The sequence below is a fragment of the Anopheles moucheti genome, chromosome 2 (assembly GCF_943734755.1).
Source record: "Anopheles moucheti chromosome 2, idAnoMoucSN_F20_07, whole genome shotgun sequence".
In the NCBI taxonomy this organism is placed as follows: domain Eukaryota; kingdom Metazoa; phylum Arthropoda; class Insecta; order Diptera; family Culicidae; genus Anopheles; species Anopheles moucheti.
In genome coordinates, this window is record NC_069140.1 from 45,765,733 (window position 1) to 45,907,449 (window position 141,717).

The window sequence follows — 141,717 nt, forward strand, 5'->3', positions numbered from 1 at the left end:
CAACCGTGGTGCCCACCCGGGGGTTTAAAAATACATCCTTCGGCGAACTCACGCACGATCGTCCGACTGCAGGCCATGTTGTTTGGTGTTGGCGATCTAAATGTCGTCGCTGATCGTTGGAATCACGTTTCGCGGTGAGTAGAGTACACCGTTGGCATAACCAGATAGAGTCGGATTTTACCAGACATCAGAAAGGGATCGTACTTTGTGGGATGCTGCGCCAACTGTTTCAAGATTCCGCGTCAATACTCACCCACATGTGTACGAGAGTCTTCGAGCAGGGCACAAACGAATATAGAAATAAATATGTATCGTGGGTGTGCGGCGTTAGTCAGCGTTCATCCTAGTTCTTTGAATACGTTTAAGGTAATCGCGCATCAGCGGAAAAAGGGTTTAGCACACATTCAAGGAACTCTCCTGTCGTCGCAGCCTAACATGCCGAAAGGTAGCGAAATATGAGTTCTTCCCATTTTTCGTCTGTTCAAAATTTCCTTTCCAACAAAACCAGACATTCTTTTCTACACTCGGTTGACGTTAACCCGGCACTGTTAATTTCTGCGTCGTGCGTCAATGCATACGCCAATTGGCTGTTGGAATTCAATCGCATCCAAATAAGGTCTGAAAAACCGTTATTCCCAAATAATCCCAAATAACCAAATTGAACTCTTAAGCTGCTAGGTGCTCTTAAGGTGCGTTGCATTTATGTGAGCCTCGCATGTTCCAAAATACAATTTAGTTACTGTTATTGCTGGTTGATCTTATCTCATCGATCCGAATAGGAACGAATTTCAGATGATACAAAAGATGCATTTAATACTTTAGCGTGTCGAGTATTCTGAAATTAAATCTTAACCTGATATGCAACAGGAACGAATTTTAGTGAAAATTGCTTTGATTTTCATACTTCAATTGCAGATTATAAATAGGAAAAGTTTGGGAAGGAAATTGAAGATAACAGAATGTCATCATTATGAAGATTAATGATGTCAGCCTGCGAAATCCTTTTGTTCCTCGAAAAGTAATTTTCGTAATCGTGTTTAGCGTCCAATTTAAATAATTACCCTATGTCGATTTTGTTCGGGATATCGCATGTCGACTTCAATTCACACGTCGATATAAACACCTTGCAATTGTTCAACTGACATTCGAGACGTCACAATCAAATTTTCGTGTGACGTTTGGGTGGCTTGCGTTTCGGGTCGAATTTACTAAAAACGTGTTTTAAAAGCCCTTTCTCTCGCTGTTCCACTCAAATAAATCCGTCGTGAAAAGAGTGTTTCGTTTACTAACAAACCAGGATGGAGTAGGGTAAAGAAAAAAGTAATAGAAACAGCGAGCCCCTCGATTTTCTCCGTGCTGCAAATGTCGCGTGGTTGAAGCTGTGTTTGCGCAAAAAGGGAAGAGAGGATAAAAGGACCACAGGGCAAGAAAATGGGCGCGAATTTGCTGATGCTGGTGGGCACGATCATAGTGCCATTGGTTATAATATGTTTCGTTTCTGTAGTTACGTGCGTTAATCTGTACTTGAATATTCGGTAGGGGAGCCATATGTTAGCTTTGCCGTCAAAACAAGCCATTGTTTACATTTGGTGTAATTTCCCCGTAGGAGACGTTTCCCGGCGAAGGTGAACTGCTGGTTTTGTAATCATGATACAAGCGTTCCGTACGATCAGTCGAATTCATTCGTCTGTCCGGCTTGTAAGCAGTACAATGGGTTTACCGCGGACGGAGACTACAATCGGGAGATACCGGAACAGTACCAGCAGCGGTTGAACAACTATTACTATCACCATCCATCAAACGTCACGGATGACGATAAGTGGGACAGTTCTACGATTCGTTCGTCAATCGGTGGTAATGGGCGATTCCTGAGCAACAACGGTCTGTGTTTTGGATGCAATCGGAACCAGGAGTTGAAAATACATCAGCTAGCATCGTTCGTGCCGGAAGATGAAGATAATTACGATGTGGAGGTGGAAGAATACCGGTAAGCACAGTATCGCCCACCCTTCCGTGACTTCCCGTGGTGTTTTTGAGAGTTAATAAAGTTCTGTATTTTTTTGCATTTTAGCAAACAACTGGAACAAGCGTACAAGCTGTGTGGAAGATGTGAACGCGTCCTCAAGCGCACACTGAACGATGTGAAACGCAACATACTTGGCTCGAAGCTGGTCCAGATTGGTAGCAAAAGTATGGATATTTTGGATATGCACATACGAGCTTCAGGCAAGCAACTAGCTTACCTGAAGCGGCAACGTTGGGCGAAGGTGTGCGTATGGGCCATAACTGGGTTGCTGCTAGTGAAGCTACAACAAAACTTTGCTGACTCTGAATGGACCGTGTCCGAGCTGTTGTTGCTATGTCCACCGCCTCTGCTTTCTGGTATTACTATGGTGTTTTCATACACTCTTGCCATGCGCGAGTTGTTACTCCAACAGTTCGATAAGCTGCTGTCGGAACCGAGCGTGCAACAAACGACGGATCGTATTGAGACGATAGGGTACGAAATATTTCTTCAATATGTGCCGAATTCGGTGGTAACAACGTCTGCACGCTACTACGAAACCATATCGGCACAAGTACCAAACGAAAGGAGTTCTTCATTGCTGTTGAACGTTGCGATAGTAGCACTGGCGGCATTGCTAGCTTCTCTCGGCAGTCAACGGACAATCGTGAAGCAGATGCTTGTCGTGGCACTTTGCTTCGTGGATAGTTCGCTAAAGTACGCCCAGGTGCAGGATTCATCGATAGTATGCTTCCTGCTTACCACCGTGGCCCTTGTCATATCGCTCAGCAGCATCGGACAACGATTAATACGCAGTGATGTGCCTGCCAGTAATCTTAACTCAAGCTTTCACAAAATCTACTCCCAACAGTGCAAGGAAAGCGATTATTCCGATGCCGACACCAGTAACGATGTTTCAGAGCAAAAATCATTTAGAGCGGATCAAAATGCGTTGTACAATAAAAGTCCGCCTGTGTCAGGCCGTCCCACTATGAGGTATGTTAGTGGTGACGTTAGTGGGAAATCGCTCGATACAACGAAATCGGGCAGTCCATCCATTTTTTCAATTTCCCCAACGAATCCTTTTCTGACAGTAGATGCGTCTCCTCCGCTTCGGTTCAGCAAAATTAGTGACTCTTTATTCAATGTCGCGGCTGGTGAAGATCAAACTAGCGGAACCGTTGATAAAGGGTCTGCATTTGATGGGAAAAACATCACACCCAATCTCTCTGCCCATTCGCTACTGAAAACACCTTCATTTTCGGTGGATAACTTTCAAACTCTGTCGCATAGACAAAACACACGTCGATCTGGACCAACAACAATGCTCTCCGGTCGTCAGCGGAATTTCAATCAGTTTCGCTATTCAATGAACACCATAAATCAGGAGGAAGATAGTCCATTCCGCGAACAAGACGATCAACTAATCGAAGACGATATCGATCGGCTTTCGATCAGTGCACGCGTTTCGTTGAACGCCTCTGGAATGCTCGGTTCTCGTACATCGCTTGCAGGCGCCACAAATCCATTTGCGAAAAAGTTCAACCCCGATACGGAGTATGAAGAGCTTACGATGGGGCCCACCTCACTACATCACCGCGCACGGGTCTTCCGAGCTCCCGAGCCGTCTAAAGCCTTTACAAAAGACACACTGTGGACGAACGGTAGCTTTGGTGGGCAACTAACGCACATGTCGCGCACTTCATCACAAAGTTCGGGGTTTGAATCGCAAACCGGTACCACACGCCGCAACACACCAACGGAAGTGGACGCCTGTTCCAACGGTGAAACACGGTTGGATGGATCGCAACACGCATCCGGACCACCTCCGCGAAGCGAACAACCCTCGCCTGTTCCATCGTCTGCGTCCGTGTTCGAATGGAACAGTAAGGCTCGCGATGGATCGTTCGCTAATGGTGCTAATACCTCGCAACGGCGATCGCTGTTCAGTGAGCAAAATCTCTTTAACAGTGCCCTACAGCAAGCGACGAACCCATTAAATGTAAAAACGGGAACAGTACCACCTAGCTTTACTACCGAAGGAACTGGACTCTTTTTCCCGAAACTTACCCGCACATCTACCGTCGGTGGTGGTGGTGCCGGTGGATCTAATTCAACCGGGTCCACTCTAACCGCTCGCCACATTTTTCCGCCACAGCAATCACAAACACCATCATACCATCACCAGTTTAGCCATACACCTGCAGGGATGGGTACTCCGTTTGGGTCCACCACTGCCAGCTTTGCCAGCAAAGCACCATCAATAGCGTCACTTGCCGGAACCAGCTTCTATACCTCAAACAAACCGACTGCCAGCGGCCGTACAAGTCTGCTAAATGTTAGCAAATTCGCATCTGAGCAACTTGGTAACGGGACACTGCCTACTGCCTGAACACAGGCGCGTGTTACATAGAACGTCAAGTTAATATACTAAGTAGATAGGTCAAAATATCAGTGCTGCCAGTAGAAAGAGTTCTTCCACTGCGCACCACCGATGGTGTGATTGTAAAGTTATACGTTTTGCTTTTCTTTTTTGTATTGCAATTTTACATGGAAATAATACTCACTACTGTGAACATTTTGGAATGTGTACTGTTTAGAGATTGGACTAGAGTAATGAATGTTCCGAACTGGTGAGAGATTTTGCAGGATCTGAAGAATTTGAGAAACTATTCGAATAAGACAGAACCACAAAGCGATTGCAGCAGTGCGTACTACTAAGCTGTTAGATTGTTCTACTCGGCTACTCTGGTCAGCGGCGGTACAAACGGTAGGCAGAGTAGGCGATCGCCTAGGGCCTCGCCTTGTTGGTGGCCCCAAAAAATTTGTGCCGATTTTGCACCAGCACCAGCAAAATCTATCAACCCCGCGTACATTTTGCTTCGAAGCTGTGCCTAACGTTCTCGCATATATTTCAGACGCTGCATTGCAACCACCTTGCTGTACTGGTCGACACAGTTCTGCTGGAACAGTCACCCGGCACATTGCATCAGAGAATGAGCGATATTCCGCCAGGATATGCAATATGCGGCATATTCACGTGGAGTAATTTGATTTGATGAATTTTACTGCGTTTTACGCTTTCTTTCATTTCAATAGCCTCAAGATCCCCCCCCCCCTCCTTCATAGTTTTTAAAATTATAGGCCCCAACTATAATTCCGCCCTGGGCCTCCAAGGGGATTTATCCTCCACTGACTCTGGTGCTACAATCGCAACAGATTCTACTCCTCGTGTGTATACGGCATTATAAAAGAATTCCCCCAAGATATATCTCTCAACTATACATCCTGTAGTTATTTACGGATATGTAAGACTGGAATTGTATCCTAGTCAATACTCATTGTTTGATAATTGCCTAATTTTTATTTTTCCTGCGCACAATGCCATATAATAATTATACCTGGATAAATGTTGCGTCCTTTTTGTTCCTATTCGAATAAGTGTTTTTGTATGCAAAAGTGGATTTCAAGTGTATCGCTATTTTAATGTAAATCGTTTGCAGTTTTGCGGCTTTGTGTGTGTTTGTTTATTGTTGTGTATTGCGTTGTTTCCTAACCTACAAATGTTACAAACTCTTCCAGTGGGGAGCGGAGATTGGGGGCAATTGGATTAATTTCATTTTATAGTTCGATACGATAGGAAACAGTCCCGGTTTTAGTTCAGATTCTTTTGCTCTCCCTTATGTCCTGCTCTACCCTATCTTTAAACCTACTTCCCTAGTGCTGAAGAATGGGAAATAATAATAATACAAGTGTGTTGTACCGAAACGAAAGAGTGACCATAACTAAGGGAGCTCTCGCGCATAGGGACACAGAGTACATCGAACGTACATAAGTTTATACTTTGTTGCATATGCTACGGTAGAGCATAAAATATCAGTATAATCGTACAGTGCATGGTGGAGTGCCACTAACTACCGTAACTCAAACTCTGGGCACAATGGAATAGCGAATGCAGTGCAATACGTTCAATTGTATATGTTCAACGCTAGAGTATTTTCATTGACGTCCTAACACGAGCATGCGGATGTTGGAAAGCATGCGTAAAATACAGCCTTCACACCTGCTGCTCGACTGCAAAGATCTGCAGGTATTCTATTTTCCTGCACATTTATCCTTACCGATCGTTCTTCTTTAAGTCTAATATATTCACTGAGAAAAGCGCCCGCCCGATTTATGTGATGTTTGTCTTAATATGATTACTTTCGAACGAGCGCCTTCTGCAAAAGATATTACATGGAATTTACATTACTTAAAGCATTCTTGTGTGTTGAGGAATAGAAAATAGATAGAAAGCTAACACAAAGCTAGATAGCTAATGGAAAAAATGAAACACCGACCAATAACAGGAATGACGTTCAGTCCTTTAGGAAATACTAAAAGTTTAGTACAAAAAAGAACGAATGTTAGCCGGAAGTTAAGAAAACCCATGCATGTATAGAACTAGTTTGGACAAACAAAAGCCGGGGCGCGTGCACCGACGGACCGGCCAGGGGTTTGCACTAAAGAAGGAAGGCACCATACCCATTACTACAAAAAGGCTATTCTTAATCAACTTCTCTCGCTTATTCCTGCCAAAAACGGGACTAACAACGGTCTTGAAATCTCCTAGCCTGGTACTTATCAACATTATCATCTTACTCCACCCGAACTAACCTTGGCTCCGGTACAGTCCTCAACGATGCGTTTCATTTGTCTGGTCTGGTTTGGAAATAAAACTCACATAATCACCTCCGAAAGCAAAGCAATTGGACATTGGAAATTCGTACCGGGTGTACAAACATAATCTAAGGGTGCCTAACGTTTTCCCGTACTACATTTTCTCACACGTTGATGTTCGATGATCACGAAGACGTGGACGGTGTATGCCCGGATGTTCTCGCCAGTATTATTAGCTTGTGGTAACTTCTGCTTATCAGTTCAATCGTTTCTTCTTCAGCGACCAAAGTGGTTACACAGTACTGGCATTTCTAGTAGAAAAAAAACCGATACTATCCGGTTGTGCCACCGGAGGAAGAGTTAGCAGACTTGCCGCTTCCGAACGGGATCGGTGACATAACGCCCGACACGTTTGGTGGTGTAGGTGTTTTCACCGTCCGTATGCCGTCGCCTTCGCAGATGTATTTTCCTGAAAGTAGGACAAAAACACAATCGCATGAGTACACTCCGGTGCTTACGCCACAATCATATCTGAACGTACCAGATACAAAACGGCGCTTTACAAGCGACAGCCGATAGCCAGAACCGGCTAGCTCGAACTCGATTCCAGACAGTGTCGTTCCTTCGCAGTTGAACTGAGTTGAAATAATGGCCGGTGTCGACGGTCCCGTGCCAACCTCGAGTCTTGCCCGGAGCGTATCAACACCACCACTCTCGGAGTGTTGCGATATATCCGTAAAGTTCCACACCAATCGGTTCGATTCTCCTTGCCTGTAATGGAAGCAAAAAAAACACTCTTTTATTGAGCGCTGCACTCTACACACGCAAAATTTCATTCATGTACTAACCATGCGGAATGCGGTTTCGATTGTACATTCTTTACGCCACCGTCGACCGGTACCGAGATGGAAACGTTCAGCAACGGGGACGGTTGTGCCATCGCGTGGCAGTTATACTTGTAGTCGATCTTGATGTCCGTGTGCCGTTGTTCACACTTCCAGTAGGACACGAGCTGGAACGGGCAGGACGAGGCACCCGGTTTTGCCTTAATTTGATACTTCAGGATGTCGACGTTGATGTGCGGTGCGTTAGGGTTCTGTTCGGACTGACGCCGCAGGGTCGCCGTTAATACTGGCATATTGAACTCGAGCGTCGTGCTGAAGCTGGTCGACTGTAGGCGATCGATCGTGACGAGTTGCTTGTTGGGCAGCACGTTGTCGAGATGTTGGAGATTCTTGATGCGGAAGCCCAGCTTGGCCGGGTTGGGATTGTTAGTCAGCACGTTCACAATACCCGCCGGGAACGATATCATCATGTCGCCCGACATTTTCACCTGACATCGGGACTCGTCAGCCCCTCTGAAGATAAACAAATTAAACATAAATTAGTGTTTTGTTTATTGCATGACTATACTATAACTGAAACCGTATCTTACTTGAAGTACGCATGAATAATTTCGTGGAATGCAACAGCCAATGGAATCGTATCGGACATGCCGATTGTCAACGGGGATGGACCGCGAGAGGATCCAATACCAACGCTCGGGCTTCGAAACTCCAAACTCCCGACACTGTCAGCACGTGCGATCTGTGATGCAGGACTTACTCGATCCCGTGCCACTAAGAAATGAACCAGATGAATACGCATTATGTAAATCCCGACATATTATCAATCTGAAATTGAACCAGTGCCTTACCAGCCGCTTCCGATCGTCTGGATGGAGGTCTCGGTATAGCAATACTGCTACCACCGGCGGATGTCGGTGTTGGGATTTGTCGTTGTGTAAGCTTCGTTAGGTTCGCGGACGCCGGTGCCGAGATGCTTATATCGCCCACCTCCGAAAATATATCCCCAAGGTCAGCATAACGATTGCTGCAAATCGATTGACACGTTTAGCAAGCGTACTGTAGAGATCATTCTCCCCACACAACACTTTACTCACTTCGAGCTCGTTGACATCGACAGGGTTGGGCTTTGGAGTGGTGCATACGGATGCACTGTGGTCGGCGTGGACGCATTCGAGGCATTCGGACTAGTGAGGTGCGTGGCGTTACTGTTGTTCAAAAGCGACGCGTTCCCGACCGACATCTGATGGTGCAACGCATGTGCCTGTGAGGATTGTTGTTGTTGTTGTTGTTGCTGCTGCTGCTGTAGCTGATGGTGCTGATGCTGTTGATGGTGCTGTTGTTGCTGTTGCTGTTGGAAAATAGAATGGTTTAATGACAGCAGATCATGACTCGGTTTGCACCCGTTGCCATTATCGCCGAGCTGCTGCGAAACGGATTTGGACCGCTTCATACGCAACAGCCGGTCCTGGTGCTGCGGATCGAAGCTCGAACCGCGCCTTGCCTGATTTGTTTTCAATTGCGTTATGGAGCGAATGAGGGGGCGATTTTTTAAAGTACCGGCCACCACCAAGATGAACCCCCCCAGGAACAGATAGGTACAGGTTAATGACAGTGCGTGAATGAGATGGCGTTTCCAATCGGCCGGGTTTGATTTCGTTGTTCCACAAACACAAACATTTTGTTAGTGATGATGATGGTTTTGGATGATGGAATAGGCATGGATGAACATCAAATCGACCCACGATCAATTCAACAGCACAACACAGTGGACAGACAGTAGATAGTAGTAGTAGTAGTAGTAGTGCGTAGATGAGTGTTATGTGTACAAATGGATGAAAGGAAAAAAGGCATTCAAAGAATTAGGTTAGAAATCTGATAAAAATCATATATGCACGTGTAAGGGAAATGTAAGCTATATTGCTTATATAACGAAAATAAACAAACAGGATACATCACGCAGTATAGCATAAAAAAAACTTACAGCATGATGTTACTCAATGTCTAACACGAAGGATTGAACAGTATCGTTCAATAATTGTAAATGTTAGAGTTTACTATTCTATTATGCTTTCGCGAAAATTTAACTTCAAATAGACGAATAGATCTAAAGGTAAAAGGCACACATACAGTATAATACCGAAATAAACAAAATTATAGCATATAACATGAAAAGGAGACAAGATAAACAAAACTACATACATTTCATAAAATAGAAACCTTTGCTTTAAATCTAGTTTGCTTATTGCGCTTGAGTTTAAAAAAAATAATATCCTGCATACAATATAGGTAAAACTGAAAAAAAACTAACACTATACAGCGAAGCGCATAAAGAGTTGATTATAGTAAACAATGCTACCATTAAAATCAAGATGCAAGAAGTAATTAAATCACAAAGCACCACTACTTGTCCGACGATGAGCTACGGCACACGTTAAGTTAAAACCCGTTGATGATTTGTTACAACTTCGCCGATACGTACCGATGTTAAAATACCGATAGGTGATAATGACAGATTTTCCACCGTTGCACGCAGCTCATCAACACTCGCCGAAATAGGTGCGGCACCATTGTTCAGCGGTTTAATTTCGACGTGAATTTTTTTCTCCTCTCGTTCATCCTCGCTGTCACTATCAGAGCTTGAGTAGAAGTTATCTAAAAGCAGGCATGGGACGGATGGAAAATTAGCTTCATTCGAGCGCGACATTTCGATGATTAATTCAGGGGTAAGCGATCCTTACTGCTCTTTTCCGTGATCGTCGCACTATCCCACGTCGTTTCGCGCGGCTGTATACTGTAACCGTCCTCATCGACTTCGGGTGTTGCCGTCGGTGCTACGTTCGATGCACTGATCGCGGAGGTGGTTTGCAGATTCGTAGCACTGTCCGCATTTGCTGATTCGCCCTTGCTATCACTGCAAACAGAAATCGAAAACGATGAAGTTATTATCAAATGGAAACGAAACGCATCTCAGCCAACAAACGTACCCGTCCAAAATATTTTCCTCTTTGGCACTGGAATTTTCCGTGGAATCTTTCTTCTTTTTGGCTTTCTTCGATTTGGCCTTCTCGCGTCGGCTGCGCAGAAACCCGGAGACTGCTTCGGTGACGGGGGTTCGTGCGTCGAACAAATCGGAAAAGCGACGGAAGAATGCAAAGAGAAGCAATTGTAGGGCGGTAGGAAGATGACAAAGAAAAGAGAGACAGCGCTGTTATTTCATTTAGCTCTATGGATAAAGTTTTCATGAACAAAAAGCCGAAAATACGGAAGGTTACCTAAAAGAGTGACGATATTTTGTGAAGGTAAATCAACCGAAGTAGGTTAGAAGGTACATTTAAATTTAGAGAAGAACAAAATGCCAAAAGAGAATCTAACACAAAAATGAGATGTGTGTGAAAGAGAAAATGCCAAAAGCCAAAATGGAAACTTTAATTTGGTAGTGACTATCAGAGGAAAATTTTATTGCAATTGCAAAGCAACTGTATCCTTCTACCATTTGTTGAAAACAATTGTAAAGGTTCTCACAGACATTAAAATCAAAATACACAAAAAAACGTTGCAAAACAAAATTGTTAAATGAATCACAATTTGTCTATGTCAGTCAACAACATAATGTGACTATTAGATGAGTGTGTGGTTGTGTGTGGATGATCATACGACCGCAAGAAATGATACACGAATAAAGGGAACAAGGGTAAGGAATTGATAGGAACAGGCACTTTAAGGTATGAAATGAAATGGAAATAATATCGTTAAATTGTAACAATGGAAAACAACAGAAACAACAATTCTTGCCACTAGAGAAACAAAATAATGAAACAGCCAACAAATCAGCATTAAATAAAAGCACGCACTAATGGAACAATCGAACTCTAAAGAGCTGTACTGAAGAGCTGACAAAGTTAGCATAACACTACCATTCGCTTCTATAATACGCTAGTGATTAATTAAAAGCCACATCACAAACATCGCTACGAGCAGATAGTATCCTAATTTGCTGCCATTGTCCGGTATTTAACGGATCATTTTTCGTTCTTGAGTGGGCAGTACAGTACTTGTCCATTGTGGTTCTTCCTGCCGGTCATCCTCCTGTTCAGGGCTATACGTTGGTCTGTGAAAACGACACCATGCCGTTAAGTAACCCATACACACACGCGCACAAAAAGACATACCGTTCAACGCTGGCGTGCGTTAAGGCTAGTGTATTAACAAGCTATCAAATTTAACTTACCGCATAATATAAGTTCCTATCACGCTCACTGCTAACGTCTCGCATTTTAACCCCTAATCTAATAACCTTTCAGTATAACGCATTCAACTATCACTCCAGGAACATGCGGTTTTAAAATAACTGGGACCCGCGCGTTTTGATTAACCACTTTTCATGAATGGAAATAATGCGTGTGATGTTAGAACACCTCTGACTGACGCGTGAACGTGACCAAAGCAATCTTCTTTGCAGCAGAAGTTGCGTGCCCGATTTGGTGCACGGTTCAAACATAATTAGTATGATATTGAGTCTTTGCTTTCGCTTCGTCCAAACCCTAACCCCATCGTCGTATGGTGATAACAAAAACAACTTCTTCCCGCCCACTGCTGAGTATAAGGTTAGAAAAAAGGTCATAGTTAAAAGGTGGTTAGAACATAAAAACGGAATGGAACGGATAATTAACGGTTGAGCGGTATAGGTAAAGCAGTTTAAAGTAGCACTTTGCTGAAAACAGAGGTTAGACAAGAAAGCGACATTAGGAAAGCAAGCAATTTCACGCAAAACTACTCTACGATTTAAATTAAGCGCTTTAAATAAAATCACGTAAGTAAGCTAGAATAGTATTAAGATATAATTATGTTAAACGTCATATTCTAATAAAACAAGCTACAAATAACACAATATATTCGCAATTCCTTAGAATCACTCAGGCGCAGTTGAGAGAACAACGAACTTTAACCTAATCGTATGCAATATGCAAACACTACTTCACTATTGGTTTCGAGAAGTATCGCAGGTGAACAGCTGAACGAGCTAATGGGAACCAAGAACCAAGAAATATTAGAACTAAAACAATCGACACAATCGTTTGCAATATTCAGGAGCAGAAGAGCAAATAACCAAAATCCAAACCCAAGTGCAAGTAAATAATATCCAAAATGTATAGTCAATCAGCTCGGAAAAGATCAACAGTCGATCCACCGTTGCTCGGGTGGAACCAAAGTAACACAAAAGGATAGAATAGATCATCCAACATAAGCACCAAAAAAACCTAAACAAGGGAAAGGAAGAGACAGAGAATAAGAGAAAGAGGGGAAAACTCAACACCACGCATGTACGAGATGAAGTTGTATGATTTACATTTCGAGCCCCGCAACAAGGGATTCCGTCCGATAAAGGAATTGCCGCCGCCTGCCGGTTGCTGCTGCGACTGTTGATCGATGGTTCCACCACCGGCCCCACCGCTACTACCAGTATCCGGATCGTTCGGGCTGGTCGGTGCCGACACGGTAGCTGCACCGGTCGAGGAGACGGAATTTCGACCAGCTTCCGATGCCGCATGGCCACTTCCGATGATATGCCGACGGCCACCAACACTGCCTCCGGCGCTAGTGGTCGACTCCCGACTCTCACGACTATCGCGGCTTCCTGTTTTCCTCATTTTGTGACAATAAGGAACCACCATACACCGACCGCCCACCAGGCGAAGCAATTATATGTACGCATGTGAAATGGATGGATGGTACGTTTGGCGTGTGTAGGTAGGAGTGAGGTGTTGTTTTGTACAAACATGGGTTTGGGGCGCGCGCGCACGGGTTTGAAATGGGAAGAGACAAAAAAAAGTCATAAGAAAATTTGGTTTTGATACGATTTGTGTTTTTTTTTATCGGTCAAGAGTTGAAAGGTTGACCAGAGTAACATCAGTAAAGCCAATAACAATACCATACCATACCAAAGGAGAGAAAGAGAGAAGATGGTGGAGTCGGAAAGAGGGTTGTGAATCATAGAATTGTCAAAATTATAACGAAAACAGATCACCAAAGAACGAACTTATCGTTTAACTACGGTATGTGCCGAATATTTCATCTAAACATCATAAAGAAATAATAGAGAATCCTGTACTATATCCTGCTGAACAATGTTGAACACTATCATTGTGCTAAGGTATTTTTTAACCCGCAAATTATGCAAAACGCAGCAAAACGCAGCAAAAAGCGTCCTTAATCAACAAAAATATCCATTACTTTTAGGTGTATTTGTTATTCAAAGCTTCTCAGGCTTCTTTTTTTACATTAAACGTTTGGAAAATATATAAACTACGCTAGAGAGAATGATTAACACAACTGGTAAACAATAATAACCAATAATAATTCTAACAGGTGTTAGAAGAAAAACTGGTTAACTAAACTTCGCCGACTAACACTTTGCTAGACACCGCCAGGTATATGTCGTAGCCACCACAGTACAAGAAAGGAATCGGTAATGTTGGAAACATTACTTCCAGTGGTTCTCGTATCCTTCGCTGAAACATCATCCAGATGGTGGTACAAAAATAGTGCAAATGACATCTTTTACGATCCTCCCCCCTGTTGAAATTACGCGAGCTAATAGGAGTGGGTGGTAGGCTACTTCAACCGGCACACAGAGGCGTTTGGGTAGATATAGCAATTACGGTAAGAAGGCGTCATTTCCTCCCGGCTAATAGCACTTTGCTAATAGCACGTTTATACACTTCTGCAGGCAGCCGTTACACCGTAGGAAAGAATGTGCTATTCCGCTTCAACGCTTAGCTTAACACACTGTTTATCATTGACGATAAAACTATGGTAAATATTTTCTAAAAGTTTAAGGAGCTTTTCTTGATTTAGCTGGATCTAGAAATCTTCATCAAACAAACGAGTTTCTTCCTCTTACCGAAACTTATCCGAAATTACTTTAAAAATAGCCCTAATTAAAAGACATGAAAAGTAGCTGAAACCAAAAGAAAAGTGCTACGATAAGAATGTGTAAGTGAGAGAAGAATACCAAAGCCAGAAAGCAGTATATTAAAACAATGAAATCAAACCCAACAAGTGAAAATAGGCAAAGAGGAAATATTAATAGCATCAAAGAGATAACACAAATTCGGCACGTGTAATACGAATGTGAAACGAGACAAATAATAACTAACTCTACCAACGGTACAAATAGAGGAACGGTATATGAGAGAAAGTGTGGAAATACAGGAAAACTAATCTAATAGAAAAATCACCACGAATGAAAAACTATACTATATCAAATCAAAAGGAAAAGATTCAAAATAAAAAAAAAAGTTCCATACCATAAGTAAAAACAGAAAGGACAGAAAAGAATATACTAAGTAGAGCAATAAGGGTCGTAGTAGGAAAAAAGTGTATGTGTTAAGAGAGTGTGTTTTCTTGGTTTCGGTGTAGATAGATAGATAGAAAGTGTTCGCAAGTGGCGAAATGTGAAAATCAAGAAGATAAAATTACCCTGGGAGTTAGACATGAAGAGATTGAGAAGGGAAGTAGTGCGGCGGGAAGATTTTTGTTGTTGTTGTTGTTGCGGTTGCTGCGGCGACGCAGTTGGCTGATCTTGCTGTGGATGCTGTAAAGATTCTTGCTGTTGCTGTTCCTGCTGTTTCATTAGCGGCGATTGTTGTTTGCCGCTGCCACCATTGTGGTGGCCGTTAGTGGCTAGGTTGGGCGGGTGGTGGTATGGCTGATTGTGATTAGTGGAGGGATTGGTACTATGATGCTTGAAGGAAAACAGATCGCCATAGAATGGTTTACTTGAGTGTTTGCTCGTACTTTGTGCGGATCCGGAAACGCTACTACTTTCGTTCAGCCCCGATGGCACCGGCGACATGGCGCGTAAGGACATTGGATGATGCGGAGTGGAAAGATCCGATGCGCCGTGTCCATCGTACCGCAGCCCACCACCACCGCCTACCGAGGTGGCTGTGGGTGATGTGGACAGATTGACCGGTGAGTTCGTTGGGACGGCCGCGGTCGAGCTCGAGCTAAACCACGATCGAAGATGGCTGCTTTCCTTCTTGCTGGACGACGTCGGGCCAATGTTGATCGGTTGTGAGGAGCTGGTAGCTGACAGGGTCGGTGATTCAAGCAAACCGCCTGCCAAAGAGGATGCTGCGGGCGACGTACTACCACCCGGTACCGAGGCTGACGTGTTTACTAGCAGCTGGTGACTACTATTGCCACCACCCGCACCGGAAGCATTTGCGGTGCCACTTTCAAAATCAAGCTCAATTAGCTCTAGGGAAAGAAGAAGAGTTTTAATGGTGTATAATGCACATGATGAACGCCAAAACACCCGCTACCATACCGCGCAAAACGGGAGGAAAAGGTGAGAAAGTGAAAGGGATATATCGCATGAACAAGACAAAAAACATACGACAACACTGTATTGCGCACACACACACACGAGAAAAACGGTAAGGATCGTACACCAGAGGACGCATTATTGCGTGGATATAAGGAAAACTCGGAAAAAGACGGCGATAAACGCTTTTCAAAACACTACTAAACTTGACATTTTAAATTGCGCATAAAATCCAATACGAATAGACAACACGAACGATCGCACATACACCTATGACTCCGCGAGGAATAAATAAAAATCAATTGACATGCAAGCACTATTTTTTACATTACATAAAAAATTTTCGAAATTTTAGAAAATATTTTACCAGCTTGTGACGCATAGTGTGTTCACCGAATGCATCGTTCCTACCGAATGCATCGTATCGGTTGTAATAAAACTTAGCAACAAAACTAAATCTCCTGAGTATCATATTAACTTTTACTAGGCAAATTAAATGTAAGCACAAATCACGCAAACACTAAGCCTTTTTGCGTATCGTATTAGTGTCACAAATCTACAAAATCACTCACAAAATACGTCAAAAAAGAATACATAAAACCTAAAACAAAACACCAAATCATAAAAAAAAACATTAAATCTTTATATTACTCTTCAAAAACAAAGTAAAAACATGCAGCAAAAAATCATCAAGAAAAAACACATGAATCATGCTCGAAACACGACACATAAAAACGTGAGCGGCAGGATAACGTTAAAAGAAAGACAATTAAAATAAAATAGTTCCAAAACAAACATAACAACCAACGGGGAATCAATTCCTAATTGAACGCGTTTGCTTTTGGTACTAAGGACTGTCTAATAATTTACGGCTACACGTCTGTCTAGCACTCTCGTGTAATGTGTAAAATGCGAGTGTCCACGACCCACTGTTGCGACTGTTTCGCACCGATGGGGGAAATAATGCACGACGAGTCGTTCGTGCCGTACTTACCTGGCTTCTCCAAACCGGTGTACTTGTTGAGCACGAACTGTTCCAGAAGTTTGTCCACGGTTAACTCTAAAAATTGACGCTTCAAATCAGAATGGACCTGCGGAGGAGCAGGGGAGTAATGTTACTCATCGTTTCTAACACCCCACAGCGCAGCCATTTGTGTCTATCTACCTGTCCAACCAGATCGAAATTGTTCTGCACGATGTCCATGTACGACGAGAGGAACTCTTTCATCTGCTTCAGATGTGCTTCTTCCATTTCTTGAAAACGCTACAGTAAATAATGGAGCAAGAAATTCGATTAAAGGTTAAACTGCTGTTGTCTCAGCCGGAAGGGCGTACGGAATGACTCATAACGCATGTTTTCCATATTACTCACCCTACACGTTATTGTCATTTTCTTTTCAAACTCCTGCTTGATTATGTTGTGTTTCTCCACCAGCGCCTTGTAGTCATCCTGATGCTTGCGTAGCTTTGCCTCGGACTTTTCGATCTCCTTGGTCGAATTGTCCTTCCGTGCCTTTTCCACCTCCTGTAGCCGTGCATTGTGGATATCCTTTGCTTTCGCTACGGCCGTTGTCGATTCTTTCATCGCCTGTGCAGATCCAGATAGGACGTAGTTATACTTTCCTCGTCGCAAATGTTCGCCATATGATTACCCACCTGTACCGCATCCTGCGTGCCCGATTCTTCCTCCTTGACCGATTTGTGCTTCTTGTGCAGATCCTCCGCGTACTTGGTGACGTTCTTGACCAGCTCCGTCAGCTTCTGCACCTTCTGTGCGTGCAGCTCCGACAGCCGCTCGGTCGTGGACTTGAGGATGATCCAGAGCGGTGAAAATGTGCCACCACCGCTCGAACCCGCCTTGTTGGCAAGCTTCGTCAGCAGCTTCGAGTTGTACTCTTCGAGATTCGAGCGTTCGCGGAAGTACTCCGCCAGCTCTTTCGTTGCCGCCAGGCCATACTTCATGTTTTGGTACAGCACCTCGTAGCCATTGTTTTTATCGCCCTGCAGGAAGATGAAGAAGAGCATAAACAATAAGATATAAAATTTTAATATTTGTCATTTTCATCGTATTGATAAATAATAGAAAACTTAAAGGCCTAATTATTGCTCAAAATCTTACGGCAGCATCATTAGATCTAATTAGAATATCGCTTTTCTTGGACAAATTCTTGACCAAAGCCATTGAGATGCAATGAGGTCCCAATCAACTTAAAGATATTCCAGACTTCGACTTCAAAAGAATCCAGAAATCTATTGGTAGTTTAATGATTTACTTAACCTTTGTTATTCACTAATAACCAGGACAGTTCAGGTCTTTATTAGAAAAGATGAGATTCGTTATGCGATTTTCGGTGTGTTAAACCAAACTACAAAGCCCAACGCCTACGAAAATGGTTCCATAACTAAGGTGTTTTAAATCGAATAAATCAAACAAGGCTTTCGAGTTCAAGTGACAAAGAATGGAGCCATTTCAGAGTTGGGTATATTTCGGAACTAGAAACTGTTGAGATAGATCAAGAATATTTTGTGTTTTCGGGAACTTTTACAAAAGTAATTCAGTTCAATCGGCTAATTTGCGGAAGAGTACACCCGGGATAAGGTGACCTTCCGCTGTTCACTGAGAAGGAAATGTCATAAAACGAATGTGAATTGTATGTTATATTAAGTTATCTTTAGTTATAAGCAAACCGGCCTGACCGTTCTTCTTCAATAAAAAACGGCCAATTTGAGAAATGTTATAGATCATATTTTACGAATTTTGCTAAAGAATTTTTCGCTAAAAAGCAAATAATAAAAATTACGAAATATCTCTATGTGTGGCAAATTTAGACAAATATGTATGCCACATGTGTTGTTCTCATGAAGGAAATTCTCATGAAAAAACAAAAGAAACCCAATCCGCAACCCAACCTCTTCCCACTGTGTGAATCGTGGTTCTTGTTTTATCAACAAAGAAAAAGAAAAACGAACTCGTAAAAAAAGTCTTCTCAAGTGTTGGAATGGAAAATGTTCCATTCCCGCTTACTGTCCCGAGCCAAGTATATAAGCGCTCAAATTGACGCTGTCCAGAAATAATTTTTCCAGCAATGGAACCCCAAAACAGGGTAAAACAATTTATCTTTTTGGCCAACAAGCCGCCAACGCCAGCCAACCAACGTACTTAAACAATTAATGAACATGATATTTTAAAAACATGCGCCACCAACCATCCCCCCATCGGAATTGGGTACCAAATTGGGGAGGAAAATAAAACCATAAACCCTTACACTTTAAACCAACAAAGAACAGGTTTAATGTTACGAAGATCAACAAAATCTATAAAATAAGTGACAAAAAACGACAACCTGCCCAAGATGTTAGATGCACTTATTGCCTTGTGTTCTTATGAACTTTCCCCCGTCGAGTATAAGCTTCAATTGAGTTAAATCAAATTATTTTGATCTTCGGTTCCACCGTTGACCACGGCAATTGAAACCCCCTACCCCGGTGTGTTTCCCATGAAACACACACTCGAAAGTGGCGCTCCTTCTGGGGACATAACGTAAGAGTGGGGACTGAAAGTCACTGACATTGCAACTCCCTTCTGCGCTGGGGATCGCAACCACCTCCACCCAACTCCATCGGTCAGGTGTGATACTGCAAATGATGGTGCATTCGCTGGAACCGGTTCCGCCACTAACTTTGCAAACACGAGCATGATTTATTATGAGAAAAGCATCGATGAAAACGACCTCCATCATGGTGGTTCGGTAACACGGGTGTTTCCCACGAACTGGCCAGGGAAACTGAGTTGCTTCCGCCTAGAGGCTGTGAACCAACAGCTAGAGGTGTATCTCGAGGTGCCTTATCGAATAGTGATACAGCCACGTTTCTTGTGTCATGTTCGTCTGTTTCGTTTAGCGCCCCATCGCACAAATGGCCATTTTTATGGCTTTCTGCATGGGTGGGGGGAATGGGGGGGAGGGTAAGAAAATAAAAACAACACCGGTCACCACGGGCGCTAACATCTTTGGAGAAAATGTAGGCAAGTAGATGATTGTATATCGACTCCTACGCACAGAGGGGTTGTTTGTTTCGCCACTCGCCACCAATGCAATGTCCCGCAGGGCGAAGGTCCGTGTTGCTGGACCTGCCATCCTGCCAAAGACCGGGCGCGCCAGATATTTTTAGCTTCTCATCGGATGTAATAAACCGAACGTCATCAGATCCGTTAATGAACGGCAGTGCAGAAAGCGATGGCCAATGAACAGAGGGCCAAAATTAATGATTACTGTTCGTTAACGATTGATGTTTGTGTTTTCAGCAAACAACGGGAGAAGTGATGATGTTAGTGGGCCCCATCGTTTAAGAAGCAATGAAATTAATTACGAGAACTACGCGTAAAGTTTCTTTCACTTATGAATAACCTCCCTGTGTACCGGTCGGAACCGGCTAAACATCTAGCTACATTAATTTCATTTATCGCCACTCAAACTCCCCACACGGAATAGTTTGTGCTGCAACACACTTAATAGATCCATCATTCGCGATAGAGCAACTCTCATTTACAACCGATTTGCGCGTCACGTCGAAATACAAATGGATACATTTATGATGTGCACCCAGCATGACGACGGGGAGTGGTGGATCTCCTGGTGGATCTCCTACCATTTACCCCATTGACACCTTCCTCTGTGATCTCCACGGAAGAGTGTCAGGTCAGGGAGCATGTTATCCGGAAAGGGCTACATCCCAACCTCCTCAATTGGGCGTCGTAATGGTTCGAAGCGGTGTTGAAATTAGTTTTTACTTGTCTCTTCACTGCCCAACGGTACATGGAACAATGTTTTGAATTAATTTACCGTGTGTGTGTGTGTGTGTGTGTGTGAGATAGTGGAAATGAATGAACAATTAATTATCTAAACGGACCCTAACCGATGCAAGTATTGTGGATTGAGCAGTAACCGATTAAATAATCCGAATCATAAATCAATAGCAATAATTGTTTGAGTTTAACGTTCACAGCATTGAATCGATCTACCTTCACTTGAGTACATTTAATCTTATTTTGTACTGTTACCGACTTTGTCTCTTTACTTTCGCTGTGATAACCTTTGGACGAAGAATATAATTGAAATGTTGTGTTTAAATTGCGTTAAACTCTTTAGTCATTACGATGCAGATGAGCAGCTCAAATGCCGAAAGTGGGAAAACGCTTGTGACTCATCGGAAAAATTTTTCTGTTTCGCTTCTACAAGCGCACACAACAAGAAAGAAAATCCCTTCTCGGTAGAACGTACGGCAAACCCGGAAGAATGGTTTGATGTGTCTCTCTGTCTGCTGCCTTGGGCCTTCAACGGTATGATCAATTTCCCTGTTTTTCATCAGACTCAGCAGAAAACCGTTTTGCTTCACAACAAACACCAACGATCCGGAACATCGTAACGGGTGCGTGTACGTACACACACAGCACACACGTCAGCTGATTTTCTGACGAAAGGTTTACAACCTCTCTTACAATGGCAAAATGTAGAGAGAAAAAGCGAAACATGGATCAATGCGCTTGTAATGTCTATACTCTCTCTCTCTCTAAGTTGCAAGGACACTCTATTGTTGAGATTTGAACGCAGCCCGTGCCGTGTAGTTGTGCAGCACATTATTGGCCTTACTATTGTTACTATCACTTATGCTTTGACAATAGAACAACCATTTGGATAAGGGCAAGGAATATGCTTGTACATTTTATATTCCATTTAAATGATGTCAATAACATTGTACCGTTATTTCTTAACATTGAATTAAATTTAATTTAGTGCAATCTAAATGTAATACTAATCTACATTTAATCAATTGTTTAATAATAATACTCTATACTAGCTTCTTGGTATTGGAAAAACTTTAACATTAATTCTCAAATAAAACAAGCCTACAAATTCTGGTTTTCTTTAATTGCATAGTCATATAGTCTTACGTATGATGGATTGATCCGAATGAAATTTTGGGATATGGGAGACTACCAGAAGAATCGCTATCAGTGAGTTTGAATATTAACCCACTACATCTCAGAGCGTTTCAAATTTAACAGTGCCTTTAATGCCAGGAACACCTCCTACGTTAATTTACCTCCTAGGTTTAATTAATGATCATTTAAAATGATCATCTAAAAACCCGAATATTTGTAATTAAACTTATTTTAACTTGATTAATTTTGTGGTAAACTGGTTTATAATAAATACTATACTCTTATACTCTTCCAAATTTATTCGAGCGATTGTCGGACTTCTCTTACTTTAGGAATGGTTTAATAATACATTCAAAACCATCCATCCAACCAAACCTCATCAAAACACCATGGGCGCCACCATGGCTATCCGGACTGACTAAAAAAATAGGTTGACGCGATCAGGCCTTATTAACAAAAAAACACACAAATTCTGTGCACCTCCTCTCAATCTCAACCTATGATCATTTTGCCATATAATGCCATACAGAAGATGCATACTTAGCATTACCCTAAAATACATTTTGTCGAAAATTCTTTCGCATTGAATCGCGCATGGGGCAATTTGTAACGCAAAAACACCAAAAGACCGATCTTGCTACAATAAGTGTTCACTATTTATTATTTTGCGAATCCCTTATTTCATGAACGCTGCGATGCGTTAAGCTTGGAATTTTTAAACAATATACCCACTCGCTTTACAAATGTTACTGTGTTTGCATCCCAAATCGACCTTCACCACTCCAAGCATGACAGCTCCGTGAAATCGTGGCCTAAAACGCAATGGCCCCCCTCTGGAAGAGGAAGAGAAACGGCGGGAACTTAAGCAATTTTATCTGTCTCCCCCAACGGGATACTATACCGAGTAAGCTCGCAACACAACACACATCATTCGAAACAAGCGGCGCGCAAGATAATTCCATTCAGCATCAGCTGAGCTTCTTACGATGCGGCGGCGGGACACAACAATGGCGAAAGGTTGTGGGGAGTCACTCCAGGGGCTAAGTGTCGTGTATCTGATTGTCTTATGGATGTGTGAGCGAAAAAAAAAATAAACAATAAAAAACAACAGCAAAAGCACAACATTCCCAAGTCAACACCAAACACCGGAACGTAATGTGAGTATGGGCGTCGACCGTCCCGCATCATGATCGTATGTTGCGTCATCGTTATGCGGTACTGTTGGAATCGTATTTACACACTAGGACACATTGTAATACGTAAATTATCATTCACGGTCGCAAAATTCGCCAAAAATACATCATATTTTAAATATTAAAAATATGCCACTCACGATATCTTCTTAAACCATACAAGCCCACCAGTTCTAGTTCTTATCATTCACTAGCAACAATAATAAACCCTCTCAAACATGGTTCAAAATGCGCTACAAAAAAAAACTGATAACAATTTCACTGCGGCAGGAAATGCGTGAGAAACAACGACGCCGGCGAATGTCGAGGGAGTTCAAGTTCGACGGTCAGATAAACCACTCCCGTACAGCTCAATACCGTTGCGTGGCCATGGGCTGTGTGACTGTTTATTAGGAAAGTAGCACAAACGTTATCAGCGACGAAAAAGGAAATCTTAAATCTTGTTTTTTTTTATAAGTTTCCTTTGAGTCTTCAAGATGGTGATAAACCATATGCAATTCCAGACATTTTTAGCCGCACGAAATGAAGCATCTTGAAGCGGTCATAAAGAAAAGCAGGAAATTTAAAAGAGTTGACATAATTGCGCGGCCAATTGGCTGCAGACAGGCGGTTCGTCAAACATAACCCAGGGGACTTTCCTTAAATCATGATCTTAATTAAATATTAGGATATGTCCATTTAAACGTACTGTGCAGGCAATGAAATGGAAGCGAATAAAGAGAACTCTAATTGTACCATTCTTCCGTCTCGGATCCAATTGTCGACAAACGCCACACACTAAAAATACATCTTTCTACTCTAGTACACTTACCCAAAAATAGTCGTTGAAATCGACGGTCATCTTGATGATTGGAGTTCTAATATTTGTCCTCAAAAAAACAGACGAATTATCCTTGATCGCGTACGTAATGCAACTTTCCTCTGCCTTCCACAGTGTCGTCGGATTCTTTTTTATCTGTGGTTCACTCTCCCACTCACACGCATTCACTTTTTCCGGGGGTTCTTTTCGCGTGTGTTTTTCGCTAAACACTTGCACCGGTTCCGCTGCTATTACCACTGCGTCTGCCACTACTACCGTAACATGATGAGGCGCATCTTTGCTGTATCACCGCGGCCGGTTCCGATTGACGTGTGCCAGAACTTGGCCTCATTACACCTGTCTGCCACCCTTACAGGCTCGAACGAGCACGTTGGCACTGGGCCAGTGTCGCCGCATTCACAGACAGGAAGTGCCACACAAAGTGGTAACCCCGTGGAGAGCAAACGAACGAGCGTGGGGGAGGATATGGTTTGGAAAACTAGCGCTGCAGGATTTTATTTTTCCGGTACGTCTCGTGACCATACGCTACATACACTTGCACACATACACTACAATCACTCACAGCTCAACACACAGAATCTGTTTGGCCACGGTTGGCGGGAATGTTCAGATTAATTTCCGGCACTCATTTCATATTGCTTGCCATAAATCTTTGCGCAGTATGAGGAGGGACATTTTCCTGTCGAACGCGTTTAAAATTGTTTCCTTTGATTTTAGATGCAACTACTATTCATGGCTGAAAATGGAGCAATTTTATGGCATTATTAATTAGCAGTGTTCCGTTTAATACTACCGGATATTCTGTACTTTAACGTACATTAAGTGGATGTTTAAGAAATAATATTTATAGATTTTTTAAAATACCCGAAAGAATAGATTGGCTTGAAAAATGGTTCTTTTTACAAGTTAATCGAAAAATCCTACGATGAGAGGAATATTCAGGATATTCGAGGAAAAATATCGATTTTGTTCTACCCCAAAAGGGTCGACCTCTAAGATATTCTCCGATTCGATTACTGTCAATAATGTCATATGTTGAACCCCCTCTGATCATGGCCCAAGCAATTGCGTCTCAGTAATGGAAAAATCTTTCTCACATTGTAAGCATTCCATTTGCATAAAGTAAATAGCATTCTTAATTTGTATAAAAGACAAAAAAGCCCGCTTCATATCCATCGTTTGCAAAAATATATAACAAAAATAATGACGCTAAAGAAATACAAATAAAATCCGTATCATATTGAAAAGGGTGCAAAAACTTTACCCCCGTCAAGATCCAAAGCGGTAAAAAGAGGATTTATCTATCGGCGGTTAGCGGCGCATCATGTTGGGACGTGTGTGTGCATATCAATCTGTCGGCGCTGTTATCCACGTGTCTTGAGCGGACGCCTTTAAAAAATAGACCACAGCACCTTTAAAATAAAAGCAAAAAAATGCGCTCCCCCCAAGGAAGGCCAAAATTGTCCAAACACATTACCTCCACCGACTAAAACCCGGTAGTGGTTTGATAGGAAAATACCATCAGGTAGTAAGAGCTCCACAAGAGCTTGGGCCAGGCCTCACTAACGATGCGTGCCGTATCACCAGTCGGCGGGAATTTGGTGTCCACAGCGAGACCATCGTACACGGCAGAGAGGCCAGAAGTATAAAACTACCCTGGTGTTGCACCGTTCAGTACCAGTAGCTTGAGCAACTCATTCCAGGATATTTCGGTGCACCGCAGCCAGTTTTCGACACAGAATAGTTTAAAATGATTAAAACGAGCGTGTGCCTCGTGGTGGTCGCCAGTGTTTTGGTGGCCAATGTTAGTGCTTTCCAAGTGCCGTTACATCCCCATTCGCCCAAGTGCGGTCATAAGGTGTATCCGGTACAGCAACATCATCCGGTCGTGCCGCTAGTGCATCACGAACCGGTAGCCGTCCCGGTGGAGGTGGTGAAACATACCAGCGCTAGCTTCCGACCCGCTTCCTTCCTCGAGGTGCTCGAGATCGTGCTCGACTGTTTCAACACGTTGCGCATACCGCTGCAGCGGTTCCCCTCCTACATGTCCGGCATCTTCCCGGAGGATCCGGAAACAAAGTGCTTCCTGCGCTGCGTAGCTATCAAGCTCGGTGTGTACTGTGACGAGGCGGGAGCAGATCTCGATCGGCACTGCGTCCAGTTTGGGCTGGGCGAATGTTGCGAGAACTTTGCCAACCGGCATCTTGTCTGCCTGCAGCAGAATTCGCTGCCGTGCCCGGATCGGTGCACCGCTGCGTACAAGCAAGAGCTGTGCTTCCAGGAACCGGTCGCCAAATATCTGGACTACCACTTCCACGAGCTGGTGGGACTGTTGCATCAAGCCAAGTGCAGCCACGATCTGAAAATGCTGCACCCCTAAAATCGTTTCGTGAGGGATACACATTTGGAGGAATTCTGGTGTGGCAAGCGTAGTCAAGCGTTGCCAGCTTTTACCCAAAGCTAATAAAAATCAATAGCACAAAAATATCGTTCCATTATTCGTTGTTCTCCGCTCACACGGTGCATGGAACCACACTTTTCCATTCGTCTTCATCTCTCCTCTACGTGCTTGCTTGGATCACTTTCCATGCTTTGGCTTAGCGCAGCATTGCAAAAACACCGCTATGGCTTCGCCTCGACATTTTCCAACCTATTAGGTGTATATTGGGGCTGAAAAAAGTATAAAAAGGCGTTTATTCTTGAACTGATGACACAACAACAAAACATAAACAAACCTATACACATTTGATGTTTGGCGGTTGGTGAGACGACAAAACAGTTGGAAACGGCAATGGTAAATGAATGGCAAATACAACAGCAAATGCGTAAAAAAAACATCCGGAAGGAGTACATTAGCTAAAGGAAAACATTTTGCACCATTGTTTGTGGTGAAATTGGTTAGGTTTGGGTTACACAAGTGCTAAATAATAACCTAAATTAAACAAATTATGTAAAATACATAACAAATATAAATTGTGTTGGTGTCAAAGCTCGACTGAGAAGGATTTCAGTAATTACTGCTAACAAAAGCCTACTATACAAGACCGTTGAACGATAAAAGGTTGTTGAAGAAAAGATTGATGGTAACTTGGCCACACACACCCACAGGAAGTCGCTTTGATAATTTTTTTTTTAACTTTAGTCTAGAGGTTGTTTTTTTGCTCATTTTCTTGCACCACCAAAGCTATCACGATTTCCACCCATTTTCACGAACACACATACGCGATACACACATGATTACTGATTTTCCAATAAATTGGGCATTCATATTTTTAAACCATATACACACACACACACACCAATAGTCATATTACACAACCTGCCGCGCACTTCTGTCGCGTTCCTTCGCGTACAACCTTGCACTTTTTTACAGCAGCTTGGAACTGATGGGGTGACGAGCTAGTTCCGCCCCATTACGATTATTGTGCAGCTCGCTTGTTGCAACGCTCACTACCCGTCACTACACAACCAACCAACCTACCGGATAATGGGGTCGAGCGCCGAATCAATAAAGCATCGAGCGAATTCGTCCGTAGCCGTCGATCGTTGAACTTTTTTGTTGGTTCTTCCCGACATGTAATATCGGCCGGTGCCTACCCACAAACCCGGGTACGCACTCACACAAGCAAGAGGTGTGTATGATTTGAGGTTTTTCGCGAGCTGGAAGCTATTTAGCACGTCTTGTACAACGGTTTACGGCAGCACTACCGATGACATCCGTGAATGCCGGAAAGTGCATTACCCCGATAGGGCACCCCACAATTTCACACGCATGTAAGACCCTTTTTCCAAGCGTTTCCCTTGAAAACACAAGAATTTCCTACGCTTTGCTACGTCCCCGAGTAGCATTCTTGCCCCGGGGTGGGTCCACTGATGCATGAGAGAAAAACACTTTGCCTGCTCGTGCATTTTCGGTCGCCATTTGCTATCACAGTTTGCTTCCAGCGATCCAAAATCGAGACCTACCGCTGCACTGAAAACATGTGGGCGTATCATTGGGTTTCACCGTACAAAAAGACTTATACTTGCCTCCCCCGACATTAACCACTTGGTTATCCGAGAGGCCGATTTGTTCAGACGGGGAACGTCGGAAGAATGCTAATCACTCGTAGGGAACAACGCTGGGTGAGGCGTTTGACTCTGAAAGTCGTTTTCCCTACAGCACCGCAACAGCACCCGGAAAGGAACAATGTATTTGCACTGGGCGTTATCACTACTCTCACCGGAAGGTATATTTGAAAGATTTTACCAACTTGGTTGTCCTGTTTTCGTGCGACAACAGCGAACAGAAACAAACGAAAAAACCAAACGGGATCAGAATACGATGACGGAATGAAGGAATTCGATGTCATAATCTTCGTCTTCTTGTTTTGCAAAAGTTTTCATTGGGAACCCTACAACAGCTGAGTTGTCGCAAGTGTCAAAATTACGTTGGACTAATTTTAAATTTTATTTCTTCGAAAAAAACGTTAAAAATATGCATCAAGATACAACGCAAGCAAGAATGTACCACGAATTAATTAACTAGATTAGCTTTTACTTATTGAAAAATAAAAACAGGCAAATTTCGTTTGATTTATGGTGTTTGTACAATAATGTTACCTACATATTTCTCAATTTCATCCAATGTTATAGCTGTCTCTGTCTCTTCAAAGCGCTTATCCTTTATTAAATTTCCATTAATCGCTCATTTCTCAGGAAATAAACTTCTAATTCGGTTATTTATTCCAACATTTGTGAAAATGATAATGAAATGGCCTAGTAAACATGGTACAGAATGAGAACATGGCCTACGTACCAGTTATCTCCCACCTTTCCCTATGTGGTAGTTTTCTCACTGGGAATTTTCAAAACAATCTACTGTCATGTGAGGTTCCAAATCGGCAAGAAACAACTCACAAAAAGATCTTTCCCGTAGACGACTCGCAATTTTCATCAAACTTCAATGAAATAGTGCAATTTTAGTTCGTAATTACAGGTACGTCAATCGGCCGTCCCTTCTTCCATTATTCCTACAGCACGCATTTCTTCTCCGTCTTATAGGCGATGGCTCCTTCCGCCGCTGGAGTTACCCCAATCCGTGCGACGCCCACGGTAGTACCGGAACCACCTGCACCGACCTGGGTTCGGGAGAGCAATCTGCACTGGTACCATCGGTGGATAATCCGGGTGCTACAGGCCGGTCCGATACCGACGCACGTCGCGTTCATCATGGACGGTAACCGACGGTTCGCGCGGAAAACAAACATTGCCAAAGCGGAGGGTCATTCGGCCGGGTTCGAGAAACTGTCTGAAACGCTGCAGTGGTGCCTGGAGGTGGGCATCAGCGAGGTGACGGTGTACGCATTCAGTATCGAAAACTTCAAGCGTACACAGGAAGAGGTGGACACGTTGATGAATCTTGCTCGGGAGAAATTCCAACGGCTGCTGGCGGAACGGGACAAGCTGCACGAGCGAGGCATATGCATTCGGATCATCGGTAACTGGGATCTGCTGGAACCGGACATACGACGTAGCATCGCGGAAGCGGTACTGCTCACACGCCACAACCGTAACGCCATCCTGAATGTGGCGTTCGCGTACACGTCTCGGGACGAGATAACACATTCCATCCGTACCGTCGCGCAGGCAGTTGGGGATAGGCAGCTCGAACCGGACGACGTCACCGAGGAGCTGCTCACCCGCTGCCTGTACACAAAGTATTCGGCTGAGCCGGATCTGTTGGTACGCACGTCCGGTGAGGTGCGTCTAAGTGATTTCCTGCTCTGGCAGTCGGCCACCACCGTGATGTACTTTACCGAAACGCTGTGGCCCGAGTTTACCATCTGGCATCTGCTCGGTGCGGTGTTCTACTATCAACGGGTACGTTGGCAAATGTTGGACGTGCGAAAAGCGTTGGACCAATACACACACGACGGTGGTGTAGAATTCTGCGGCAAGCGAAACGAACGTATCGACCGGTTTTTGGAGTATGTGGAGCGGCAGGAGGAGCATCAGCTGGTGCGACTGGTACGGGGGACGGGTATAAAATAAAGTCGATCAGGAAGTTAGTGTAAAGGTGCGGAATTATATGTTAAAACGATTGTTTTCCTTTTCCACTAGGGTGTTATGTTATATAAATCGGAACAAAATGCTAGAACAATGCCAATCGCACCCCAAAACATACTACAAGTCGTTGAGAGTTTTATTTTAGCGTACTTTCATATATCCTCTCTTTCGATTTCCCTTCTAGTGTTATTATAAATTCCGTGTTCTCGATGATGCTTTTTTGTGTGGCTGAAATCAGTATTTACAATCAGTGTTTAACGCCTCCGTCATGAGATGAGCGTGAATTCTTCTGTTTGTATATTTATTGTTTGCCTGTTGTAATCTCATTTTAAAGGACGTTCGTAGTTTTTCTACTGCAAGCTCAACTCTTGCACATTTTCTTTTGACACCGCCGTTCGCTTACTACACACAAATCCGAACACACACAAAACGCAAAGAAAATGAGTATGAAAGGAACTAGGGGGATCGATCAAGATCCTTTTTGGGCGCTACGCATGCTTCTATTAGAAAGTCGCGTACCGAGCATGCCGTACGGGTCTGATCGTACGATAAACGCTGTCGCCCTTGTGCGAGTTCGCATTGGACGTGGGAAACACGTGGACGTCCCGTGTATGTCCAGCCATACATTCATGATTTTTGTTTTAATTTATTTCGTCTTTTCTTTCGATGTTATTCTACAGTGACGTACACTGCATTCGTTACGCGAGTTAATATATTTCGGATTGAAGGTAACAAGTTCACACGTAGAATTCCAAACTGTAACTGGTTTCTTATTTATTATTCTGTCTGTTGTTAGTACAAAAGGTTTATGATAATCCGTATAAATCAAAACGTCATCCGACGACAGTATGTTTTTGAATTTTTGAAAACATTAGTTTTCTCATTTGGACAAGGTAATTTTCTTTTTCGATAACTTGTTTTCATCGCCCCGCAAAATTTTTGTCAGAGGTTTGGCTATTCTTGTGAAGTTTTTTTTTACAAACCTGCGAAAGTATCCCACCATTTTAAAAAAGCTACTGAAAGTTACTGTTATGCACACGCTGACCGCTGCGCAACATGTCGTTGGGGTCGCTCGCAACGCGCAACATCCCTTGGATAACCGGTGTCAGCTGTACCGCGTATTAACCAAGATCCGAACCGGTCCGAAGTTTAACGTATTTCAGTGCTGTAGTAAGCTGATAAGCTTAGTTTAAATGGCATACATTATCCACGCATAAAGGAGTGTAATGCTTGCTTTAAAATTGCGTATGTATTGGGGGTATGTATATTGTTTGCAAGTGTGTTATAATAAGAGCAAGTATCTCGTTTATTCTTGCGTAATATGAGAGTAGTTCTTTCACTCTTTTCTTTTCGCATTGCAGTAAGCTCTAAAGCTAACGTGAATAAATCCCTTTTATCGCCGCAATGCAAAAGTAGGGGTTCTTTAATTTCATTCCAAACTCAAAAATGTTTGCTACGTTGGTTTCGGTAGTCAATGCTCCTCTTTTCCTACTTACCACGTGTCCGGATTGATGTTCTGTTTCTTCGGGACAGCAGCTGAGCAGCTTGAAGAGGCTTGTCCGTTGAGGTATTCGGGGTCTCAGCAAACAATCGGATGCAGTGAGCAGTGTCCCCGCTTTGTGCTAATATTTAGTTGCTCCTTCGACTACTGGAGAGATAATTTTTTGTATCTTTCCGTTTATGATTTTTTTCTAATATCGCATTTACTATTATTCCTATCTTATTATTCCCGTTGATAACATCTACCTATTCGGGTGCTATTTCGTATTGAATCTAACAAGTTCACACGCAGAGTTCCAAATTCTAACTGATTTCTAATTTATTTTTCTACACTAAGCTAACCTGGCTGTAATCTTAACTTATGTATACATGGGTAATAGTGGACATGATCACAAAGATGTGTGTGGCGCAACTCACACATACAGTTTTTCCTTGATTCACACAATTTTTTTACACTTATTACGTATTATTTTCTACCTACTCACCAAACTGGACGAAGACTGTGTGCATGTTTTATGTTCTACATTTACTTCTTCCTTTGTCTTTTGTTCGTTTTGGTGTTTGATCCAAAATTGTGCGCAGATTATTCGGATTGGCTTGTTTAACACCAACACATCAATGAAAGTGCTCACCTTGGCACTCGAATTGCCACAATCACTGAATTTTAGTGAAAGGAAACGATGGAATAGCGACAAGTCCATATAAAAGCATCGGGTTTTGCCACTTGAGGTTCCAAATCGTCAAGAAACAACTCACGAAAAGGTCTTTCCCGTAAACGATTCGCAATTTTCATCAAACTTCAATGAAATAGTGCAATTTTAGTTCGTAATTACAGGTACGTCAATCGGCCGTCCCTTCTTCCATCATTCCTACGGCACGCATTTCTTCTCCGTCTTATAGGCGATGGCTCCTTCCGCCGCTGGAGTTACCCCAATCCGTGCGACGCCCACGGTAGTAGCGGAACCACCTGCACCGACCTGGGTTCGGGAGAGCAATCTGCACTGGTACCATCGGTGGATAATCCGGGTACTACAGGCCGGTCCGATACCGACGCACGTCGCGTTCATCATGGACGGTAACCGAAGGTTTGCGCGGAAAACAAACATTGCCAAAGCGGAGGGTCATTCGGCCGGGTTCGAGAAACTGCCCGAAACGCTGCAGTGGTGCCTGGAGGTGGGCATCAGCGAGATTACGGTGTACGCATTCAGCATCGAAAACTTCAGGCGTACACAGGAAGAGGTGGACACGTTGATGAATCTTGCTCGGGAGAAATTCCAACGGCTGCTGGCGGAACGGGACAAGCTGCACGAGCGAGGCATATGCATTCGGAACATCGGTAACTGGGATCTGCTGGAACCGGACATACGACGTAGCATCGCGGAAGCGGTACTGCTCACACGCCACAACCGTAACGCCATCCTGAATGTGGCGTTCGCGTACACGTCTCGGGACGAGATAACACATTCCATCCGTACCGTCGCGCAGGCAGTTGGCGATAGGCAGCTCGAACCGGACGACGTCACCGAGGAGCTGCTCACCCGCTGCCTGTACACAAAGTATTCGGCTGAGCCGGATCTGTTGGTACGCACGTCCGGTGAGGTGCGTCTAAGTGATTTCCTGCTCTGGCAGTCGGCCACCACCGTGATGTACTTTACCGAAACGCTGTGGCCCGAGTTTACCATCTGGCATCTGCTCGGTGCGGTGTTCTACTATCAACGGGTACGTTGGCAAATGTTGGACGTGCGAAAAGCGTTGGACCAATACACACACGACGGTGGTGTAGAATTCTGCGGCAAGCGAAACGAACGTATCGACCGGTTTTTGGAGTATGTGGAGCGGCAGGAGGAGCATCAGCTGGTGCGACTGGTACGGGGGACGGGTATAAAATAAAGTCGATCAGAAAGTTAGTGTAAAGGTGCGGAATTATATGTTAAAACGATTGTTTTCCTTTTCCACTAGGGTGTTATGTTATATAAATCGGAACAAAATGCTAGAACAATGCCAATCGCACCCCAAAACATACTACAAGTCGTTGAGAGTTTTATTTTAGCGTACTTTCATATATCCTCTCTTTGGATTTCCCTTCTAGTGTTATTGTAAATTCCGTGTTCTCGATGATGCTTTTTTGTTTGGCTGAATTCAGTATTTACAATCAGTGTTTAACGCCTCCGTCATGAGATGAGCGTGAATTCTTCTGTTTGTATATTTATTGTTTGCCTGTTGTAATCTCATTTTAAAGGACGTTCGTAGTTTTTCTACTGTAAGCTAAACTCTTGCACATTTTCTTTTGACACCGCCGTTCGCTTACTACACACAAATCCGCAAAGAAAATGAGTATGAAAGGAACTAGGGGGATCGATCCAAGATCCTTTTTGGGGGCTACGCATGCTTCTATTAGAAAGTCGCGTACCGAGCATACCGTACCGGTCTGATCGTACGATAAACGCTGTCGCTCTTGTGCGAGTCCGCATTGGACGTGGGAAACACGTGGACGTCCCGTGTGTCCCCAGCCATACATTCATGATTTTTGTTTTAATTTATTTCGTCTTTTCTTTCGATGTTATTCTACAGTGACGTACACTGCATTCGTTACGCGAGTTAATATATTTCGGATTGAAGGTAACAAGTTCACACGTAGAATTCCAAACTGTAACTGATTTCTTATTTATTATTCTATACCAAGCTAACCTCTCTTAAATCTTAAATCTTAAAACTCTTAATAATCTTAAATTATGCATGTATGGATAATAGTGGACATGATCAGAAAGATGTTGTGGCGCAATTCACTTAAATGGTGATTAACTACTCGTGGGTTACAAAGAAATAGACGTGGAGACCGTTAGACTTTTTTCTTCACCTGCCACAACGGACATACATGACTTAATTTACCTCGTTGTAGGATAGTCAGTCCGTACAACGGGAGAACGGTCCAGATGAGATCTGATATCGGTCCTGTCCTTTGACAGGCCGGCGCCGCTACACTACCATCGGCCGTTCGAAACACCTTCCACGGGTGATTTTTGATTTCGCCATGCTGACGTATGAATCGTTCATACTGATTACCAAAGATGTTATATCTTACCTCCACAAATATTCACTATGTATTTACTATAGTATCCCGTTTCATGAAATGCCATCATTTATCTTAATTTCAATATCTACACACTATCACCCTACTGCTACCTTCCTAGTAGCAGTTAATCTCTAATATTCTTCAATGTATTTTATAAAATAAGAAAACGGACGGTTCTACATTTTTCGTAATTTTCGTTATGAATCCATTGCTTATAATAAAAAAAAATCAAAACTAATATTTTTCGTTGAATACTGAACGCAAAACATGTAAAACGTATCACATATAATACACATAAATTAAATATTCATTCATCAAATTGATTTAATTTAATGTAATTCCTGTACAGTTTGTGTACATAGATTTCATATGATTTTCAAATCGTTTTTCTACCCTCTAATACCACTGTACTTTTGTTGATGTTAATATGTTTTTCTTTTTACACTTTAGCTTATGCTTTAGTCTTGCTCGTATGTTTTTTAAGCATCATTAAGTGAGCCTATTTCTACCGATTTCTTGGTTTTGTTATGAAACACATAAAAAACATAAAGTCTTGGGTCTGTTTTGTTAACAGATTTTTTTGTACTTGATTTATGATATCTGATGATCTAACTGAAGGAAAAATTACCTCTATAAAAGTACGTTTAGTTGTTGAATAATTTGAATGTATTTTGGAACAGCAAGCTCTACAAGGTCTGCTAAGAAAAAGGATGATTTTTTTTCGTTATTCTATAAATGTCTTATAAAATGTTTTATTTCTTTTAACAATTGATGGGTCTGTTTGGGGACACCATACTACACTGCTAAAATCGAGAACAGAGTGTACTAAACAGACATACAAAAATTTTAAACATAGACGATCTCTGAATTCTACAGATTGTCGAGTTAAAAAAAAAAATAAAAAAAATAAGTACCTTTTGCAGCTTATAGCAGTCTCCGTTATTCCGTATTGTTGAAAATATTCTAACGTCGTCAGTGTTACATCCTTGTGTGGGGAACGGTTTCGGACGCTTTTACACTCGCACACACAGGACGTAAACTCAGCGGCGGATCAAACGGTAGGCGGAATAGGCGGTCGCCTAGGGCCTCGCCGTGTTGGGGGCCCCAAAAAATTTGTGTCGATTGTGCGATTTTTGAAAATTTTACAACAAAGTTAATTTATAGCAAAAAAAATTAATTTACAAGGTAGAAAATTGATCAAAAATATCTTCCTTGGTTATATAAAACATTTGTTTCTATGTGATAAATTAAATGCAGAGAAGAATATCGTCTTTGTGACTTTAAAGTATAAACGAAATTGCACCAGTACCAGGACACTAATTTTCCCGTTGGTCGAGAAAAATTTCTTCGAAAACTACCAGTTTCCGAATTTAAAGTACCAGGGGAGCATGCATGGAAGAGGTAGCTCCTGGTACTGCGCCGTAAGGTATGCAATGTGTATACACTAGGTATGCGCCGTCAGGTATGCAATGTTTATACACTAACCTTGCAACCAACTTGCAATGCACGTTTGGTGCAAGCAAGAAACTTGCAGCAAGATGGCGCGCAAGATGGCGCCCAACTTCGTACTTGCATGCAACAAACTTGCATGCAAACTTGCATGCAAACTTGCATACAAACTTGCATGCAAACTTGCATGCAAACTTGCATACAAACTTGCATGCAAACTTGCATGCAAATTTGCATGCAAGAATTTGCTTGCAAGAACTTGCATGCAAGTTTGCATGCAAGCTTGCATGCAAGTTTGTTGCATCCAAGTACGAAGTTGGGCGCCATCTTGCGCGCCATCTTGCTGCAAGTTTCTTGCTTGCACCAAACTTGCATTGCAAGTTGGTTGCAAGGTTAGTGTATAAACATTGCATACCTTACGGCGCAGTACCAGGAGCTACCTCTTCCGTGGATGCTCTCCTGGTACTATACATTCGAAAACTGGTAGTTTTCGAAGAAATTTTTCACGACCAACGGGAAAGTTAGTATTTAAACATTGCATACCTTTCGGCGGTTTTCGACCAAAATTGCTGTACTAGGTGCTACCTCTTCCGTGGATGCTCTCCTGGTATCGGCAATCTGAAAACAGCTGGTTTTGTATGGAATTTCGTACCAGCTAATGGCGATCCAAGTAGTGGCGTTATGGTTCTTCTTAGCGCATACAAACGTTTATATATAGAGACTAGCTTACTAGGCCCGTTTACAGGGCTACGCAACAGAACTCTGAGATGTACGCAAGGGAGCTTTCTTTCCGAGACTTTGCTGGTGTTGTTACATCATGTTTGAAGTACATCTCCCTAACACCGATAATGCCGTAGCAAAATTATGGGCCCCCCTTGAAAAATTCCGCCCTGGGCCTCCAAGGGGATTGATCCTCCACTGCGTAAACTGTTCACATTTTAAAACTTATACTAGGATTTATTATAAATTTACTATAGCGCGAAACAGGTACGTGCTCGTACCTGGATGGTAACAAACCGACTCTCTGGGGAGCGTCACCGGGACCATCCTGTGACGATGACCCTGCTGCTTCGGCAGCCTTCGTCGGCGGCGTACGTCACCGCCGACACGATCACATCCACAGGCTATCGCATGAAGCGACAGCCAGGCGTGTCGAAGTCGTGCTACGCAGCCTGCGTACGCAACAGTCAGCATAAAATAATTATGAGCCGACAATAGAGGACCAAGATTACTACCCTGTGGTACGCCTGATTGACTGTGCGTCCGCAAAGATACGACCTGAGCCAGGAGATAAGCGGAGGTGAAAGACTTAATTTCGTATGGAAACTTTCGATGAGCCCATTCATTTCGCTTCGACCTGTTGCCGATGCATATGTTTCAATATTGTACGATTTTTAGAAAATGAGTAACTATCAATAAGATTTTTTCCATCCATCATGTTGGTTATGCAAGCAAGCAATGGTACAATAATATATAAAAGTGGGACCAGGAGCAATGTAGGTTGATTTTTGTTCATGCTTTAGAAGAAATAAATTAATGTCTGAAACCATATGGACACAAGAATTGGCGACGAGAATTTAAGGAACGAGAAGCTACCGGAGGAATTCACCAAGATGCAGGAACAAAACGATTCGAAGCAAGCAATCCTCATGATGACGGAGCTTGGGCAGAAAATGGCGCAACCAACACCACCACCCAGCAAACCGGAATAAAACATTAGAGGTATTAGCTTCTAGCATTACTGTATATTCCGTTGATCCAGATAATGGAATCGTATTCCCGTATTCGTATTCAGCCGTTACGAATAATTATTCAAAGTAGATGCTAGATGAATCTAGATGATGCTAGATGGACGATAATACACAAGTTCACCTACTACAGATAAATTTGGACATGCAATCAAGTCGTTACATCAACTATATCCTGCTGAAGCTAGCGAAAGATTTCAACTTTAAAGAAACTGTCGAAACCCTTGAAATTTTTTTGAGAAATCAATCATCTACCTTCACAAACGATATCAGTGCTTCCAGGTAAGCAAACCTGTGTTATATTTGCTTAAACGCTGTTTTTTAAGTATTTTCATGAGAGTGAACTTTATTTCATTGTATTAGTAATTGTAGTTTTGTTTGTTCTAATCGCACGCGATGTTAGCTGTACGAGTTCACCAATGAGACTGGTCCCAACTCGCTTGCGCTGCTCTCTTTAGGCTGCTTAGCGGCGATCGATCGCCAGGTCTCGCATCGCTCCTACACATCCCATTTCGCGCTAATTGTTTACCTCGTGTTTGTCGTGTACCTTTCTTTTATTTTTCGCGGAAACAAACGCCTTCATTGACCGGATTGTGCTATGCTATAATTTACACGGTGGCTCGCACCACACCTGAATCAGAAGATGGGATCACCTACGGCAGAAGATTGAATCGATTATGTGAAGATTTCGATTTCAAAAACATGAATCTGGACCAGTACAAATGTCTAGTGTTTTTGTGTGGTCTAAAAGTGCAGTGCTATAACGACATTCGAACCAAAATGCTCTCTCGGATCGAAGATAAGTCAAATGTAGGGAACATTAGTATTTAGTGTCTCATCGACGAATACCAACCATGAATTTGAAGTTGGATACATTGGTTTTCGGAACACAACCTACTACGAAACAATCGTTTTGAGCTGTTCATGAAAATCAGGGAAGGAAAAAGAAGATTTCGAAACCGGAAATCACCTCATAAGAGAAGAAGTCGAAGCAGCCCAAATAGCCAGATTTGCTTAAGCAGCCAATTTGGCAACGCTAAAGATCGATCTTTAAGTAGGTCGTTTGCAGTAGATAATCAGCCTTGAAGTTCCGCGAACTTTTAAGCAACCTTTAAGCAGCCCTCGGCCAAAACGTCAAAAAATATGAATGCCTGACTACACACACGGTGGAACTGTTCATATTTATGGCTTTATGTTTCTTTTTTCTTATTTATTATTTTATTTATCATTTTATGAGAATCGAACCTAGGGGTTTTCAGAGACAGCAGAACAACTACTTTACTAATTCGGCCATTTAGTTTTATTACGTCACACCCTACAAAATACATATATAAATGATACCATTCTAAATGGAACAAGTTAACATTTTCGTGTACACAATAACACAAAACAAACGAATGCCACTTATTACCACTTTCAATCGGCGGGTGCTACGAACTTTGCCGTAGTTTGTGAGCCTTAATCACAGAAGAGTATGCGCTACGAACTATGTTGCAGGAGCAGATAACCTCGCGATCGCAAGGACATGATGACTGGAGTACATAAGGAGGACCCTCATCCTTAATCGTACGCATGAATCAGATGCGAATTGGAATCCAGCACGTTGATTTAATACACCTTTACGCGGACTAAAACCATTTTATTTTCACTTACAACTTCCCGAAACGGATGGCGTCGTTTGCGGAGCCGTCATTTGACAGTAGAGCTATCATATTGTAAACAAAGTTCCAACGAGTACCGTGTGCTTCCAAAAGAACCGCATAGTTCCGTCGGGAACCTTTAACCGACTACTTTGGAACTCAATAGTTCCATCGTGCGCTACGTGCGGTTTAAGCAACCCCAAGGTTCACACACGGTTCGCTTTTTCACTAAGCAGCCCTCTAGCAGCGTTATGGTTCGATTTCAAACGTTTCAGGCTACTTGGGAGAAGCCACCATCAAAAGCAAAATCACGTGGCATCAACGTCGTGAACCACATCGCTCTTCTTTCCAGCAAACGTAAGTTTGTGCCTACACTCAACAACAGCGTTGCAATTCAACCGCAATTGAACCGCAAGCGACATCACAGTAATTTCGAAACAAACCTGTAGGTTAGTAGGCAATTTTTCAATTGTTCCACCACCGATTGTAGCCACGAACGCATCGAGGAAACCTCTTCATCTTTTGTGCGAATTCCAGGGCAGTGTCATCGTCAAAGGAAAAAAAAGAACCCATGGAAGATGTCTCGTAACAACGGCTGGCAAACTCAACATATTAGGCATCGATTGGATCGAACTATTCGAGCTTTGGTCAGTATTGGATTTCCACCCAACACACCCCTTCATAGTTTTGTAACCGCTGTGTGTCATAAAACCGTAAGCAGCTCTCGGTTTTTGGCATTTAAATAATTATCTGTGAGCTAAAACCGTCCTTGCGGGCTTTAATGTAAAAAGCCACTGGGCTAGTGTTGGTAGTAAGGGTTGAAAAATGACTGATAGAAAATTTAAAAAATAAAGATAGAAAGACTGGCGTATTGAGCATGAAGCTATAAAATCAAATAACTTTGATTTGGAAACTGCGGCCAGCTGACCGCATTTAGTGATCGATTGCGGTGATGGTTGACTTATGGGACAATTATTTTGTAAGCAGGCGCATATGCACCGATGGAGGCGCCTGGTGTTTTGTAAAATTTGCATCGAATTGATAGCAAACTTTAACATTTGTTCAATGAGTTAGCCTTTATGACCTGATACTGAAAAGGGGAAAACCATCGCTTTGATTCCTACTCCATCCAACCTTTCTGAACTACGCTCGTATTTGGGTGCGATCAATTTTTATGCCGAAGAGATTCGATCAATCCAAGTCTGCACTTCAGTCAAATTTACTCCTTATGCATTATGATCCGAAGCCACCGATCATTGTGGGCTTCAAGGACTCTTGCACCAGCGGAGCGAAACTATGGACAATCTGGAAAGGACGCCGAAGTTCCACAAATAATTGCTTGGACGTCATTTCACGCTGCTGACTGATCAAACCCTTACTTTCCATCTTCGGTTCAAAGAAAGATATTCAGCTCCACATCACAAATCGTTTACAACGTTTTGCATTAATCACGATTACGAAATTCAATACATGTCCATGGACGATATCGGCTGCGCAGATCTACTATCTCGGTTGATCAACAGTACCGTACTAAGGAAGAGTACGTTATTGCCGCACCTAGCCTGGAAGAAGATATATCCAGTATTCTTACTGACACAACGTAAAAGGTTCCAATCTCTATCGAAGCACTGTGAAAGGCAACATTATCAAACACCATTCTTCAAACCATTTCCAAGTTCGAATACGCGAAGGATGGCCAACATGGTCAAAAAACCTTTCCGTAAATTTTTTTATCCTACTACCACAGGTGACATACGCTAACCACAGTCGAAGGATCCATGTTTGGTGATAGAGTCATTGTCCCAGATATGTTTCGAAGACGAATCCTGCAGAAGTTCCATCGAGGATATCCTGGAATGGGCCGAACATTAACAAGAAGTTTGTATACTGGCCGGGTATCGATAACGAAATTGAAGATTTCGTTAGGCGCTGCACAGCATGTGCAACTGCAGGAAAACACCTATCAAGACAAGATTGAAATCATGGCTTCCAAACCATGGTCAAGAATACACTTCGTTTACGCAGGACCGGTGGTTGATTTCTACTTTCTAGTATTTGCTGATCCTTGTTAGGAAAGCAAACCCTGCACTACTTGACAGTCCAACAAAGGACTCTACTGTAACTATTTTTATAAACGTTTGGCTACACTGAAATAAATCATGCCGAAGTTTATAGCAAAGCGGCAAACACGTGTGTTAGAAAACCACTGGTTTGCTAACGAAAATGAAGAGAACAAGACTTTTTTGCCGAACACGTTTCTATCGTGTGTGCCAAAAAATTGGTCTTTATTCCTTTCTGGTCGTATGAAAAAGAGGTCGCAGGATGGTTTTATCCTTTTTTCCTTCTTCCTCCTCTAAGTCGCTTTTCACTTTCCCTAGCGCTCTGACAGGTCGTTGGGAACTTTTCACCCACTGTTGTAGTGTTCCCAACAACGTGTTATACATTTTCCATTGAATAGCTTTAATCCTTGTACAAAAAGTTTTCCAAGGAATTTCAAACCTTCTGCACCAGCTAAGGTGTTGGAGTTTGAAGAGATTTAAACGGTCAATGTTGCTTTGCAACCACAGAGATGATGTACATTAACGCCGAAAAATCAGGTAACCCAAATGTAGTGGTGGAGAGGAGTTCTGGAGAATAAAAATGGAAAAAAGTTGTAAGGATTGAAGAACAGGGAATGAACGCACGAAACACGTAAGAAACAGAAATGTGTACAAAAAAAAAACAAAAAAACAAATAAGACTCACAGCGAAAATAACGTTCATTATTACTAAATTTAAAATAGGGCGAAATATGGAGAGAAGGAGAGAGCGGAAGAGTGAGATAGGATTGCTATACGCGGGCGAAATGGAAATCAGGAGCCAATGATTCGAACAGCGAAGACAGACCGTCAGTCTTATGGTTAAACTTAAGGAGTAAAGTACCAAGGGAAGCTACAGAAGAAAATAAAAATGATGAACGATCACGACAATGGCGCAAGTCGGTAAGAAGACAGATATCTCTCAACTGTGTTTTATATTAAGTGGAACGGTGTATTGCTGGTATGGTGAAGAAAGTTCTTGCGTGCAGTCTATAGTGCTTTAGTTGGTTAAACGTTCTAAAGGTGGCAAAATTTCCTAAGAGAGGTGAGGCATATATATGTATGTATAGGAAGCATGGTATCGTATGCATAAAACAGAGTCTGCTGTGAGGGTGCATGCAAAAAAGGCCCATAGCGGATATATGTATAAAAAAGAGTCCCCTGGGAGGGTTAATACATAAATAAAGGAATTCCGTGGAAGCATATACATAAAAAAGAGTCCCCTGAGAGGGTTCATGTATAAAAAGCCCATAGTGGGCATATGTATAAAAAAGAGTCCCCTGGGAGGGTTAATACATGTAAAGGAATTCCACGGAAGCATATACATAAAAAAGAGTCCCCTGAGAGGGTTCATGTATAAAAAGCCCATAGTGGGCATATGTATAAAAAAGAGTCCCCTGAGAGGGTTAATACATATAAAGGAATTCCACGGAAGCATATACATAAAAAAGAGTCCCCTGGGAGGGTTCATGTATAAAAAACACCATAGCGGGTATATGTATAAAAAAGAGTCCCCTGGGAGGGTTAATACATGTAAAGAGGGGCCCATGCAAGCATATATCTATAGAATGAATCCTCTAACTTCACGGAAAGATGCCCCTTTAGTATCGTCGGTTGGAGAATGGTTGTTAAAATAACCCTTTCTAGCGCATTCAAATAAATGGTGGACCAGTATACGGATTACTTTCTTAACTTGCCACGGCATGTGATTGTTCGGTTAGTGACGAAAATGTTTGATTCGAAATGATTGGTTAAAAGAAGGAGGTCCCAGTATAGGCGATACTTGAGGGACGGTAAGCGTGTTGAGACATGATGCCGAGCATGTGTGGTACAGCGTACGTACAGCAATACTTAGAAGGCGCAAGGAATTTCAGGAAACGACAAGATCCGAGTAAAAGTTTTGTTTAGGCGTATATAAGTGAGACTGGTGTAAGGCGGTTTCCGAAAATGCGAAAAACGAAGGACGGTAAGCGTGTTGAAACGTGATTCAGAGCGTGTGTAGTGCGCATGTGTAAGTGCTGCGTATGTACATCAATACTGAGAAGGCTAACAAAATTCAGGAAACGACAAGATCCGAGTAAAAGTTTGGTTGGGCGTGTATAAGCGAGGCTGCTGTAAGACGGTTTCTGGAAATGCGAAAAACGAAGGACGGTAAGCGTGTTGAAACGTGATTCAGAGCGTGTGTAGTGCGCATGTGTAAGTGCTGCGTATGTACATCAATACTGAGAAGGCTAACAAAATTCAGGAAACGACAAGATCCGAGTAAAAGTTTGGTTGGGCGTGTATAAGCGAGGCTGCTGTAAGACGGTTTCTGGAAATGCGGAAAACGAAGGACGGTAAGCGTGTTGAGACGTGATTCAGAGCGTGTGTAGTGCGCATGTGTAAGTGCTGCGTACGTACATCAATACTTAGGAGGCGCAAGGAATTTCAGGAAACGACAAGAATGGGACCAACGGAGGACGTACGGAACGTGTAGAGACATGATGCCGAGCATGTGTGGTACAGCATACGTACAGTAATACTGGAAAGGTTAACAAAATTCAGTAAATGACAAGATTGAGAATATTTATAGTATTTATCAAACAAATTAGAAGGAATAATAATCCTCGAAAATCGGCATTTCTCGTCAAGCCAACCAGTATATGTCAGCATTATATTCACGCTCCCATGTTTTATGTTTTTCAGAGATAGTGGTATGGAGATTTCTGACAGAAATGATTTGTTAAAGGCCTTGCAAGCGGAGAAAGACAAAAATCGGCGACTTAAAAAACGACTTGAGGAGACACGTAAAGGTTCTAACCAGCAAAACAATTGGGTCGAGGAACCTTCCGAGGCACAATTTATGGAAGGCATCCAGCACAGTTCGTCGACTATGCGTCAAGCTAGCACGATAACCGGCAATGAATTTTCAACGATGACCTCGATGTCTTTCGCGACTCTCCAAATTATTGGTTGCAAACCAAAAGAGGGGGAGCACGAAATCGACAGAAATACTTTTGAGCGTTGGAAGGATCAGTTTGAAGCAGCGATGGAATTCGCGGGAATTACGAATGAGGGAACAAAAATGAATGCTTTCAAAATGAAGGCGGGTAATATTCTGCTGGACATGCTGCAGACGACCTCGCCAAACAATACAGTAGCAAATGCGACATTATGCCCTTATACTAATGCAATAGAGAGGTTGGAAAAATATTATAGCTCCCACAACTATTGCTACTTACAAAGACAAAAATTGAGAACAATGACGCAACTTAAGAACGAAACAGATTCAGCATATGTAAAAAGGGTAATTGAGTCCGCTAAGCTCTGCGATTATAAGGAAGAGCAACTTATCGAAACTGTGGTAGATGTAGTTCAATCGCATGCGTCAAATGTAAAGGTTCGTGCAGCGGGTAGAAAGGTCCTTAAAAAGCGTGGGTCTTTGGTAGATCTCTTAGACAAGGTGCGAACATGTGAAATAGAAAGCCTAAACGAAGAAAATTTCCAAAATCACCACCAAAGTCGTGAAAAAGACCAGATAGCGGCTGTTTCGTACGGAACTTCACCAGTGAGCACATATCGCCAAGGAATAGCCCAACGTAGTTCAAATTTTCCCCAGAAGTATGGGCAAAGACTGGCAAACACCAGTTGGATCAAAGGAGAACCATCGCAACCCATAGCTGGTCGATTTTCTACATCTAACCGCGAACAATGCTGGAGATGCTCTGGCAACTATCATTCCCCGAACAATTGCTTCGCAGTTAGTAAAAGGTGTCGTAACTGCGATGTGGTGGGCCATATCGCAAGAGCGTGTCGGAAAAATGTACAAAACAGCATTAAACGGCGTTCTACGGAGGTTGAATCATCACATGCAACAAAAACTAGGAAAATTGCAGCCTTAATGGCCACTAACGAACCAGAGGAGCCCAAGCCAGAGGAACAAGCAGTGAGTGATTACCCATTGTCCGAGGTCAACTAAGTTTATGCTTTCATTTGCTATTTTTTTAATCCTTTTTGCGGGTTTAATGGACGAAAAATTGTGTTTTCAATTTTTCTCATTTATTATTAATTCAAACCGCTCATTCATTAAAGAATTTATGTAATAAATAGAATTTCAAAGTTTACCTGTTCATTTAAATAATTATTGAATCTTACAGTAATTTAAACGATACACGTTGATTAATTGACAGACTAAGCAGATGGTGTGCGATGTCATGTTTATCTTAGTACCTTACATCAAGTGTATTTCGATTTAAATTTCCTATTTTTAGATAATGTTATCCTCTGCGATTGCAACCAGTACCGTGCAATCAACTAACACTTGGGAGAGAGGCGACTCATTATGCAATGTCGATCAAGGAACATTTGACAAAGGATGGATTATCGGATACGTAGCAGGTGTACCGGTTAATTTTATGATCGACTCAGGGGCTGATGTTAACACAATTAGTGACGACAACTTCGACCACTTGATAAAGAATAATTCTGTGAACAATCAAATTTTCAGTATCAAGAACGGGACAGATAAGCCACTTAAAGCATATGGCGTACAGGATCAAATTCCAGTATTGGCATCATTCGTTGCGGAATTATATATTTCAGAGGAGCGACCCCGTCTGCTGGAAAAGTTCTATGTTATCCCAAAAGCGAGAGCATTACTGAGCAGAGGCACAGCCATAAGATATAGCGTATTGCAGTTGGGTATAGACGTTCCTGTAAGAGATCATGTGGGCGTTAATTCCGTTCGCTTACTGCCAGGAGAGATCTTTGCTTTGTTAACAGTAGGCGAATTTCCCAAATTTAAAGTTGCTCCTGTGATGCTCAGATATGACAAACATTTACCTCCATCACGTAATGTCTTCACTAGCATACCACCAGCGTTTAGAGATGAAACAAGGAAACGGCTAAATGACTTGTTGTCTACAGGTATTATAGAGCGGGTTACGGACCAGATGGACAGAACATTTTGCTCTTCTCTTCTCGTAGTCCCGAAAGGTAAATCTGATATCCGGTTAGTTGTCGACCTTAGAGGTCCAAACAAAAACATAATAAGAAATCCATTCAAAATGCCTACGTTGGAAGCAATACTGGCAAAGCTGAATGGATCTTCATGGTTTTCGACGATAGACCTAACAAGCGCGTTTTTTCACGTAGAGCTTCACGAGGATTGCCGCCACTTAACAAATTTTTTTGCCGGAGAAGGAACATATAGATTCAAGCGTCTTCCATTTGGCCTTTGCAACTCCCCAGATATCTTTCAGGAAATTCTCCAAACCGTTGTTTTAGAGGGATGTTCCGGAACTTTAAATTATCTAGATGATATTTTAGTATACGGAAGCTCGAAAGAAGAACATGATAAACACCTACAGACAGTTCTTCAGCGTTTAGAAGATCATAATGTTAAGTTGAATAACGCAAAATGCAATTTTGGGGCAAGATCTGTCACATTCTTGGGATTCAAACTGTCCGGGGACGGTTGGAGGGTCGAAGACGACAAAAGGAAAGCGATAGAAAACGCACGCAGACCCGAAACAGTCTCAGAGGTAAAGAGTTTTCTCGGGTTAATGAATTTTACCGAGCGTTTTATCCCAAACCGAGCAGATAAAACTGAAAGATTAAGATCTCTGGCAAAAGCAAACAGCTTTTACTGGGCGGAAAGAGAAGAAGAAGAATTTAATTTTCTTAAAAGAGAGGCACTTAAGTATATCAAGAGGCTAGGCTATTTCGATTATAACGACAAGACAGAACTATTCGTAGATGCTTCTCCAATAGGCCTTGGTGCAGTCCTTATCCAATTTAGTAAAGCCGGTAAACCCAGAATTATTGCTTGTGCATCCAAGGCGCTTACAACTGCAGAGCAAAGATACCCTCAGACCCAGAAAGAAGCTCTAGCAATCGTGTGGAGTGTTGAAAGGTTCTCGTATTACCTTATAAACAAGTTCTTCACAATCAGAACAGACTCTGAGGCAAATGAATTTATTTTTGGCGGAACGCATCGCACCGGTAAACGGGCAATTACTCGAGCAGAAGCTTGGTCACTGCGTTTACTTCCATACCACTTTAAAATAGACCGAGTTCCTGGACATCTAAATGTTGCTGATGCATTGTCCAGACTGATACACGGGTCACAGGCAGACGAACCATTTGATGAAGACAACGAAAAACATATTCTCTATTCCTTGGATGCAGGTAATATGTCAATATCATGGGCAGAGATTCAGACAGCATCAGAACAAGATGAAGAACTAGCTAGAGTAAGATCAGGAATTCACCTTGGTAAATGGTCTAGAGATCTTAAGCGATTCGAATCTGAAGCTAATAATTTGAGGTCCTTGGGTCCGCTTGTATTCAAAAATGACTTGATTGTGCTACCCGGTACACTCCGTAGAACTGCTCTCAAAGTGGCTCATCGGGGTCATATAGGATGCGGAGCGACTAAAAGAATATTGAGAGAGTTCTTTTGGTGGCCTAATATGGCCAAGGAAGCAGCAACCTATGTCAGTAGATGCGAAACATGCATCACGATATCGAGGAAGAACCCGCCGATCCCGCTATCCAGTCGGAAGCTACCAGATGGACCCTGGGAAATATTACAAATCGATTTCCTGTCGTTACAAGGATGTGGAACTGGAGAATTTTTGATATGCGTTGATACGTATTCTCGTTATCTTCATATTTCCGAGATAAGAGTAACGGACGCGAAAAATACCAATTCCGCTCTTTGCAAAATCTTTTCAATTTGGGGTTTACCTTTGATTATACAAAGCGACAATGGTCCTCCGTTTCAAGGCACAGAATTTGTAGACTTTTGGGAGGCAAAGGGAGTAAGAATTCGCAAATCCATCCCTCTTTGTCCGCAGTCGAATGGAGCGGTAGAAAGACAAAATCAAGGGATAATTAAGGCAATGGCGGCAGCAAAACAAGAAGAAAGAAATTGGAGATCTGCTATGGATGAATATATTCATATCCATAACACACAAAAGTATCATTCAAGGCTAGGTGTTACTCCATTTGAACTTCTTGTTGGTTTTCGTTATAGAGGAACCTTCCCTTGTTTATGGGACACCAAACACACTCTGGATCGTGAGAATGTACGTGAGGACGACGCAGCAGCGAAGTTAGTTAGCAAACAATTCGCCGATAAACACCGAGGGGCACGGGAGAACAACATCAGCGTGGGCGATAAAGTGGTCATGGCCATCCCACAAAGAACAAAGACAGACCCAACTTTTAGTAACGAAGAATATATAGTAATTAGCAGAGAGGGTGCAAAAGTGGTTATTATAAGTACTACCGGGGTGAAGGTAACAAGAAACGTAAAAGACGTTAAACGAAAACAAATTCAAGAATATCGCTCTAATGACGAGGATGAAGAAGAACAAACCACAATAACAGGTAAAACTAGCAACAAAATGGAACTGCCAAATAGGCCTACAAGAAGCGTACGGATGCCAGACAGATTTAAGGATTCTCTAATGTACCACGTCATCGAAACCGATACAGATATGCAGGAATTATTACTTAATTAAAAAACAGTAGTAAACACACATTTTATGCAAATTGAAAATAACATTTTATATAGTTGAGGGTAGAAGAGGGGAAATATGTAGTGGTGGAGAGGAGTTCTGGAGAATAAAAATGGAAAAAAGTTGTAAGGATTGAAGAACAGGGAATGAACGCACGAAACACGTAAGAAACAGAAATGTGTACAAAAAAAAAACAAAAAAACAAATAAGACTCACAGCGAAAATAACGTTCATTATTACTAAATTTAAAATAGGGCGAAATATGGAGAGAAGGAGAGAGCGGAAGAGTGAGATAGGATAGCTATACGCGGGCGAAATGGAAATCAGGAGCCAATGATTCGAACAGCGAAGACAGACCGTCAGTCTTATGGTTAAACTTAAGGAGTAAAGTACCAAGGGAAGCTACAGAAGAAAATAAAAATGATGAACGATCACGACACCAAAAAGACACCGACACCGGTTTCCGGTTTATAAATATTTGTTTCTCCTCGCGTTCGGTGCACAAAGCTCGCCCGATCCAAGTTGACAGTTGACAGCTGTCAATGTTCGCCGCCCGATGGAGGCGGCGGAGTCGTCCTTCGTGGCGGTCAGGTCCGGGTTGTCAAAGCTGCTTAAGCAACGCTCTTTCGCAGTACACAACCCGTGGTACGCGTGTATTTACTAAATTAATAAATAAAGCAGTTTCTGTCGTGTAACGTGGTTCGGTTGTCTTCATATCGTGGTTGTGGTTTCCCGTGGCCTTCGTACATACAGCATCCAGCAGTGCTATCCTTACCGAAGAACATTCGAAGATGCCGTTCATGGTTTGTACAGTTACCGATCGTACTTGCCCATCTGCCGCTTTTCTCACCCCGATTATCCATCCCTTCAGCCAGCTATTTCGCGGAAGCTGTTCGTCGGCAATAACAACGATGTCATCCACTTCCAGCCGTTTAATAGGTGTGTTCCATTTCGATCGTCGAGTAATCTGTGGGAGATAATCATGAACCTACCTTTTCCAGAACAAATCGGTTAACGCCTGAGATGCTACCCAGTTGCTCTTTACAGCGCATGAGCTGTCATTTAAGGGAATCCAAGATCTAACAGCGTTACTGGATCCAACCAGAAAATGATTGGGTGTTAACACTGGTGATTCGTGCTCATCTAAGGGTACTGCTGTTTTCTATTTCCACAAGGGTATGTTCAATGTCTCGTGGCTTGGCCGTTTCTCTTTTATAACTACTGCGAGGTTCTTCTTCGCGCTTTGGATCAGTCGGTCCCATGCGCCATGCATGTGAGGCGCAGATATAGTATAAAAGTGCCATGTAATACCCGATGTAGTGAGGCCTGCTGCTATGCTCGTGTGATATGGGTCATGTTCGAATTCATGCACGATTTTGCTAGCGCCCTGGAACTTAGTACCCCGGTTGCTATAAGTCGCCCTTCTTGCCCATATATTCCGTATTGCCATAATGCATGAGTCGGTGCATAGCGACATTGCCACCTCTATGTGGATTACTCGGGTGGTGAGGTATGTGTATGTGAACGTTGATTTTGGGTAAAGTTTCCTCAAAACGTAAGGAAAATGAAATACCCAAGAAAGAAGAGCAAAGTTGTGATTGGAAAGGTCAAAGAAGCCTGAAGGTAGGGAATGTTCTTGCAAATGAGCATATTTTAGTGTTTCGTCAAATGATGAGTAATAACTCATCACCGGTTCTATGTGGGTCGAGGAAGCAACCTGATTACTCCCCGGGTCATGCTTCGCCTGGCTGTCTGTTTCAATTCGTTGATTTGCCAAATTGTATGCTTGATGTTAGTAGCGATACTCTGTCAAATTAGAATACTTGTTTGGATTGTCGCTGAGCGTATTGTGGGATGTGTTGAAACTCAAATTTAGCGATGGTGCTCCACAAGTCCCAAGATCACAAGATTAGTGGTGGCATAATTGCTTTTCCAGGCAGGCTTCTAATGCTCTTCTTTTTTATCTTTCTTGCTCTTTCGAATGTAGAAGCGAACATATTTTCACCAGCTAATATTGTCATCTGGTTGGATTTGGTCGTTATTGTGCTCGCACCGAATATACCGCTGGAACTAGAGAGCTTTTTTGGAACGAATGAGGTGCAGTTGCCAAACTTAAATGGTATCTTTAGTTGTAGTGTTGAGAGATTGTTGCTTACTAAGCGATCCTCAGAAGGAACTTTGTAGCTGTTCGATGCTAATGACTTTGGTGATTTTCCGACGGTAGCATTTGCATCGGTGCTGTTACAGATCAGATCAGATCTTCTTTCGTCCTAGCCTCCGAGATGGATGCCATCTCGTCGGCCGTCAGGATGCCGTCCCTCGTGGAATCCGCGGTGCTTCCATTGGATGCAGACTCGAGTAGACTTCTCGGGTCGGCTTCCGCTCGTCGCCTTTCACGAAAGAGACGGACTCTCTCTCGTCCACTTTCGAGTCCTCTCGCTGTCCGCGGGGTTGGTGGTGGTGAAGGAAGCCGGCTATGCCGGCGTTGTTGTGTCGCCAACTTCCGGGCCGCGTTACGTCGCTCGTTTCGCGAAGCGACCACCAGTTCGTGGCTCGTTCGACCGACGGGCTCCGTCAGGCTCCCACGTTCCGCGTTCCACGCTTCCTGTAACTCTGACGTGTCTTTTTCGCCATCTCAGCGATCCTATTCCGCTCTGCCTGTCCCTTCAGAAGATGGGACAGCAGGTTGTCTGGAGACACAGGATCGGAGCCGTCCTCGTGCAGAAGTCGCAGGCATGCATCCGCGAACCTAGGGCATTCGAATATCGCATGCTTCACCGTCTCAGGGACGCCGGGAGATCTCAGGCAATCCGGGGACTCCGTGAACTTCATAACGTGCAGGTATTCACGAAAAAATCCGTGTCCGGACAACACCTGCGTCAGAAGTCGACGACTCCATGTTTCCGTGACTGCCACGCCACGAGTCCCACGAGCTTTGCCACGTTGTGAGCGTAGCCAACCGCTCCTCATTGCGGAGTTACGAGGTGGTGAGGGTCCTTGCGCCCTCCTGCTGCCGTTGATAACACCGCGCGTCTTTTTTTACCAGCAAGCATATAGGAACTATGCCCGCCAGTACTACCGCCGTCTTGTATCTGGTGGTACGGAGGCCGCATGATGCTCGTATCGCTGTCATCCTTTGAACTCGATCCAGTAGATCAGATCAGATCTGTATCAGCTTCCTGTCCTTCGATCGTATCGGCCTGATAATAGGGTTGCAACGGCATTTAATTTATCAGTGGTGAAACCGGTGGATATGTTTTTTCATCGTCTATAGCCCATACGGCAGGCGTTCTTGCAATATCTCTTGACTTAATGCTGACAGGATGTGACGTTTGAAAATTTCCATCAACTCATCATTAATTTCTTGATTGGTCATATGAGGCAATTTGTTGACAACTTTTTGTTCGTCGTATTCTATCATTAGTTCCTTCGTACGCCGTGCTAGGTAAGACAGGGTGGGCGGATTTGAAACTTCATCCAACCCTCGCTTTGAGGAAAAGATAAAACACCGTCTGCAACGAGTTGCCTATTTACAGATTTTACTTTATTACAACTCTCAAAGAAAAGGATCAAACACGTTGTAACAACTTCCGCTGAAGTGTCACACGGAACAAGAAACGTTAGCTACAAACTTCATAGCCACTGTGGGATAACCGCACAGTGGTCATGCTGCAGATATTGATCCTCAATACTCCTGCTCAATCTCTTTGAACCTAAAGATCCTAAAGCTTCACGCAAATGTACAAATACACTGGGCGGCAAACCTTTCGTCATCAAATCCGCTAGCTGATTCCTCGTTGGAATGTACATAATTTTAATCTTCGCTTCTTCTACCAACTCCCGTATGAAGTTATACTTTATGTCAACATGTTTTAGTCGTCGACTATCTTTCGGCTCTTCTGAAGGTAGGGAATGTTCTTGCAAATGAGCATATTTTAGTGTCTAGTGAAGTCTGAAGGTAGGGAATGTTCTTGCAAATGAGCATATTTTATTGTTTCGTCAAATGATGAGTAATAACTCATCACCGGTTCTATGTGGGTCGTGGAAGCAACCTGATTACTCCCCGGGTCATGCTTCGCCTGGCTGTCTGTTTCAATTTGTTGATTTGCCAAATTGTATGCTTGATGTTAGTAGCGATACTCTGTCAAATTAGAATACTTGTTTGGATTGTCGCTGAGCGTATTGTGGGATGTGTTGAAACTCAAATTTAGCGATGGTGCTCCACAAGTCCCAAGATCACAAGATTAGTGGTGGCATAATTGCTTTTCCAGGCAGGCTTCTAATGCTCTTCTTTTTTATCTTTCTTGCTCTTTCGAATGTAGAAGCGAACATATTTTCACCAGCTAATATTGTCATCTGGTTGGATTTGGTCGTTATTGTGCTCGCACCGAATATACCGCTGGAACTAGAGAGCTTTTTTGGAACGAATGAGGTGCAGTTGCCAAACTTAAATGGTATCTTTAGTTGTAGTGTTGAGAGATTGTTGCTTACTAAGCGATCCTCAGAAGGAACTTTGTAGCTGTTCGATGCTAATGACTTTGGTGATTTTCCGACGGTAGCATTTGCATCGGTGCTGTTACAGATCAGATCAGATCTTCTTTCGTCCTAGCCTCCGAGATGGATGCCATCTCGTCGGCCGTCAGGATGCCGTCCCTCGTGGAATCCGCGGTGCTTCCATTGGATGCAGACTCGGGTAGACTTCTCGGGTCGGCTTCCGCTCGTCGCCTTTCACGAAAGAGACGGACTCTCTCTCGTCCACTTTCGAGTCCTCTCGCTGTCCGCGGGGTTGGTGGTGGTGAAGGAAGCCGGCTATGCCGGCGTTGTTGTGTCGCCAACTTCCGGGCCGCGTTACGTCGCTCGTTTCGCGAAGCGACCACCAGTTCGTGGCTCGTTCGACCGACGGGCTCCGTCAGGCTCCCACGTTCCGCGTTCCACGCTTCCTGTAACTCTGACGTGTCTTTTTCGCCATCTCAGCGATCCTATTCCGCTCTGCCTGTCCCTTCAGAAGATGGGACAGCAGGTTGTCTGGAGACACAGGATCGGAGCCGTCCTCGTGCAGAAGTCGCAGGTATGCATCCGCGAACCTAGGGCATTCGAATATCGCATGCTTCACCGTCTCAGGGACGCCGGGAGATCTCAGGCAATCCGGGGACTCCGTGAACTTCATAACGTGCAGGTATTCACGAAAAAATCCGTGTCCGGACAACACCTGCGTCAGAAGTCGACGACTCCATGTTTCCGTGACTGCCACGCCACGAGTCCCACGAGCTTTGCCACATTGTGAGCGTAGCCAACCGCTCCTCATTGCGGAGTTACGAGGTGGTGAGGGTCCTTGCGCCCTCCTGCTGCCGTTGATAACACCGCGCGTCTTTTTTTACCAGCAAGCATATAGGAACTATGCCCGCCAGTACTACCGCCGTCTTGTATCTGGTGGTACGGAGGCCGCATGATGCTCGTATCGCTGTCATCCTTTGAACTCGATCCAGCAGATCAGATCAGATCTGTATCAGCTTCCTGTCCTTCGATCGTATCGGCCTGATAATAGGGTTGCAATGGCATTTAATTTATTAGAGGTGAAACCGGTGGATATGTCTTTTCATCGTCTATCGCTCATACGGCAGGCGTTCTTGCAATATCTCTTGACTTAATGCTGACAGGTTGTGACGTTTGAAAATTTCCATCAACTCATCATTAATTTCTTGATTGGTCATATGAGGCAATTTGTTGACAACTTTTTGTTCGTCGTATTCTATCATTAGTTCCTTCGTACGCCGTGCTAGGTAAGACAGGGTGGGCGGATTTGAAACTTCATCCAACCCTCGCTTTGAGGAAAAGATAAAACACCGTCTGCAACGAGTTGCCTATTTACAGATTTTACTTTATTACAACTCTCAAAGAAAAGGATCAAACACGTTGTAACAACTTCCGCTGAAGTGTCACACGGAACAAGAAACGTTAGCTACAAACTTCATAGCCACTGTGGGATAACCGCACAGTGGTCATGCTGCAGATATTGATCCTCAATACTCCTGCTCAATCTCTTTGAACCTAAAGCTCCTAAAGCTTCACGCAAATGTACAAATACACTGGGCGGCAAACCTTTCGTCATCAAATCCGCTAGCTGATTCCTCGTTGGAATGTACATAATTTTAATCTTCGCTTCTTCTACCAACTCCCGTATGAAGTTATACTTTATGTCAACATGTTTTAGTCGTCGACTATCTTTCGGCTCTTCTGCTACACGAATGCATGACTGGTTGTCTTCGTAGTACGTTACAGCTCCTATTATTTCGATTCCCAAATCGATCAACAATCTACGCAACCAAATTCCATCGCAAACCGTTGTACATAACGCCATGAATTCAGCTTCAGCTTGTGTTGTAAATGCGTTTGTTTTGATAACGCTTACGCCCTACAACAGCCGTCTGCTGTTGTAGAGCTTCGAGAGCAGAAACAACGGTGGGACAGTGCCCACCATTATTATAGCGGCGGTTGCGATGGCGCCCTGGGAAAAAAGGGATAAATAGAGCCGAAGGACGCGCCCTCGGTCTCTTTTAACCGCGACTGTTTGCTGAAATAAAACACTAATTTTGTGATTCTTCTGTAAACTAAGATATCGTACAGAATTAATTTTGGACTTTCGCGGCATTCTCAACAGCTTGCTTGATGACAACGCAACGGATTGTTGCTTCCTAGTCAGCCATATTACAGTACCTCCGAATACTCGCAAAATACCACCAGAAATAGATCGTCTGTCATTCACATCATTGCCCCAATCCGCATCAGAATAAGCAATCATCGCCTTCGCTTGTTCTCCACCTCGAAACTCTAAACCGATGTCAAGTATTCCCTTGATGTAACGAAGGACTCGCTTCAAGTAAACCCAATGCTGCTCAGTAGGACAACTTTGATGTTGACTCAGCAGATTAACTGCTGCACATAAATCTGCTCGGGAGCTTTGAGCCACATAGGCTAGACAGCCAATCAATTCTTGGTATGGTTGATTCGTAACTCGTAACAACTTCCGCTGAAGTGTCACACGGAACAAGAAACGTCAGCTACAAACTTCATAGCCACTGTGGGATAACCGCACAGTGGTCATGCTGCAGATATTGATCCTCAATACTCCTGCTCAATCTCTTTGAACCTAAAGCTCCTAAAGCTTCACGCAAATGTACAAATACACTGGGCGGCAAACCTTTCGTCATCAAATCCGCTAGCTGATTCCTCGTTGGAATGTACATAATTTTAATCTTCACTTCTTCTACCAACTCCCGTATGAAGTTATACTTTATGTCAACATGTTTTAGTCGTCGACTATCTTTCGGCTCTTCTGAAGGTAGGGAATGTTCTTGCAAATGAGCATATTTTAGTGTCTAGTGAAGTCTGAAGGTAGGGAATGTTCTTGCAAATGAGCATATTTTAGTGTTTCGTCAAATGATGAGTAATAACTCATCACCGGTTCTATGTGGGTCGTGGAAGCAACCTGATTACTCCCCGGGTCATGCTTCGCCTGGCTGTCTGTTTCAATTCGTTGATTTGCCAAATTGTATGCTTGATGTTAGTAGCGATACTCTGTCAAATTAGAATACTTGTTTGGATTGTCGCTGAGCGTATTGTGGGATGTGTTGAAACTCAAATTTAGCGATGGTGCTCCACAAGTCCCAAGATCACAAGATTAGTGGTGGCATAATTGCTTTTCCAGGCAGGCTTCTAATGCTCTTCTTTTTTATCTTTCTTGCTCTTTCGAATGTAGAAGCGAACATATTTTCACCAGCTAATATTGTCATCTGGTTGGATTTGGTCGTTATTGTGCTCGCACCGAATATACCGCTGGAACTAGAGAGCTTTTTTGGAACGAATGAGGTGCAGTTGCCAAACTTAAATGGTATCTTTAGTTGTAGTGTTGAGAGATTGTTGCTTACTAAGCGATCCTCAGAAGGAACTTTGTAGCTGTTCGATGCTAATGACTTTGGTGATTTTCCGACGGTAGCATTTGCATCGGTGCTGTTACAGATCAGATCAGATCTTCTTTCGTCCTAGCCTCCGAGATGGATGCCATCTCGTCGGCCGTCAGGATGCCGTCCCTCGTGGAATCCGCGGTGCTTCCATTGGATGCAGACTCGAGTAGACTTCTCGGGTCGGCTTCCGCTCGTCGCCTTTCACGAAAGAGACGGACTCTCTCTCGTCCACTTTCGAGTCCTCTCGCTGTCCGCGGGGTTGGTGGTGGTGAAGGAAGCCGGCTATGCCGGCGTTGTTGTGTCGCCAACTTCCGGGCCGCGTTACGTCGCTCGTTTCGCAAAGCGACCACCAGTTCGTGGCTCGTTCGACCGACGGGCTCCGTCAGGCTCCCACGTTCCGCGTTCCACGCTTCCTGTAACTCTGACGTGTCTTTTTCGCCATCTCAGCGATCCTATTCCGCTCTGCCTGTCCCTTCAGAAGATGGGACAGCAGGTTGTCTGGAGACACAGGATCGGAGCCGTCCTCGTGCAGAAGTCGCAGGCATGCATCCGCGAACCTAGGGCATTCGAATATCGCATGCTTCACCGTCTCAGGGACGCCGGGAGATCTCAGGCAATCCGGGGACTCCGTGAACTTCATAACGTGCAGGTATTCACGGAAAAATCCGTGTCCGGACAACACCTGCGTCAGAAGTCGACGACTCCATGTTTCCGTGACTGCCACGCCACGAGTCCCACGAGCTTTGCCACATTGTGAGCGTAGCCAACCGCTCCTCATTGCGGAGTTACGAGGTGGTGAGGGTCCTTGCGCCCTACTGCTGCCGTTGATAACACCGCGCGTCTTTTTTTACCAGCAAGCATATAGGAACTATGCCCGCCAGTATTACCGCCGTCTTGTATCTGGTGGTACGGAGGCCGCATGATGCTCGTATCGCTGTCATCCTTTGAACTCGATCCAGCAGATCAGATCAGATCTGTATCAGCTTCCTGTCCTTCGATCGTATCGGCCTGATAATAGGGTTGCAATGGCATTTAATTTATTAGAGGTGAAACCGGTGGATATGTCTTTTCATCGTCTATCGCTCATACGGCAGGCGTTCTTGCAATATCTCTTGACTTAATGCTGACAGGTTGTGACGTTTGAAAATTTCCATCAACTCATCATTAATTTCTTGATTGGTCATATGAGGCAATTTGTTGACAACTTTTTGTTCGTCGTATTCTATCATTAGTTCCTTCGTACGCCGTGCTAGGTAAGACAGGGTGGGCGGATTTGAAACTTCATCCAACCCTCGCTTTGAGGAAAAGATAAAACACCGTCTGCAACGAGTTGCCTATTTACAGATTTTACTTTATTACAACTCTCAAAGAAAAGGATCAAACACGTTGTAACAACTTCCGCTGAAGTGTCACACGGAACAAGAAACGTCAGCTACAAACTTCATAGCCACTGTGGGATAACCGCACAGTGGTCATGCTGCAGATATTGATCCTCAAATTGATCGCAATCCATTCTTTCTTTTGGACTGTCAGAGGAGAGAATCATAGAGAACCCACATCCTTAGCCAAGGAAGTCTGCTCGAACAGGAATCACCATAATAAGGGAACTGCCCGATTCGCCGGAGCGCCTACGGACTAACAACTCCTCAAGCCTCAGAAACCTATGCCGGATGGCCCGTTAAGACATTTACGTCAGTATAGGCCCTCTGGGTACATTTGTCCAGGCGTTTGAATCCAAACAGGAGTCATGCAACTACCTGTGCGTCAGCTTACTCTCCTCGCGATCGGAAAAGCACGGTCTGCGTATAGACTACAGGATGGAGAGGCTGCTCCTCCATTTTTTCCTCATAGTCACCCTTCGCGCACTCTACCTCACGAGTCTGCTGCTGCAGTGGCGGGTTTGCCCACGTGGCGCACCCCTACAGCGGCGCATACCACGATGTCTACGAACCGAAAACCCCCCGCAAGGAGAATGAAGACGGCCTCAAGCGTTCAACTGACGTAGACACTGATTTGTACACTTGCCACAAAGTACACCTGTCAACTACCACAGTTGACTTTCATGTTCAAAGCCGGTTGGTGTACCTGCGACCACCCAGTTTGTGTGCGGGGAGCTAACTAGTGAGGACTAAGCAATTAGAGGGATACCTATTCTCGATTCAGAATCCCTCCCTACTCGGGGTTGATACCATTCGTCTCACGTTTGTTAGCAATGGCCAAGACACCAATGACCTTAAACCCTCACCTTTACACTTCGCTTCATGCAGATCAAGGTCGTAGTTGTGTGAGCGAGACTCCGGATAACTAGTCCATGAGGAGAACTTGACCAAGGAATTACCTGTGCTTGCTTGAATTTCTACACGTGTGCACCGTGTGTATCTCCACTTCCAGTTCCTACATCGACGACGATGACGATGACCACGAATCACCAGTGTTAACACCCAATCATTTTCTGGTTGGATCCAGTAACGCTGTTAGATCTTGGATTCCCTTAAATGACAGCTCATGCGCTGTAAAGAGAAACTGGGTAGCATCTCAGGCGTTAACCGATTTGTTCTGGAAAAGGTAGGTTCATGATTATCTCCCACAGATTACTCGACGATCGAAATGGAACACACCTATTAAACGGCTGGAAGTGGATGACATCGTTGTTATTGCCGACGAACAGCTTCCGCGAAATAGCTGGCTGAAGGGATGGATAATCGGGGTGAGAAAAGCGGCAGATGGGCAAGTACGATCGGTAACTGTACAAACCATGAACGGCATCTTCGAATGTTCTTCGGTAAGGATAGCACTGCTGGATGCTGTATGTACGAAGGCCACGGGAAACCACAACCGCGATATGAAGACAACCGAACCACGTTACACGACAGAAACTGCTTTATTTATTAATTTAGTAAATACACGCGTACCACGGGTTGTGTACTGCGAAAGAGCGTTGCTTAAGCAGCTTTGACAACCCGGACCTGACCGCCACCAAAATCATCATTGAAGACGTTGGGAGCTTTTCTGGATACCGATGATCTACTCCGAGTTGGTAGTCGCTTGAACCGCGCTAGATATATGGTACAGCAGAAATTATAGCATCCTTTAGCTATATCAAGCAACTCTCGTCTGTCGAGGTTGATATCGGATTATTACCATCGTACAACATTACACGGCGGCCCAATAATGACACTTAGTGCGATGCGTCGAGAGTTCTGGACCATTCCAGGACCTTCTTTGGTGAACGGCGTGTGTCGGAGTTAGTTCAACAACCACCTGGAGAGTTGCCGATTTCGCGTGTGACGCCAGCACGACCGTTCTCAATCGTAGGCATTGTTTTTTTATGATCCCATCTATTTGAAACCTGTTCATTGGTCTGTTTGCTGTAATTTGTATTTTTGTCTGTTTTGTTGTAGGTCTTTGGGAGATCAGAGTTAAGGCTACAAAACGAGTGCTCCTGACGGTGGTAGGCATTCGTCAATTGGCATATGGTGAGATGGCGACGATGTTGGCGCAGGTGGAGGCTCAGCTGAATAGTCGACCGTTGACACATTTAATGGATAACCCTGAGGAGGTGAACGTTTTAACTCCGAGTCACTTTCTGATTGGAGCACCGATCAATGCGTTACCGGAACCTGATTTGGTTGAAATACCAGCCAATGGGATGCGTGGGTATGAAACGATTAGGCAGATGATTCAGAATGGAATCATACTATCATATTACGAGTACTGGAAACGTTGGCGAACTGAGTATAAAAAAAATAATAAATAATAAAAATAATAATAAAAATCAGCGTAGAAAGCCAGGAATTAAGTTAAAGGTTGGCCAAATGGTTTTGTTAAAGGAGGATGCGAAAACTCCACACTATTGGACAGAGCGTGTAGCGGATATTTTTCCGGGACACGATTGGATTGTTCGGGTAGTTAACGTACTAACTAAGGGAGAAGTTTATGAAAGACTCTTTAGTTTTTAGTTCAGTTTAATATTTTTTTGTCAAACCACTGGAGGACAAAATAAACATGAATTGAATTGAATTGAACGTATCGACCTTTTTTTTTAGTATGTGGAATATGCTACAGGAGGAGCCTCAGCTGGTAAGGGAGACGGGTATGAAATAATAGTCGATCTGGAAGTTAGTGTGAAGGTGCATGAAAGAATTGTATGTTAAAACGATTGTTTCCGTTTTCCACTAAGGTGTTATGTTATATAAATCGGAATAAAATGCTAGAAAAATGCCAATCGCTCCCCAACATTTACTACAAGTCGTCGAGAGTTTTATTTTCGGGTACTCACATATATCCTCTCTTTCGGTTTCCGAAACGCGCAATCGTTTGTAATCATGTTTCACTGCTAGTGTTTCACTTTATTGTAAATTCCGTGTTCTCGATGATGGTTGTTTGTTTTGCTGAATTCAGTAGTTACAATCAGAGTTTTACGCCTCGGTCATGAGATGAGTTCTTCTGTGTGTGTATTTTTTGTTTGCCTGTTCACAACTCCTTTTGAAGGACGTTGATAGTTATTCTAGTGCAAGCTGAACTCTTGCACATTTTCTATTACTATTTCCGTTCAACTAAAGTACGTCGCTTAAAGTGCCTTTTCATTTACTCATTTGTTCACTTACTACACACATCACGTTACACATACACATCCGCACACGCACGGATTGTGTTTACTTTGAATGTTATTTATTCCTAATCCGCTACATAACTACCCATTTTGGGTTTATAACGCCGCTCTAGCACTACTAACCACAGATGGGAGCCAATGGACGATGGCGCCCGCTTAGAGGGATCTAATTCCGGGGTTTGGATCGGACGACGCAACACAAAAGAAGCTCTACTTATGATCGTGAGTAATCGGAGATACTGCTACTGGTCTACTGGTTTGGGGCCTAGCTCTTCTGCACCGCTTCGCACGTTTAGTGCGTTGCGAATTAAAAATAAGAACCACTGCTTGGAAGATGAACGTTGAGTTGAGTGTAATATGACACTAACAACGCGTTGCACTTGACGTTGTCTACTCATGTGCTTTTTTCAACAAATCAACACTCAAAATCACATTTACATTGGTATTGCGTATTTTCCCTATCTTGCCAACCACACAAAACTGAATGTTTCATCTTTCCATGACACTCACCACCTTGCGCCTGATCAATACAGACCTTTTTTCCTGCTCAGCACTACTCATCAGTTCCGGTTAGTAAAATGAAAACATACGAATACGAATAATATGCGAATGACTATATACTTGTAAAAGGTAATAAGGTAAATTAGATCAACAGAAAGCGACGATTGCCAGGTTGATGTTGATGATAGCCGCAAGGCTAAACTAAGGCAATGCAATACACAGTATGCCGGGGGCTTAAGGGGCACCTAGCAAAAGAAAGTTCACAATCGGAAGTTTGTTAATTTTAACTCATTCGAGAGTCTCATATCTTGCAGCGGAGCAAGTCACGTACAAGATAATCGACCAGGGTTGATATAGTGGTTGTATTGCGCATTAGCTCTTGCGTTACACGGCATCGTCGGGAACGTTCCAAATCTTAAAAAAAAAACAAAATCCTTGCTCTTTTTTCCTTTTCTTGCTGTTATGCTTACATATATATGTACTCTATATCACGTGTGTAAGCGACATCAATATGGTCGCACATTATGCTGGCTCTGATGATAAATGATAGGTGTATCGGTAGTGCTCTTTTTTAGTTCTTCCGCGTGTACAGCGGGTAATTCACACTCCAATTTGCTATCCTGTTTAAAATTATCCTAAAACACACATCGCCTTTCGTAGCCCCCACCACGGCTACACTACACACACGCACCTTCTGCTTTTTTCCACGCATTTAACCGTTTATCTACACAATGTGGCTATTGTTGCCATTCGTGTCGTGCCACCGTTGCCGACGCGAACGCCTCGGGACGCGTCTATTGCTATCACCGGATGCAGGTTCGGTTGGTGGTGGTGATGGTGTTGGTGCTGCTGTCGCTGCTGCTACCCCGCCGACCGGGTTAAAATTCACGTTCGGCAATGCGATCACACCGATACGGGCTCCGACGCTGGTCGAGGGCATGTCCGGTGCTGAGCGGAACTGACGATGCTTTGTCCTGTCGCGGCGCATTGCATCGAGCAGCTCGTCATCGGTCGTATCCTCCGAACCGTGGAACGAACCGGACAGATGCGCATTGAGGATGTTGTTACCGGTACCTAACGGTGAGGTGGGATTTCCCGGCGAAGACGATGGTGGCTGGTTGGGCGGTGGCTCCTGTTGAATGTCGGCTACGTTTTCGGCCTGCGTCGAAGATCTTGTGAAAAATCTATCAAATCGAAGAGATATACTATTAATGAACTGTAGCATTTCGTTTCTTTTCCCCTATCTCTTGTTCAATTTTACCTTTGGAAAAACCTCCAACGGGGGAAGGAAACCACATTGTCACCAATCGGACTATAAGGTGATTCGTTTAATGGTTGCTGTTGCTGCTGTTGTTGGGAGGAAGTACGGCCACGCAACAACCAACGTGCACTTGGTACATTTCGATCATCCAACAGCTCGTCGTCATCGTCCGATGGTGGCACTTCCATCACATGGCTGCTGGGAACAGCATTCTGCTGGAGTTGTTGCTGTTCCCTTTGCGGTGAAGCACCTTGCGCCGTTGCACCACCTGCGTCCCTTGATGGTGGGACCGTATTGCCGGGAGTGACTGGTGTGGAAGACGATGTCGCAGGAGGCGCGGTTACTACTGCTGCTGCAGCAGCACCACCACCGCTACTCGCTCCACTGTTATCCGACGAGTTTAGCAGTGGTGTCGATTCGTCCGCATTCGTAGAGGACATGCTGTCGCTGGAGTAGCGTCGTTGACGTGCTTCCCCGCGTATAATTACCTTCCGTTTACAAATAGGACAAACGCGGCGATTCTTTGTCAACCAAGGATCGATGCAGATCGCGTGATATGCTGAAAACAGTTGAAAAGATCGCATTATAGCACGGCCGCAAGCGAATATGGCACTCCAGTGGCTTACCATGCCGACAGGGCAACACCCGCAATCGCTCGTTTTCAACAAAATCTTCCAGACAGATGGCACAAACGTCGAAATTCATGCCTTTGGCAAACTTTACAATTCCGATCCGTCGGAGCACACGGGCAGGCAACCGATGCCGCATCCGTCGACGGCGTTCACGAATGCAACGGATAATCATGAACAGCACCTGCAAGACACGCTACCAAAAATCAGCGGGAAAAACACACGTACAGTTGGCCACAGGATAAATCGGACACCTACTCGGTTTTCGTTAGACCTACACACGCAGTGCTGTGTACAATGTGCCGTACTATTCAATTATTATTACATGTTCTCTAAGCATTAACTTGTAAACTTAACATTAGGCAAATGAGTGAAGTTTGTGAGAAACTGACCGCACCAGCAAGTGTCCGACTGTTACCGAATGGCCCATTAATGTGAAAGCATGCGCAAATGCGGTTAACAAAATCCACCTTCATTCGTGGATCATTGTCGTCTATTCGCGGTACTTACCATAATGATAAAGCACAACCCAACTACAATGGCGAACGGAATAATCAGATTGTTGCTAATGTTGAACGGGATGTCATCGGTGATGACAAGTGCGTAACCTCGATCGTACAGGTACATCTCGATGATGCTGCGTCCGCTGCTTTCGCCCACAAACACCGACGGGATGAGCAGATCCTGCGGATGGTTGGCAGACATATGCTCTGTGAACAAGAAACAAAGAAGTTTATTTTATTTAGAAACGAATCAAGCATTGCAGGAAATCTTCGCTTTATTTGATCCCAAACCTACCCAAATCGTTACTGCCCACGTTGTGTACAATGACCATGGCATATCCAGCCTGTTGGGCATTTCGTACCTTCACCTCGAACGAACAGTTGTAGCTATTGGAAAAAAATGAAACGTAAACTTATGAGATTAACATCTCCCACAGCACAAAGTGTAAACTTTAGAGGAAGAAATTTTACCGAGAAATCACTACCGCAAATTTGCTCGTCGAATTCGGTGCGGCGCTCATTTCCATACAACCATCCGGTGGATCGGCTTTGTCGGCCAGAACCTTCAGCCCGGAATCAGGAATGTCACCCCCAAAGGTGGCCGGAAGGTCGCGAAATTCTTCGATGATCTACGAAGAAACCAAAAACAAAAAAAAAACGGGGAGGCATTAATGGACAGAAATAATACTAATGTTCAAACACAGGGCCGTATAAGCTTATTGGCGTACGAAGAGGAGACAAGTCATAATCGCGTGGACACAATTGTTTGCTATTTGAACCGTAACCGACATCGTAAAGCATTTTTTTCTTTCCGTCATCCAAATTGTGCGATGCTTGCATTATCATAAAACTGTTAATAACAGTAAAATCACTCGCAACGGACTGCTGATATGGCGCAAACGTGTGTCATACTATCTGTCAGAGCTATCAAAACCAACGAATGAAGAAAGAGTACATCAGTAGAGATGATAGGGAAAGAGCGCAAAAGCAGGCACAGAAAGACAGGAATTATTCCTACTGCTGAAGGAATCCGTCCCGGTGTTGGTCTTTCACACGACGGGATCGGTAGCAAATCCCATTCCCGTAAAAATTATGTGGTCGTATTTAGTTTTGACCCGCAAACGCCCTGTAATCTCATTTTCAACTAGTGGTGGCATGTTGTAACACGTTGCACAGCTAGTCGGTATGTTCCGAGTGACCTTAGACATTGCTTTCGCATTAGACAGAATTGGGGCAGATTTGTTATTGCTACTGCACGATTACGTACGTTATCATTGCGTTCACAATAACCGCAAACGGACATTTGATAGTAAATAAATGTTTTTAAATGTTCAAAAAGAATTGTATCAGTTCATATTTTCAAATGTTGCGCTTAGCAACATCTCCAAACGGCTTACTACTGTTTCATTGCAAAGTAATCGATCACGAACTACGTGCAAGTTAAATTTAGTCGGCTGTCACAACAAAACTTCCAAAGTGTTTACGGTTTGTTTAACCACTCGCTTAACACCAATTGAAAGTACACTTTGCAAGGTAACCAGACAAATAATAATAACATTAAAAAAATCCCACACAGCTGGACAGCTGGAACACAAATTGTACAAATTCGCAACAAATACAACATCTTTCTCTTGCCCGTCCCGATTCCAGACTATGTCCTCGGATCGATGCAAAGACGATAACCTTTATCCAGAGATAAGCAAAGGTGCCTTCTTCCTCTGCTGATAACAGCCCGAATGAACAAAGCGGGTTAGTTGGCCTCATTCTGTATAACATTTAGCTTTTAGTTTATTCTTGGCGCACCATCGCAGATAATAACATGTCTGTGTCCTTCGAAGATACCCCAATGGTACTGAACCTTGCTAAAGCAATATTCTCTGTGTCTCCGAAAAGCTATTAGTTTTCGGTTCATGATCGCGTTTCACACCTTACCTGATCGTTCTGCATCTGATAGACAAGAATGTCCGCTTGGGCGCATGGTATCAGCTGCAGCATCATCAGGACCATTGCGACCAACAGCATCACTCGATGATGACGCGAGGATTGGCGATGATTAGCGAGGGTTTTGTTCCGTTGTCGATGGTACCGGTTTTGATGCTGGCCATTCGGTATACGCTCCGAACCGTCCGGCATTATCACCAACTCTGGCGGCATGCTTATTCCGATTATGCTTCGCTATAGGGCGAACACCCTTACGCTGATAATCGGCTGTACTATATATAAGTTCTTGGACTTCTCTGCTGACCGCCTATTTCACTCCTGGAGTCCGTGTTTCTGATACCCTTTTAGCAAGCCGTTCTCTCTTTTTCACGTCTCGCCTAATTCTTCTTTGCTCCTCGTAGTATACACGACTAAAGAATGAAATTCACAACTCTCTAGCGCCTGTCCGGCTCTAGGAGAGTGATGATGATGGTATTGATCATGTCTAACACACCACACTCAGCTGGCCGGCATTGGTAGTTGGACAAAATGAGGCTAGACTAATGCATCAGGTACGGGTGCGTATTACGATTGTCTTCACATAACCAGAACTGAAAATACGTTGCTCTTGCACACCAGAAATGAATGGAATGCAAAATAATACCACTAATCGTGGATCAGTTTCTTCTCTTGTGTTTCTGTTTAATTATAGTTTCTGAAATCCTTCCACAAGGATGCACACAGTATCCTAAAATGAGAAAGACAAATACATATAATTATTAATCAAAGAAATATTACGCACAAATAGTTCTAAACCGACACAAATAAACACGAAAACAAATACTAGAAAACTAATTATTGCTGCCAAACCCTCGATTGAATGTTCTAGCACAATTAACTCAGCCGGAAATAGTAAGCAACCGATGCTGAGACTAATCCACATGGAAGAAACACGCGCGAGCGCGTGAACACATACGCACCTGTCCCAAAACATTATTCACAGCAGGGAAGAGAAGTTCACGTACGTTCGCGTTCGCAAACACGGCCCACTATGTGAAGGTTCAAGGATGTTGTGACTTTGTTTCATTTCCTTGCCTGCTATCGCAAGCAATCGTTCGAATCAGGTTCACAACGCGTTGTGCACATTGCACAAACACTTGTAACATTTCTAACGTGTTAGAGCATGTTTTGCGCAATGGAAAAGATTGTAATACGTCTGAAATAAGCTGCTACAGTATAGGGATGGCAAGGTAAGTGTAATAGAATCAGGTTTAGAGAATATACACCCTCTCCTGGTCCCGTTGTAAATGGGCACTGAGCAGGAACCACCGTTGTGTGCGATACGTTATGATGCAAATATGCATCGGACGGCCGCTGTCCAAAACGCTTACTGACGAATCGTTGATTACAAGCTTGACTGATAGCACCCAAATAGCGATGAGTTAAGAGAGCAACCCTCTGTGGCCATAAGTCGCCACGTCGTTGCATGCCGTTTGGTAGCAAATAGGTATGTCGTTTATGTTTTTTCTTTTCTTCAATTAGTCTCAATCATATGTTTCTAGTGATGCTTGCGTCGTACGCTTGGTCACAAAAACGCACACACGTCCGTCAGTTGTAAACAAGTGTTCGGTGCGTTGCGTTGTAAGCTTGTTGATAGACTCAGCAGATCGCACGGAGATGGATGGGAGGAATTATTTAGGTGGGGCACATAATATCATCATTTTCTCCCCGCAGAATACGTCATATGCGTTATGGTGTACGAAGAGACGTTCTACAATGACTGTAGGGGAGGATTTGTGTGTGTGTTTTGCTGCATGATCATAAAACCGATCACAGTCACGATCACAATGGAAATAGAAACATATCCACACATACGCACGTCTAATCCAAACGCTCGGTCCAAGGGAGGCATTGCGTTTTCTTGTTATTTCTTCCATGAACTTCCACCAATGCATTCTGGTTGCCATAGTAAGTTAAATTTCAGGAAGCTCGTTGCATGGTAGGTACACGGGAACATTTTCCTATATGCTATAAGTGGAAAGCTTAAATATGTCAACGCGACGGTTTAAACCATTTCAGCAAACATTTTTCGATGTTCATAATGGCACTATGGCGTCGTTTTGAAAATTGAATTATTTTGTTTTCAATTGTTGGACACATATGAGATAGGCCGGGCACATTACCTATGGGCAGAGAAAACCTTTCCTCAAGTTTGCTAGTTCTGCTTATTCTAATGTATTATACTTTGAGTTGATTTGTTGCTCTTTATCATCGGGTGGTCCAAGTGCGCGTAAGTGATACTGAGTCATTCTAATCCGCGTAGAGAAGGGCACGTACTTGAAGTTGTTGCTCACATTGTATTTGACTGTGTGCTCCATAACAACACCACACAACTGGGCAGCTTTAACTAATCGATTCCGTCTGCTGACTTTGATCTTCTTGTTCTGTTTATTCTAGCTGCTTGGAATACTGCCGAATCTGATACTGCTGGGACAAACCGTATCCCAGACGATGGAGTTATTGCTTGGACGCGGCTGACCTTGAAGGTGATTGCTTGCGTGTTTGTTGGTGCGATGCGGTGCACGAAGGGATTTGTGTGAGCGAAACATCCCATCGCGAGTTTTATGTTTCCATGTTGTTCGTAGAAAAACGGCAAACTATTCATAACATCAACCGTGTATCATGTTGAACAGTTGAATAGCTGTGTGCCTCATCAGTTACGAGTCAACACAGAGAGAAAATGAACCATACGATTGCACGGAGAGCTTCTTTTTCCACTATCACACAATTCTGTTTATAGTTGGCATACAGTACGGAGCCAGCCCTTAAAATAGCTCACCCAAAACAAATAAGATTGGTTATTTATCATGACAAGAGAAGACATGTTCTTACCTACACGAATTACATCCACTAATAAGCATCAGCTGCTGGGTTGTTGTATACCTTCCGGGGGAAGAAAAAAGATCTTTGCAATGATTTTCCGCTTTTCCACTCGACGCGTTGCACACACTTTTACACCGTAGTAAACACCGACAGCTTCATACAGACGACAACTGATCGCAAAATGGAACGAAAAAACAAAGAGTCAAAACAAATCCGTTTCCTTTGCCCGTAATTATTGACAGGAATGAATCATTTCCTGCTCGCTTTCCATCGGAAGCAACACTGAATCCCTGCGTACATGGACGCAACGAATGAAAGTGTACACTTCACTACTGCGGACCGTGGATCGCGAGGACGTAATCACTAAGCAGCCGTCGCCATGATTGTCTTGGCGATTGAAAACATTGCAATCGTTCCCCGCATACACACACATGCACATCCGAATCCACACAGTACCTTTTCACGCAAGGGTTTGGACGAGAATGAAAGAGAGTAGAATTCTATAGGGAACAATAGTGAGCTAGTGGAAAAACTGCGTTTTAACTATGCTAACCAGCAGTGGCACACATCACTTGCACTTTTTGCACCAAGAAAATACTTCACCGACTTCTGCACAGACAAAAACAAAGGTGCTACGCACTGGAAAATCACTCTGTTCTACTGCGCGATTACACTTCACGGTTTTCTGCTACGGAAACCGAAAAACGGAAACTAGCATGGATGCAAGAGACCCGATTTACAATGCTACAAGTTGTTTGAATTTACGTTTCCACATATTCTCGGGAACACACTGCTTTCTTTCACATAACAGCAATATTTTATCGCTGTATAAATAATCGACCCTGCTCAGGCCAGCGCCAGTCAGGAATAAAGTGAAATGCTGTCGGTGCTGTCAGTTCACAGCTCGAATGTCAACAACGTTTGTGTTAGGCCGTGTTTACACTCCTTTCCTAAAACTGCGAGCGGAATCTTTTGATTACGTTGAATTTGAATGGAAGATCTTTATATTAAACAGTATTCGCCTTTTTAAGTACACGCCTTTTTTTGAACATTAAACTCGCAATGTTCTTTCGGGTTTAATTCCTTTTTACAGTTCGTTCGCGATTCTTCATTTGCTCGCGTTTGAACATTTCGAGCAGCACTGCTTTTACCTTCGAGCAGCGCTGCTTTGACCGTGTGGGCCCGAACGAGCGAACACATTCGTTTTCCGAGCTCAGCGTTAAGTAATGGCGGATGTGTTCGTTCGGTGCTGCGTCAGAAAAATGAAATTTTCAACCTGTGCTGAATGAGTGTGGTGAACGAACTAGTGCAAAAATGGAAGAACAAAGCTTGGTGAGAGAAAACAGTTACATACCAGGTAAGTGCCGTGCCGTGACACGCGTTGCAAGGCGTCGGAAATGTACGAAGCCATACGCCGAGACATGGGTGATGAAGAAGTGAGCTCTAGCCCAGCGCACCCGTGCCTATGTGTGCGTGCATGTGTATGCGATGTGTGGAAAAAGAGACACGGAAGGAGCGAACCAAAAAACATACGCCTGGAATGTTGCTTTATTGTGATTAAATGGTGCACTTTGTAATTGTCCTTTTTTGTGCTTCCCCACAGAATTATATTTCTTGATTTCCAAATTCCTGGCCAATGGACCGCTGCGTGAAACAGCCAAGGTAAGTGACGCGCTCAATCGACGGAATCCGTAAAACCTGGTTAAACTATTGGCTGTTTGACGTTTTGGTTGTGTTTTGACCCGTCGTTTCTTTATTTACAGGTTTTGGTACAGGAGTTGGAACATTTAGACGTAAGTTTAGACGCTGTTTTGTTGTCATTTCTCGATCTGTCTGCCCCTTGCCTGATTCCATTGCTTCCCGTCTCTCCGACGATCCTGCTCAAGCTTTGTAATACGGCAAAACCCTACGAACAGCGTTTCTCCTGCTCCCTCATAAGCCACCTAGCCGCAGGAGAGAAATAGACGACGAATGATGAATGTTTCATTGCAGACGTGTTTTGTAGCTGTGTGCGTGTATAGGTGGAGCGATGTAAAAATGTTTAACGAAACAACGCAGCGGTGGTGTTCGATTAGCGGAAAAATATCTAACCACGATCATATTTTATGATAATTGGTATCTTTTGAGAAATATCTCTTAAATGAATGTTACTATTGCTTATGTAATGCAACTTCCAAAGCATAACTAAACAATAACTATTTTTGAACTAAGCTTTTCAACAAACTACATTGCACCGTTTAAAACGGTAGCATCGTTAGTAATCATCGAGCACGTGTATTACCCACCCGGCACCTCTTGCCTCTCTTTCCACTACCCGGTTGGATTTACCGGCAAACAGGGTCGCTGCCTGCTGCCGCCGTTACCGTCTTACTGCCCCCTTCCCGCCAGGGGGAAAGCGTGCAAGGGAATTCCCAAAGTCTTTGGCGTCTAGGCTAGAGCATATACGTCAAACGATGATTTTGAATCACCAGGGAATCTCCCTGTTGGTACATTCGGCCTTGACCTTGTCCTAGTTTAGAGACGTTTTTTTTGCACAGTGATTGTGTTACTTCAAGAGCCATGCATAATATACCGTTTTATAGCTTTGGCTGGAACTTGGATGCTAAAAATGATGGCCATTGGACAACCTATCTCCATTTCTCTCACCCTTTCTCCCATCCACCGCACCATCGATGACTCATCGGTCCTCATCCCTCCCCCGTACCAACCCGCCCCCTGCCATGCTCTTCCCATCCATATGTTAGGACAGTTCAATGACATTTAATGTTGTATTTTTGTTTTGATCTTGTCTCCCTCTCACTGTCACTGGGCATTTCCTGCGTCGCCTTTCCGCTCTCTCACACACCGGATCGGAACTGGACAAATGTCTACGGATGCAGCTTTTACCACGTCGTCTCGACTGGACCGGTCAGGAACATCATCAATCGTTGGAAGAATTGGTAAGTAAAGCTTTAGTTATGTCCGAGTTCACTTTTAACCTGATAATGCTATTTCCGTGGGTACCGGATGGTCGTTGGGATGGTTTGTCCATTAAAAGGGGTCATTTACGAACACACAAGCACGCGCCGCGCACTTCGTCGTGCTCGAATCGTGTGAACGTGTCAATGGCATCCGTGTGCCGCAGGGGCTGCAATGCGTATGTGTTAGTGCGCGGTGTCGCCTAGATGTCCGGACCGTTTGAAGGTCGCCGAACCGCAATCGGATTTTGATCCGGTGATGTTCCGGTGCTACTTCCGGAATATTGCCAATTCATTGCTATATATTTAGGTATTATTTTTTTTGGAAACAAACTTGAAAGTCTCAATTTCGTTAATGTCGCATATTTTGGAGTTTGACCGTTTGGCGCAAGGATTTTTGCCCATGCCAGAATCCGGAACATGTAACATCCGGAACCGGAAACGTTTGTTACTCTTTCCAAATAAATTCCGGTGTTATACGTTGGTCGCCATGTTGGTTTTGCTTGTATTTCGTCTTTGCAAAAAGTGGTGAAATTAGTCCCGAAAAACGGTTTTGGTAACCAACCCTCTGCTGGTGGCCATTTCATCAACCTAGCAGACGGAAGTGTTCGTACCCCACCATTCCTCCCTCTCTCTTTCTGCCGTCGATAAGTGATTTCAAACGGAACAGCGCCTGCTTCGCTTTGTGCGCTTTGTGGGGTGATGTGTGAATGTATAGGTAATACTAACACGCAGCTGCTGCTACGCTGCGTTGAAAGTACTCGACAGTACTTTCGGGGATAGAATTTAATTTTTTATTTAATAATTACTTTCATATAAAAAGTGTAAAGTGCTTGCATAAAACAATAGAATATTGTGATTGGAATGAAAACGGTGTGCTTGTGGCAAGTTACGGTGTTTGAACGCAACGATGTGTGTATGTGTGTCCCAATAGTTGCGACGTTTGTAAAAGTGCGTTAAATATAGTAAACTACAGCAAATATTGTAAAATAATGCTTATGCGTCGCCATTTTAACAAGAAATATAAAGAGCAGTTGTGTGTTTTTCCTCTTCTGCGATACTCTTTGTGTGCAACATAAATGGGAGGTGAGTGTTGCAAATGTGTATTTTTACGAGCGAGACACTACCACCAACATACTGTGTGGTGGTATTGAACGTTCGTACGCTGAAGCATCGACTGCTCGAATCAGGGCGAACGTAGCCAACACAGCAACCCCCGAGTTGTGTTCTTTGTGTGTATTGTATGGTAGTGGGGATGAGAGTGTATGAGTAGGGTAGTTTAATTTTGCGCTTGAAGGGGTGCTCCTGCTTTTCATGTTGTTTTTTGCCTTTTTTCAAGACTTCAACCCAACGAGGCTTGAGCCGCAACGGATTCATCCGCGGAATGGAAATGCATCAAAACAAATGGATGAGATTCTGAAAGCATTTGTTTACAACGTTTCACTGTTGATTTGCATGAAAATCATGAATTAAAAATGACGCTGGTATGAATTTTATCACACATTTGGAAATCTGTGTTTTTATGGCCCTGAGATGCTGGTCTTTAAATTGTGTTCAATTTGGTAGTTTTTATGAAAATTTAGTAGTTTCCAAAGTTGGTTTTTATCTCGCGTCGAAAAATCTGATTACGAGCGGAGCAGATTTCGTCATGCTACGTATTTCGGTTGTGTGTGTGACGATACAGCACTAACACAAGCAAACGTTGTGAATATGATGGATTTCGAGCAGCCGCGTTGTTGGATGCTCGAAACTGATGGAACACAGAGGGTAAATGATATTTGATTATAATGCTCCGTGTGATTATAATTAATAAATTTTACACATTTCAGTTAATTAGTCTTCATAAGCTAAAAATACATAATTTTAAATGATTCCATAGTGGACAAATTGTAATTAATTTTCCGTTCGTTTAATTTTTTTTTATATTTTCAGGAAAGAAAGTATCCTCATGTTGGACCAGAGCATTTACTGGAAATATGCTGTCGCATCGGACCACTGTTGGACAAGGCGCTGCCTCCGGCCGTACCCGGTGTCATGTCTATACTTGGAGCCGGACGGCAGAGTTTATTACGTACGAAAGAAAGCGTAACCCGGCCACGGCAGCTGATCGATTACTACACCCGCAAGCATGATCGACCACTGAGTGATGTAGTGAATCGTAACAACACACACAATCTCCTGAAGGTGCTGTACGGGCGGGAAAGTGCGGGGCCACTAATACGCCGGCAAGCAATCCCGGCCTCATTCTACTCGAAGCAAACTCTACAAAGGCGTACCCTTGGTCACCTGTCCGCGGTGTACTGTGTGCTGTTCGATCGTACAGGAAAGTACATTATTACCGCGGCGGACGACTTCCTCGTCAAGCTATGGTCAGCCATCGACGGACGACTGCTGGCCACGTTCCGTGGTGCATCGGCCGAAATAACTGACATAGCAATCAACCTTGATAACACGATGCTGGCGGCCGGTTCGCTAGATCGCATACTACGCGTTTGGGATTTACAGTTCGGTGGCCCAATCGCCGTATTGTCCGGTCATACGGGTATGATAACGTCGGTCAACTTTTGCCCTTCGCCGAAGTCGGATCTACGCTTTCTGGTAACCACGAGCACGGATGGTTCGGTAGCATTCTGGGAGTATACTACTCGGAACGGCAAGACCACTTTCTCGTCAAAGCCTACTTCCTACCATGAGAAATTGCGCCCAGGTCAAGCACAGATGATTTGCGCATCGTTTTCACCCGGTGGTATCTTTATGGCGGCTGGTTCAGCAGATCATCATGTCCGTGTGTACCTGATGTCGGAAGATGGTCCCAAACGTATCCTAGAAACGGAATCGCATTTGGACACGGTCGATTCGATACAGTGGGCCCACAATGGACTGTGCTTTATCTCAGGTAGCAAGGACGGTACGGCGTTAGTGTGGCATTTCGAATCGCAACAGTGGAAATCGATTCGGTTAAACATGGGCGACCGACTGCCGAGCTGTCCGCCCGTAAACCCGGAAGATAATGTTAAGTTAAAAGTGACGATGGTGTCATGGGACAATACAGACAACTGGGTCATCACAGCGGTGAATGATTTTACGATCAAGGTGTGGAATGCGCACACGGGCAAGCTGCATCGAGTGTTACGCGGGCACACAAACGAAATCTATGTGCTCGAGTCGCATCAGAAGGATTCCGGCGTGTTACTTTCGGCCGGACACGACGGTCAGCTGTTTATCTGGGACATCGTGGAGGGCGTGTCGATGGCGAACTTTGTCAATAAGATCGACGATCACTGCGAGGGTGGCATTTATGATGCAAAGTGGTCCCCGGATGGTATGATGATCGCGGCAACTGATTCGCACGGTCATATCCTAATGTTCGGGTATGGGTCCGGGCACGAGAAGCTAAAACAACTGCCACAGGAGTTGTTCTTTCACACTGACTACCGACCGCTGATAAGGGATTCGGCTCTGCATGTGATGGACGAACAGACACAAACGATGCCCCATTTGATGCCACCACCGTTTCTGGTAGATATTGACGGTAATCCGTACCCACCGGCATTGCAGCGATTAGTGCCCGGGCGTGAAAATTGTCCCACGGATCAGCTGATACCGAACATCAGCGTGGGAGGTGAAGGAGGAGCTGATATACAGCAACCGGTAGCTGCTCAGCCAGGTCCGCAGGAGGTCGCGGGTGGTGCGTATTCTAATATTGATCGCATGATTGAAGCCCTTGCGAATCGACGACAGGTCGAGGGTGGAGCTGATAGGGGCGCCCCAGGGGAGGACCATCAAGCGCCCGACTCAAACAATGATCGTGCGCGTGGAGATGAAGCTGGTGGAGCTTTTCAGCCTGGAAATGCACGGCCGGCTAACAATCCCAATCAGGCTGGTGGAAGGAATGCACAGCGTGGTTTTGGATCTGCTGGAAATTGGCACCGCACCGAGGAAGGCTTTAAGTTCCACCGGCGTCAGTACGTGCGTCCAATGAGCTATTCTGCTATGTTGAATCTGAAACAACGCGTTTACTCAGCCGGCATACAAGAGCAAGAAGTGTATCGGCGTGAGATGCGCCGTCGTCCAGTGATGATCAACACTGCCAACAGTGCGTCTTCTTCCGGCGGACCGTCATCCCTCGGTGGAAATCGACGAGCGGCCCGTGCTGGTGGAGGCGCCAATCGTTCGCTACGCCGTGCCAACGGTGAGGGCGGTGCGAACGGAGCAAGACCTGCGTACCGTACACGGGCTGTACGCGAAAACGAACCAGCACCCGAACCGGATGAAGATGATGGCCACGAAGAACAGAACGAATCGTCATCGTCAGAGTCGAGTAACAGTGATTATTCTACCGCCATCGAAGAGAAGTTGGATTTGTCCGGTAGCAGCTCGAGCGATACGGCAAGTTCCGACTATTCGGACTGGGTGTCACACGAACCGGGTCGCAATTTGGAACCACCGAAGCGGTCGAAACGTAAACATGTCCAGCGACGTGCGTACTCGCCACCAGATCCCGACCAACCAGGGCCGAGTCATGCGACGTCAGGTACTAGCGGTGCAGCAGGTGGCCGACGTCGTTCGACCAAAGTACGTAAGATACCGTTGACGCGTGATGGTGAAATTCCTGAACAGTTCCGACCGCCCGAGTGGTTATCGGAAGTGATCCCAAGAAAAGCGCCATATTACCCACAGATGGGCGATGAGGTCGTGTATTTCCGGCAGGGTCATCAGCGTTACCTAGAGGCGGTGCGAACGAAAACAGTGTACAACCTAGGTAACCGCTGTGAACCCTGGGCAACGATGGATATTCAGGCACATGAACTATGCAAAGTGATCGGTATAAAGTACGAGATTCGACCGCCACGATTGTGTTGCCTGAAATTGGCGATAATTACGGAGGATGGTGAATTAACTGGCCGGTCGTTTGCGATAAAGTATCACGATATGCCGGACGTGCTGGACTTCCTAGTGCTGAAGCAAACGTTCGATACATCGGTTGGACGAAGTTGGGGTCCAGGAGATCGGTTCCGCTGCATGATCGAGGACGTATGGTGGACTGGTCAGATCGAATCTCACAATCAGCTGTCGCCAGACTTCCCCGACTCACTGTTCATGTGTTTCCGAGTGCGCTGGGACAATGGAGAGTACGAGCTGATGAGCCCGTGGGATCTCGAGCCAGTGGACGAAGCACGTCAGCCGGAAGAAGTTGGCGGTGCGGTACCGGTGTTGGCAGAAGAACTGCAAGCGACGTTATATCAACCAAAGCCGGAAGAATGGCCGCGGGGTGATCGTGATGCGTCGTGCCGGCGTATTATCGCAGGATTGGAGCAAGTAATGGGACTTGCGATTGCGGATCTCTTTCTTGCGCCGGTCGATCTCAATATCTATCCGGAGTATGCTTTTGTGGTGGAGTATCCAATCGATTTGAACACAATCAAGTCGCGCTTCGAAAATCATTTCTATCGGCGTATAACGTCAGCACAGTTTGACGTTCGTTATTTGGCGACGAATGCAGAGAAGTTCAACGAATCGCACAGCACTATCGTGCGGAACGCGCGCATCATCACTGATCTGTGTCTGCGCATACTGAGGTAAGTTGTTGAGAAGGTTAATCAATATAACAAATAGCAAAAATACATTAATGAAATTCCATTTACAGTGATCTCAATGAAATCGATGTACCGGCCGTTTATCATCAACTGGTTGATACATACCTGTCGTCCGATTCAGAGACTGAAAGGCATCGGCCTGGCCCATCGACAAGCTCTGCTGCAGGTGCTGGTCCATCCGGAAGCGGTATCTCAAGCAATCGACGAACGGGTTCGCGAAGGTGATTTGTAAAAAATTGTAGAATTTTTAGTATAACCAATTGCACTCAGATATTTTGGTATTGTTATAAATACCGTACAGTAGTTACCAACGAGGCAAATGGAAAACAAAACTGTATCACCATTCATCTAACGTTTCCCGCCATTATTTATCTCATAGATCGAGACGGTTGGTACCAGAGGGCGATTGGCGAGTTGATTGTCGGGAGCTGTTGGAAATGATTTGGCAGTGTGATGATTCGGAGCCATTCCGTGAACCTGTCGACACGATAGAACACCCCGACTATCTACAGATTATCGATACGCCAATGGATCTGCGCACTATTAAAGAGGATTTGTTGGGTGGAAATTACGATACGCCGTACGATTTCTGCAAAGACATGCGTCTCATCTTTCAAAACTCTCGCAATTACAATACAAACAAACGATCGAGGGTGAGTATCGGGAAAGCGTGCCAACAAACTAGTTAAAACAATATGTACATGAAAAGCACATCACTAAGCATATTTTGGTCTTGTTTTAGATTTACTCGATGACTCTTCGACTGAGCACCTTGTTTGAGGCACACATAAAGGCTGTAATCTATAACTGGAAGTCTGCTCGTAGGCGTAATCGGAGTAATGGAGCTGGCAATCATGATCTTTCCACAGCTGGAGGAAGTAATGGTTTAGCATCTTCGTCCAAAAGGCGTCGCCGAGATCAGCGGGATGGGGCAGGACCTAGCAGCAGTCGAAGAGGTGGTGCAACGTTAAATAGCAGCTCAGGAAGTGGAATGAACACGAGTGGGAGTTCTTCGCGTACCACTGCCAGCCACAATACGGCACAGTCTGATGAGGACGATGACGATGACGACGACGAGGAGGAAGATCGTCGTATGGCGAAAAATCGATCCGGCAAGCGTACACGCAACGGTGGAATGTTAACGTCGTCCAAATCTCGACGCGGTCAATCAACGTCAACCATGGGCGGCTCGAACGGTGTATCGTCATCGTCGACAGGAGGAATAGGTAACAGCAACAATGTGATAGATCCGCTAGCAATGCCGGGTCCCGGTAGTAGCCGCACCAGTCGAGCAGCAGCAACCAGTGGTGCACGCATGCTAACGCGTCGTGGTCGCAGGTCGCAGGACGAAGACGAAGAGGAAGAAGAGGCAGCGAGCAGTGATGAGTCTGAAGTGAGCACTAGCGATTCGAGTAGTGAATCTGACAGCGATGATGACGATGATGATGATAGCACTGGTGTGCCGGTTTCGCATCGCGCCGATTACGATTCAGGTGAAATGTACGATCCTTACAGACAAAGAAGCAAACAGAAGAAGAAGCAAAAGAAAAGGAATAAGGTTCATCGAAAAGCGGGCAAGCATACAGTGGTCAGTTCGACAACCAAACGGAAACGTCCCGGTGTGCTGGATGACACAATGGTGGCAGGCAGTAGCAGCGGACGACGCGTTTCGGCGGCAGTGCGTGCTGTTAGACAGGATCTCTTTGGAACCTCCGCACAAGCGGGAGTTGTTGCTGGTGAAATAAGTGGAACACGATCGCTTCGTAATGGTGGGGCCGTAGCTAGCATTGCCCCATCCAGGGTAGTAGCCGATGGTGGAGACGAAGAAGCTGGTCCGTCGAGACAAAACGATAACAGCAAGCCAAAGACTGCGCTGGGCAGCAAGCGGCCGCGCAGAAGTACCCGACATCAAATGGATGATACGTCCAATGAAGATGATGATGACGATGATAGTGAAGATGATGCGCGAGGGGAAGGAAGAAACACAGTGGAGAGCGGTGAAGGTCGATCTATTCGTGGACCGGCAATGAAACGTAGTCGTAACCGTTATGAATCCGATCATAGCTACCACAAGGAACGTCCAAAAACGGCACGGATCGTTTCCGATTCGGACAACGACAACATCGGCGAACCGTCTCGATCGACCAGAGGCAGCGTACGGCGAGCACAAGCCGAATGGGGCAAGAGCGAGGACAGTTTGGAGGACCGGAACAATGAGGACGACGATGAAGATGATGACGACGATGATGTTGACGACGTGGTGCGCAACACCAGACATGCTGGTACTAGCAAACTCCGCTCAGAAAATGATGATGAAGATGATGATATTCGTGTAGGGCGCAATACACGCCAGACGGCACCATCTTCGTCTTCGAGTGCGACGCCCGCTCGACGCATGAGAGCTCGCAAGCTCCCGTCAGATCTCGACCAGAGTCCGGAAGAAACCAGCAACATTAGCAAGCGTAGTTCGGCAACGCAACGTGTGCAGCGCACAGCTGCGGGACAAAGTCATTCAAACACGAGACAAACTGCTTCGTCCAGTGGCACCCGCAACAATTGGTATGCCAGTGAGAGCGATAATGATGTTAACCACTCGGCAGGAACCGCAAGTCCTGCAGTTGCTTCGACCAGTTTCCATTCTGTGCGCTCTTCTCGCCGTTCGATTGTTGAAACCTCCTCCAGTGCGGTAGTTACCGCTAATGGTTCTGCCAGTGGGTCGTCAATGGTGCGGCGAACGATATCCAGCACCACAGTGGCATCAAGTCGGCGATTGCGTGGCATGGAAGTGAGCGCATCTAGTGGTACTGCTACTCCACCACCACATACCGTAGATCATAATTACGGTGAGCCAGGTCCATCGTCTGCTGCCTCATCGAGCGGTACGGGTGGGATATCTGGTACGTCCACCAGTGCTCATGCATCCAATGTTGCAACGGTTAGTGGTGTTAGCGCCATACGACGAACACGAACACGTAGTATGGTGCTATCCCGCCATCAACGAAACCCTGACGAGCTTGATCAGAGCGTTACGTTGCAGGAAGCTCGCCAAGACGTGAACGATGCGGTCGGAACAGATGGCAGTGATGAGGATGATAATCAACCCTTAAGGATGGCAACGGGCTTGAGATCATCACGTTCCAACACGGCAAGGCAATTACGATCGCGCACAAGCGGTGAAGGTTGTACACCTTTGAAGAGGAAATCCACCCGTATTTCCTCTTCCCACGAAGAGGATCTGCAGGAAGAGGGTGTCGATGCTAGTGATGACAGCGATGATTCAGATGACGATAATACGCCTCTACACATGATGGCGGGATCATCGTCAAGGACGCGTAGTGGCCGCTCCCAAGCTTCGTCAATTGCTGGAACACCGAAAAAGACCGATAGCACATCGTTCGGTAGCCGCATGGCGGCGCATCGAACCAGGCGAAAAGAACGGTATACATCAGATGAAGAATATGAGGTGAGAATGTATGAAAATACGAAACGCTTATGATTTAAATGTCACGATTTCTGGAGATGATTTATGTTTTATTTACTCTCATTTCCTTCCTCATGCTTTAGTTACATATGAACGTCTTACTGTACCAAATACTTTCCCTTTTCATTATCGTTTGGCGTATTTTTGCATACATAATCCTTTATTTTATTTTTTTTATCTTCGCTATTGTAGTGTCATTGGTTATGCTAGATAATGATTTATTATAATAATTCGTAATATTTGATTCTTCAGGCTCCCGGACCATCGAGTGGACGATCGACGCGAAAGTTGAAACGTCCTCGCTACAACGAAGAATCGGAAGAGGAAGATGAGGACGTTCGCCGGAATGACAACAATCATCATAGTCGAGCGCAACGGAACACTACACGCCAGCGTCCACGAGTGATGAGGCGGGACGACAACGAGGACGATGAGGACAACGACGACGAAGAGGACGATATTGCGCGAGCGCTTGCAAATATTCGGCAACGGTCCCGTCGCCAGATAGCCTCCTCGTCCTCGGCGCAACACGACGGTGATGCATCGAACACAACAGCGGCCAACAATGGTAGTACCAATAGTCATAGTAATAGGGTGGTGGACAACCATCATCATCACAACACAACACAACAGCAACCGTATCATCATGCTCCTCCTCCTTCTCGCCATCAGTCAGCAACCGGCAACCATCAGCAACGACGCGATATCGACGAAGCTGAGCACAGCAGGCTGCGGCACCAGCAACATCACCCTCCTCATCGCAGCAATGGTGGTCGTCTGCCGCGTAACGCCAACAGCCATCTGGAACATCCACTTGGTGTGGATGATAATGTAGCAGCGACAGCGGGACCTTCGTCAAGATATTCAAGAGGACGAGACGGACACCATCGAGGCAGCGATGAGGATGATGACGGACTACAGGATGACGATCGACTGGAGAATGATACCGATGGCGCCACATTAGTTACCAGTGTCAGTAGTCGTGGTCGTATACGTCGGATTAATCCACGGGTGCGGAAAATTTTCGGCGAATAGTACTACGCCCCGGACGATTCTGCCTGGGAGGAAACCAATAGCAGCACCAGTGATGAAGAACTTGCAGCATTGCATTGCACGGACACGATATTGCATCATCCGTTCGATCAGTGTGTGGAAGAGCTATTGCTGCACGATGCGACTACTACTACCACCACGGTGAGCAGCCTCGATGTACAGGTAGACGATGTGGTGTATGACATCGGTGAGGTGATGATGTTTTCCACAAGTCCATCTGGTGCTACCATTGAGGAACTGGAGTTCATCCTAGGTACTTAAGGTGCACTATTTAAACCTGATTTGTATCTACAAAAGAGAACAGAAAACAAACAAAAAATGTCCTACACAGTCTCACCTCATTTCCGTCGATGAACGTTATCGCGTAAAAACGTGTAAGACTGATCATTAGAGCGAAACGTTCCTGAACCGTGCGGGCCGATGGCATTCCGCTCTTGCTTTTGTGGTCGGATTATATTAGTTCGGTCGGTTTCTTTTTGTCATAAATTCCTACCTATCTCATCGGCTGCCAGAATCGGTCACGTTCTTTCCTGTATTGATAGACCGTCGTAAACTACTACTTTGAGCTTCACAGCCGTGTGAACAAAGCAAATTAAAAACTTAAGCGTACAACTGTAAAAATATTAACGGGAGAATAATTTCGCCATCTTTTGTACAATATACATAGTTTACGGTTATTTTCCTTACATAGCAACGTAATTACAACAAATAGTAGAACTTCGCCCCCTCCCCCTAATCACTGCAAAGAGTATGTAAAACGAAAATGTAAATCTAAAATTAGTGCAGCGTCAAAACGAACCGATCGTCGCACGTTGTATTCGTTGCTGCGTAGTGAAAGAAGGGAATAGCGCGCGTGTTCGAAGACGCAATGTGTGGTTTTCTACTATATTCCTGGATGTAAACACAGTGCAGTACGAACTAATGCCTATTAATGGTACCCTCTCGTTAAACAATAAGAGTAAAAAGCATATTAAGAGTGTCTCTGTGTCGCGTATTTGAGGAAACAAAAGTAACTAATAGATTCGAAGCGGAAAAGTGTAATAAAGAGAAGTAATAAATCGTGGAAAAATATGAAATCAACGATTTGCATGCAGTTTCTAAATGAATTTTTATGTTAAAAAAATACACTTTAAGTGATCGAAGTTCCCTGGAAGTATGCTACTAAAGTAAGTTGAATATCTATAGAATTTTGTGTAAAATTAAAACGGAAAGTAAGTTAAAAGAGAAGAGTGGTCCCATACAAGCAGCAAAAAAAACGCATTTCTTTCTCCCCGACGGGGAATCGAACCCCGGTCTCCCGCGTGACAGGCGGGGATACTGACCACTATACTATCGAGGACCTTGCGGAGGGGTGAGTTAAATGCGTATCTGAAACACATGTAGTTACCCTCTAGTCACGATCACCCATATTCCGCTTGATCAATCCCTTTTGATAAATACGCGCTATATGTAGTTAATTTTATTGAAAGGTTTTGTTATTATTATCGTCTACTATATTCTAACGTAGAATACGAACAAATGCTTACATGCACTGTTACCTAATGCTGCGTGGTGTATATAACCATACGCGCGCACGTACGCATATACACTCTGATCCGCCGGATTTCGACGGACGGTGTTCCTTGCTCAGTCGAACGATTTATGCTACTCGCGATCACTGCACAGACCACACATCTGACCCTTGTGTACGGTCGGTAGCAGCAGATTGACAATACCCGCCGGTCCGTACTGTACGACGGCTCCATTGAGCTGGTTTTCAACCACGAGTACACCCTCCCGATCGATGTACACCCGGAAGTCGTAGAATTCGTCATCGGGTGGATACTGATATACGATATTGCGGAGATCGATCAGCTGCTCATCGTTAATGTTCACAGTCATGGTAGGTGAGAAGGACGTGCCGTTACTGTGGACAGCACCCGCACCAGAACTCGGTTCGTAGATCAAATAGTTACCGCCGGTGTAGATCTGTACGCCCTTCTGGTCATCCAGCACTAAGACGGCCATTTTGGGTGTAAGCGAACAGTCGGCGGTTAGCAGAAAGCTATCGCGCACCCGATACTCGTCCCGGATCTCGTTCGTCAGCTGCAGGATGCGATCGTTGAAAGTCGTCAACTTGTTGTGGATCAAGCTGCAGACACCTGGGAAGTGGAGAATACAAACAAAAACCCAAACACAAGCAATTACTGATAAAGTTCCCTCACGCAAGGACCCATCTCATTGGAGCTTACTGAGAAACCCGTACTCGATCCGTGACGTGTAGGAATGTTGCATTTTGACATTGTGATAGAACCGCGAAGGGAACCATATGGTGCCACCGTTGATCTGGATTTCCGTATCGTTCGACCACTGGAGAACGCGGGCTTGCACATCGATATGGTCGGTCATGTTGAGCGTATGCACACGTCCAGGCACAACTGCCGAAACAGCGTGGTCCAACCGGTGCAACAACATATCGATCCAGGAAGGCAGCTATAAAGACAGGCATAATTAAAAAATCGTAACGGAATCCGTGGTGTGGCCATACCTTCGTGAACGTAAACCGTCCATCGAGCCCAGTAACCGTTGTCAGTGGACTAAATCGATCTGCCCGGCAGTCGCCTGAAAATGGTGGTGGTGTAAGGCGTAGAATTTCCTTCGGGCAGCTACGGTCCTTCGTGTCGAGGGCGCGATAGATTCGCTCGACATAATCCGGCAGATGGTACGACACGTTGAACGCAATCCGGGGCTCTTTGGGGCACTGTTTCGGTACCTTCGTCTCGCCGAACACGACCTCGCCCGTAAGCTGGAAGGGACGCTGCAGGAACACTAGCGGCCGATAATCCGCCGAAAAGCACATCTACAATGACAATCAAAAAACATATTTCCATGTAGCGAGGTGTAATATTTTTGTTTTTTTTTCGCGTTTAAACGCGTTTATCCTTTGGAAAGCAACCAGTATGTATCGCCATGGCAACAGAACTGTTTGGTTGCTGCCTGTTGGTACCACACTGCTTAGCATATTGCACCATTCCCGTGCCATGGAATTTTCGTGTTTCCTTTTGCTCACGTGCACCAACTTTCGCTAGAAGCTCAGTAGTCATTGAAGTGCGCTGACATCGTCATTCAAGGCAAAACCATCGAGCGAGCAGGTTGCAATCCGTAGTAGGATCTAAATTAGCAGTGAATTTCAAAGCAGGCTTCTGACAAAATCCCGATACCTGAGAAAGGAGCAGTACGTGTGTGAGTTAAAAACAGTGAGCAGTGTCTTATTTCGTCGCATCGGAAGTGCGCCACTTGAAAAAGCCCTACAAGGTCGGCTGAAGTGTACAGAGGCTATTCAACCAACCACAATGGCTTCGGTAAGTGGAATCGGTAAAGAATCGACTTTGTAGCATTGAGGTGCACTATTCATCCCTCCCTTATCTGTTAGCTGGATCAAAAGCGTGAGGCATTCCGGAAGTATCTCGAATCTGCGGGTGCCATCGATTGTCTAAGCAAGGCGCTGATTCGACTGTACCAGGAAGACCACAAACCAGAAGATGCCTGCAAGTTCATCCGGCAGGTACTGTGTGAAAACTGTCCCACGGATGAGCAGGTCGCGGAAAGTATGGATGAGTTGGCCGCAGCCCGCAAACGGATCCAGCAACTTGAGCGCGAAAATCGTGGACTTGCGCTTAATGTTCGTCGAACAGCTAGCGAAACCAATCTGGCACTCGATACCGGTCTGCAGGAGCTGGCAGAGGACGAAGGATGCCAATCGCTGTTGAAAACACATCTCACCCAAGAGCTGCTCGAGCAGTTGAGGGTGGTGAAAACCCCGACCCTCAAATCGACCCTGCTAGATTGCGTCCAGTCGGGGTTGAAGAATCGGGATTCGCACGTTGGGCTGTATGCGGCCGACCCGGAGGCATACAGCGTGTTTGCCGAACTGTTTGACCCACTGATCGTGGAGTATCATGGGGGGTTCGGTGCGGAGGATAAACAGCCGGCACTCAGCTGGGGAGACCCGACGGAGCTGGAAAATCCTGATCCCGAGGGACAGTATGTCGTTTCGACGCGTGTCCGCTGTGCCCGGTCCGTGGAAGAATTCCCGTACCATCCGCGTATGCAGGAGGATCAGTACGAAGCAATCTACCAACAGGTGCAGGACGCAGTACAGAACCTGCCGGATGAATTGCAGGGAGAGCTTCATCTGTTGGAAACGCTCGATGCGGACAAAAAGTTGGAGTTGACCGAAGGACACTATCTGTTCAAGGAGTGTGACCGTTTTCTGGCTGAAGCACAAGCCAATCGGTTCTTCCCGGCTGGACGAGCCATCCTTCTGAATGAGGCGAAAACGTTCGTAATGTGGGTGAATGAGGAGGACCACTTGCGTATTATCTCCATGCAGGATGGTGCCGATGTCGGTGAGTAGTGGTATGTCAGTTGATTTCGACGTTTAGCCTCACATTGATGCTTACTATTTGCAGCGCAAGTGTACCAACGGTTCATCACCGCGATGGAAACGCTGGAGAAACATATTACCTTCCAACGCGACGAACGTCTCGGATATCTTACCTTCTGTCCGACCAATCTCGGCACGGCAATTCGTGCCTCGGTACACATTCGCCTGCCGAAACTAAGCAGTGACAAGGCCCGAATGGAGGAGGCAGCGGATACTCACAAACTGCAGATACGCGGTGTGCACGGTGAGCACACGGGCACCGACGATGGCGTACTAGATGTGTCGAACAAACGACGTCTTGGGCTGACGGAGTTTGAGGCGGTCAAGGAAATGGTGGACGGTGTGAAGGCATTGATTGCGTTGGAAAAGGAGTTGGAAGCCGGTGGTACTGAAGCCGCCGGTGAGGCTGAGCCCGCAGCCGAATAAGCTACTTTCGTGAAGGGAAACGAAGGGGATCGACGTATATGGACACACAATCTTACTTGTTGCTATTTGGAATATTCGCCTTTCAAGCAAAATTGCTTCAGCTAGTCGTTCTGCTAGTACAATCAATGTCGGGGATACCATTATGTTCATGTTACTCTGACTCTAGCTTCAGTTGCGCATCCAAAATAAATCAATTCTCATAACTATAAAGCCATGGGACTTGCAAAGCTCCACACTACAGGGTGGTCAATAAGTTCGAATAGAAATTTGCATCGTCAAGTACGCGTCATTATGATTGCGCCATGTTCATTATCTGTTTCTGATATCGTTGTCAGTTTTAACTACGCATATTCACTTTAAAATTTACACTTCCCAAACGCATCGTTCGTGCTAATTAGGAGACAATCCCCGCTTGGTATCGATTGAAAACCAAGGCCAAATTTAACGCGACGTACCTTTACATTTAGTTTCTCGTGCATGTAGTTGCCTCCAGTCTCCGAAACTTCTACGGAGATAAGCACTTCGTGTTCCAGCAGGACGGTGTACCAGAACATACAGGAATTTGGTGTAAACCTAGATTCTGAATGATTAACGTTTCTGTTTCGAGCAATATGTGAAGCTTGTGAAGTAATACGAAGTACGTATTTTTTTCTAAATATGCATGTTTTAAACGTTGGATAGAAAAACCCAGAAACAAAAAAAAAACATTTCTAGTTCTTTTATGGTATTTTAAAAGTGTATTCGATCTTATTGAACACCCTGTAGTTCTCGTTATGTTTTCTCCATTTTTTAGCACATACAAAAAAAAAAAACAAAGACGCCAAGATCCAGCGCTCCCTGGGTGGTATGCACATTTGCACAGATATGGCTGGAACAATTAAAAACAATTCGATTGTCCACTGCGGAGAAATGCAATCACCCAATCCCGGCCATGCTGATGTTGCTCGGGGTGCGCAAAAAATTGACCCCACTCTGATTGAGTTTAATTCAATTGAAAAACGAACGCGCGAGCCAGCACACGCGTGCGCCAAGATGGATCCCGGCCGGTAACATGGAGTCGAACAAGATCCCAACTCACCAACCCACCCCACGGTTACCTTCCCACCCCCGCCGTGGTAACTTACCTTCCAGTTGGAACTGTTCCATTCGTGGCGTGTAAGCGAGAAGAATATCCGTGCTGCACGGTCACACTTGAAGTTGGTGTACTGTGACACGATGTCCCACTTGTGCAGTACCTTCACCTCGTCCCGGCTGCCTTCCGGTTTGGGAATGGTGTGGGCAAGGATCAGATTTACCCGCAGCACTTCGTTTTCCGGCACGGCCGGCTGTTTGGAGTAGTTCTGGGTGTCCCATTTGAGCGTACCCTGCAGGAGCGTTTTCTGATCGTTCGCAATCAGCAGCGTCAGGTGTTTGTCACGTCCGATGTGGATCGTGTTCAGCTGTATCAGGCTGACGATGCGCAGCAGGTTGTTGACCAGCGAGAACGGGGCTTTCGTGAGAACCTTCGCATTGTCCAGTATGTCCGTTTCGAGCATGAACATCACATTGTCCTTGGTGTAGTCTTGGTGCACCCTAGCGAGCAGCTGAATGCCCAGATCATCGATCCGGTACCCATACTTGGCAATGTCTTCCTCCTTCGGCTCGAGAGTTTCCGCTGCAGTAGAACTGTTTGCCGGTGTGTTGCGTGTGCGGCTCTTCAGCGCGATGCCGCTGGTCATGTTCTCTGGGCGGTAGAAGCTGTAGCTAATCGATTTTCCCGCAATGTCCCACACGATCTCGTTGTTCACCGGTATGTAGACCAGGAAGCCTTGCTCACGTATGGTGGAATATTCTACATCGTTGATGGGGTTGTAGCTGCGAATCTTTACCACTGCGTAGGAAGAGTAACGGACGTCCACCTGGTTGCTGCGCGCCACCTTGTCCATCAGCATCGTCTGCTGCGTGGTGTTGCCACGAACCGTCGCCAGCACGGTGTTCTCGATAAGGATATCAGCCGGCGTGCCGAGCAGCGTCGGAAGCGCGTACTTGATCATGAACGGTCGTCGCACGATCTGCATATTAACGTGGCTATCCCGCAGCAGATTAATCCGTTTGATGACTGAAAGTGATGAGAAACTGCGTGCAAGCAACATATTCTCCAGTTCCTACTTCAGCAGCTTATACTTACTGTTTCCGTCGGTTAGATTGTGGAACGTCGTTTGATTGAGATGGTAACATAGGACGGCTTTACCCTCAAACTGGACGATAAACTCGAAATGTAATGGCGTGGGACTAATGGTGGATAGCTTCATCGATTTCAGTATGCTGCTCAATCGATCCAACCGCAGATGGCTCGAGTTGAACGTCGTCAGCCGGTTGATGACAGCGTCACTCAATCCGCGCGCTTTAATGTACAGCTGCGGATGGTACACAAACGTGTGTTAGTTCTCCAAACCTGACAAAGGGCCGATTGGGTCGATTAGACACATACCCCCAGCTGGCCCGTAAACCTGCCAAGAGCTTCCGTATCGAACTTGAATGAAGCGATCATTGGTAGATCCGTTTGGTGGCTACCGATCAGCATGGTCTGCAGCATCGAACCGATGTGGAACTTACGGTCGCGGTAGTCAAACAGATAGTTGCCAGTGACCCAATACTTGGGCGCAGGTGCATCCGGTAGTTGGCGGGTCATGTATGCGAGAAGCAACTTGCTAGAAGCGAAGAATTGAAAGCAAAGCCCCAATTGAATCTTACTTACTTACTTATCCGATGCTACAACGGTTTCACGGTCTTTGCCTCGGAGCCTACCACGGCTCCTCTGTCCATTTGGACAACCTAAAAGGACTCTACAAACAAGGATATGACCAGTCCACCGGACCCTGGCGAGGCGAGTCGTAGAGCTCGTCATTAAAGCTGCACCTCCATTGTCCTTCCACGCCTACTCAGAGACAGAGTCCATGCCCCAGAAGCGTATGTGAGTACTGGAACTATATAATTTCTTTATAGATCCAGCTTCGTTCGTCACGACAGGTATTTCTCTAGAGAAGTTGTAGTCAGACTGTCAGACTTGTCGGACTGTTGAAAGACCGGCTTACAAACAAACACTCTAGCACCTATCTCAACATCAATTATGTTGTTGTCGGTGTTGACATTTGACCTTTGATTAGTATTTGATTGCAAGATCGCTGAGAGTATTACCATCAGCTTGGGTTTTATCCTCGTTAATCTTCAACCCAAGGCCGCCTGCTCAATCCTTTGGTAAGCATCGGCTACTTAGGAGAGCCGTAAACGATTGTTGTCTACATCATCAACGTATGCCATGATCGGGATTGACTTAAAGAAGATGGTTCGCGAAGATTCCACCTCCGAGACGCGGATCGCCCCCCTCTAGGTTGAAGAGTACACAAGCAAGCCCATCTCCCACACCCAATTCCAAACTTCGCCCAAACTCTCGTACTTACAGATGCTGGTAGCAAGGGTAGGTCGTTTCGGAGATGCTCAGGACGGTCGTGCGATAAAAGTTGATCATATGCGGATCGTTCTCCGTCTTAATCACACTGTACAGCCCCAGTAACCGGCCCGGCGTTGGATTGGAGAACAGCAGCATCGTAAATGCGGCCACCCGCAGCTGCAACGGGCTGGTGCGCGAGTGAAAGATTGGCCAGTACGTTTCGTACACCTGGTTCGGGCGCAAATGGGCCGTCGGCAGCAGGGCCAACATGGCGAGAAAGCGTATGTCGGTGTTTTGCGGATAGTCTGCGCGAATAATTGGATCCAAATATTCGGCCACGTTTTCCAGCTGCAGATTGCCCAACCCCTCCAGGTAGAGCATCTGCTGCTCGTACTCGAAGCTATCTGTTGGAAGAAAGGACAAAATGCACAGTCGAGCGGTTGTTCGCGAGAAAAGAGATTAGCGAAATGCAAACTTACTCAGGAACAGATCGAAGTACATCTTGACGTACTTTTCGAACGTGTCCGCAGTCAATTTACCCGCCACGAACGTGTTGTAGATCATGGTGGCGTAACTGAGCACCGCCGCATGCTTTATGTCCGGCCGATCCGCACCAACTTCCAGGAATACCTCACACTCCTTTACCAACTCTTGCGACGGTTCCGCCATGTAGAATGGTAGCGAGATCAGCAGCTGTACCGCCGTCATCGGGTTAACCTGCTTGTTCATGATGAGATCGCGCGTGAGCAGTATGGTGGAGGTCGTCCCCGTACGCGGCACTATCTCGAGAAAGATGTTTCGGGCCGTTTCCTGCCGATACGATGTACCGAGATCGATCTCCTCGTACAGCTGCTTCAGCGTTTCCAAATCCATCGTGCCCATCAGCCGGATGATTTCCGACACCGTCTCGTCGTACGGTTCCTTCAGCTTGTTGTCCACCGTCTCCAGATTGTCCGCCATTGCGTTCAGCAAGCTGGCGGTACGGTTTATTAGCTTCTCTTTCGATTTTGGACTGCGGCCACCGGTCGCCTCGAGATCGGGGCTCTCGAACAGGATGGGACTGAACAGATACGCCATGCCGTTGACGATGTCCACCACCGGTCGACCGGGCGTATCGTCCAGGACCTGGTGCTGCTCGTACCGCAAAACCACACGCGAGTACAGGAACTGGGGGTAGTAGGATTCCAGCGTCCGAATGTTCGTGCGCATGGTGCCATCGAGCTCGGTCAGCATGTAGCGGTACGACTCGATCTTACGCAGCTTGTAGTTCGCGATACGGGACGTGATCGCCTGCGGTTGCTTGTTCGGGATGCAGTGATTCTGCGGTATATTGCTGCGCGTCAGATAGATCGCACCGCGATAGATCGTACACCGGTCCATGCCGTACGTTTTCGAAATCTCGAACACGTTCGATTTGTTCACGACGAAGTACTCGGTCGGGCAGCTGCCGAAGATGCCCTGCTCATCGACAACATACGCCCCGGGACCGTCACCGTGCGCTTGCAGCAGTGAGGCCAGCGCACGCTTGATGTTCGCCGACCAGATCGGTTCATTCTGCTTGAGCTGGATGCTGAGGATCGTATCGTTTGCGATCGCTATACGGAAAGGTTCCAGCAGTGCGGACACATCACCCTCGCTCTGTGGGATGTGATGGCGATCGAGCTCGATCTATCGCGTGCAAGGAACGGGCTAGTGTGAGCAAAACTCTTCTCTCTTTTTCGGCTACATTAGGAGTGTAACTTACCTGTGCGGCAAGATTTTTCGCATCGTAACGATGGACTCGCAGGTAACCGTTCAGGTACCACATGTAGTTATCGGTCGCGTGCACATCCGGCACGAGAGTCACATCCGTTTCCAGCCGGTACCGGATATCGTAGTTTGGTGGAAAGATATCGAACGCATTGCTGCGATCAATGAGTAGCGGCAGTATGATCACAGCTGCAATAGCACGATAGCATGATACACAGTGAGTCGTAGTAAAATTAACTCTGCTAATAATGTTGGGCTAATAATTGTTAGAATATTATGGGGAGGCACGGTGGTGTATTGGTAGCGATTGCCGGACACGACAGCGACCGGTACAAAATCCCATTCGGACCCAGTCTCCCTACGCTTAACGGGGTAAATAAAGTCAGAAGAGATAGCCGGGGATAGCCAGAAGAAATAAGCAGGCCTTTTTTTGCGATCCCTTGAGGTTGTTGTGTCAATAAAGAAGGGTAGGTACTGTTAAAAAGACAGACATTTAAAAAACAGCCAGCAAATGTGTGTGTTGAATTGTTTAGATTTTATGGAAAAGTTATTAGAAATATTTTGAAAGCTACTCTCACAGCTGTGTAAGCTGATAAGACACGGAGGGTAAATCCGGTGCAAAGCAAACCATTTCTAATGTAGGAAAATTCCACGCCAGATCATGTCAAGTCAAAACCGGAATATCGAAGTCAAAATTCTTCAAGAACCTCTCCCAATAAGATCCTTTCGCTTGGCCACAAGACGACACATCAATGCATGAGGCATCTAACGATAGCTTCAGTGCCTTTCCTTTCGTTAATGAACGCATTTCCTCGTGCGTAGAGTTCCAGTTGCTTCCAGCAGCATGTCCGACTCCGTCTCGCCTAGCCTGGACAAGCAATTAAAACGCTGTCAAAAGGTCAACGTTGGATCGGATCACGAGACTGCCGGCAAAAGATGGGCGAGCAAAAACGCGTGGCACTCTTCATCTCCTCTTTCCTGCGCGGGCTTCGATCAGCTTGAGGACACTGCTGTGGAATGTTGTGCAAATGCATTCTACGATGCCACGCATTCCAGTCCACCGTAAGCGATAAGCCACTATCACCAGCCGGCGGTATACAAACGCACACACACACACACACAGAGGAAGCGGGTTACGGCCCCGGAGTTTTGGTGACTTTGTGTTGCGGGGCTTTCGGCAGGAAGCTTTGTTATCTTCGGAGTGTGCTGGTGAAATGTTGAGAAGCGACCATTACAGGGGCCAGAATTTCGGAAACAGCTACTAACCCCACACTAGCACCGGAAGTCGTCGATTGGCTGGAATGGTGGAACCCATCCTGACAGCGATAGTGTCACAACTTATCACACACTGTTTGTTGTTTTCTTCTTCAAACGCACTGATCACTATGATGGAGAACACGGTACAGACACTCAATGGGGGTGGACACCGTTAATCAAACGGAAATGCAACTCAAATCATCTTGCAGATGTTCACACATAACACAACGCATCACCAACGCTTCAGGTTCAATTGCTCTCGGGACTTCACTTTCTCCTGCGATTGAGATCACTCCGAACTGGACGATAGTCGCGACATAACTGACGAGCAGCATCGATCGTCTTGGTTTTATCCAGCCCACGGCTGCTGGGACATCCCCTAGCAGGGATGGGTTGGAGGCGCCTGTCAATTGACCAATCACTGGTCGTCGATGCCTTGGCAAAGGCACTTAACCGCACTTCTGATCGGTGACGTCGTGACCCCGGAGGTTATTCATTCCCAGGGAGAGGAAGCTCGACGTACACTACAACCAACCACGACGGGACGACGTTCCCGTTCCGTTCAGACAACCGGCCGCAACCGTCTGCGTTCTCGCGATCGGACGGCACACAACTGACTCTGGTTGTATGGTTTGCTTGCCAGCAGAAGTGCCGCCGGGGTTCTGCACTGAAAGCGAGGAAAGCAGAACGACCAAATCGTAAGATCGTTCGGGGATGGCATGGAATCGTGCGGGAGGAGTTTGAAATGAGTAAATACCAAGAAATGCTGATAAGGCTTTTTTTTCGTCTGACGAGTATCAAACGTGGTCCTTCGGTTCCGGCCTAGCACAATCGCGCAAAACTGTTGACCCACAGCGGTGACGAATGATGCAACTGCCGTTCATGGGCGAAAAAAATGAATGACAGGGCGCGTTGAAACAAATGGAAGGAAGTAGATTTGATTAAAGGAAAAACTGCCGGTGGGTCAATGCAATAGCGCACTCTTTGGGGGTATCTCGTGATTCCATTAGTCCACCCGCGGTCAATAAAAAGATGCTATTTTTGGGATGCGCCTTTCGTCAATGTTTTGCAAGGACGACGAACGGGAAAGCACTAAGGAACGGTGCCAGTTGATGCCTGCATGACATCATCATCGTTCGCTACATTCCGGGCATTGCAGTTGATTGAAATCAGTTAACAGATTTGGCCCTTGTTTTGGGAAAGAATTTTGCCTCTTCTTTGACTTGTTTATAGTTGAGCGATATGGCCAGGATTCTCAATCGTTCGCCACCAAATTGTTCCTTTCCTCTAGAGCTATACCCGTTCTTCGATAGGTATTAGAGTGCGAGGACTCTTTGGATGTCCTTCGACGACGTTGTAGCTCGAATTTAATGGTCTACTGATTATCAGTCTCTAGCATTGATCACCGGTACCGGTACCGATCACCGGATAGTAGCATCCATCTCCTCATCATGAGCTCAATCAGATTCGAACGTCGTGTTGTGCAGTCCGCAGTTAATTTGCGCTGCATTCTCCGCATTCCTGAAGGATCCTCGACCTATCGGAAGAACAGTTTGCGATCTGTTGCTTTCTCAACATTTTCCAGTATTTCTCTTTTTGCCGAACCTTGATTCTGCCACTGCTCGGATTTACTCTTGTAGCAGCTTGATCCTCCAGCATTCTCTATTCATCCATTTTTTAAATTTATTTCCGTTCATTCAAAACGATTGGGGCAAACTTTATTTGCTTGCTTTTTCTATTATATTAGAAACATTGATCGAAAATCGACTGTTGGGTACCGGGGTATATGTATCAATAAAGCGTTCTTCTTTATAACGTTACTTCGATACCGCAGAAGACGTTGAAACCACGTGCAAACTGGTTAGAATTTTGCGTATCTGTTCGGCAAGTTCTCTGTTAAAAGTAAATAAAGAAAGCTTCTTTTGTAGTATGCTTGTCTTATGCATCTTAGATCGCACCAAACAACAACTTACCCGTTTTGTGGAAGGGCAGGGTCTAGTTGAGATTGCAAATGCTGTAGCATGTTGACGAACTGATCCATGCTCTGCACGACGGTTGCACCCGAGTTAAGCCAGACGCGTGGCAATGTGTACACAATGGTTGAAGCTTTCGCGATCGCATCCACTGGCGAGCAAACGCGCATTCCATTCAGCAGGTATCGATTCAGCAGCGATCCGATCGCGAGCTCTTTCAGTGCTGCATCGGCCAGAATGCCTTGCCAGCTGGTGATGTTGCGCAGTAGCTTTAAACCGCTACAGAACTGGCGTTGAAAGAAAGACGATTTTGCCTCTTGCGCTCTACAATGGAAGGAAGTACATGGAAGGATAATTTTCAGGAAAATTACAGGAAACAATCCGCGGACTTGAATACCTACTGTTTGGGAAAGATTGGAATAAACACATCGTTGTCGATCGACTGTTTTAGCTTATCGAGAATGGCTTGGAAGAGCACTCGGAGAGGTTTGCACGTGATCTTTAGCGATGGATAGTCGCGCACGAATCGCTTCAGTAATCGCACCAATCGGAACGTTTGCGTCGTCGACAGCGGATCCCAGTACTGTTCGACCAGTGCCGTCAGCTTTGGCAGGAATATTTTCTCCACCAGCGTCGGTATAAGGCGAACGTCTGGATCCGCTGCTAGTGACGCCTCCGTTGTGGCCGAGCAACCATACTGAGCGACCGTGCGGTACCATTTCTCATTCTCCACCTCAACCAAGGCTTCCATCGTTAGTGGGTTCCAGCAGACGTGGTCGATCCGGATCAATGGTGCCAAGATCTTGGGCAGACAAAGGCTCACATAAGCGTCACTGTACGCGGGCATATCGTGCTGGCGCCACTGCTCAAACCGCTCCAAGATGCCGGCCACCTCACCGTACTCTTCCGCCGCGTCTACAAACACCTCTCTCGTTTCCAGCTCTATCGCCTGCAGCGTGGAACGATAGCGGGCTGCTTCCATGTCTGGGATTTCGTCATCACTAGACATGCCATCGAAGTGACTCTCAGCCGTTTCATTCTTTTCGCGATCCCGCCGACGGCGTGTGCGACGTCCCTCCCGTTCAGCTGCTCGCCGTACGCGTTCCTGCTCTTCGGGACCAACTCGTTTGATGCCTTCTACAAATGAAACAGAATAAGAAAAAAGGTGGATTAACATTAGATCCTGCGGTCCTCGTTGCGCAGCTACATGCCAATACTTACTGTTTGCATCAGAAACTTCCTTCACCTGGTCGCGCATGTCCTGCCGGCGTCGTTCAATAAGCATTCCCGAATGTTTCCCCATCAAGGTAAGCGCTTTTTGCTCGAGGGCCATCACCAATGGCACCTTTTCATTTAAGCACTCGATCAAATCCGAAACATAGCAGCGAAACTCTTGATAAAATCGGTACTTGGCCGCAGCAACAGGAGCTTTTTGTTCGCACGATAGGTGGTCCATCTGGAGCAGTTTGATTTCTTGCGTAATTTGTTTGATATCTTCGTCGTGCTTCCGATTTAACTCTGCCGTCGTTCGTTGTCGTTCTGTCAGCTGTGCAAGAATCTGCTGTGGCATCCGGGGCCCGGTTGGTTTCGTGTCCGTTGCTTTAGTCATTCCAACACTGCCGCTGCTTGCTGCATTCGATCGCTTGCTACTACTACTACTACTACCAGCCAGCCGGATACCACTGGACGCTGCATAAGCTTTCTCAAGCAGGGCAGCCGTTGAAAGACCACGCAGCTCATTGGCCCCATCGCCGACCCGTTGATCATCCATCAGGAGGGCTGATTTGTTCTGGAACGTTTGACTGAAGCTGCTGCCGATTAAGTACTGTGAAATTACGGACTCTTGCTGAGCTGAAACTAGCTGAGCACCGGTAACGCCCTTGCGTATTTGTTGATTTTCCCATTCCTTCGTTTCCACATCGGAATCTTCCGCATCGGAATCTGTGTGATGAGGAGGAAATTCAATATTGAATTAATGTGTGTCTCACGGTAATGCAAAACCAGATTGCAGTACCTTCGCGCTGTACGGCATAAAACTGTTCCCGTCGTTCTTCACGCTCTTTGGCACCGGTTATAGCCGACATATCGATCCGATCGTCGTCCTCATCCGATCCGTCACCGTCTCCGTCTTCTTGCACGGTTCGTTTTTTATTCTTTTCTTCCTTCGGTTCCTCGACAGGAATAAACTCACCTAAAATGCAGAGCAAAACAAATGGAATTTGAAAACGCATGTAAGTTTGGTAATATACCGCCGTTGACTTACCTTGCTCGCGAGCTTTCTGGCGTCGCTTGCGCGCTGCATGAATCATGGCCGCATCCGGTATAACACCGTTCTCGAGACACATCTTGAAGTTGTCCTGCGGTTTCGCAAACCGATGGTGATGCTGCATCCGACCATCGGATTCATCTCCCTCGTTCGTTTCATCCTCCGAGGACATATCGTTCCGTCCGGCGCACAGGGCAGCCCGACCGTTCAGAATCATATTCTCAGGGTCCGACTTTTTGACCACCAGCTGCGCACAACCCGTGTCGAAGATTGAATGCGATTTCATGGGAAGCAAGAGCCATGTATGCAAAATAAAAGCAGAAAGACACGTATTAGCGTAAATCTTATAATGGACATCGTTTTGCGCTGATTCTAACACAGTGAAGAAGAAATGCGCGGCGCAGAGTATTAGAGAGACGAAAAAGCGGTGCAAATTATCCTTTCGGCTGCTTGTAGATGCGTTTTGCATTTTGCTCTTCTTACTGTGATCCTCGAAATCAAGCATCAACCACCGCGATCGGTTGTTTAAGGATTGAGCGTGGAACTATGGTTTGATGCGCCATGGTGCATTTGATAGGGGAAAGGTTTCTAAGTAAATGGGTACAATATAATACACAGAGAAACGGTATGTATAGCCCATTGGGTACTCGACTCATTGAACGATCATTCGCCAATACCTGAGATCAATTAACCCAAATGATCGCGATTTTAAAATACTCAATTTCTAAGCAAATCAACAATCGTTCACCAATCGAAACTAACTCGACGATTTCCTTCTCCCAAGAGCTCACAACTGGGATTAAAGCAAAGAACAAGGGACGCACTGCCGTCTGTGTAACATCCAACATAAAGTTTTTGGGCGAAAAGAACCAATACGAAGCATTGCTTGTTCTCGCTTAACCTTCTTCTTCATCATCTTCTATGTTTCGATCGTGGTTTTTTGTGATGTTTTTGATCAAAGTAAATGTAGTTTAAATACAACTTAAAGGAAAAAAGAGTAGTAGAAAATTGAATAATAATAACCTTACCACAAAGTCGTCTGTGCGTATTTCTGTTTGGATATTAGAGCTAGAATTTTCACACTTTTCTCTTTTTATCTTATCATTACTGTCGTTGCCGTACGACCCCGTGCCTGAAGGCGGTGATGATGACGAAAGGTACTGCTGCTTGCGGGAGGCGTTCGGTTTGCTGCCCTGCTCCATGCCATACCCGGTCTGGGCCGTGGTCGACTGTGTGCCATTGCTCTTTTCCATGTGTCGTTTCCGGCGCCGTTCCTTGTCGAGCGTTTTCATCACCTTCTTGCTGTGGGAGGACTTTTTCACTTGGAAAATTTCGCCCTCCTCTGCACAGAACAAGGAACGGTTAACGGGACGATGACCCAATCGCGATGGGAATTGGAAATAAAGAGAAAGAAGAAGAAGAAAAGAAAAACGAACGGGAAAAGGTGCCATTAAATGAGTTCCTGAGTAGACACGGTGATGGGTAGCGCGCTGGACGGTACGATGATCGTGCACAAAAAGGGGAGGGGAGAAATTTTCCCTACAGCGAGTAACGTTTCGCGTCACGGTCACTGTACAATTGACGCACGGGGGATTCACTGAATAATTTCGATTTCTTCATTTAACCCTATAAGGCCGGACGAATCCCACATTCCGTCAGTGTGCGTTTTAGCAATCTTCTCCGGGCACTGTGCAATTTGCCAGAAACGCTTTTCTTTTCTTCTGCAATTGAATTCACGGTCGTCGACTAGCGATCACTTTGCCACATGACGACGATGGGCATATTGCGTTTTTTCTCGCTTCGTGTACTTTTTCTGTTTTGTTATGTTCAAGGGCTAAAATAGATGTTTTTTGTTACCTTCGTCGTCGAAACTAAGCAAAGAGGGTTTGGTGCTCGGAATCGCTTTCAACGAGCCCTTAGAGGAAGATTCCGCACGGTGTTCTTTTCGCTTGCGGTGTTCGGACCCGGTCGGTACAACCGCTACCGCCGGACCTTCCGGTGTGGGATCGGTATCCATCGGCACGGGTCGATTGGTGTCGCTCCCATTATCACCTCCATTGCTGATGCAGTGTGAGCCGGAATCCTTGCCGGATGCATTGTGGTTCTCTTCATCCTCATCATCGTACCCGCTGAAAACGCGTCGTTGGATTGGTTTTTTTGGTTTCCGGAAAAGCGACATCGCTCATTAAGCCCGTTCCTGCTGCTGCCCTGTGTGTGCGTGTGTATGTGTGTTGTTGTTTTGCCCGCTGTGTTTGGCTCGTTTAAAAGCTGCTACTGTTGCTGCATCACATCACTTTCAGGTATCACACAACGCAAAAGAAAGATTCTGATGTAAAATACACTTTTCACTGGATTGGATGGACAATTAGGTAGGAAAATTGAATCAAAACACGCCAGACGGAAAAGCGCTATCGCTCCGCATTGAGAGAAAATTTTCCTTTGCTTTTTTCTTTCTCTTTTGACAGATGTACTTTGACGCATTGCCGACGGGGGGAGCGAGAAAGAAGAATCAACGCACGCGAGGGACAGAGATGCCAGATGCCGTGATAGAGCGAATGTGTATAGCTCGTAGTTGAGAGCTTCACATTCCCGGTGAAAAGAGGTATCATACATTAGCGCAAAAAACACCGGCCAATTTCGCAACTATATACAACAAATATATATTTCGACTCACATTTTAGCTTATACTAATTCCTGAGGAGCATCACATTCATGACAAATATTTGTCCACCCCCTTACCGACAGCATCCTGCACGCTGGCGTACCCGTTGGCTTCCAGCATGCGTTCTAGTTCGCGTTTAATTTTCGGCACTACCGGCGGTCCGTGGAAAATGAAGGACGTGTACAGCTGCACCGCACTGGCCCCAGCTTCAATTTTTTCAAACGCATCCTCACCCGTAAAAATTCCACCCACGCCAATGATCGGTATCTTTCCCTCCGTCAGCTTGTACACCTTGGCGATCATCGCAGTCGAACGGTGCTTTAATGGTGGTCCACTCAAACCACCAAGCTGCCCGGCATTATTACTTCTCAGCGTAGATGGTCGATCAATGGTTGTGTTTGAAACGATCAGTCCATCCACTGCGCAAGATTTGGCCTGAATAACATCCACTATCTCACGCAGATCTTCCTCCGATAGGTCCGGGGCGAGTTTAAGCAATATCGGCCTTTGCTCATGGGCCGGCAGTGTTGCACGTGCCTTAAGCACCTCTGTTAGCAACGTTTGTAGGGTGCTTTTGCTCTGCAAACTGCGCAATCCAGGCGTATTCGGACTGCTCACATTGATCACCAGATAATCGGCCAAACTGCCAAATCGCTTCACACCCTGCACGTAGTCTGTGACCGCATCAAGGGATAGCTTGTTTTTGCCCAAATTTATACCAAGCGTTACCCTTTCCTCTGGATGTTCCTGTTCACGAGATTGCCGCAAACGATCGTATACTACGTCGTGCCCTTCACTGTTGAACCCGTACCGGTTAACGATGGCTTTGTCCTCGTTCAGGCGAAAGATGCGTGGCCTCGCATTGCCCGGCTGTGGTTCGGGAGTTACCGATCCGATCTCAACGAAACCAAAACCGATCAGCTGCAAGCCCTGGACCGCCTCGCCGTGCTTATCGAAACCGGCCGCTATACCGATTGGATTGCTGAACGTCATGCCGAGTAAATTTGTTCGCAGCCGGTCCGTGTCTTGGTGGGCTGGACGGAACAGTTTCCACCTGACACCGAGCACCGCAAGATCGTGTGCCGTTTCCGGTGGTATGAGTCGAACGATCGGCATGAACACGTTGTTGTAAAACTTCTCATCTCCCCGCCACACGCTGTATGCGCTAAATACGCCAGCGCCTAGCCCGGTTACCTTAAGCAAAGAGCGGATTTTGTTCTACAAAACAACACGAAATGGAATCATTAATTTTAGGCTTATCAGTGATCAGTGGAACTCCCAGCAGTATCAGCGAGTCAAGGAATCTTTTCGTTTACCGGTGTTCTAACGCGGCATGCAGACATGGCTGGAGGTTTTAAAAATTTAAACACAAATCAAAACCGAGACTTGTGGAGTCAAAAGTTTCACTTGATAAAAGAAATCTTCCACCGAATATATTACCGAACTGGATGATACGTTTTTTTTTACTTTTGGATTATTATTTGTGGCTGAGAAAGCGAAAGTTTCCGCGGTGTGCGTGCGAGAAAATGTGCGGTTGTTTATGTTTTGGTATAAGAACACGCTGCCAAAGGTGCGATAACACTCTGTTCAGACGAGAGATATTTAACACTACGCGAGAGTTTTTAGTACAAAATAGATCCGGTCCAGAGTAGCTGTCATTCTCCGCCGCGTAGTTTGTCAGAAGAGACAAAGGTTGGAGAAGGAATTTGAATGGATAACCATAGTTGTTATTGAATTATACAGTTATTTATATAGATTCTTGTAAAAAATAATTTTAGAAATTATGTTTCTCCTTGACCTTGGTTGTAGTTCTGTTGGCTGTGCAGTAGCGATGCCCCAGTGATACGGGAGTAGATGCAAAACCTTTAGAAGGATAACATAGGCTCTCAATTCCTCGCCCAACCTCTTAGGAGAATAGTTGATATGGCTAAAATGGAGGATGACGAGGTGTCATCGTCTGTTCTCCATGTCAGTGCGGCCGGCTCTCCCTTCTGTTGTATTCCCACGCGATTTTAAACAACTGGAAAGCGTAGGCCCTTCGACGAGACAGGGGGTTAGGGGAGAGACCTTGCCACAAACCCCTAATAACATTGCACCGGAAGGTCATATAATGAGTTTCAAGGTAGACCAATCCTCTCGTGGCCGATCCTACCACTGGAGGATCCCGTATCCGGTTTGTTCCCGCAGCAACAACAATGATTATAATTTTCTATTCAAATTTCTCGCCCAAAGGATCAGCTGTCAAACTACGCAGCGGAGAATGACAGCTACGCCGATCCAGACCTATCTTGTACTAAAAACTCTCGTATGTTATCATATTCGGCACGTGTGAACACAATGTAAAATTCAAGCTGTAGGTTTATAGCTGTCTAGCCAAAGAATCAATAGTGGACAGAAAACCAGCAAACCATTGGGAAATTTGTTCAAAAGTTGTGATGCATTCAATGATTATAATGCACACGTGTTTGTTGAATATGAGCAAGAAAATTGTTGGAATCAACTGATAATTCGAAACGTCGGCAAACCTTTGTTGTTTGCAACCCATCGCACCAACACTACCGCAGCGAAGTGTCAGTGGCGAGATAGAGCAAAAAAGTCGCAGGAGCAGTGCGTGTGAATCAGCGAAGAAAAACAGAAGCTCCGAAAAACGTGAAAATAACCTGCTTATCATCGCTGATACGCTGCCGCACAGCACGACACGTATTTGCCACTTTGTGGCGCAGTGCATTCCAGAAGCAGTGATTGAAAATCTAACTATTGCTGCCCAGGAAGAGCCTGTCAACTTGCGAACCCAAATCTCTGCGGGCATGGAGTGCATCGTACGCTAGCAAATGTGAATGTTTTGTGTTCTTTGAAGTGTTGTTTAGAAAGTGAATTGATTAGAAGTGTGTCTTTAGTGTGTTAATTCGACGAACGTCTCTCTGTAGTCGATCGTTTGTACTTGTGCATGTACGTTATTCGGTGTGAATCGTCTTCATTTTCCACAATTTTGCACTAGCAACGAAGTGGTGCGTTCTTTGTTTACAAAATTGCCAGCACCCCATCGGGGGGCCAGGTCAACCGCTGCGAATTTGTCATCCAAAAAAGTAAAAAAAAAAGATTCGCCCCTACATCTCTGTGCAGCTGTGTGCACCTGTGTGGATAACATTGAACGAGAGCTCGTTAACCGGAAGCGAAGCGAAGGATTTCCGTTTGAACTGTTGCGTAGTAGAAATATCAAACCCCTTCCTTTTCACACACGCACGGAGGCGGAACTCTGCTACTCTTTTTGGCACGCTGTCCATCTAATACGTGTGCGAGCGCTCTCTGTCGCTCGGGCGTGAGAGCTCAAAAGAGCAGAACGAGCAGTAGGAGCAGCCTCTTGACCAGCCAAGGTCACGAAGCGTCACACTCCGCGGATAGGCAGACAAGGCAGGCCGAACCCTTTGCATGTTTACGTTCACACGACGTGCTGTGTCGGATGGAAGAGAGGAAGCCTTCTGGCTACCAGTAAAGAGTGTGTGCTTCTGTCGCTAAAATAAACCCCCTTGTCGATAAGCGTGTAACGAAGGCTCTACCAAGGCCACAGCAGCCACAAAACACTGGTGAGCGGTTCCTGGCTGTACAATCATCCAGTGGAGAAAGCTGCTACAAGAGCCAACCGGACCTAATTACACTGCCTTTCTTCGCATCGTACATCGTTGATGGTTTGAAAACTGGAGACATCTTACGAACGACAGTGCAACAACCATGATGCAAGCGGAGGACACCGAAAGTCTTTCGTGGATCAGCGATAAGGTAACCGCAAGCAATGGGAACACACATTTTGATAAATGTTTTTCGATATTTCACAGGCGAAACAGTTTCTTCAAATGCGTCTTGGCCTACTTAGAGTGCCTAACTTCTCCACCATGCCACCGTGTGTGTGGGTGTGTGGGCAGCGATCGGTGTGGGTGTGCGTGGATGTAGCCCTTCGTCAGATTTGGGGCAAATGTTTTGTTTACATTTTGTTGATAGCACACGGTTAAAGTGGCTGCCCATATGACATTTCCCGAAGTTTGCGTTCGGTTTTTGCTGTACGGACACGAAATTTAGCGCGTTTGCGCTTGTGTTGGTGTCGAATTTACCGTATCGAGCAATACGAATCTGTTTTTTTTACTCAATTTTGTCAATGTGTAGTGGCAATTGCAACCGCGATCGGAAAAGATCGAGAGTGAAAGAAGAACACACTCATGCACACAGTCCGTGAGGCCGTCGGTAAATGTTGTGCTCAGCTGTGGTGAAGCAGCTTGCAAGATGGACGCTTGTAAGTCGGCCGTGGAGCAGTGAAATATTAGTGCATCATGTTGCATATGGTAAGATAAAGTGTAAGATAATGTTTGGGACCTTTTCTAATATCATTTTTTTTCTGGTTCCTTGCGTTTCAGACGACGATTCCAGGAGCGAACGACGGCGTCATTGGAAGCGTCATCCACACAGTCATGTGCACTGCGAGGGAAGGCTGCTTTCGTACAGCCGTAATAGTGAAAATAGTGAATAGTGTTGTTCGTTCATTTCTTGATATTAGTTGTTCAAAGTGCAGTGAACATAGTTTGAAAGTGATGTAACAAATATTTTTATAATAAAAATAAAGTTAATTATTTCGTGTTGCAAGTGTATCGTACTGTGTTTCCTTCGTCGCCGAAAGAACGAAAGAAATGGAAGGGAAAACTAACACTAACACATGGAAAGAAATATGTCTCGATACCCGAAGAGGACACGAACGCCGGAGGGATACGAACACGCACACATGTTCAAAACCTTCTCAATAACGACGCCTTTCGCGAAGGTATTGAGAAATTATTGAGAAGGTTTTGTATATGTATGGGTGGGATTTTGCCAGGTGGGTGGCGTTAGAACGCGATGCGAAAATTGCGCCTGACCACACACGATAAAGAAACCACCATAACACGAGAAAAACCAACCGCACCAAAAACAGTTTTGTTGCGGCTTGTTGTGGAACAGCGTTGCGTATCGCACGCACGCATTCAAAAGCCGTCCACAATCCCTTCTCTGACCGCGGCACAGCTCTGCCACAGTGAATGTTCAAGGACTTTCGACCAATCGGTGGGGCAGCGGCGGCGATCGTAGTGTGCCGATTAGCCATTACCAGGTGATGGAATTAATATTCTACGCATGACATTGATCCTCAACTTTGGTTCTAAAACACGTCTTGCCTGCGTTATGCAAAAGGCACGACCTGGCCACCACAGCGCTTCCGTTGAACGCAATCAAATGAACAAACAGACGAGCGAATCGATCGCTTAAATAAGTAATCAAATTCATAAATCGTTCAAGATGGGTTTTTCCTGATCATGCAAAAAATCACCATCGTGATGTTGCAATCAACAACAATTGGCGGCCAACAACGACCTACTTAGATGAAAAAGTTTAGAAATATTCGATGAAGCAAAAGGGTGTAAACAAATCGAACTGCCATTATTTTGCTACATGGGCAAATTGACAGCGATAGCAAATTCTATTATGGAAAAACATATTCCAGCACTAGTAAGCTGCTCTGCCGGAAGAGATGATCGTGTTACACTGATTTGGCCGTCGTCGATTAATACATCCGGTCGTGTGAATCGTGCTGCATCGGAATTAAAGGGGGTTAAACGAACGAGCAAAAATTGTTTGGTGTAACAAATTTTTACCACGTTTCGCGTTATCGCGCAATCGAGCCTTACGCGATCTGTGTTCGCTGCGCAATCTGGTGGCCTATCGATCCCACGAAGAGTATCGGGTGGTAATCGTTTCCATTTCTTTGTACATCGCGGGCACGTCAAGTCTGCGCGTAACATCGTACGATGGTAGAGGAGCCTGACTGTAACGGAAAGCACGGTATTGATAAGAATAGCTCGAAACATTTAAATACCACTATAGCAGCGTCGTCGAGATGCAAGTGTTGATGACGCATGAGATTTATGGTGATAGTGTATGATTAGTGCGATGAGCATTTGCGTCGAGTTCATTAGAAGCGGTGGGCTCGTTCAAGATGGTAGGAAAGCGAATAGGAAGTAGCACCAAATAGGGGGTTGCATTAATAGTGTGGCACTAAATTTAGGAATGCTTGAAGTAAAATTTGCAAATAAGTTAATGTTTTTTTTCCTTTGTTCTTCCTTTTAGCCACCAACGACCGATGGAACGCTCGCAACACAGCCACCGGATGTGGTATCCGGTCCGTTTACATCACTTCCACTCGATATGACCGATACCGACGATATAGACGATCGACGATCACCGGCAATGAATGGTCCCATCGGCACTGGCAGCAAGAAGGAACGTAGCTTCCTGCTGATGGACGAACAGGAACGGATATGTGTCCGGTCGGCCGAACAGTTTTGTAAGCGGCTAACCGTATCACCCGATGCGAAGCTAAAGGTCGTCTCCATTTTCGGTAACACGGGCGATGGGAAATCGCACACAATGAATCACGCACTGTTCGGTGGTCGAGATGTCTTTAAAACTTCCTCGGAACAGGCGTCCTGCACGATGGGCATCTGGGCCGCTTATCAACGACAGAAGAACGTGCTCGCGCTCGATACCGAAGGTTTGCTCGGCGAGACGGTGAACGAAAATCGACAGATGCGCATGTTGCTCAAAGTGTTGGCCATATCGGACATTATCATCTATCGCACGCGGGCCGAACGTTTGCGCACGGATATGTACAAATTTCTCGGCACGGCTTCGAAAGCTTTTACGAAGTACTTTTCCGGTGCACTGCAAGCACTCGATTTGCCCGGCCCGCCACAAGCCCTGGGACCGGCGGTAATTATCTTTCACGAAACGCACAATACGGAGGTATTGAAGGAGGATGACGATGGTAAAAAGGAGGAAGATATTCTGCGCGAACGGTTTGCCAAACTGCGGCTGGAGCTGAGTGCGTTCAGCTCACTACGGTACGTTGGCGTCCGGACGTCCAAACCACCGACCAACTATGAGCTGCTGCGCATGGTCTGGGAGAAGGAGATCCGCAATACGGCCGTCCGTTCGCCACGGTTGCCGCGGGTCGTGTTCGAGGCACTGCTGGCACTGAACAATAAGTTCAACGGTGACCTTAGCCCGCTGCCGTTCAATGCCTTCCCGGAGCAGTACTTTACCTGTACGACCTACTGCAAGTCGTGCGATGCCCGCTGTCAGCTGTCGATGGGCCATCTCGAGCTGAAGGAGGATCATCGTTGCGGTACCAGCTGCAAGTATCAGCATCAGCACGAGAACAAGGTGTACCTGTGCAACCGGTGCTACGTGAACGGTCGCCAGGTGGTGGTCAGTATTCAGACACAAAAGTCAACCGATTCGTCATGGATGGGGTTGGCACTGTACGCGTGGAGCGGGTCCGTTATCGAGTGTTCGCATTGCGGGGAAATTTATCGTTCGCGTCAACATTGGTACGGCAACAAATCGCCTGAGCAGAATGCAGTACGGTACGCAATCGGTTCAACGCTTTGACTAAGCGCTTCTGCTATCCACCGAGAGATGGCGCTAGAGTTGCAAACGGGATTTTATAATAGTGTTTTGTTTTTGCTTGTGGGGTTTCAGGACGGAAATTGTTCATGTTTGGAACGATGGCGGTCTACAGCTGCATGGACCAACACATTCTGCCCAGCTCGTTCTGGACGGTGTGGCTTACATTACGGATGCTATGGCAAGCGTTGGCTCACAACCAACGAAACTCGTCAAATCGTGGGTAACGGACAAAATACGACCTGCTTACTGGCGACCGGATAGTGAGATCATTGTAAGTAGCTGTCGCGTGATAGTAAAATAAGGCAGGATCATATATCTAGTTTCTCGTGTTTTTTTTTCTAAAATTAATAGCATTGCAAAGGTTGTATCAGTAACTTTGAGCGGCTCGGTTTAAAGAAGCATCACTGCCGCAGCTGTGGGGAAGGATTTTGCAACCACTGCTCCAAGCATGAGATGCCTGTGCCCAGTCGTGGCTGGAACTATCCGGTCCGAGTATGCAACAGCTGCTGGAACGATGGGCGGAACGGTGGCACATTGGGTGCTGATGGTACACCAGCTGCAAATGGAATCGCATCGAACGGGAACCACCAACAAGAGCAATCGCACCGGAATTCAGGTATGTGCATGTGGTTTAGGTTTTCCCAATTACAGTTTACCAATGCGTCTTTCAAAATTCGCTGCTGCCCTATTTCCGTCTACTTCTCGATCCGCTGTGCTGTGGCGTGATGATGATGATGATGATGTCTTCACCCATCTGTCCATCCCGTCCGCGCACAGATCGTGTAATTGATGAGCAAGACCTTACTGATGATGCTGACCTCCTCGTGACGTCTTCTTCTGCAGGCAATGGTATCGATGAAGCAAACAACGTACTAGTACGGCGGTACGGTGAGGCCGTTATCAACACGATCAGCAACATTGGGGCCGTGCTGGAGTATCCGAAAGGTAAGGACGACCATCGAGTGTAGCTTTTTACAAACAGGCTCAAACTAACAATTCTATTTCCCATCAATAGACTTTATCAAGGAATCCGCCCGTCCTTCGTACTGGGTACCGGATGCCGAGGCACCGAACTGCTTTATCTGCGAGCTTGAGTTTGGCTCACCAGAAGAATTGAACACAATTGCAGCACTTGGTAAGGCAGCGGCACCACTATCATCCGGTGGATCGACACCGTCTGCATCGCCGGCAAAACGTGCCGAGAATGGAAGCGATACCCGTCCGATTGATGGAGTAACGCGGGCTACTCAGAGCACTAAGACTGCTGGTGGTGGCGTTTCAGCAACGCAGCGATCTGGTTCGTCATACCGAACCGTCGATCGGCGAAGGCATCACTGTCGGGCGTGTGGGAATGCGGTATGTGCCGGCTGCTCACAGAACCGTCGTCCCGTGCCGAAACGGGGCTGGCTGAGCGATGTGCGCGTTTGCAACAGTTGCTACACGGCAGAAGATTAAACCCCGAGTTCCTTCCTTCTTCCACAGCTGGTTCGCAATTTCCTGTCCACCTTTTGCACGGTTAGCAAATTATTGAAGGTAGCTGGATTTATTTTTTCGTTTAATGCCTTGCATGTGTGGCACATCGTTCAAATATCCTTTACGAGCATTTCCTTTCAAAAGAAGCGAATACTCATGTTCCGCCCTTCTTCCCAGTTTGCATTTCCATGCGTAATGCACGGAAGTGTGTAGCCAAAAATACAAACGAACGATTGAACCGTACGCACCTATAATTTGGCGCAGCACGGGTTTGACAAGCCGGCTGTGTCGAACCACCAAAAATGTGATGATATTTACTCCCTCTTTTTATGATATCCCTTTTATTAGCGTTTAGAATCGGGACTGCGGATAGGTTTTTATTATTCAAATCAGTTCGGCTGCGAGTCGTGACTTTGGTGTGAAACCAATAAAGACTAGTATTTTGTTTATGAATTATGTAAGTGAAATAGTATACAGCCTAGCTTTAAAACGTTCTTATGATTTTGATTCATTAGATGCGTGTTTTTTTTTCTGTTACACAATTCTTATGAAAATTGTACTGTGTTAGTGCGTTTCAAACGAAGCGTCTCGTTGAATGCACACTTTTGCATGTACTGGATTGTCGCCATGTCGTCTGTAGGGCAAACCTGAAATGGTTTTAAAAATCTACACGCACGGCGAAAGTCGTGCGAGAATCAAATAGAAGCAAGACACCCCAACCATGTATGAGGTCCGTTAAAATGGACATTTCAAACTGGTTATGCTGCCATCAGATCTTTATATACCAGAGGTATCGCAATGTATCGCATCCTCCTCTCAATTGAATTTATCACCAAACTCTGTACCATTCGTGTTCTGAGCACGGGCAATGGAAGGATGGCTACGGCTACGGATAGAAGCTTTCGTGTCGTGTAAATGCAAAAAAAGAAAAACAAGAGTAAGCACACAGTGTAAACATAGTTTATATGCGATGTTTCGTAGTTAAACTAATTATTGAACTATCCAACAGCAGAGCTCCTGTCGCTAGTGGCATCTAACCTATGTATGGACATGTCAAAGCATATACATAAAGATACAAGTATATATATTTCGATAATTCTTCAGAAGAACTCTTCGAATGGCACAGATTTAGTAGAAACTGTTTGTATATGTTTCTCTTTGTTAGTTTGAAAGAAAGTCGGTGTTGGCGTAAGATCGCTATTGCAGTAAAATTCGTTGGAGTTTCATAATAATTAGTGGACAACAAGCGCAAACGATGCAACGAATGGGTAAAATCCAAAAATCTGTATGCAAAGTGTTATGAAGCGATGAGCTTTAATGCAACCAAATAACCTATTCTTCCGTGCAGGACCAGCCGATATGGAAACGTCGATCGCAATTCTCGAAGATAGTTGGATGAAGACATTTGAATTGGACGAATGTGATGTGAGTACCCCGCTAGTGATAATTAAACATTGTTTAAGTGTTTCTCAAGCCACATCAAAACTGTTGCCGTGCATCGCAACACGGTCGCTTTCAATGTTCACATTGATAGAGACGTTGTTAACATTCATGCCAACAGTTATGAGTTGGGTTGAGATACACTGTATTAAATATTTTTCCAATAACCGCAACGGATCTGTGGGGAGCTCTTTAACAGGTTTCTAAAATTTCTTTGGTTTCAATTCTACCTTAAAGTTAATGTTTATTGCATTAACAAAAAAGATCTCAATCTTTATTGTTCTTGATCACGATCGTATGAAATCGATATCTGCATTTCACAGTGGATTAAATGCTGAGCTTCTCCATAGCTCAGTCAGCATTATTCTCCGATGGTAAAATACAAAGTATTCACACGTGTGGCGAAACAAGCTTGCGCGATTTGAATCGATAGATCCACGACTGATACGATCGATCGCCACCATCACAGGTGGGTCTAAAAATAGGGCCAAACATGATTCCTCCTCCCACTCGTGTGCAAGACGACATAAGCAATTAGTGCATTAAAATGAATACAATCTCATGCACGTCACATGTGTCTATTTAAAGCAGTGGCAAACTTTTTGTTTTATTTGTAAACATTGTTGTTCGTAAATTACTTATCCTAGAAGCACTTTATTCAATGACTATCCTTGCTACGCTAACTTCATTTCGGTATGCCAATGGCCAAGGAACACACGATCTTTCTACTATGTACATTTTGCATTTCTTCTATGTTGGTCTGCTGAACGAACGCCTCACTTTAGGTACATCTGCAACCCAACAGGTACTTCGAAATTGTTTGCCTCCAGCAGATCGGACAGCTTGCGGGCAAATTCGGTCGTAACCTTTAGCTCGTCCCCTTCGTCCAGCAATCGCTGGAACAGCTGTACGGCCGCCTCACAGTTGTTCTGCCGCACGTACTGCCCTAACGCAAGCAGCAGAAAGTCGGACTCACGCACATTGGCCAGCCCTTTGCTGCATTTGGCTAACCGTAGCACGGGTTCAAGCTTGCCACTGCCAACGAGGAACTCACACTGCGTCAAAATGTACTCGTGGTTGATGCGTACCTCCGGGTTGATAAGCATACGACGTAGCTGGGCCTCGGTACCGGCCACCGCCAGTGCTACTATCAGTGTGTTGTTCGTGTTAACCGGTCCGTGGATTTGTGACACGATTTGGATCGTTTCACTCAGCAGCGTTTTTGCCTCGGCTGGTGCGATGTCCGCATTATCCTGCCCGTTTGTAAGCTCCACCAGTAGGGTAATGATTTCCAGCTGCAAAGGTGTACGACGTTTCTCCTTCGCGATGCGTTGAAACTCTGCTATTGCGGTACGTTTGTCACCGGCGAGCAGATATTCTCGTAGCACCGGACCTAGCAATGTGTTATCGTAATTACAGTACCCAAGTTCGACGAGAAAATCAAGCAACTGTTGGGTGGTGTTGTTGGGTGCAGAAGCCTTCCGACCGGATGTCACCGCCCATTGGGCTGTGCTGGTGAGCAAATTCCACACATTTTTACTGGTCGATCCATCGTCCGTGCCACGAAGTTTCCCACCGGCTGTGGCGCGTTCGCGTAGGATCTTTCGAGCACCGTCGAGCTGTCCGCGTTCTACCAGCAGCGCAGCGTAATCGATGATCTTATGCTCATCCACGATAAAGCCGGGAAATTGTTTTCGCAACTGTTCCAGCGTACGACCGGCCTGTTGCGGATCGCCTACCTTCGTGTACAGTTCGATGATCGACGCGAGCATGCCGGAGCTTTGGTCCACTTTGGCTTGATCGCACTTTTGCTTTAGCTCGAGCGCTCGCTTGTATCGTCCTTCGCGTACGCTAAGCTGCAGCAGCCTCCTTAACACGCCGCGAGTGTTTAGCTTTTTCTGCTCCAGCTCTACCAAATGGCATTCCAGCTCGTCGTAGGTCATGTCCCGCGGATGTACTCCGATCGTTTCGAACAGTTCCTTCGAAAGGATCGTTAACTGATCGTCGGTTACCTTCTTCAGCAACGTATCGATGGCTTCTCCCGTACCGGTAGCATCTTTCTGTGCTCGCCCGAAATGATTCTTCAGCACACCGGCGGCCATTCGTGAGATCTTGATCTCGAATCGGTCGTATTCGTTGAGCAACGCGCGCAAACTGTTTGCATCGTGCTTGCTTTTCTTGTTGCTAATTAGCTCCAGAAGCAACTGGCCGCCCAGATCGTGCCGTTCGTCTGCCGATCGGTCCTTGATGGCGCAGATAACCTCGCACATTTTTCGCTGATGGGCACTTGAACGGTTAACGTTCGCCTGGAGTAGCAATGGCCACAGTAACGCTTCCGTGTCGAGCTTGGTCGTATAACGACGGGCGATAGCGAGCACATCATCGAAGCGGTTCTGATAGAGCAGGTGGGAAATATACGGTGTCATCAGGGCACCCATCCGTACACCACAATCTTCTAGAATTTTCAATGCCGTCCGGGAATCCTTTAGGGTAAGCGTAAGCTTCGGCAGTACGTACTGTGTGAGAGTTTCTTGATCGGGTTCCACCTTAAGTTTCTTCATCGTTTGCAGTACCGACAGTACACCGACCTCTCCCTCCGCTTTCGAGCGCTGTAGAAACAGTGGCCAAAAGTAGTGTGGACGAAGATCCTCGAGTGGTGCGAGGGCCGCTAGCAGCCGAGAAAAATAAGGATGAGCAGCTTTAGCGGCACACTCACAAGCGACATGATACGCACGCGGATTCCGTTCGGTTTTAATCAGCATGGCAAGGAATATTTTGAACCTCTCGAGCGGGACATCATTACGGAGCATCTCCACCATGAGGAAGGATGCGTAACTGTCGGTATTTTCGTTGGCACGAAACTGTGGCGCTGGAAGTTCCTCGAGCAGTGCCATCATGCCGTCGAAATGACCGGAACGAATCAACCCGCTAAGCACGTTCCGGAGAACCGGATGAATACGACCGTCCGTAGTTATTTGTTCCGGAAGCAGTTTAAAAAGGGCGCGTACCAACTCTGGCTGAATTTTCCCAGCCAATGCAAGGCACAGCAGTTCAAGGATGTGTTTTTCCTCCAGTTGGGCCCCTTTTTCGCGTACCATTTTATTCACCCGCTCGGTCATACCGTCCTCCAGGAAGGCAATCATTAGCTCGCCGTACGTTTGCCCATTAGCGGACACATTGCTAGCGCTCATCGTTTCCAGCACCATCTGGACACCGTCCAGATCTCCGGCACGTCCATAGCCACGGATCATTAGGTTAATCACTTCGACCGTAAGTGGAATATTGCGCTCCTTCATCATCTCGCCGACGAGTTTCATCTCAGCGATATCTCCCTTCTCAGCCAGCACACCCATCAGCCCCCGGTACAGCTCAGCATCCTTCTCAATGCCTTCGCCTATCCCAGCGAGAAACGCCGGTACATCCGTGATGGAACGTTCATTTTCTCGGTACACCTGTAGCAATACCTTCCAGTGTTTCTGTTGCGGTTCACCCAAATAGAACCAAAACTGTTCGAATATCTTCATACGGGTTTCAAGCGTTTCGGCACACAGTAGCGATCCACAGCACTGTAGCAAAAAGTCATAAGCATCCGCGGGAATTTCAAATGGTTTCGCGAGAAGTTGATTCAGCTTCTCCAGCTGTACACGCCGGTAGACGGTCGCATCGGACCGCAGCACTTCCACCAGACGAGCACTGTCCGGTTGTACCGTCTTCTTCCCGGCGGAAGCTTCCTGAGTTTGCGTTGCGAACGGTTCTTGCTGCTTGGCGGAAGGGACCGTCTGGCAGTGGCGTACCGATTGTGAAAGCAGCCTAGTAAACGGTATGGACGGTTGCTGCAGAACGACCGTATAGCACGAACCGGAAACACACTGTACCGCAGCACGACGACACAACCGCTGCTGTCTGATGAGCGCCACTCGGAGATGATTCATTTCTGCGGAAGAAAAAGCCCTCTAACAACGCCGTACCGTTTGCAACGAAACGAGTCTAGTGATTACATGAGCGAAAACGTCGTTCGGGGGTTTGTTTTGAAAAAAGTGCCCACACGTTCCGCGTTTGACAGCAAGAAACGTCAGTGTCAGCTGCCGGGCGACGGATTTTAGTTGCAGGTGTGTGCGTGAGATGTTGCGTCCCGGTCCTTTCTCGCAGAGCACGTGGTGATGTAAACAAACCGATTGTTTTGTGAAAAAAGGGCATGTGTGCTTTTTGGTTAATTTGTGAGCAAACAGTTTGTAGAATAGCTTTTTGTTTGCTGAACCTTTGCGATGGTGGTAAGAGAAAGCAAGTATGTATAGGAAGTGTTTTTAACAATGACAAATGTAATATTCATTAAACAGTTCGTTCGTAGGAAGTAATGCACGGAAAAGGTTAGTTTTTGTACGCATAAACTAATGTTCAGCAGTTTGTATAATATCTGCCCAAACCCGAAACATAGCAGCACAGGTGCAATTGGCAATTTGGTAAAGAGCAAGTAAAGTGGAATGAAACGTTCCATTCAAAAAGTTCTTAATTTAACAAACAAACAAAAAAAGAAAAACAAAATAGCCATCCATCGTGAATGACATTACTGAGCTGAGCTGGTGTATGTGCGCGCGTTCCGTTGGTTTCGTACACAGATAGCTCATTTTATTTACCGCTCGGCACAAACGCCACCCGGATCGGTCTTCGAGTAGTACGGCTGGTTTTTCTTGGTCCTCCCCCCCCCAGCCACAGAAAAAACGGAAACGAAACGCAACGTGGGTTCACAGTCAAAACCGTGCATTGTAATTATCACTTTGATAAGTGTGGAAAACCTCATTGGTGAAGAACTGCGATATTTGCTTGTGTGTCAACACAATTGTGTGCAGCGAAAGTGAAATTGTTGCTTAGCGAAGAAGCCACTGGTCGCTGATTAAGGTTGTAAATGGATTGATTGGCGTGCAAGGGCTTCGTGGACTCAAAGCCGTGCGTGTGAGCCTGTGTGTGTGTGTGTTTGTGTGCTTGGTTATGTTGTGTTTCTAGGTCATCCGTGGCCAATGGTTTGCCGCGTGGTTTCCAACAAACTTGTTCGTGGAACAGAAACGGTAGCATTATAATTACTGTACACACTGTGTGTGGCTGGTGTGTGGTTGCCTGCTTAGACACCGGGTATTATAGCAAAGGTATGTACGCAAAACTTTCCCCTTCCCTCTCGGCTCAGTGCAGCATCTAATTAAAACCCCTGACGGCAGTATCCTTATCAAATAAGGTTAAATGGTTCCCCTCGTGCAAAACTTCCCATCTTCCCTACCCTTACAAATGATGAACCGATGCGTTTTCACCGATCGGCTGTGTCTCTTGGTGCGTTGTTATGAGTACACTCATACCCTCTCGCCAGCTCGTTGCTACCCAGGGCAACCGAAACCGTTTCTCACCCCCTCGCGGGGGGTTGATTGGTTGCCGTTTGGACCACTACCAGCGGAAACGCACCGTAGTAGCCGTGCATTGCCGTGAACGTTGGCAAGCAACCACATTTAATTGACTACGCGAGATGCACTCCGCTATCATCACGGCGGATTGATACTCCGAGTATCGTCGCCCCACGCGGTAATGTGTGTGTCTCTGCGGCGAGCATACCGAGCATGTGATTCGCGTACGCGTTGGCACCATCTTCCCTTTGACTGGCACAAAACGACCAAGTGTGAGGTTAGATAAAAAAATATAAACGACCCATTTGATCGTGGTGTTGTATTGTTTTTTTTTTGGGGTGTACAATCGAAGGGCACACGGAGTAGGCTGTGGCTTTTTGGGGTTACAGCATATACACCCCGTGCGCACACGGGGTGGACTGGTGTATGTATGTGTCCTTGCCGCAAATCATGGCAATCTATTTGTTGAAACATAAACGCGGTGTTCGTTTGCGTAGAAGATACGCGCACCTTTTACCCCAACGGGAAGCCAATTTGTGTATGCGTGCTGGTTTTTTTTTACAGTGCGGTACAGTGGTGGAAATTACATTTTTCCTACCTGGGGTATATTAAATTAAATACTGACATACTGTGCTGTACTGCCTTCAGGGTCTTAATCAGTTGAAAAAGTAAAAAATTAAAAAAATTTTTTTTTTGTATTTGCTTATAAGACTGCTATTTAACACTTCCTTAATAAATGATTGAACTACAAATTTTAATTGAATTTAAAATTACGTCCTTTAGTATTTTTGGTGCTAGATTAAGATCGGAATCAGCTAACAGGCGACCATGATCATCTATCGGTCATTTAAAACAGCTCCTAAGCAGCATTTGCAATGTATTATAATAAAACAAACTCTAATCTTTATTCAATTTAGAATAATGCCAACGCTTATTATATGATTCCACTGAAATACTTTAGTAAGATCAAATTTGATAAGGTATGGCCGTTTTTCTGATAATAAAAAAGGCTAAATTTATATTATTGCTGTACCATAATAATTCTAAAGATGATAACGTAAGGAAATGAGCAGTTTTTTGCAATAGTTGCTTTAGATACTTCTTCTACTTGGCATGATGATGACCTACTAAAACATATTTATGCTTGGGAATTATTCCTTACTAGCCTTCGTTTATCACGTAGCTGGATAGTCAGTCCTTGCTACGGGGGATTAGTCTGGATGGAATTTTAGACTGGTCCTGTCGTGTGAAGATCGGCGCCGCTACCAATACACCACCGGGTCGTTCCGCTTTAGACGCCTAAATACGATATAAGAGCATTGAAGACGCTTACAGAACCACTAAACAGCGTTCCAACGACACAAGAGAGTTCTGTTCATCTAATGCTAGATCTCATCTCATCTGCTTCATAATAATGCTAGATTTGGTAATGCTTAATGCTAGACCGGCAATACAATGTTTAGGAGTAGTCTAATGCTTACAGTTTACAACCCTTTTCTTTCGAACTTTAATTGATCATTGGTGATCGTGAGTTTTCATCGTGATCGGGATCGATACTTTTGTAACTCAAAGTGGCAGACATAATAAAACGGGTTTCAGGCTGACGAGGAAGCGAACAACAATTTATTTTAAACTATAATTTGTCGAAATTTGGGAAATCGATTAATCCAGTGTGTGATAAAGCAACATATTGTGCTTTGGTTCTTGAATACCATCACTCACCATCACTAGAGGCACTCTTCTAACACTCTTAATCAGCATATTCTTTCGTTTGGTGTTTCACATTACAACAAACAAAACCCCATACGCCAGGATTAGATTTTAGAGTCTGGGACATTAAGAACGGCGAAGGGAAATTGGCGAAGTTGTTGTTGTCGTGTTGTGTAGGGGGAGCCCCCCACCATCCCACACTTCCCCGTACTGCAGCATTCATGGACATGGACGCATCCATTCCGGGGCCCAGTCACACTGTCTCCCACTGCCCCGCCTGGATGTAAGGGTATGTGTACTGCACCCGAAATTGATTCAACCATGCGGTGTGTGGCCTCGATCAGCGCAGTCCACGCGGACCTGTTGGGAGGTTTTTTCGTTGCTAGCCATACCGGGGGAGGATTGAGAAAGTAACAGATCGTGTTGTTGGGGCAGCACAGACACGCACACGCAGTGACAGTGTGCGTTTGTTTTTTGTAGTTCCGTTGCCGGTGTCGTTGTTGTGGGGACCTTCCTGCACCAATGCTGCTGCTGAGTGCGAGGTGATGCCGCATGCCACCACCGGACTGTGCGCCACAGTTGTAGTGTGTCGATTGTTCGCAATAATCGGTTCTATTCGGTTATTTTCCGAGTGTGAAGCAAAGCTAGACTAGAGATTGTGTGTGAAAGTGCGTGCGCAATAGAGGGGTGTGAAGATATTGACCAAAAAGTTCTTTAATTCATGCTATAACACCAGCAGATACAGAGCACACAGCAAACGGCAGGTAAGAAAAGATCGAAGAGGATCTATTTATTTCGATTGGTCGCTTCCAAATCTGATCGAAAAAAGAAGAACAACCCTTCGAGCACGGCTCTTACGTCATCGTACTGACTACATACAGTCACGTTACATTACGTCGTGGGCAGTACGAGTTTGTTGTTGTTGTTGTTGTTGAGGGTTTTGGTGACGAAAGACGAGCTGGAAATTCATCATGATCACTGCCAGAATTATCTGTCACTGTTTTGGCGTGGGAGCTTGCCCCCGTTTCTCCCCGTTCACTCGTACTCCGACCAAAATGGTAATGACGACAACTCAGCAACAATCGCCGTGTAATCGAGCGTCGGACCCATTTGACGTTTGTTTCGTGCACGTGCTGCGTCGTCAGCGTTGCTAGCGTAAAAGCAACGCACACTAATGGCCGTAGTGTAGCGGCTTGGTGACGTATGAGAGTGTTCTAAGCGCGGCATACTAGATGGCGCTTGAATTTGACACTTTCGCTAATCGATCGCCCGATAAAGATGGTGCGTTCGAATGTGCTGCGGCTCAATTGCCACCGGAAGACGTACTTTCCGAACGGGTTACGATTGGGCGTGTCGTACTGTTTATTTTATTTTTGATTAGCCAACATTTTGCTATGTTATCATGCTTATGGAATTTCTGCAGATTGATAGACAACCGTAAAGGTGGTGTTGTGGTGGTGACCTTTATTTGATCTGGCACATTGTCGCATGAAGCGAATTTTACACTAAGGGTTTTTATTAATGTGGTGGGATCAACTAGAGATTGTATATTGTGAGCTATTGCAAGTCGGATTGAATTCGGAGTCGCTTTACTGATAGTAGGGGGTGTTTCAAGATCATCTTATTATTCGTTTATTAAATCTTAATTCTTCATTTGTGTTCGACAATAGCAGGAGACATTCGTCTACAATTCGCATAACTTTGTTTTACGTAGTGTGATGATCAGATGGTAGTTGCATGAAGGTAAGTCTAATAAGACCAAAAAACTGGAACAGTCCCGTTGAAGGCGTTAATGATCTGCTTGCCATTACCTAGACAACAGATTGCTTTAATGTTGATTTGACCGTTCTATCGACCATTTCAATACCGAGTTTTCTGGAATGATCCATACCGTCTGGGCTTTTGCATGCCAGTCGTGCACTTATCCCCTCTTTTCCTTTCGATGCTTCCTTCCTCCACAGCCCGCATCTAGGTGTGGTGGTTATTTACGATTTGCAAAACAGTACGTCCGGCCGTACACACGGACACGGAGGGCACATGGTACACAGGTGCAAAACGTCTTTGGTGCAGCGTGTTGCATTTCCGCCCCGTTCGGTTTGTTTTTTTCACTCAAGCGATCATATGCGAACGACGGGTGGGTGTTGCTTTTTTTTGTTCGCTCTTTCCCAGCACCCAAAACCAGCTATAGACCAGCCAGGGAGGGAAGCGGGACCTAGGCGAAGTTCACGAGACGGCAACTTTTGCATGATGCATCGCGTCTGTGCGCAACAGGATGTGCATCGTGTTTTACAGCAGCCCACGGTCAACGATGTTCGGATGTTTTCCCGGACGGCTTTGCGGTGGTGTACCGGGTTCGGTAAGAAGAATTATGTCTGCTCTGGCCGGAGCGGCGTAAGTCGCGTCTCTAGCACCGGCGATAGAAGGTTGTGTGAGGTTCGCCGTGTTTCCGATGTTTGGTTTGCGTGATCGTTTACACGATTCAATTGTTCGCGGTCTTGATGCCGCCACTTCCACAGCATGTGCTTATGTGTGTGTGTTTCATAACGTCGGTGTGGCGTAATGTATGATAATGCATAAAAAAGTGTGCCACTCGCATTACCGATCATGTGAGATCACCGGATAGCTGATGTGGCAATTAAGTTCTTTTCCATGAATGAATTTGACAGGTTTACGGTGGCTTTCTGTATGAAACTCATTAGTTTTATTACTTTTCAATGGAAATAGAGGCGCACAAAAAGAATTTGAGGATCGTCAAGCTAAATTACAGTAATAAGTTTTGTTCATACCATATACAGGAAGATGTTGAAATTGGACAATTATTTGAGCTAGGCATGAACGAAAGGATCACGACCACCTACAGCCCAACCTCTTTAGGGATTGTTTATCGTTCAACTTCCCCTTGTAGCCTTGAAGTATTCCTTATCACCGACCAACGATCTTGCGCCAGTCCTGCTATCCTGCTATTCTGCTAACCGAGCTCGATTCTTTCACATCCTTTTCCCTATCCTTTGCCGGTCGACCTTTGCCGGAACTGTTGTTTTGAACCCGGAACAACACATATACCATTCGTTGTTTTTTTTTCACTTACTTGTTTCCCATCATCTTCACCATGTAACACACCATGCGACCCGTTGTAACACACGCACACCGACCCTTTTCGTGGTGCGCTTGTGGTGGAAAAGTCGGTGCCCCCCCCCCCCCCTGGTCGGTGCGTACGTGCAATGGCAATGGGCCCCCGGTGCGTTAATTTAACGCTTCCTGCAATTCTTCACTTTATCTAACTTCCCGTGGTATTACGATCGTCACCGTATGGACGTGAGCCCGGGTTAGCGTATCTCGGGGCCATCGGACAGCACTATCAGCGTCAACACCGTCGCATACGATCATCGCGCATCACAAAACGCATTATGAACCATTCGTTTAACATTCCACCAATTTCATCTTTCTTTCTCTCTCTCTCCTTCGTTCTTGTCACCCATCCGATACGGTGGTTCTTCCTTTCGTGTCGGCTGGTGGGTTTTTTGTATTGCTGCCCCAGCGTATCATCAGCCACATTTGCCGCATTGTTGTAACAAGTGTTGCATTTTCGGGTTTTCGGTTTAAGAGAACAAAAAACAGATCCGTGCGATTCGTACCAATTGTTGGTTTGTGAACGGGTTTTTCGTTCGCCGCCATACATTCAACACGTGATGCGTAAAGGAAGGAAGCATTTGCTGACCACGTGGTTCGTCTTAACCTTACGTAGGTGCGGTGGTCAGTGTTGCTGCGTAGATGTGCTGGAATGAATGAATTCTTTGTCTGGGGCTGAGGGTAGAGCGAGGTAAAAAAGAATGCTAAATTTAATTCCTTATTGATAGAGATAATCAATAAATTATTTATTTGCAATACATGTTGAAACAAATAATTGGTTCAGAAAAAAAGGTTATTTGATAAAGTTTAGCAAAAAGTGAATAAAATTGTTTAACGTTTCGTATCCAAAATTGATGCCTCTTACAGGGTAGCTTCACTAATACATTTCAATTACAGAGCAAGTAACACACCAACATAGCTTAAGTAAATAGTAAAATAACGATAAACAATTCATAACAATTCATTCGAAAAACCGCGATGAAATTCGGTGACTTCCTGTATTTTGAATGAAAGAAAAGATGCAAATTAACTTTAAAATGTGTGGAATTTTGAACAAACCGACTAACGAGTGGTAACAAAAACAAACAAGTTCCCGTTCGGCATATGATCGCCAACCGCCGAAACCGGCAATCCGATCGGATACAACAGAGGGACCTAGAGGGGGGTGGGAGCAGGAGATGAGGGTAAGCTACAATCGATAGACACATTCAAGCGGATGTGGCGGAACGTACGACGGAACAGACCGATGGTCTAGCGCTGCTGAGGGGTCTAGCGGGCAGCCGGCCGACGTCCACTTCTCCTTGAACTCTGCCGATGTGCGGCCGGTCCGCAGGCTTATCAGATATGATTTTTGGTCGCTGCGTAAAAAAGTGGACCGACCGCTAAACGGAATCGCACCACCAATACACACCAACAAGACGGCGCAGCGTAAGACAGTCGAAGGTTACGCGGGCCAACGCCACCGGGGCGCATTGGCGTTTGCGCTGCAAAGTTAAAAAGGCATCAAATCAATTTAAGACGCCGCAACCAACAATAAAACCCCCGACCCGGTTTTGTGTCCCTGTGTGTGTGGTTATGGTGGCGCAATACAAAAAAAAAACACTCATATCACCTTCCTTCCTATCTCTGCGGTGCTGGGCGGTACGCTATTTAGACCGTTTGTTTATAAACGATCTTTTGCTTCACCTGTTCTTCTGGTCACCGCTCTCCGCTTGGTTGGTTTTCTTTCCCGTTTTGCCGTCGAGTTTATCCCCCGGATAACGTGTCATACCTTTTTTGCGGGATGGCTTTCAAGCCCGGACGTCGGGGCACACCCGGCGACTTCTAATCCGAAGAATGCCTCCCCCTATAGAGCGCTGCGTGCAAACACCCGGTGCACCCGCATATCATATCGCAACGCACTGGACACGACTCGCTGGCAAGTGCGATCGTTTCTAACCTGCGCCAAATCGTTTCGAAACGAATCGAAACGCCCATCTCCGTCCAAAAACCCTCGCCTCACATTCAAGGTTGTTTGGTTTGAGATTGTTGTTGTGGCCATTTGTTGCTCTTCTTGTTCTCGCCCTATCGGGGAGGGGAGGGAACAAGATTATGCAACCTGTTGGCTATATTTCTTATCACTCGCTCACAGGCGCCAATATTTTGTTTTTTTTAATAGCGTCTCTGGAACGGGGACGCTTAAATCGCAAAACGAAATAATATAAGCCCACTTTTGCATCGCCGAAGCTGTCCGTGGTGAATGCCGTTTCAAATGTTTGCACTCGTGCGAAAATGTCGGCAAATTTGAGTTTGTTTGCGAATTTTGCAAACGATTCAATCAAGGATATCACACCGATTACGATTGGTATGGCTCGTCTAGTTGGTTGCCTTATGAAAGTGTCACGAGTTCTTATGTGCTTTCAAGCTGTATTTCGGCTGTTTGCTGCTAATATGGTTCTCTATTATACCTTTTATTAGATTTTTTATGAAGAAATTTGACTTTTAAACTTTTTAACACTACCAGTTGTCCTTATACACTGGCAAGTCGACTGGGAACAAGAACAATAGAATCAGTTCGAATGTCAACCTCGACGAATGTCAACACAGAGCATTTTTCCTGCTTGTTCCTATTTGTTCGCGCGCTTGGGAAACATAAGTAAACATTATATTAGTAATTGTAAACAAGCGTTTTCTAACCTTTTGCTTTACTTTTTTACACTTTTGATCAAATATTACCTTGAAAAACAGAGGATTATTTTGTAGACACATGTGATCCACTCCAGTGATCGTGAAATCCTGTCTGTGATTATGATCCTTGTGGCATTTTGAAAAATTGTTGATATTGATGATTGAAGTAAAAATAAATTGGACAACTTTTATGATAAATATAGCAGATTTAAAACCTAATCGTTCTTGCGCTAATATATAGCAAAATGGCATTTTGAAAAATTGTTGATATTGATGATTGAAGTAAAAATAAATTGGACAACTTTTATGATAAATATAGCAGATTTAAAACCTAATCGTTCTTGCGCTAATATATAGCAAAATGATCAATGAAGTTTATTGTTTTATGTAATAATAAGTCTTTTTTTTGTTTTAATTAAATGAAGAATAATCTTTTGAATGGGTAAATACAGTTATTCTATTAAAGAATAATTACGGAATAGTCGGCCGATTACATCCGGGATAAGGTGCCCTTTCACTGTTCGGAGAAGGAAGCGAAAAAGGAAAGTAATGTGAAGGAACCAAATTGAGACTAAGCAAAATGTGCTTCATTGCTTGTGACACTTCTTTAACAAAGTGTTCCAAATAGGTCGTTAAGCATTGCAATAGATCATAAATGTTAATCTGAACCAAATTATTTAACAAACTATTTGTGCATTTGTGCAACCTGGTATCAATTCACTGACCGTTATTTGCTTGATCGTTTGATAGAATACCGTCTGAAGACTTAAGTTTTTCAGCTTAAGCTATGATCGACCCCATTATTTTATGGACCGCGAAATTAAATCTATTTTAATGATGCATTACTAAAAAAAAAGGTGCCGGAGAGTGGGGGAGGGGGGTGTTAATTTTTTTTGTTCATTATTTATGTTTATACCAAGTGTCAACATATGGTGGTTTGATTGAACTCGACAAACACTCTCACCGACCATTTGTTTCATTAATGTTTCATTGAAATTATTTGTGTCGTGTTGTGGGGAACTATTTTCCTCTTAATATTTGTCATTTTCGATGTGAGTGCCTGCAGTAAATTAAACTACATCCCGGTCCCTAGCGTGGGGGAAGGGGCGGAGTGTTCTCCCCGGGGTTGGCAATGATCAGGTGCGTCCTGTGCCGATTGATTTATGTTGCATTGGTCACCGATGCGTAGCAAAAGCGATGTTTTACCTCTACAATCTATGTATGTGTGTCTTGTAGGTAAACTGAAGCGTCATTGCCAAAAATTCGCACCCGATCAGTGCTTTGCGCGACCGCCGAGATGGGTTTTTTTGTGACGAGTGTATAAAAAAATGGAATGGAAAATAAACTAAAACACCAAACCGGAGAAACGGGAAATTACCTGACATTAATTAGATAATTAATTAAGTCCAGTTTTGAGGGTGTAGAAGATGACTTTTTTGTGGTTGTTGTTGTTGTTGATGTATGCATGTATGGAATGCGTTCCAAATTTAGCTAATGAGATATTAGAATATTTCATTAAAGCAGTTGCTAGTGAAAGTGAAATAGATTTTTGGCTGATACCCCGTGAAAGCATTCGCACGGGAGCACCTTTTTTTTGCGAAACAAATGCCAATGCGAAAAGGAGGACCCTTTGGCCCCGGTCAAACCCCTTAATGTGGACGCAATGGGGGTGAAAGTGGGGGTGCTGTGCGCGAGCGGGGCCTCGTGTGTTTGCTGAAGTTTACGTGTAGCATGTATGTTGCACTGGGCTGTGTGGTTTAAAAATAGCTCACTACTGACCACCACCACCACCACCACCACCACCGCCCCGTGTGCTTTGGGGTGGGTTAACGCGGCGATCGAGCCGAAGGAGGAACTCGGGAAGAAGAATTGGCACAGAAATGTGCACAGAAACGCCGGCCACGGTTCGGTGGGCCTCTGTGGCCTGGTAGCGTCTTCTCACCCCCGGTGGCCGGTTTGGCTGGCTGTGAGTTGTAACGGGGCTTAACCACATTCACCTCGAGGGGTGCCGTGGTGCTGCAGCAAGTGCACACGCACACGCACACCGGGTGGTGGTGGGCCGGGTTTTACCGCCCAAATCCCCCTACTGCGCCCTGTGTGGTTCCGCAAACCACACATGCCGGTTCGCGCGCGAGATGTGTTTGTTTCGGTGGCGAAGCTTTCGGTGATCGATCGGATTATTATTCGAGAATTTTCTCAACTACTGTCACTGAAATCGACTATGGTTTATTGTTTCCGCAGTTCAGGCCGCCCAAGAACGCCTGCAAGTTAAAAGCGTCATTTAAGGCTTGATTTCCTTCGACCATATTTTTTAACGCATCGGTGTGCTTTTGTTTTTGGTTCTACACCTTGCCAAAGGAGAAGCTTCTTTCTGCACCATTAAGAAGTTGCTTTTTGGAAGATTTCTGTTATGGTTAGGGGTGCATTTTTTGTTTTAATTTTTTGCACAACGCGACGCCATCATCGATGACTTGTCCGAAGGAGAATGACTAGCTGGATGGGTATGTGTGTGTGCGTAACGAAGCCAAAATATTGTCGAAAAAGAGAGAGAGAGAGAGGGAGAGAGAGAGAAAGAAAGAGAGGGAAAATCCCGAGATCCCCAACCCCCAACAGTAAGCGGGGGGTTGAATGTTGGAAATGTGCTTTTCATTATTAATCTTTATTATCCACATCACTGTGCGTTCGGTAGCGGAAAAAGGTTGATTATGATACGGTTCAACAGCTCGCACACACACACACGTGTTCCGCAAACTCGAAGCGGAAGTGGTGTTGTACCGGCGTCTGCATGTGCCGCGCAACTTGGATATTCATCGCCTTTGCGGTCTTGAACAGTAGGCGAGAAAGAGGGGAAACACATCTTTGCTTGCACAGGGCCTGTGGTGGTGGTGGTGGTGGTCGCACACAGCGAGCAAAGGAGGCTGCGGAAGGCATACCTCCCTCTAATCTACCTACTGTGCCTGTACTGTGGCTGGTCGTGGTATTTAGGCCGGCAAATCCATTTTTGGCCATCGGGTAGGTCGGCTGTGTGTTTTAATTGCAGGTCCGCCTGCCCGCTTATGCTGCCGTTCGCTTGCTAAAGACACCGTTGACCGAAGAGAAAGGCAGGAAAAGGGAAAGGGGGAAGGGATGGATGGAGGGTGGTACACCCCTCCTTCCCACTCTATTACCCTCATCACCCACCCCGCCCTGCGGGAGGGAAGCTTATCAATTAGCCAGTGTCTCAATCAGGTGTTGTTTGACGCACAGTTAGCGTGTGATCGCGTGTACGTATATAAAGTTTCTCATTCTCTTTATAACACCATGCTTCTCTCTCTCTCTCTCCCTTCTCTCTCGCTTTCTGTGGCATCGTTAGTACAACAAAATTGGGACGCACAGGCGTCATAGTGACGGAAATTTTGATGACCAACATACAGCGAAAGAAAAAACATTAAAAACAACTAACAACAAACAAACATCTATTTGATGACGCAACAATGTCATCCCTGGGGCACAGTGTGTGAGAAAAGCTGTGAAAAACAAGCTTTATAAATCGTTTGGTTTTTGTATTCAATCCCAATTCAATCGCTTAATAAGAATGAAATTGAACTGGTGAAATGCTATTCCGGTGACGTATCGCGCCTGTTAGCTTTTGCTTTCTTTTGCAAGTCTTTTTTTTTGCTTTCAAACTCCCCCCGGCGTGCGCGGTCTTATAGTGCGGTTTTTACCGACAGTCGGTGTTTTATGTGTATGTGTGTGTGTGTGCGTGTGGCAGGGTGGGAGGGTTGATGAGAACGCGCTTTTCCTTCGCGTCACTCACACACCGATACTGCTCGACTCGTACAACGCCGGGTGGGGAGCATCAGTTGTCGGTTGTCATGGCAACCGCGCGGTTCACCATCGTGCTTTCAGTGCGCGATGGGGGTTGGTGATGGAAGGGGGCGTAGATCGGGTGGAAAAGCAATGGGGAAGAAACGATGATCGTGAGCCAACGCAATAAATACGCCAAGCGTACGCACGCACACTTGGGATTATTGTATAATTTCGCTAAAGACGCTTCGATTAGATGAAAACGCGCGAGAGAAAAAGAGAGAGCAAGCTAGAGACTGTATGTGTGTGTGTGTGTGTGCCCCCCAAACGGTTGTTTTCCGATCGAGCAAGGGTGAGTTGTAGAGGACTCAACGAGCCACGTGAGATCGCAAATGAGAAGCAAATACTTGCAAATAGCACAATATGATGCAGCTACAGACGCCGATTGCTGTGTGTATTTGTGTATTAGAATTTCAATCGTTAATAGCGCGTTTATTCGTTGCCGATATTTGCTCTGTTTGCCCCCGGAACGGACACATGTGGGCATGAGATCGCGAAGCGGTTCCGTTGTGTTTATTTACGCCAAACGCTTTTACGCACACAGCCCCACGCGCGCTCTTACCAACACAAATCTTACCGGTTAAACCCCCAGCACCGTCGTTTAGGGGTGAACAAGAGACAGAGAGAAAGATAGGGAGAGAAAGAGAGATCGTCCCAAAACGCACCAACCTGCGGATAGAAAATCGAAAACCGGTGCGTCGATTTTTTTTTTCGCTTACTGCATCGCGTGGCCTCGCAGTTTCTCTATTCCACCCCCCACCCTTCCTTTTTGGTAGTTGTGTGACCAACGGTGGCCGAAACACACAAAATGGCATCGTGATTCGGTAATTAGATCACATGTACCACAAACTCATGTGCCGTCACCCCCCCGCCACCCAGTCAGCGCCACCACCACCAGTGTGTGGGCCGGCGTGTCTTCGTCCTTCGTTCGGTGGCGGTGGCGGTGGATGACAAACCACCACGACAACGCCGTTGGTTGTCGACGCCGAAACCGGTCGAATGATTTGCATTCTCGGCTCCTAGCTTCACAGCTTTTTCCCCGTTTTTGGGGCCACCTGTCCGTCCACTTCTGGCTAGGCTATTCTTGGCACTGCGCGATATGATAGGTGCAGGCCCTCATGGCACTTCCCTTACATTGTATGGCGTCTCTCACATGCATCGTAAAAGGTCCACCAAACCAAGATGCTGATTCGTGAGAGTACCCACGAGAACGCCCCAACAGTCCCCCAACGGTGCGTTATCTGATGCTTATCATCGTGTCCTCAATTTTTCTAGCTCTTGTTCGCTTCGTTCGCTCTTGTTGGCTCTCGTCGCGTCTTAGGCTAGTTTAGGGAAGTAGAAAAGCGGTGGACAATTCACTGAGGGTGGGTTTTTTTCATTGGAAAACCCATTTGTTGAGGGCTTGGCGCTAACAATCGTTAATGCGTTTAGAATTGTGAGATAATTTATTGCAACTCAATATCCAAGGCGATGGCGAATAATTGGAACCATTTTACAGCTGGAGAAGTTTTGGTCGTTATACTTATCAGCACGTTTTGTTCGATTCGAGGCAGTATTTTAGACAAACGAAGCAGTTGATATAGCAAAACGGTGCACGTAAATGTTTCGCTCTTAAAGTTGAATGTCTTTGCTTGATTTATTTTTATATTCAGTTTGGTTTTTTTAGTTTTATCCACAATTTTGTTCTAATTAATTAAAGTGACTTAAACATTAATAGATGATATAGCAAGCGTTCAGCTGAATTTCATTGGTATAAACAACGCACTGTAGTGAAATCAGCTTTTTCTCTCTTTTCCCATATGCGAGCATATTGTTTACACATCTGAGATGAAAGGTCGTGTCCAGCGTCTTCATTTTGTGCTGTGGTCTAAACAAGAATGCCTACTTCCTTCCTTCCCAAGAGTTGGGAAAAAAAAGGAAGCAACAATCTTCCGAGTGAGATCGTAGATGTGTGTAGATCCAAACCGTTCCAAACCTCAACCATCATGCAATACGTGTGGTAATTACAAAATATGCAAGCAGCATCCGAACTACCCTGCCCTGCTTCGCTTCGGTTTGGTCCGTAACGCACAGTTACGGCACAACCTTCGGTCGGCCCTTGACTGTTGGCAACGGGGCGCGTGTTAGCGCTTTTTTTTTTGCTCGTTCCATTTGCTCAATTTGATTGTACTGCCTGGCTGGGATTGGCCGGTCTGGTCCGGAGATTGGTGTACGGACGCGCGTCTGACAATAACGGACGATCGTACATTCTTTCGACAAACGCATGCGAAAGTCTGATCGCGTGTGTATGTGCTCCAAAGGTGGTGCTTCTAATTGAGGTTAGAATTGAGCGTTCGGAGAGTTCGCGTATGCTGTAGTCGTACTCGCAGTACAGCGCCAGGGAACGCGTTTGCGCCGTTCGTCGATCGTCGATCGTCGACGAACGATGAACGAGATGGTGTTGCACGGTGTTGCGGTAGAACTCGGATGTACACACGGTGGGGTTTCCAAGCGTCTGTTCCAAGGCAAAGCCGCCCGTACTGCTTAAGTTGTAATCGTATGCAAATGCGCTATTGCAATGAACCTGTTGAGAGAATTAGAAGAAGAAGATAAAAAAAACGCAACAACCGGAGGGTGAGTGGGGAAAGAAAGCAGAAAAAAGGAGGTCACATATGCTACTCCTCCAGCCGTTGGCCGATAGTTCAAAATGAATCGAGAGCCTCACCCATGAGAGCATCCTGCTTTTGCTTGGCCGAGCAGCTGCGGATGATGTAGATGAAATTAGCGATCGGCGATTCCTGCGCGCATGCCAGAAATTCCTCTTGTGTGCACCTGTGCATCCCCCGGCGCCATTCGGTGGAATGTTTGGCACGGGAACGAACGATGAATATTTTGCCCATTTAGTTATGCTTTAGGGTTGCCGTCGTAGTGCGGTTTGCAATATTCATTCTAATGAGTACTACGTGCTTTGCATAGTAATATGATGTGGGTTTTTTTGTTTTGCATAAGAACTATTGATGGTTCTGTTGTACGGTTGGGAATGGAAGTTGCAATATATTCGCCGACATCTTCGATTTGGATATCTGGATACTCTAGGGAATTTATTCTATCATTACACGAAGTTCTATGGCATTGTTTAGATAACGATAAGCAGATATATTGGGATAAGCAGATTGGATAAGCAGCTTAACTAGACTAAGGTGGAATTAAAGAATGGGTAATGTGTACGAAAAAAGCGTAGAAGTACCATTAATATTGCATGTTTATTTGCTCTCTGTGCTTCATCTTTGTGAACTGTGCCTGATCGCAGCCAAATTATTGGAACCAAAAAAAAAAACAATGATAAAAGACATCTGAAGCACTTGAAATTAGACGTTTATTAACTGTCTCTACCTCTAATCACGATTATCACGACTTCCATATTTTTCAAAACTATAATTATTCAAGAGACCTATTTATAAATGTTTCGTCAATGTTTGCAGCATGTAAATTCAGGGGATCTAATGCAGGGATCGACACACCTTGCACGAATAGTGCCAGACAGTAGAAGCAATTCGGAAGCTGCGAGCCAGGCACTCCAAATCCCGGTTTTAGTTACATGAAATAGGTAAATAACTAGTGTTGTGCGTAATGAATCTTTTGCCTTTCTTATGAATCTTAATCTCTAAAGGAGTCATTTATAAGAGGAATCGACTCCCAATAGGATTCATAGCAATGGTGGAACAAGTCTTTGTAGTCTTGAGTGTTTGGGATGGGATGAACAAGCTCCATGAAGGTCATGAAGGTTGGATGATCAATGGATTTTTGGGGATTCATATACCTTCGCGATCACATCGACCTTTAAGGACACATTTTATGACGATCATGATTGACATATATAAATTGTTAGCATTTATTTATTATCGGTAGAACGGCCAGGCCATATGTCTTATGAACTGCTGTTAATATCTAGTAGTTCAACAATTAATTAATTGCTAAGGGGTGGGAGAGTTCCCAGTGAACTCGGTAGCAGTACTTGCATCCTTTTAGAGTATCTCAATCAAATCCTTTTAATTTCGTTTGAAGCCAGCATCGTCAACTGGTGGTGCTGGATCGTCTTGTAAAACGATAGTCCTTACTGTTTGAAATCAGAGCTTTTAAGTATATTTGATTAAAGAACTGAAGTTGGTTGACAGATGGTTTTGTGAAGGGAAATATGATCGGATTGTGGCGATCGGATCTGGCAACACTGCCGTCGTGGTTTTGAGTTGAGCTACCCTCAGCTCGACATTCTGCGCGTCCTATCGTTGCAAAACTGCATTTAATGGTTTGCAGAAGCAACATTTACAGCATTTTGTGTATACCTTTGCGCTGTTTATTTGTCACTCATCGCGCGGGCGCTGGGAATCGGGACAGGCGGAAAAATGACCGTAACGATTACAGCATGAAATCGCGTGTGCTACGGCTATCTGATTAGCGTAATGTTGATGCCAAAACACACACACACACATCGGGTGGAAAAGTGTTAGTGGCCAAATAGCGGCACCACGCGTCGTCGCTCGAGAGAACAATCACCGATCGACCGTTGTGATGGCGGACTGCAGGAATGAGCTTCGGAGCTTCGCGAGAAAAAAAGAGAACCCCATCCTGAGAATGGCCTCTGGAGATATCGACCTGACAGTTGAATTCAGAAGCACAGCAACGCATTCGCCACTAATCGCAGCGCACTAATGACAACTGGGGAAATCATTTTTTTTTTACGAAAGGCCACGAACAAACAAAACAAAACAGGTGGCCAGTATTGTTTTGTAAACAGGCCAAACACACCTCGGTTCCGGTTTGGGGTCGTTTGGGGCCACTCGAACGGAATAGTTGCGATTTTGACCAAAACGGCAGCCCGCCCTTGTGTGTGGGTGTTTGTTTTATCATGCCCCTCCGCTTCGCGCCACCCAGCCACAACGCCCAGCACTCACAGAGGAGGTTGCGGGGTGTGTGTGTGGCTGTGTGGACATTGTTTACGTTCCCGTCCTTGGTCGGTGCGGCGAGCAAATGTACGAAACAATGACGCCGCATCGGCCGCACTGATAAACAAGCGCAGAGTTTGACGGGGGCGCCTGGTACTGGATGATGATGATGTTGCTGTTTTGGGACAGGGTGCTGGGCAGCGAACCGCGGCTGTCAAACACGCAGTTGCAGACACGTCCGACAGTAGTGACACGAATGACAGATGAGTAGATCAGAGAGAGAGAGAGAGCGAAAGCGTACCGCTGTAAACAAGCGCTAGTAACGAACCGTTTTGTTTTTGTCAGTGCCCTCGATCAACAACGATCTACAATCTAGTGTGTAGCAATGGCGATGGCGATGAGGGAAAATGGCGCCCCTTTGGGATGCCAATACCTGTAAAGCATCTACCGTAGTTGTTTAATTAAAAAAGCATTATAATTTAATATCATCAGCAGGGTGTGATAACAGGGTGTGAACAATATACCTATCCGCCCAACACATCGTTTGGCTGCGTACGCATCAAAAGCGGAACCAATTTATCAGCTCGCGCGTAATGGTGCTGCGCTAGATCACTTCGCTGGCTAAATAGGGGGCTAAAAATGCGATGATATTGTGTAATGCATCCGCGCCTGTACCAAACCATATGGCGTCCGGGTTGTATACAGCAGACACACACACGCAAACATCCACACAACGCTGTGGCACGTGGATGGGCGAGGAAGAGATGACATCCATCATTCACAAAATGGTTCCATCCAACATCCATTGGCACACAATCTGGGTTGTATGTGCGTGTGTTGTTTTTTTGCATAGAAGAAGCATCCCGAAACCAGTTCACTAGTGGAGTGTTGCCTCCCGGTGTTGCCTCGTGCTGGCCACATTCTATGTACACGTTTTGTTTGTTTGTTCGCACAGTTTGTTTGGCATCCCGTGCTTCGTGTCCGCTGTCCCCGGAGCTGGAGCTTGAACCGGGCAGCGTTTCAATCAATTGATGCTACAAATTAGCATGCCATTGCTTCCATCCTGCCACCACCCCCCCTCATCATTTCAGGTCTCCACAAACACACACACACACACTACTTCAGTCACGTTGAGGTTCTCGCTGCATCCGCGAACTCACCGCGAAGCGAATGGAGTCGGAAATCATTTAACCGAACCGATCCGAGCAATAGAGCGGCATCTCGGAACGGTTGCACCGATGTCTGTGTTGACATCGTTTCATAAAGCACTGACAACACGATCATCGAAACCGGTGCCCCTGGGACGGCCATGTTTAGAATCGGTTGGGTCCATTACCAATACTGCTGCAATTATGGTACGGGGACGCAATGTGACGCTCTCTCACCCTCCTTACCGTAATTGGCTGTGATTGAGCTGTGACGTAATGGCCACAACGGGACAGCGGATGGTCGTGGGGGGAGGGGGGAGGGGTGGCCATACATGTAACGGGCGATGTACAGGGTGCATCTATCTCTGTTTTGCATTCCACCTCGCATCCCCCAGCGGGAATCATCCCCCTTTTGTTAGAAGCAAGATCGAGTTGTGGTTTTTTGCGGTGCTCGAGGGACAAATTTGAATGCTCACTTTTTCATTTCTTCTTATCGTTGTATCGATTGTACTAAGCACGTGAATTAGTTCTCCATTGTGCTTGCTTTCGGTGCTGATCAAGGCCACCCATCCCAATGTGTCTACCTTTGTAATCTTCTCTTTTTTTTTGGCTTTGGTTCTGTATCGATATGATTTGACGCACTTCTGTGGGTAATAAAGACCACGGCGGTGATACTATAGTGGCCATGTTTTGGGCGCCATCTTGCTATGGTGCTTTCCTGTACTTTGTTTTCATTCTGCATCCGCATAGTGGCGATAAGCGGGCGGCACCACCGTGACGGAGAAGTGAACCACATTGCAACAGATACGCTAATACGCTCGATCAACAACGCTGGACGGGGAACGATGCTGCTTCAATTGTGTTCCGGGACCCTTTCGTGTCTGTTTGCTATTGTAAATATAAAGTTACGAACAAAACTAGCCTAATATTGTCCCAATAGCAATTAATGCTACACAATGTTCTTTGATGGCTTGTCGTGAAGTTATGGTACCGTGTTTACATCATCGTTAAGCTACAGGAACATGCAGAGGTTGTGTTTTCTAGTAGTTATAGATGGCCATGATTTCTTTCTTTCAACCCAAGCACAGGTTTCGATTCAAGGTTTTAAAGATGTGAAATAAACGCCTCCGCCTGCGCTCTCTTTGCCGTATTCCGCCCCAGGTTCCCAACAAAACTAATCCGTATCCGGATGGTACGGGGCTCACACCGTGTGTACGTGCGTGTCACAATTTCTTCCCATTCTAATGTGAATCTATTTGGCGACAGGGAAAATAAAAGACAATCGAGCTCTCCGTGCGCCCTCGGTGGTGGTACCCGCAAAAATGGACGCTCGCTCTGACGGGACGACGACGCCTGTCGAAGTGGTGTCGATCGTCGCAAAGCGTAACTTACCCCCTCCCCCCCCCCCCCCCCCCGTACACTTTTCTTCATCCCTCCCTCCTTCCCTCCCTTCCTGTCCACCATCTTCTCTAAAAATAAAGCCACAACCGTTGTTGTGGGGAGCCGGTGGAGTTTCTGTGTTGCAGGGATGGATATGGATGGGGGCGGTTCAGGATGGTTTCGGGTAAGTGTCACTTAGATTCCTTCCCTTTTTGCGTCCGTTTGTGACGGTCGGTGGCGTGGCTCGTGCAGCAAAACCGAATGAAAATAAAACTAAAAAACACACACACGCACGCACACATTCGTTGTTTGGTTTGGGAATTGGGGTCTTGATGAGGAAAAAAAAAGACACACTCAAACGAACACACACACACACAAAACAAAACGGATCGCTTCGTTTCGGTTAACGCAGTCAAACCCCCGATACCGATATATGCTGCAGCCGACTGCACAGAAGACGCACGGGGGCAAACTGCTGTTGGGTGTTTGCCCCTTGCTTGCACCCGTACATTGGCATCCTTTCTTCGATCGAACCGTTCCTAAAATATCCGTAAAATGGATGCCATCGCCGCTAGGTAGGCGCCCGCCGTGACCACCCGTCCCGCAGATTGGGTAGTTAACGCTGCGTCCCAAAACCCCAACCCGGCGGCTAGAGCATTTTTCTGGGGTCCTTTCCATTTGGTACCACCGTCCGGTGTTTTTGTTTTATTAGAAACAGCGCCAGAAAAAAAGTATTACCGCAGCATAAACTGTCGTTAAACAGCGCAAACACACACACACACGGAACGGGGAGGGAAGGAGCGTATAATATTGATCGTGGACCATTAAAGGGCCCTCCACTGGCGAGGATGGACGGTGCGTTTCGTGGCTTGAATGTGTCTATTTGACATGCGAAGGAAATGATCCAATTCGTTTTCCCAGCATTGTCGAGGGTTGGGCGTTTCATACAGCGTGAGCATACAATGGTTGTTAGTTGAAGCTGGTGAGATTTGTTGCTTTATATCGTTTATATTTCTTGTGTTTGATATCATCTGTGGGAGGACACAATGAAGCGTAGTAAGGACGATACGTCCAGCATATTTTAGCGGCCATGGTATCGTGACCTGTTCTCTCATTATAAAAGCTAGACTATCATGGCACATCCGATCATTTGAGTATACTGATATGTCGTAGTAGTTTTCCAGGATTTTATTATCTTCTTTACGTCCAAAAATACCATGTTTCCACGAATTCTTGCAGCCAGATCAAAATAGTTTATAAATGTATGTGATTATTTTCATATAAATAATTTTTTTGTCGGTTCATGAATGTATCCGGTTTATTCGATCGTGTTTTGTACGATCATGAAAAGATTAAAATTTCAAAATATACGGCATAATAGCAAAGTTGTATTAACTTTGAAGAAATGTGCTTTACTTTTAATTGTTTGTTTAGATTACGATTATTTTATTTTATATTGTTTTAACCAAGCGTGATTATTTGAACCATTTCATGTAGCACATTTACTGAAGCTGACAAAACAGGGCAGCATTTATAGGTGATTTTTCATTACTTCGGTTGGTTGCTCAAATGGCCTAAATGATAGAGCTCTCTTGCTAACAACACACGCGAGCAGGGTTCAAATCTCGAGTAGATCATCGTTGTTTCAATAGAGTTAAGAAACAGCTTTATTCTTCTTCACAATGCTAATGACACGTTACGCTCATACGTGAAAAGGAATAGCTTGTATTGGTGAGAGAGGAGAGCGAGCAAATTAAGCGAGTAACTTTTATAACAAAAAGACATATTTCCTATCTGTTTATCTTGCGCGAACACGCGCGCATTTGTTGTTCCTTTTTGACCACCATTGCATCGTGCGATAATAAATGATTTCCAGCAGGAAAACGATCATCCCAAAGCATGCGCCAACTGGCAGAATTATAAAGAGTCTAATAATTTCATCAAATTTAATCACATTCGCGGCGAATGTTGGGTATATTTTCGGTATCGGTATCTTTTGCAGTATAAAGTTATCCCAGTACTGGTACAGGTTGGCTTGATACGTTAGTGCAACATACCGTTCCAGTACCTCCTGTAGGATCGATTCCTTGTGCAACAGGTACACGATGTAGTGCGAAACCAAGGGTTCACCAACAAGCGCATAAAGTTTCGGCGAATGCTGTACCGCCAACTGTGCGTAACTGCAGGTGCTCACTGAAGCGTAAGCTTTCGCGTGTGGCTGAGCACCTATGTTTAAGTTTTGCTGTCCAAGTCGCAACACCTGCAGATGCGTTTCGGAGCCCAAAATCGGGGTCTGGTTGTCGATCAAGTCCTGCACTGTTTTGAGACCTCTGCCGTAGCGTGTGATGGACAGGTTGGAGGTGACGGTCGATATGTACACGGTTACGATGTTGAATACGGCCAGAACGTAGCAGAACATTAGCAGCTGTTGTACGCTGCGTATGTGCTTGAGTGTCGGTGGTGCTAGGACGCAACATTGCAGCATCGTAAAATGAAGTCCGGCATACTCGCGGAACCAGGCGAGCGCGGTTCGACGAGTCGCTGATGAGTCTGCCCACTGCACGAATAACCACGCCATTGCCGTTAGTTCACTGCATACGAACCACAAGATCCATATGTAGACATCGAACGGATCGACAAAATCATCGATTATCGTTGAAATGTTAGCTGCTGGCGTTAATGCACAGAGACCCTCCATGTCGTTGGTGTAGATGCGCCGAAAATCTCCCAACGTATGCCCAAAGGTAGCGACGATACTGTTGTGCTTGAGACGATATTTAAAATCGTATTGAAAATGAGCATTTAGCTGGCCTTCGCGTTCCACCATCGATGCATTCAGCCGATCGGCCAGCATGGTGATGAAGTGAGCCTCCCTGTTGAAGACCTTCATCTTGCCGTAGATAACAAAGTGAAATGGATAAATTTCGGAATCGACCACATCGTCCAGATGATAACGATGCATCTGGCGAAACTTGTCCTGGAACAGCGCGTTCACGGCCGCCTCCATACAGTCGTGCCGACGAATCGCACTATTTAACACATTATACGTTACCAGCTGCTGATCGTTGATCGCAAACAGATTGTTGTACAGACGCTGCCCGGTAAGAACGGTGGCAATGGCCGTAAAGTTGTCGAGCTGATTGGCGCCCAGTGCGGGTAGATAGAACAGAAACTTTGCACTCCAGTCATAGTTCGCCGACTGTTTCACGTACATCCCCAACTGTTCCACCTGTGATTGGAATGCAGGTTGGAAAGCAGCAAGAGGTGGATTATCGGTAATAGAATGTTTTCCCTCTAGATAGCGAACTTAACACATGCCTTGGTTCCGGTGAGATCCGTAGCGTACACAAGATTAAGTCTGCTTTTGCGGAAATGCGCTCCAAATGTGGCCACATTGCTGAATATCCGCTGCAGTACGATCGCACTAGCGCAATGTTCGGTGTGATTGCTGCGTATCACGCTGTACACATCCAGTGGTTCATCGAACAACACTCGAAGATCGATAATTCCGGGCGTCTTACATTCCTGGCGTAGCGTCAAGGAAAGTAGCCGCGGTAGTGTAATTTCCTTAGAGCTTACTACTGCATCTGAAGCTACGTTAAGGTATAGCAGAAGGTACAACACCATCGGGAACATGCTAATATCAACTGACGCCTGGCCACTGTGCAAGACACCTTTTGAAGAATTCACCGGCATACGAATAATTGTTCGAGTAATTGTTTTGAAATGCAATTTCCATTTGAACGTGCCCTATTTGTGGCGAGATTAAACGTTTAATTTAATTAAATTTCTCCCCTTTGTCTAGGGAGAAATATAATGCTTCATAGTGAAAGTAATTAGTGTTTTAGAAAATACAATTTTAAAACACTGATTTATCTATCCTATTGGCAATGACTTTATTAAATTTATTAAATTAAAAGATATAGATTAATTTTGTTTTCTCCATATTCGTTTACCGGTCGTTAGTTGAATTGTAAAACAAATTAATCTAGAATCAAATTTCACTATTCAGACTTTGTACTCTTTTGGGCTTATGTCACCACATGGAGTTTGTCGTCGGTTTTTTGTTACTGATTACTAATTAAGGTTAAGATGAAAATTTTGTTGCATGTTTTCAATTGCAACCTTTGCAGTTGGATGTGATGGGAAACGAGTTCACGGTAGGCATGACCAATCGGTCGTTTAGTGAACAGTCGTGTGAGTAATTCCTCCGCGTCTCCGTGGCAAATCAAGTATTACAACCATAAACAACAGACGATCGTCTAACGTATTTATTGTTTTGTATTTAATTAGGCAAATAGCATATCGAACTAACATAAAGCGTCCATAGCGCCGATTATTTTAAAAAAAGCATTGTGTAAGGTAGCAGAATTAACTTAAGTTTAAGTTTTAAGCAAAACAGCTTAACATAAGATATGATACACAATTCCGTAACAATATTACTGTAAATGCATACAAATCACGGAATTAAAGAACTCTGCGTTTAAAAAGAACACATTGGAAAATAATTCTCTGTTAATTAAGTACGCTAAAGTTAATTAATTGGAGTATGATAAAATTGCAAAATACCTGGTGCGGGTTCAAATCTGAGATCCTCGGATCCTCGGTGCATAAGGCATATCAGAATGTTTTAAATAGAACTGTAATAACCTTCTATTTGATGATGGAGCTATATCATTTTGTTAGCAGAATAATAAGCTTCGTTTTAAGTAATTCCAACAAGTTTATATTCATACTATTGCAGTAACTTATTATGTTCTTATTGTTATTTAGTTGTTATTAAAAAAAGATAACTTCAGTTTACTTCGGCAGTTGATTTATCCAAACAATGGGATTCAAGAGGTGACTACAACTGACACCAATGTGAAGGAACTAGGATATAATAGGGGCTATAGGGTAAAGAAATGGAGTACTTTATAAAAACATATATTAGAGAGGTTAACTACTACTTCGTCTCCTTCCAACCCTTCTTTGGGTTGTGAGGTGGAACCATAATTTTCTTCTAAAGTAGTACTATAAAGTAAATACTATTTATCACATATCTAATATTGTTCGCCAAGTAGTGTCTGCAGCAAACTGATACAATTTATGTATGTATGCAAAGCTGCTACTTAGTGCCGGTTTGATAAGCGCTTTCCGATTGCCGCCGTGGGGTTTCAACTCGTAACATTGTGCTACTTGACGTTGACGTATGTCAACCTACCGTACCGTTGCGCAGCGTCCGTGAGACATGCCACAATTGCTACAGGGAAGCAACAGCCTAAGTTAAGCCGTACGAGATAAAAATACCCTTTCCAACGGGAGCCGGTTCGGTTGCGTTGGTCCAATTTTTCCCGAGTTTGAAGGTCAAACCCAAGGCACTGTTTGCATAGATAAACCATCGGTGTGGTACCGATGCATCCGCGAAGGGTGTTTTGTTTCGTTTTTCCTCCCCCCTGCCCCTCATCCCTCCTCGCCGTCTTTCAAATGTATGTGCACGCTCACTTAGCAGACAGACGACATTTGTCCCCAAAACCTCAATGTCCAGCGTGGTCCCCCCGGTATGTCGGTGCGGGTGTCACTAGTTTGGTGTAGCAATTTTTATCGCAATGCTAATGGTGTGTGAAGCTGGCAATGGTGTTTGCTTCTTATCCACCGTTCTGTCCGGTCTGGATGCGCCCGGCTCTCCTTGAAGGCCACCGGTTCCCCCCCGGTAGGTTTCGTACGTATCAATAGGCAGTGCCACGGTGGTGCACCGCATCAACCTTAAAAAGACGCTGTTTAATGAATCAATTTCGGTACGGGGCGCCACCGTGCGGTGTAGGCTCTAATTGGCCAACGGCTACCAACTGGGGGCTGCTGGCTCAGAAGCGGACAGCTTCTGACGCAGATTCTACGATACCCTGGGCTGGTGTGTACCGTCCGGACCGACGCATTGCGTCACCCGGACCCGTGCGGTTGTCTGCGCACCGGTGTGCAAGAAATCGGCCTGGCCTTTTTTTTGCCGCCGTGCTTCTCGGGCATTGGTTTGGGGCGTAATTATCAAGCAAGGTGTTCGCACAGCACCGTTTATCGGTGTCACCAAGGCGTAGAAGGGTCGCTTCTTTCCTCCCTTTTTGTTGCCACCACTGCCGACAGTGGCGTTCGATCGCACCGGTGATATTGCATAATCGCGTCACCGTGGATCGTGTGCTGTTAGGAAGACGAAATTTAGCAGGCCTGTGTTGCATTGAAGTTGCACGCTCGATGAGGTGCATCACGGTTCAAGCAGCTTACTTTTGATTCGTCATCTTCATCATTTAACCGGTGCAAGGTTATTCGATGCGCAAAATTTCTAGAAGACCGTAGAAGTACTCCTCATTGTCCTCATCACAAACAACATAAGCGAGCGAAAGGAACGGCATCTTCCAGTGATAAGATAAGAGCATAATTTACCTGCAATGTCGAGCCTTCACTCATACACAGCTTCCATAGCTAGGTTTAAAGTTTTGCGGTATCGCCATTACGCCGATCGTAATCGCCGAGCGTCGAAGTTGGCACCAACACACCAACCTGCCACGCGGTAAAGTTTGATCAGCTTGATTTGCTCTCGAAAGACGTTTGGTGGTGCGTACAGTGCGGCGCGAGGCGTCTGAAGGAACGCAGCAGGGCGGGCGAGAGCTGGGCGGAAAGGAAAACTAATCGGCGACAGGGGCGACAAACCGCTCGAATCGTACCACCGTGTGTGTGTGTTGCGTCAGGGACGAAATGACGCATGGAGTCGTCGAAC

General features: G+C 45.3%; 12 protein-coding genes, 1 non-coding gene and 1 pseudogene across 18 annotated transcripts; 7 read left to right on the forward strand and 7 right to left on the reverse strand.

Moving 5' to 3' along the window:
* Positions 1-1,244: 1,244 nt before the first annotated feature.
* LOC128310369 (uncharacterized) lies at positions 1,245-4,586 on the forward strand. The gene is made up of 3 exons (XM_053046993.1): positions 1,245-1,535; positions 1,607-1,987; positions 2,072-4,586. The coding sequence occupies exons 1-3, from the start codon at positions 1,432-1,434 to the stop codon at positions 4,395-4,397; spliced, it is 2,811 nt and encodes a 936-aa protein (XP_052902953.1). The 5' UTR covers positions 1,245-1,431; the 3' UTR covers positions 4,398-4,586.
* A 781-nt stretch (positions 4,587-5,367) lies between these two features.
* LOC128310345 (F-BAR domain only protein 2) lies at positions 5,368-28,068 on the reverse strand. The gene is made up of 16 exons (XM_053046967.1): positions 28,019-28,068; positions 23,787-24,531; positions 17,498-17,842; positions 17,214-17,429; positions 17,007-17,105; positions 16,836-16,932; positions 15,310-15,774; positions 10,497-10,605; positions 10,251-10,423; positions 9,992-10,164; positions 8,607-8,860; positions 8,361-8,536; positions 8,100-8,283; positions 7,513-8,022; positions 7,206-7,435; positions 5,368-7,133 (listed from the first exon to the last, which is right to left on the reverse strand). Exons 2-16 carry the CDS (start codon positions 23,814-23,816, stop codon positions 6,997-6,999), a joined length of 3,198 nt encoding a protein of 1,065 aa, XP_052902927.1. The 5' UTR covers positions 23,817-24,531; positions 28,019-28,068; the 3' UTR covers positions 5,368-6,996.
* LOC128309927 (uncharacterized) lies at positions 24,848-26,175 on the forward strand (annotated as a pseudogene).
* Positions 28,069-28,661: 593 nt separating the features above from the next.
* Positions 28,662-29,952, forward strand: LOC128296872 (dehydrodolichyl diphosphate synthase complex subunit DHDDS-like). Its single transcript, XM_053032388.1, has 2 exons — positions 28,662-28,773; positions 28,839-29,952. Exon 2 carries the CDS (start codon positions 28,842-28,844, stop codon positions 29,826-29,828), a length of 987 nt encoding a protein of 328 aa, XP_052888348.1. The 5' UTR covers positions 28,662-28,773; positions 28,839-28,841; the 3' UTR covers positions 29,829-29,952.
* A 2,135-nt stretch (positions 29,953-32,087) lies between these two features.
* LOC128297855 (dehydrodolichyl diphosphate synthase complex subunit DHDDS-like) lies at positions 32,088-33,347 on the forward strand. The gene is made up of 2 exons (XM_053033567.1): positions 32,088-32,178; positions 32,244-33,347. Exon 2 carries the CDS (start codon positions 32,247-32,249, stop codon positions 33,231-33,233), a length of 987 nt encoding a protein of 328 aa, XP_052889527.1. The 5' UTR covers positions 32,088-32,178; positions 32,244-32,246; the 3' UTR covers positions 33,234-33,347.
* A 27,786-nt stretch (positions 33,348-61,133) lies between these two features.
* LOC128296941 (E3 ubiquitin-protein ligase Godzilla) lies at positions 61,134-69,960 on the reverse strand. Of its 5 annotated transcripts, XM_053032471.1 has the most exons (9): positions 69,871-69,960; positions 69,115-69,275; positions 66,235-66,970; positions 64,774-64,931; positions 64,598-64,689; positions 64,310-64,509; positions 63,797-63,995; positions 63,171-63,729; positions 61,134-63,093 (listed from the first exon to the last, which is right to left on the reverse strand). In XM_053032471.1, the coding sequence occupies exons 3-9, from the start codon at positions 66,454-66,456 to the stop codon at positions 62,634-62,636; spliced, it is 1,890 nt and encodes a 629-aa protein (XP_052888431.1). In that variant the 5' UTR covers positions 66,457-66,970; positions 69,115-69,275; positions 69,871-69,960; the 3' UTR covers positions 61,134-62,633. The 5 variants fall into 5 exon arrangements, with proteins under 5 accessions (XP_052888431.1, XP_052888432.1, XP_052888435.1 ...); XM_053032472.1 differs by having other exon boundaries at positions 69,119-69,940; XM_053032475.1 differs by having other exon boundaries at positions 63,797-63,983; positions 69,115-69,940.
* Positions 69,961-70,329: 369 nt separating this feature from the next.
* On the forward strand, positions 70,330-83,277 carry LOC128303735 (bromodomain and WD repeat-containing protein 3). The gene is made up of 9 exons (XM_053040794.1): positions 70,330-70,462; positions 70,709-70,767; positions 70,869-70,898; positions 71,985-72,044; positions 73,995-77,641; positions 77,710-77,880; positions 78,039-78,312; positions 78,402-81,122; positions 81,393-83,277. Exons 1-9 carry the CDS (start codon positions 70,420-70,422, stop codon positions 82,173-82,175), a joined length of 7,788 nt encoding a protein of 2,595 aa, XP_052896754.1. The 5' UTR covers positions 70,330-70,419; the 3' UTR covers positions 82,176-83,277.
* Positions 83,278-83,460: 183 nt separating this feature from the next.
* Trnad-guc (transfer RNA aspartic acid (anticodon GUC)) lies at positions 83,461-83,532 on the reverse strand. The gene has a single exon. It is a non-coding gene; the product is annotated as a tRNA-Asp (tRNA).
* A 121-nt stretch (positions 83,533-83,653) lies between these two features.
* LOC128301947 (uncharacterized) lies at positions 83,654-93,655 on the reverse strand. The gene is made up of 10 exons (XM_053038671.1): positions 93,491-93,655; positions 92,220-92,413; positions 90,955-92,143; positions 90,486-90,879; positions 89,516-89,735; positions 89,213-89,441; positions 88,170-89,143; positions 84,721-85,032; positions 84,425-84,665; positions 83,654-84,334 (listed from the first exon to the last, which is right to left on the reverse strand). The coding sequence occupies exons 1-10, from the start codon at positions 93,537-93,539 to the stop codon at positions 83,838-83,840; spliced, it is 4,299 nt and encodes a 1,432-aa protein (XP_052894631.1). The 5' UTR covers positions 93,540-93,655; the 3' UTR covers positions 83,654-83,837.
* On the forward strand, positions 85,330-87,222 carry LOC128302036 (arginine kinase 1-like). The gene is made up of 3 exons (XM_053038789.1): positions 85,330-85,534; positions 85,606-86,581; positions 86,645-87,222. The coding sequence occupies exons 1-3, from the start codon at positions 85,526-85,528 to the stop codon at positions 87,043-87,045; spliced, it is 1,386 nt and encodes a 461-aa protein (XP_052894749.1). The 5' UTR covers positions 85,330-85,525; the 3' UTR covers positions 87,046-87,222.
* Positions 93,656-95,147: 1,492 nt separating the features above from the next.
* LOC128297164 (PAX3- and PAX7-binding protein 1) lies at positions 95,148-100,152 on the reverse strand. The gene is made up of 8 exons (XM_053032753.1): positions 99,578-100,152; positions 98,749-99,062; positions 97,718-97,967; positions 97,469-97,645; positions 96,676-97,395; positions 95,856-96,591; positions 95,455-95,778; positions 95,148-95,374 (listed from the first exon to the last, which is right to left on the reverse strand). The coding sequence occupies exons 1-8, from the start codon at positions 99,897-99,899 to the stop codon at positions 95,299-95,301; spliced, it is 2,919 nt and encodes a 972-aa protein (XP_052888713.1). The 5' UTR covers positions 99,900-100,152; the 3' UTR covers positions 95,148-95,298.
* Positions 100,153-100,365: 213 nt separating this feature from the next.
* Positions 100,366-101,877, reverse strand: LOC128297544 (dihydroorotate dehydrogenase (quinone), mitochondrial). Its single transcript, XM_053033214.1, has 2 exons — positions 101,699-101,877; positions 100,366-101,600 (listed from the first exon to the last, which is right to left on the reverse strand). The coding sequence occupies exons 1-2, from the start codon at positions 101,723-101,725 to the stop codon at positions 100,431-100,433; spliced, it is 1,197 nt and encodes a 398-aa protein (XP_052889174.1). The 5' UTR covers positions 101,726-101,877; the 3' UTR covers positions 100,366-100,430.
* A 1,126-nt stretch (positions 101,878-103,003) lies between these two features.
* Positions 103,004-110,472, forward strand: LOC128297862 (zinc finger FYVE domain-containing protein 1-like). 2 transcript variants are annotated; one of them, XM_053033573.1, is made up of 6 exons: positions 103,004-104,159; positions 106,527-107,824; positions 107,940-108,138; positions 108,219-108,483; positions 108,645-108,812; positions 108,883-110,472. In XM_053033573.1, the coding sequence occupies exons 1-6, from the start codon at positions 104,112-104,114 to the stop codon at positions 109,320-109,322; spliced, it is 2,418 nt and encodes an 805-aa protein (XP_052889533.1). In that variant the 5' UTR covers positions 103,004-104,111; the 3' UTR covers positions 109,323-110,472. The 2 variants fall into 2 exon arrangements, with proteins under 2 accessions (XP_052889533.1, XP_052889534.1); XM_053033574.1 differs by having other exon boundaries at positions 108,711-108,812.
* A 903-nt stretch (positions 110,473-111,375) lies between these two features.
* LOC128310762 (leucine-rich PPR motif-containing protein, mitochondrial) lies at positions 111,376-114,783 on the reverse strand. Its single transcript, XM_053047478.1, has one exon. The coding sequence runs from the start codon at positions 114,710-114,712 to the stop codon at positions 111,557-111,559; it is 3,156 nt and encodes a 1,051-aa protein (XP_052903438.1). The 5' UTR covers positions 114,713-114,783; the 3' UTR covers positions 111,376-111,556.
* Between the last annotated feature and the right edge of the window lie 26,934 nt (positions 114,784-141,717).

Bases quoted from the DNA above. Each gene is read 5' to 3' on its own strand.
- LOC128310369 (XM_053046993.1), top strand. From the start codon at position 1,432: ATGGGCGCGAATTTGCTGATGCTGGTGGGCACGATCATAGTGCCATTG. The intron at 1,536-1,606 runs GTAGGGGAGCCA...ATTTCCCCGTAG, and splicing joins AATCTGTACTTGAATATTCG to GAGACGTTTCCCGGCGAAGG. The intron at 1,988-2,071 runs GTAAGCACAGTA...TTTGCATTTTAG, and splicing joins GTGGAGGTGGAAGAATACCG to CAAACAACTGGAACAAGCGT.
- LOC128297164 (XM_053032753.1), bottom strand. From the start codon at position 99,899: ATGTCGCTTTTCCGGAAACCAAAAAAACCAATCCAACGACGCGTTTTC. The intron at 97,646-97,717 runs GTAAGTCAACGG...TCTGCATTTTAG, and splicing joins CCAGAAAGCTCGCGAGCAAG to GTGAGTTTATTCCTGTCGAG. The intron at 96,592-96,675 runs GTAAGTATTGGC...TTTCATTTGTAG, and splicing joins GGAAGTTTCTGATGCAAACA to AAGGCATCAAACGAGTTGGT.
- LOC128297544 (XM_053033214.1), bottom strand. From the start codon at position 101,725: ATGTCTGCATGCCGCGTTAGAACACCG. The intron at 101,601-101,698 runs GTAAACGAAAAG...GTTGTTTTGTAG, and splicing joins CATGCCGCGTTAGAACACCG to AACAAAATCCGCTCTTTGCT.
- LOC128296872 (XM_053032388.1), top strand. From the start codon at position 28,842: ATGGCTCCTTCCGCCGCTGGAGTTACCCCAATCCGTGCGACGCCCACG.
- LOC128296941 (XM_053032471.1), bottom strand. From the start codon at position 66,456: ATGCCGCCAGAGTTGGTGATAATGCCGGACGGTTCGGAGCGTATACCG. The intron at 64,932-66,234 runs GTAAGGTGTGAA...GTTTCTTCGTAG, and splicing joins ATCAGATGCAGAACGATCAG to ATCATCGAAGAATTTCGCGA. The intron at 64,690-64,773 runs GTAAAATTTCTT...TTTTTCCAATAG, and splicing joins TTTGCGGTAGTGATTTCTCG to CTACAACTGTTCGTTCGAGG.
- LOC128301947 (XM_053038671.1), bottom strand. From the start codon at position 93,539: ATGGGTTCCACCATTCCAGCCAATCGACGACTTCCGGTGCTAGTGTGG. The intron at 92,414-93,490 runs GTTAGTAGCTGT...GTGCTATTGCAG, and splicing joins ACTTCCGGTGCTAGTGTGGG to CTGTGATCATACTGCCGCTA. The intron at 89,736-90,485 runs GTAAGTACGAGA...CTTCGCTTCTAG, and splicing joins TACCCTTGCTACCAGCATCT to CAAGTTGCTTCTCGCATACA.
- LOC128297855 (XM_053033567.1), top strand. From the start codon at position 32,247: ATGGCTCCTTCCGCCGCTGGAGTTACCCCAATCCGTGCGACGCCCACG.
- LOC128297862 (XM_053033573.1), top strand. From the start codon at position 104,112: ATGATGCAAGCGGAGGACACCGAAAGTCTTTCGTGGATCAGCGATAAG. The intron at 104,160-106,526 runs GTAACCGCAAGC...TCTTCCTTTTAG, and splicing joins TTTCGTGGATCAGCGATAAG to CCACCAACGACCGATGGAAC. The intron at 108,139-108,218 runs GTAAGTAGCTGT...TAAAATTAATAG, and splicing joins GACCGGATAGTGAGATCATT to CATTGCAAAGGTTGTATCAG.
- LOC128303735 (XM_053040794.1), top strand. From the start codon at position 70,420: ATGGAAGAACAAAGCTTGGTGAGAGAAAACAGTTACATACCAG. The intron at 77,881-78,038 runs GTGATTTGTAAA...TTTATCTCATAG, and splicing joins CGACGAACGGGTTCGCGAAG to ATCGAGACGGTTGGTACCAG. The intron at 81,123-81,392 runs GTGAGAATGTAT...TTGATTCTTCAG, and splicing joins CATCAGATGAAGAATATGAG to GCTCCCGGACCATCGAGTGG.
- LOC128310345 (XM_053046967.1), bottom strand. From the start codon at position 23,816: ATGACCGTCGATTTCAACGACTATTTTTGG. The intron at 17,106-17,213 runs GTGAGTAATATG...TATTTACTGTAG, and splicing joins AAATGACAATAACGTGTAGG to CGTTTTCAAGAAATGGAAGA. The intron at 8,861-9,991 runs GTACGTATCGGC...ATTTTCCAACAG, and splicing joins CTATCGGTATTTTAACATCG to CAACAGCAACAACAGCACCA.
- LOC128302036 (XM_053038789.1), top strand. The intron at 86,582-86,644 runs GTGAGTAGTGGT...TACTATTTGCAG, and splicing joins GCAGGATGGTGCCGATGTCG to CGCAAGTGTACCAACGGTTC.
- LOC128310762 (XM_053047478.1), bottom strand. From the start codon at position 114,712: ATGAATCATCTCCGAGTGGCGCTCATCAGACAGCAGCGGTTGTGTCGT.